The sequence below is a fragment of the Amphiprion ocellaris genome, chromosome 13 (assembly GCF_022539595.1).
Source record: "Amphiprion ocellaris isolate individual 3 ecotype Okinawa chromosome 13, ASM2253959v1, whole genome shotgun sequence".
In the NCBI taxonomy this organism is placed as follows: Eukaryota; Metazoa; Chordata; class Actinopteri; family Pomacentridae; genus Amphiprion; species Amphiprion ocellaris.
The window spans coordinates 2,386,353-2,529,080 of NC_072778.1; the positions used below are offsets into that span (position 1 = coordinate 2,386,353).

Consider the following 142,728-nt stretch of genomic DNA (forward strand, 5'->3'; position numbering starts at 1 on the left):
CCAAACATACAACACAAAACATACACAACACGCTGAACATACAACACAAAACATACAACACGCTGAACATACGACACCAAACATACAACACAAAACATACACAACACGCTGAACATACAACACAAAACATACAACACGCTGAACATACGACACCAAACATACAACACAAAACATACACAACACGCTGAACATACAATACAAAACATACACAACACGCTGAACATACAATACAAATGGTGATTTAACATACACAACGTTGGACATACAACACAAAACATACAAAACATGCAGAACATACAATAAACACACAACATGTAAAGTATAACATGCCAAACTAAACACACTAAACATACAACATGCTAAACATACAAAACATACAATGACTTAGCATACAACACATTGGACATACAACACAAAACATACACAACACGCTGAACATACAACATGCCAAACATACAACACAAAACATACAACATGCTGAACATACAACAAACTGAACATACAATACAAAACATGCAATATGTTGCTTGGACTTGAGAGGTGGATGTTTTTCCAATAAAAGCTCTGGGAATATTATGAAACCTCTTTGTTATGCACGCTGAAGTTTTGCTCCTCTTTCATTTCTCTCCTCTTTTGACAAATTGCAAATCAAAGTCAGGGCTCATTTCTGAACAGCTGAACAATTTAAAACAATTGTTCCTAATCAGCTGTCAGTTTTAACTTAGAGATCATGTTTCCTTCAATAATCCAGAGAATGTTTTCTAGCTGTTGTGATGATTCTTATAAAACAACAGTAAATTAATGAAATAAAACAGCAGCTACTAATGTTAGCATGTGTAAACCAACACTTTAGCAGCTAAAGCAGTGATAAATGTTTGTATTATTCAGTGTGACATCAAGAAACAACTAGAACAAGTGAGCATCTACACACAACTCAAGCTGCAAAAACATTAGCATCGGGTCGGTAAAGTGAAGTCATGTCAGAGACACAAAACAACTTCAAAGAGATGTGAATAAACCTCAAAAATACAAAAAATGACTTCAAACACACATGAACGACTTCAAGGAGACATACAACAACCTCAAAAATACACAAAATTACTTCAAAAATATGCTAAATGACTTCAAAAATATGCAAAATGACTTTAAAAATATGCAAAATGACTTAAAAATACACAAAATGACTGAAAAAAAACGCAAAATGACAAAAAAATATGCAAAATGACTTGAGACACAAAATGACTTTAAAAATATTAAAAATGACTTTAAAAATATGCAAACTAAAAATATGCAAAATGACTTTAAAGAGGCACAAAACAACTTAAAAGAGACAAAATTACTTCAAAAATACAAAAAATGACTTCAAATATGTACACAATGACTTTAAAGAGACACAAAATGTCTTTAAAAATGTAAAACATGATTTCTAAAACACATAAAACAACTCATGAAATGACTGCAATGTGACGCAAAACAACTTCAAAGAGACAAAACCGCTTTGCTGACACCCCGGACATACAGCGGTTGACATTTCTTGTTGAAATGCATCCTGGGAGTTGTAGTTATCTTCACCCCTGTTGTTGTTAACCTGAACCGATGGTTGATCTGAGCTGCTGAAAGGCTCAAACGTTAAATTATCTGTAACACCGTCGCCCCACCGGCCCGTTATCAGGCCTCTCTTCAGGTGAAAATGAATTCTGGGTTGCGGCCAAGTGTTGGCCTGAAAAGACACGACTGGAGAACGTCAGCGACACGAGGAGGAGGAGGAGGAGATGCTTCACTTCACCTTCCTCTGTTTCCTCTCACTGAGAGAAGGATTATAGAGTCTTATAAAGAATGACTTCCATCTGGACAGAGACCAGAGTGTGTGTTTGGGGATTTCTCTCCCTGTAAAACATCTGGAGAAACAATCTGCTGTAAATAAGCAGCAGCGACTCGCTGCCACCCGATAAATAAAAATGGAAGAAGAAGAAGAAGCTGCAGCCGCTTTCTGCTGAATCTACAAACACTCAGCCGCTGTTCTCACACTCAGACATGATGGATACACACCGACACGCACACGCATGCAGTAATCATGTTTGTCAGGTTGTTCGCACACGTGTTTCACTGCTGCCGTACACTGAAAACCCATTTCACTTTCAGGGTTTTCCAGAGATTCATCTGTTTGTATGAAGCTGATGTGATCCTGTGGTAGGATTGGATCCACTTTGGACTGACGGAAACACAAACACATGTTTAGAAGCAAACAGCACAACAAATATGATGTCTGAGATCAGATGTAGAGATTCTGTGTTTGCAGGAATAAACAGCTGAGGTTAAGAGTTAAAAAACAGTTTCTTGTTATCTCAGGGCTAGAATTATTTATTTAGGTCAGAGCACAATGAACAGGTAAAATAATAATAATAATAATAATAATAATAATAATAATAATAATAATAATAATAATAATAATAATAATAATAATAATAATATTTCCATTATTATCTAGTGTGCAAGCAGTATGTATGCTGTAGAAAAGCGCTCTGCAAATGTAAAAATCAACAAATCCTCCAATTAAGTTTTTATGTGAGGTTTGTTCACTTTAGACAGAAACGGTCATAAAGTGTTTATGTTTTCAACATGAACACTTAAAGCAGTTTGCAGGAAATGTAGTCGTGGGCCTATGAGGCTCACCAGCACCAGCTAAAGCTAATATATTCTGGCTAATGTTAGCAAACATTTCAGTTTACAAGCTGAAATATTCTGGGTAATGTCATTAACACAGTTAGAAGCTAAAACATTCTGGTTAATTGTCAGCAATTATTAAAAAATTAAAAACGTTAGTTTACCGACAAGTTTCTTTTCTGATAAAGTATATCTTACAGAGATTATTTTTGGAGCATTTCATATTTAAATCTGATAGAAGGGAATAAGTTATAGCTACACTCAGTTTAGCCTGAGGTATAATTTTAAATTTCGCTAAACCTAAATATAATTTGTCCATTAATTTTAACTATGACGCACATAATATGACAATTTTTAAAAAGCATTTTTAAGTATTATGTTTAATACAAAACTAAGCACTAAAAATATCACGTCATCATTATTAAAACTGTAAAGTTGGAGTTTGTGTGCTATAATATGTTTGAGGTAAAATCATCTTGTGCAGTAACATCAAGAAAGAAATCAGCTCATATATGTGATTTTTTTTAGTAAACTCTATTTTTTTGTCCAAATCAGAAACTTTTGCGTAGCGGCAGAAATAGAGACGGACTTTTTGACCTGGTGTTCAGTTCATCAGGCTGTTCATCACGTATGTCAGTATTCACGTCTCTTCATGCAGTCCGACGAGCACATTTGTGTTTGTGATTCACAGATATCCTTCGGTGTGTGTTTTAAAAGACCAAATTAACAGCACACACACACACAGACACACACACATCCACGGTGTCCCCCCGGGCCTCTCTTGGCGTGCTCTCCCATAATTCCTCTTGTCCACGCCACAAAGCGCCGTCCCTCAGCAGCCTGCAGTCCATCAGAGAGAAGAGCTCCGAGCCGCCGCCGCCATTACGGTGAACGGCGGTTTCCCTCGCGGGACGCCGAGCCGCCGCTCTGCCTCTGAACCCAGAACACGGAGTTGTTGTTGTTGTTGTTGTTGCTGCTGTTGCGTTTGCTTTTCCTGCGTTCAGATCGACGCGCCGCACAAATAGCGTGTTGGCTGCTTAGGTTGGCAGAGACGCAGGTTGTTAATTATGTTTTCCATGCCAAGCATACAATCACACGTTAATTGGAGTTGGAGCAGAGGATTGTGGGAGTGAAGTGAATGATAATGACTGTGTGGTCTTCTGCATCATCATCATCATCATCCTCATCATCATCAGTATCATCAGCAGCGAGAAGAGCTGCTTCTAAACGCCGAGAGAGAGTCTGGAAACACGCAACATGTAAAGTACAACACGCCAAACTAAACGCACAAAACATGCAGCATGCTAAACATACAAAACATATGGTGATTTAACATACACAACGTTGGACATACAACACAAAACATACACAACACGCTGAACATACAACATGCCAAACATACAACACAAAACATACACAACACGCTGAACATACAACACAAAACATACACAACATGCAGAACATACAATAAACACACAACATGTAAAGTATAACATGCCAAACTAAACACACTAAACATACAACATGCTAAACATACAAAACATACAATGACTTAGCATACAACACATTGGACATACAACACAAAACATACACAACACGCTGAACATACAACATGCCAAACATACAACACAAAACATACAACATGCTGAACATACAACAAACTGAACATACAATACAAAACATGCAATATGTTGAACATACAACATGCTAAATATACAAAACATATGGTGATTTAACATACAACACATTGGACTTACAACACAAAAAATACTACACACTGACCACACAAAACATATGATGACTTAACATACAACACGTTGGACATACAACAAACTGAACATACACCTTACACAACACACTGGACATACAACACAAAACACACAACATGCTGGACATACAGTAAACATACACAGCACGCAACTGAACAAACATACAACACACTGAACATACAACATGTTGAACATACAGCATATATATCACGCTTAACATACAACACAAAACATACAACGATCTGAACATACAATGAACTGAACATACAACTCAAAACATGAAACAAGCTTTACATACAAAACATACAATATTCTGAACATACAGCATATGTAACACACTGAACATACAACACGTCTTAATGCTACAAAATACATGTCACTTGTGTTTTTTGTCTTATTTTTATCATTTGTTGTTTTGCTTTATTCATTGGTTTGAGCATCGTTTTGTGTTTTTTTCCTCGCTTGTTTGTCCATTTTTTTTGTCGCTTTATAACTTCTTAGTCAAATTTTTTGTCTTTTTTGTTTAGTTTCGTGTCGTTTGTCTAATTTTTTGTCATTTTGTTTATCGCTTTTGTCATTTTATGTCTCATTTTTGTCATTTGGTGTGGTATTGTTTTAATATTTTGTCTTGTTTTTGTTGTGTTTTGTCTTTTTTTAATCTGACTTTTGTCATTTTGATCCTAAAATCATTCAGTTCCAGGTACCTGTGACTAAATGTTTTGTGTCTCTGTGGACACTGTGATCTGTAGGTTGTAATGCATAATGCAATCTCGTTATACATTGTATAACGACAATAAAGAATATTCTATTCTATTCTATTCTATTCTATTCTATTCTATTCTATTCTATTCTATTCTATAAAAAATAAACTGAGGCATGATGTTGAAATTGAACTTAGTTTTCTTTTCTGGTTGTTCATAATGTTTTGTAAAAAGATAAATACTTAAATGTGAACATTTTTGCACTAAAACAAAGGAACAATTTGGAGCTGTGGTTATTTATAGGTTATTTTAGGCCCAGTTGAGATGAAATTGGGCTGAATGTGGCCCCTGAACTAAAATGAGTTTGACTCCCCTGATCGAGTCCATCCGTCTGCGTCGGTATTTACGGCCTCGTTCCCTGCAGCTCCGACCATCTGAACACCGCCCCGTGTTTCCCCTGTACGACCCTCCCGGTGGGCCCTGAATGCAGCAGCAGGTCTTCCTCCCATCATCACCTCGGGTCGCGGCGAGGCGGCAGATGGCGGGGGAACCGAAAGGCCGCTCCGACTGCCACCCCCGCCGAGAGGTGAGGGGTTTCCTGCCCCGAGCAACAGGGGCAAGAGCGACGCTGAGGGGCGAGTGGGGCCTCACCTCGACATCCGTCAGGGCTCGGTGTTAATGAGGGGGAGGAACAGGTGAAGGGGGAGGCAGGTGAGGCTCGGGGGAGGCCAGGGGGAGCGAGGTGAGAGATATCAGTGATGGTGATAAATAAGAAAACAACGGGAGGCGGAGACAGGAGGATGATGCAGCAACAAGAACTTCTATCTAAACTTCTGCTTAACCCTCCTGTTGTCCTCATTTACAGGCACCAAAAATATTGTTTCCTTGTCTGAAAAAAATCCAAAAATTCAGCAAAAAAAATTCCCAAATCTTTGAAAATTTGCAAAACCTTCAGGAAGAAAATTCCAATAATTCCTTAAGTTTCCCTTAAAAGTTTTATTTAAAAAAATCTTGTAAATATTTTCAAAAAATTAGTAAAAATTTTCCAAAAAAATCCTAAAAATACCTAAAGTCATTCCATATATATCAGTAAAACTTCTAATATTTTCTTAAGAACATTCACATAAAAATCAACCAAAATCCAGCGAAATTCACTGGATTTTGGTTGATTTTTTTTGTGAATGTTCTTAAGAAACATTTTCAACATTTCTTTTTTCCACCAAAAATATTCAAAGATTTCCCAAAAATGTTGAAAATGTGAACATCAGAAGTTTCACTGTGAAAATAGATTTTTTCCCCACATTTTCAAACTTTAAAACGGGTCAATTCTGACCTGCAGGACAACACGAGGGTTATTCATATTATAAAACATATTTATGTTCAGTGTTTCTCACCAAAACAGTTTTATTTTCACACAGCGCCGATTTGATCCTGATAAATTACACATAAACAGGTGGGTGTTGGTGTTTAGGTTGAGCTCCATCATAAATATTCATAAATAAGTCGAGTGTTTTACCAGGACTGTGTTACTTGGTACCAGGTGTTACCCTCAGCTCTGTCTGCCAGGCACAAGTCAGAATCAGAATCATTCGCAGAGTATTTAAACACACAAAATACTCTCAAAGTACTTCCATAAATAGAACACAAGTGGTTTTAAACAAGGCAACAGATTACAGAAGGAAATGAGTGAATTAGAAAGAAAACTAAATGCTTCAGCTGCTATGAGACATGAAGTAAAGACAAGAGGAAATGTCAAAATAAAAGAGGAAATAAACAGCAAACAACCTAAGATTATTTCATAGCAATGAAAACACGCAACATCTAAAACTGAGTCACCAAGCAGGAAAAAGACTAGTGAGGGAGGCCACCAAGACACCTATGACTCCTCTGAAGGAGTAACAAGAAAGAGACTAGTGAGGGAGGCCACCAAGACACCTATGATTCCTCCAAGTTTCAGCAGCTGAGATGGGAGAATCTGTCCATGCAACTGTTGCCTGTTCTTCACACGAATTCAGGAAATGTCAAAATAAAACAGGAAATAAACAGAACACAACCCAAAACCATCACATTGAGATGAAAACAAAAGGAACCAAGTAGTACAAATATTCACTTGAATACAACATACGGTATCTACAACTTGCCAAATAATTCATTAGCAAACTTTCCTGATTGTGACAATAACAAAACATAATCTGGTGATGGAAACAACGTGCAAAAAATCCAGATGTTTCCTCGTGTCTTACTCGTTTGGAAACAGTCTCATTGGTCGTTGTAGGAAACGTGTTTCCTAGTTTAGTTTGGATGAGTTTTTCTTCAAGTGTCTTACAGTAAAAGACGGCCATAGAAAAACCTGAAAAGTGAAAACAGAGAAACGGAGAGAATAAAAGCAGCTCTGGGCTCCTGAAACTTCTACAGTTTTAAAAACCGAGAGAAGAAAAGACAGAAAAAGCTGCCAGTGATCAGAAATTACCCTCCTCCATCCCTCCAGGAGCTCCACTCCATCATCCCCTCTCCCATCATGCCTCACCTGACACAACATTACAGATGCATTATGGGATCTGAGGGAGGAGGGCGAGGGGACGCAGGGCTTCATGAATATTTGATAAAACATGAGACGACCAAACGGAGGTCGTCAGGAGAGGAGGAGGTCATCAATATTACATCAGAGCCACATGGACTCCCTCCTCCCGCTTTTATTTCTGCTCTTTGTTTCAGGGAAATTTAGGAAAGTTTGAACCAAACAAAGAGTTTATCCTCAGCCCACCTCTCTGCTGCTGCTGGAGTGATATTCCAACACTGTTAAATATGTTGGCGATAGTGAGGTTCATTACTGGGTTTCCTGTCTGTCCCAACATAGTGGTTACCTGCTATCGTAGCGTCGTAGCTCCAAAATGTCCAAGAAATGCAAGAGTGGCTGCAGAGATCATCAAACGTAGATCATGTCAAAAGTCTTACAACAAAAAAGACTCCTTCATGTCAGAGTGAAACAGGTTTCAGGTAAGTAATGTCAAATAATTAAATATATAAAATGTAAAGTCAGTGACTGCATAAGTGACTCAACTAATCGAACTAAAGTGCAACCAGTTGGTTCTAGAAGTCAACAGTTAGTAAGATAATCTGAGGTCAGTGAACGCGTCTCAGTGATTGCAGCATAAAGACTCCTGGATCTGGAAGGTCCAGTCTCTGGTGGATCAGTTCTCCTGGTACGAACTACACCATGAAAACTAAAGAACACTCCAAGAAACTCTGAGAAAAGGTTGTTGAAAAGCATCAGTCAGGACGATACAAGAACATGTCCAAGTTCCTGAAGATTTCCTGGAGTCCAGTTAAATCCATCATTAAGAAATGGAAGGAAGATGGAACATGAATAATCCTGACTAGAGCAGGACGTCCTCAAGACCTGAGAGACTAGAGAGGGAGGCCACCAAGACACCTATGACTCCTCTGAAGGAGTTCCAGCTTCAGCAGCTGAGATGTTAGAGACTGTTCATCCAACAACTGTTGTCTGTTCTTCACCAGTCAAAGCTTTATGGAGACAAAGAGAAAGACTCTGCTGGAAAAAGCTCAGATTAAATCTGGACTAGAGTTCACCAGAAGACGTGGAGACTCTGAAGACACCTGGAAGAAGGTTCTTTGGTCTGAGGAGACCAGGATGGAGCTTTATGACCATCAGACTAGACGTTATGTATGGTGGACACCCAACACTGAATACCATCACAAACACACCATAATTATATGAAGCATGGCGGTGGCAGCATCATGATGGGAAGCATGGTGGTGGCAGCATCATGATGTTCCTCAGCAGCAGGTCCTGGAAGGCTTGTTAAGGTAGAGGGTAAAATGAAAGTATTAAAGTCTAGAAAAATCCTGGAGGACAACCTGTTGCAGTCTGAAGAAATTGAGACTTGGAGAAGATTTGTTTTTCATAAAGCAGCCAAAACTCCACAGAAATGTTTAAAGACAACAAAGAAACAGTTCTGGAGGCCTTCAGAATCCAGACCTCAATTTAACTGAGAATTTGTAGTTGAAAAAAAAGTCACTCACAATCTCAAATATCTTTTTGGCTTTGCATGACCATTTTTCTCCTTCACACTTTCCTTGACTAAAATTCAGCATTATTAAACTTTAAGACATTAGTGTTAAAATTACTTGTTAACAAGTGGACTGGTAGCTTAGCTATTTAACAATGCTAATGCTATGCTAGCAATGTTTACTTGCTTATCTTGGTTTGTTGCCATGTCTGGTTAGCAAACATTAGCTTCCTCCCTTGTTAGCCAGATTTGTGAACAAGAAAAGCAAAGTCATCAATTATTCAGTCACTAGTATTTAATGTTTTTGAAAACTTTCTTTTATTGGCCCTGTTCATGAACTCAAGCTCCATTAAAGTCTTTTTTTAAACACAATTTCTGTACACTGGATGTAGTTTAAAGGGTCACAGGTGCTCCAGGAAGTTTCTCCGTGAGCATCCAAGTTGTAAATAAAGCTCGTTTCATAAGACTCCCTGAAACTCTGCAGTTTCAGCTTGATTATTTCCTATTCTTCTTCATATTATTAGTAGTATTTTAATTGTGGCACCAGGGAGGAATGTTGGAGCCAAGAGTTCAGATTCATTTAGATTAAATTCATGTATAACATAACATAAAAGACACCAGTGAGGAAAGAGAAAAACAAGCCGCAGTGCAGCAAAAACTCCACAATTAGAGGAAACGCAGCGAAGAAGTATCGGGACGGACAAACTCCAGCCAGATACGACTGATATGGATTCAGACACTCGTCCATCAAGTGATTAAAAGTAGTCTTTAATCAACTGAATGTGTCCAACTTTTGGTCCAGAGGGGATAATTAAGATCCTGCAGCTGAGTTGATGTGACTCGTATCTAAAAGCGTCATCAGAACTTCAGGTGTTCCACTTCTGCTGCTTTAAAAGGTTCAATGCCTCCAAAATGTGACTGTGCTACTCTTTCAAAGCTCCCCGTTGGTTTTTATTCTTTAATAATGGTAATAATGAGGTGATCCATCTCCCTGCTGTCTGTCTGTCCGTCACACTCACAGATCAGAAATGGATGTTTCTGCATTATGTATGGACACTTTGTTCGTCAGAGCACTTACTGCAGTTTTTCCAAACCTGAGCGGCTCCTCCTTCAGGTTTCTGCCCCATTTCCCTCCTCTGGATATACATCTGCAGCGGCATTAATGTTTAAATCGAGTGTTTTGTCTGCAGAGCTGCAGTGTTTGTTTGTCATTAAAATGGAAGAGCAGCAGCTCACGTCACTCATGTTTTAGCTCAAACACGACGCTGCTAAAGTGAAATTAAAGTTAAATATTCATCAGTGGAGTTCAGTTAGATTCATGTAGCAGCAGCTAAAGTGGCTCTGAAACTGCGACGTCACAGTTCGGTCATGAGTTGGAGTTGGACTCGGGAAAACGGTGGAGTCGAGTCAATTCCAGTCTAGTCGAGAAAGTTCAATTGGAGTGGAGTCTGAGTTTAGGCTAAAAGATTCAAATAAAGGCTGTTTGATTCGAGTCGAATCTGAAGGAGTTGAATTATGTTAGTTTAAGTTGGGTAAAATCAAGACAAGTCTGGTGGATGTAAGTAGAGTTAGATTCTTATGGAGTCGAAACACTTTAAATTAAGTTGAGTCTAGTGGCGTTGAGTCAGTTCAAGTGGAGTCAAGTCTGACAGAAGTGAGTTGAGTCTAATAGATTCAAGTCAAAGCTGTTTGAGTCGAGTCAAATCTGATGAAGTATGATCGAGTCAGTTCAAGTTCACTCAAGTCAGTTCAAGCGAAATCAAACCTGACGGAGGCAAGTTGAATCAAGTCTCCTAGATTCAAGACAAGGCTGCTCAAGTCCAGTAGAATCAAATGTCTAATGGAGCCAAGTTGAGTCTGGTGGAATCAAGTCAAGTCAGTTTAAGATGAGTCGAGTTGGCTGGAGTCGAGTCCTGTCAAGTGGAGTCTAGTCTGATGGAGTCAAGTCAGCTTAAGTTAAGTTGAGGCTGGTGGAGTCAAATCGAGTCAAGCTGAGTCAAATCTAGTGGAGATGAGTCAAGTTAGTTCAAATGAAGTCGAGTCTTGTTTACAGGTCTGTACAGCTCCAGGAAACTTGGAGGGACAAACGTGAAGCAGGAGGACGAAACGAAGACGCTGGATTTTTTCTGAATTTTAAAAACAGCAGCAGTGGATGTCATTCCAGAGCAGTTGCTCATCTGACGCCATGTTTCTTCTCATTCTAGAAACTCTGAACTAACCTGAGCTTTCGATCTTTATTTCAGACTTCTTCATTAAAGAATGGTTTCAGCTGCAGCAACATTCAAGTTAACAAGTGACTTTTAGAATTTCTGTCATCGATGTCTGTCCTAAAGTTCTTTAACAGGAGAATCAATAAAAGTGAAAGAGAAACACGTCGGCCTCCTGCAGGGCCGCAGACCTCAGCTTGAACCTCTGTACGCAGCCTGACGACTCCCAGCGGGAGGATTCAACGTAATCATTCTCCTGAATGTAGCGCGCTTATTTAAATTGCTAATTATGATGGAACAAATAAATAAAACATGACCTTAGCGTGTTTTTATGTCGCACTGTAAAAACTTTGGACGACAGTAAATCAGCTCGCTGATGACTCGCCTGTTGTCGGGTAGAAGCCGCTGCTCACTAAATGTCACAGGCAGACTCATTTGTTCTCGCAGCAAAGCGGTTATTTCACACATTTTATTTGTGCGCTTCGTGTTGATTTTTATTTTTGTTGCAATTTATTCCATTATTTTGCAGTTAATGTTGGTGTTTGTATCGTTGAGCACCTGAGCGGCCATTTCAATGCTTCATTTCTACACCGATTCACAAAACTGGTGCGTAGTTTTAGTTTCAGTAAATGCATTATTTTATGTGAACACAACAAAACATGCTTTTTAAAGAATTTTCCTATTTTGCACACAGATACAGCTGCAACTCCTTGAAATCTACCAATTGAAAGTGTTTTTCACTTATACTCTACTCTGCTCATCATCAGTAGAAAGATGTTTCACCATGCTGAATGTATCGCCAACAGTTTTCTCCTCTGTTCACTGTTTCTGAGCCAAGCTGCATTTATTTATTCATCCAGTAGGTTGAATTTTACTCTCGTTATGATTTTAGACAAGTTTAAGTCATTACACACAAATTCTGAGTAATTCTGTTCACTTTTTCAAACATTATAGTCAGTTTTTTTGAGTCATTTCAGACAAGTTTTCGACAAGTTTAAGTCATCTAAGACAAATTTTGAGTCATTTTGGGGACTTTTTTCAAATATTTCAGTCAATTTTTTGTAATTTTGGTGACTTTTTTCAATAAATTTGGACAAATGTATTTATTTTGGACATTTAAAAAATTATTTTGCACAAGTCATGCTGCATTTATTTGATTCATCCAGTAGCTTTGATTTTCCTCTCAGTCTCCTTTTTTCCTCCAGCTCAGTATTGACACGTCAACAAATAGAACTTCTTCACCTTCAGCGGACTCTAAATGATTTACGGCAGTCTGACCGGTCAAACAGTTTCAGGCTGAGAAAACTGATTTAAATCTAATAATGAGAGTTGAGCGCTGAGGTCAGGAGGGTTGGTGGTGGAGGTCAGAGGTCGCTGCTCCTCATGAATGATGGAGGAGCGTGGAGAAGTCAGCTCCACTCCTCTAATCCCATTTAGCTTCATGTTCTTTAAGGTTGTTGCGGCTCGTCGTCCTCTGATCACCTTCATGTTCAACACTGACTGTTTGTGTCTGATCTTCATCATCCGTACGAAGCAAAGCCGCATCTTCGCCACACGAGATGCCGGCGTGAAACGCGCTCAGCATCATCCTGTTTGTGGCGTGACTCCGGCGCTCGTCCCTGCAGACGCTGCAACGCTGCAGGACTGTAATTAAAGTGAGACGCCGCTGACCTCGCTGCAAGGTTACCGACGGGAGAGAGACCTGGAGGATCAGCTGGAGGATCACAAGATTCACTTTGACGAGAAACTTCAACACCAAGACGAAACTTAGAAGAGGCTGTTTGGATGCCCGACCTTTGACCCGAGCCCTGCTAATGTCTGACGGCCAATCACAACGCTCGCTTGAGGTGAGCCACAGACCGGCTACATAGAGACACAAAAGTACATAAAGAGACACAAAAGTACCACAAAGAGACACAAAAGTACCACAAAGAGACACATCATTACCACAAAAAAGCAAGAAACTACCACTCAGACACACAAAATGCCCCTGTGGTTCACTGTCAGGACTATGCATTCACTGTGGCAGTCCTAGCCATGAGAGGCACAAACTGGCCACAAAAAAACCCACAAAATTACCACAAAGAGACACAAGATTACCATAAATACCAGCCCATATCATCACACTCCCACCTCACTGTCAGGACTATGCATTCACTGTGGTAGTCCTTGCCAAAACCAACCATAAAGAGACACAAAATTACCACAAAGAGACAAGAAAGTACCACGGAAACATACAAAAATGTCTCCGTGCTTCACTGTGAGGACTATGTATTCACTGCTGCAGTCCTGGACACAACAGACACAAACCAACCACAAAGAGACACAAACTTACCACAAAGAGACACAAATTTACCACAAAGAGACACAAACTTACCACAAAGAGACACAAATTTACCACAAAGAGACACAAACTGACCACAAAGAGACAACAAACTACCACACAAACATGCAAAATGTTTGGGTGCTTCACTGTCAGGATTTTACATTCACTGTGGCAAGTCCTAACCATGACAGACACAAACTGACTACTGAATAAGAGACACAAAATTATCATAAACACACACAATTATTTACGACCTGAATTTACTTTTTTTCATTGTGAAATTTTCTCCTCAATTTTTTTTTGGAGAAAATCTTGTGTTTGTTTTTAAACTTTCAGCTCCAGTTTCGATCATTTTGTTAGAAATAGTTCAGTCATAACAGCTTAATATTTAGTTTTTGTATTTTAAAAAGAGATCTAGGAGATGTGTGCATTTTATTTTTACTTAAAATTTTATTAGATTTATTTTAAATTGGAACACACACACTAATTACTTTTAGGTTAATTGGTTAATTGATGTAATTATATATTAGGTTTCATTTAAGGCATGTGAAAGAATAATTTTTGATTTCAGTTTTTCTTTTATAATTTAATTTTAATTTAATTTGTTCAGCGTTATTTTTTAGCATTTAAGGTGTTTATTGCCTTCATTTTATTTAATTTATTTTATTTCATTTTTTAATATTTTATTTGTTATATTATTATATTATTTTATCACATAGTTGTATATTTTAACGTGTATTTGTGTTTTGTGTGGTGTAAAACCAGCTTAGAGTGTGTTTTGGTGATCAGTATATGTTAGTGTTTTTTGCTGGTGCTATTTATGCTGGTCTTTCTTATAATACTTTGTGAGGATCTGGTTCTTATTTCCTGTTAATAATTGAATTAATTTAAGGTTTCTGCTCTTTAGTAAATAATCAGTGTCCAGTAAACAATCCTGGAATAAAACTTCATCCCAGCTCTGCTCTGACATGGGTCTGATTTAATTCTGGAGAAACGTCTGGTGATGAACGTGAGGATTCATAAACCAACGTGTCTGCAGATGTTTCTGTCTGAATATCTGACAGATCCGTAATGACAGCTGGAGTGTCTGCTTTCTGAGAGGAAACAACTCTGCTCGGCTGATTTAGGGGAGAATTCGTGTCAACAGGAGGCTGAACGATGAACACAGATCACCTTTAATATTTTACCCCGTCAGAGGCTGTGTGCAAAATGATGCATGTGTCTGATAATATTCCAATAAATCAGTGTGGGAAAAATACATTTGTGGGGCTCAGATGAGTCCAGCATGTTTGAACCCGACCACAGTGAGTGTATAGTCCTGACAGTGAAGCACGAGGGCATTTTGTGTGTGTGTGTGTAGTAATCTCACGATACGACAACAAAAAGACATAAAATAAGCAAAAAGAGACACAAAATAACCACAGAGAAACACAAAACAACCACAAAAGACACCAAATGGCCACAAAGACACACAAAACAGCTAAAAGAGACATAAAAGCTCTCGTTGCGGTAATTTTATGCATGTTTGTGGTAATTTTGTGTCTCTTTGTGGTGTTTTTGCGTCTCTCCCAGTTAGGACGACCACAGTGAGTACATAGTGCTGACAGTGAAGCTCTGAGGTAGGAGTCTGATGACATGGGGCTGCGTGAGAGCGAAAAATATTGAGGAGACAACATGTATAGATGCATCATAAACCAAAACACTGGCTGACTGCATGAAGTCTGAACAAGAGGAACATTCAAGCATGAAAATTATCTAAAGAAGAGTTTCTACAGAAAACCTCACTAGTGACCTCCATGCTGAGGAGGACTGTTTTAGAAAATAAAGGAGGGTAAATCACATCGGGAAGAACTCAAACACTAGAATCTTAGTGATGAAAGGGCTTTTGTTGCACTGAGTTATTAAATATAGTCAATCGAAGATGCTAGTTTTTAACATCACAGAAAATTGTTCTAGTTAGAGCAAATCTGATTACTGCTTAGCCCTCATGTCGTCCTGCGGGTCAAATCGACCCATTTTAAAGATTGAAAAATGTGGAAAAAAAAATAAAAATTTTCACAGTGAAAACATCCACATTTTCAACATTTTTGGGAAATTTTTGAATATTTATTAATGGAAAAAATTAATTGTTAAAAAAAAGTTTCTTTAAGAACATTAGGGAAAAAATCAACCAAACATTCTTAAAGAAAATATTAGAAGTTCTACTGATATATACAAAATCACTTTAGATATCACTTTAGATATTTTTAGGATTTTTTTTGGAAAATTTTTATTCAGTTTTTGAAAATATTTACAATTTTTATTTTTTAAATTTTTATTTCTTGCCAAATTTGGGGATTTGGAAAAAAAATAAACTTTTAAGTGAAAATTTTAAGGAATTTTCTTCCTGAAGATTTTGCAAATTTTTATAAATTTGAGGAATTTTTTTGCTGAATTTTTGGATTTTTTTCAGACAAGGAAACAATATTTTTTGGTGCCCTTAAATGAAGACAACAGGAGAGTTAAAATCATGAGACATTTAGGTGATATTTTACAGAGTTTTACTAATAAACAGTCAGACTTTAGGACTTAAAGGTCTGGATTATGAGCTGGAATCTTCTAAAATAATAAATAATTCCTCCAAACCAGCACAAATAATCTCCCAAACCCTGAGATATCTGATCTTAAATCCAGGAGGGTGTAAAAGAGGAAACATGCAGGAATGTTCTCAGATTATCTGCAGTGATGGAAAACCATATTTATCACGTTCAAATGAAACTAAAGTGGACGTCCTGCATAAAAAACATAAATACTGTGATAAAATTATCATCTGTAAATCAACTTTCAACTATAGTTTTTTTTTTAAAAATAAAAATGTGTGTACTTTGATAAAATCTCCTCCTCTGTGGATTTTATCGTTTATTATTAACCTTTTTATCAGAGTTTTGTTAATATTGTTGCATATTTTTTCTTTTCTTTTGGCATTTCATTCATTTTGTGGATTTTTTTCACATTTTTAGCATTTTGTTGAGATTTTAGAAGGTTTTTCTGACATATTTTTAACGTTTTAAGCACATTTGTGGAGCTTTTCTGGCGTTTTATTTATTTCTTTGTCTTCCTGGGACGTATTTTGAACTGATCCACGGACCTCCAGTTCAGCAGCTCTCACATCCAGAAGATTTCCACTTTAATCCTGCTCTTATTCTGCCGGTTTGTAGCCTGATTTATACATTTTATTCCTAAACACGGGGAGAAAATATTTATTTTCTAGCTGTTAACAGTAGTTTCTGATTTATGGAGTGATAAATATCCAAAATCCTTCAAATCTGAGTGTAATATGTCATAAAAAAAAAAAGCTTTGTTATAGAAATTTGTGCATTTTTATCAAGATAATCCTCATTTGTATTTTTTAACAGAAAATCTTGTGATATAAAGTTTCATGCTGATATCTGCAGTGTTTTAGCTTCAAGTGTGTTTACATGTGCAGTTATGTTATATATATGTTCTCTTAATACGCTTGATGTTGTTTAATTTGTTGTTTTTCACCTGGAAAAACCACAATTTACTGATTTATTTTCTTGTAATACAAATAAAACCCACAGATGCTGTCGTGTTCGCTGATCTCGATACTCGACGTGTTTTTATGTCGTTTTATTAAATAAATTGTGTGTAAATTCAGATGACTTGAAGCTGATTGAATGTGAAATTAATTCTTTTTGTCAAACTATCATTGAGTCCGATGAACACACTGAGATTTGTCGTTGATGCAGCGTTTTATCTGCTCAGTTGTTTAATGTCAGATGGGCGACTCGGTGTTCAACGTGTGGTCTGTGGCGCCATCTGCTGACAAAAAGCTGCACAACATGTTCACAGGATTTAAAAAGCTGCATGAAAATAACAGAAAACGTCTTTTCTATATAGTTTAACTGCGTTTAATGACTGTATTTCTCATTAGTGCTGCTTTAATTTAATATCTCACTCTATTGTGTTAAAAAGGGGATAAATGACATGAAATAAGTCACAAGAGACTGAAGAGACAAAACAATAAAATAAGACAACTAACAACATAAATGACACAAAAAGAGGCACAGAACAACAAAAAAATGCCATTTTATTCGTATTAATATTTTTATGAATTCTTCCAAAGTTTACTTACATTTTTATGACAATTAATAGATAATTTAAAGACATTAAAGTAATATTTTATTACTTTTTTTAAGGTGTTTTATTTATATTTTTGGGATTCTTCCAACATTAATATATATATATATATATATATATATATATATATATATATATATATATATATATATATATATATATATATATATATATATATATATATATATATATAAAAAATATTTTTAGGATATTTTAGAGCTATTTTATCCCAATTTTTTATTTTATTTTTTGTTAAATATTTCTATTACACGTTTTAGGACATTTATTGATTTTTCTACATATCTAATTAATTTTAAAAAAGATTTTATTTTATTGTTTACACATTTTATAAATATTTTTAGGACATTTACAAACTATTTTTCAGACCATTTTATTAACATTATTTTGGGTCATTTAAAAATAGTTTATGAAGGCATTTGAATTAATATTTTCAAGACATTTTATTGGTATTTTGTAAATATTTTTAGGATATTTTAGAAATATTTTATTCCTATTTTAAAATTTTAAAAAATCTATTTATCAATATATTATTATTTATCAATACAATTTATATTCTTTTTTAAACAGTTTTTTAAAAAAATATTTAAATTACACTTTTTTGGACATTTATTGACTTTTCTATATATTTAATAAAATTTAAAAAAGCAAGATTTTATTTTATTCTTTACACATTTTATTAATATTTGCAGGACATTTACTAAATAATTTTCAGACATTTTATTATTTTTATGATAATAGTTAAAGACAAATTAAGATTACGTTTTTAAAAAAAGGTGCTTTATTTCATATTTTTATATTTAATACATATTTTCCAGACATTTTATTAATATTTTTATGACAATTAATAGATGATTTAAAGACATTAAATTAGTATTTCCAACATTTCAGAAATATTTTATCAGCATTTTTTGACATTTTATTTTATATTTTTGGGATATTTAATTTCATGTTTCTGTTCCAGGTGTGGAACACGTGAAGATGGGCTCCTACTGTCGGCTCCGTTTCCTGTTTTACTCCAAGGAAACGGCCAAGAAAACCCACTACAGCAGCCAGATGCACTACGACAAGCTGCAGGTGAGACGGAGCTCCGCCCACTTCACACCTGAACCACAGCCCCGCCCACTCCACCTGTGATTAATTTATTTTATTGCTTAATAAACTGCACCACAACAGCAGTTTCTTCTTCTTCTTTGGTCTGTGTGTCTTTATTTGGTGAAAAAAATGACAGAAACATGATCCGTTCACCCACATTTAAAATATTTACAAAATAAATAAAACTACACGAAAAAAACACCTCGTTTCAGAAGCACCTGGAGCAGGAACAAATCAAGTCGGAGAAGAAGAAGGGGAGGAAGACGACAGCGTGACGAGGCCACTTCCTGTTTTTATTTCACAATAAGATTCAAACTGAGCTCAGACTGAAAGTCGTAAACAAAGGCAGCCGTTTGGGGGAAATTAAAAAAATCAAGTCCAATGAATCCTCCTGTCACTACGGCAACCAGCAATCGATTATCAGTTCCAATACTGATCGATCAGAGCACAAAGTGACTAAAAGGTCAAATAAAATCCAATAAATCAAATTTATCTGATCAATATTTAAAGAATTAAAGACAGTTGTAGCGGCTGCAGAGTAAATATTTAAGTTTTTTTGATTGTTTTGTCTTTGTAGCCAAATCAGTTCAGCATTGAACGTTTCTTGCACCAAAAAAACACAACTATTGATCCACAAATCGAAAGAATCGGTGACAATATTCGTTGTGAAATGAAACTCGACTGACTTTTACATCATTGATAGTTTTGACAGTAAAAATAAACTTTCGGGTCATGTTTAGGCCGACTAACCGCCGTAAAAAACCGAACAAAAAAGTGTTTCCGTTTGGGTTTCTGATCAAGAATCGATAATAATAATCGATGAGAGCAGCGAGCACGTCTGTGCGACTACTTCTTTGACAGAGCGTATCATTCCGCCTTCCAACACCCTGTTGGAAGGCGGAAGGATACACTCTGTGGAGAAATAGTCCCAGCTTAAACAACGTTTACCTGCGAGTGAAGCTGATTGTTTTGTTTTGAACAAACCTGTTTTGATAAATGTGAATGTCTTCTGGTTTCTTTCATCGTCTGTAACGGCAAACTGAACATCTTTGGACAAAACAAGACGTTTTTCACCATTTTCTGAGAGTTTAGAGACCAAACAGCTGATTGGTTCGTCCACAAAGTCATTAAACTACCATTACTTTTGTTTTTAAATCAACTTGAGGACTAAAAGAATTATTTTTACTGTTTTGACTCAAATGTCCACCAGTGAACCATCCAGAGCCGCAACCCTTTGAATATTTTTTTTTTCTCTTTACGACAGAAAACTGAAAATTTTTGGGCAAAACCAGACGTTTCTTTTAATTGACAAACTGTATCCTTCCGCCCGCAGAGTGGATGGATACGGTCAGGAAGTAGTTCCAGCCGGTTCACTGCATTAAACTGTTCCTGTCACGTCTTTTTCTTGCTCCGTATTTGCTGTATTTTTACGTTTTAGAAAATAAACCTGTTTCCTCAGATGCTGTGTTGGAGTTCAGATCTTCTTAAAGAGTTTTGGATTTTCTGCAGAGTTCCTCCTTCAGCTCGTCCACGGATCTTTCCCCGTCTGCTCCTGAAACAATAAAACAACCCGATTAAGTTTGAAGTCGTTAAATCTGGTTTCTACGGCGATCTGATGTGCTGGTTTCCATGGCGACCTGGTATCGGCTGTAGTGTGTCGGGCTGCTGCAGTGCTGCTGTTTGGCTTCATCCTCGTCGGCGAAGATCAGCTGACAGAGTTTACAGAAGTAACCGACGACGGGACGCACAAACTCTGTACCTGCAGCACAGAAAACACCGAGGGGATGGTGAACGCACCGCAGCTGGACAAAGTTATTATCATTTCATCCCTACAGCGGACGGTCATTAAAGCTGGAGACACATTAGTCACAATAATACCAACAAACAAGCAGGAACAAATTGGACTAAATGCTTGAAACATGAGCACTAGGACAAGAAATGTGTCTCAAAAAAGACTTTAAACTCACAAAATGACAAAAACATGAAAATGAAATGACTTGAAACTGGTGTAACACGACAAAAAAAATGGACCAAAGGACAGGAAATGCCTCCCATGAGTGAAAAACTGCCTCAAAAATGACTTATAACTTGTGTAAAACGACCTCAAGGACAGGAAATGTTTCCCAAAAGTCAAAAACTGATCTGAAACGACTCTAAGCTTGCTCATAATGACACCACTCTATACAATTACGGTAACCCTTTCAGGTAAACTTCCTCATTTAGAAACTATTGGTCCTTAAAATGGAAAAAGCTCTTTTAAATGTATATAAATGGATGGATCCATATTTCTACTAAAATACAGTCTTTGGTTGACATTTCACCAACTTTTAAGGCTCTAACATTAGTAGAGTTTGATGTACTGCAACTATGGCAAGACAAGGCTCCAGTTTTTAGATATTTTGTCTCTAAATCCATCTCCAAAATGACTTCAAACTTCGACGTGACTCAAATTTTCACTAAGGGACTTGAAATTTGTGGAAAACGACTCCGTTAGTGTCGAAATGGAAATAAAGGATAATTATTGATTCTTGAAAATGCAAAAAAAAGTGCAACATTTTCAAACCAGACAGGTATTGTGGCCTTATAAAGTTCTTTTAAGTGTTTATATCTATGGATGGATCCATGTTTCCACTAAAATAGTCTTTGGTCTCCAACTGTTGAAGCTCTGAAAGACGGTGATTCCAGTTTTTAGTGACTTAAACGGATAAAGGATTAATCCAGAAACGTTTGTTTAAATGTGTGAAACAAATTTAAAATTTGTACAATTTTCATGTTATTCTAAATTCTCCTTTAGTACTAATAATCAATATAATTCCTGGAAAAATCAAACGTTCGACCCCCAAACACCAACAACGATTACTAATAATGTCATTAATAATAATTACTCATTGAAGCTGCTTTAGCTGCTTAAGAATGAAATCATCTTTTTAAATCCCAAAGAAAGTTACATTTATTTATTCAAAAATAAGAAACACCGTGAAAACTCTATTTTAGTGAAAACCTAATAAAATTTGGGCACAGATGATGCATTCATGATCTGATCTGGGGACTCCTTTCACACCCACCAACAGGATTTGGGGTTCTGAGGGTTAAAAGAGAAAATAAATCGTCTCATCTAAACGCAATTTAAGACTTTTATGTAGATTTTAAGGCGTTTTGTTGACAGATTTCAGAATCTACAGACTTTGTCAAAGATAAAACTTATTTAAAACTCTTTTCAGGTTTGTAAACTTTATGCTTCTTGTCTTGTGATGATTGTTGTGTGTTTGTTTCTTCTTCAGTTCAAAAACTTTGGCCACGCCCACTAAAGTCAGCCAGCCAATTAGAGGAAGCCCGATGTGTGACATCATGAATCTGATTGATGACATCAGATGAATGTTCAGTAAAGACGTGAGATGAAGGGAGTTTCTTACCGACGGGTTTGGCAGGTTTTTCAGGTTCAGACTGTCGCTCCGTCTCCGCTGCAGCGTCGTCGGCCTGAAAATATTCGTTCATCGTTTACGTTAAAAGATGTTTCCGTTTGAGTTCTTGGTCGATGAAGAAACACAATCAGATTTTCAGTTCTTCATAGTTCAACAACAGATATTATATTCTGATACTCCTTAAGAGAATTCAAGCCAACATTAAGTCTCTTTAATTAGCCGTCCTGATGTTAAGAGTGCCTCCTGCTGGTCAAAACGTTCAACTACAGCTCAGTCCAACATTATACATTCAGTGTTGTTATATTTCTTTTCAGTGTTGGAAACGTCTGTGGAAACGTGGAAAAATGTTGGACATGCTTCAAAGTCGTGTTTTCACTGGTCATGTTTTCAACGTTACGAATTTTCTACGTACAAGTTTGGTAGGTGTCGAGTTTTCTAAGGACAGAGTTTTAAAAGGTCTAATTTTCTATGTACTTCCCAAACCAGGCCCAAAATTTCTCTAAATTTATTTCAAAAACAGACTGGAAATCATTCCAAAAACAGTCCAAAATTTGTCAAAAACTAGACTTAAAATTAGTCTAAAACCAGACTAAATTTAGTCCAAAACCAGACTTAAAATTAGTCTAAATTCAGTCCAAAATCCGGTCCTATAAGAATAGAAAAAACAAGCCAAGAACAAATCCCAACCAGTCTAAAATTAAAACAAAAACTATATCAAACAGGCCAAATGTAGTCTAAAGGTAGTCCAAACCCAGGTCCAACATCAAGTCTTACATCCAGTCCTAAAGTAGTCCAGAACCATTTCCAAACCTGCTCCAAAACCCTTTAAAACCTGTCCAAAACCAAGTCTAAACCTATTCTAAAACTGAATCAAAAACCAGTCTAAATTTAGTCCAAAGCTAGTTCAACAAGTGCCATCAAGTTCTATACCAATCCTAAACTGGTCCAAAGGTGAGTGTAGAACCCTGTTTCTGTGTGAACCGTCTGCATCTATATCCGATTGGAGATCCGCCCACAGTGAAACACCTGAGCACCATGACAGCAGGCAAACCTTTGGGACTCTCTCTACCTCGTCTTCCTGAGTCTCTGCCGTTTCCTTTGATTCTTCCTTCTTCATCCTGTACAAATTTTCTAAGTACTGAGTTTCCTAAGAACAGAGTTTACTGCTTAATAATTTGCTACGTACTAATTTTGTACGTACGGAGTTTCCTACATACTGACCTTAACACGTACCAAGTTTTCTACACTTAAGCCCCTTTTCGACCAAAGAGCACCAGGTGCTAGGTTGGTTCAAAGTTGAGAGCCAGTGCTTTTTTGGTTCAAATCTCGTGCCGCCCCAGAACGGGTTTGTGTTTCCACTCAAGAAGGAGCAAAGTTGGAGCTGCGTCATTGCGCCACCACAAGACGTGTGTACGTACTGCGTACGTAGCCGTTCAACAGCGTTCACGCCGTACGGAAACCCACACAACAACAATGGAGGGCTTCTTTGGAGTGGTGTTCATGGCTTTGCTAGTGTGTCTCGCCATCGTTGAGCAGCAAAACCTTCTGTTAGGGGTTACTCATCGGCGTCGCCGTTCCAATGCCCGGCGATCACGTTTGAGAAGAAAGGTAATTATCAAAGACGTTTGGATACTTAACAGTAAACGTGCTAGCGTTAGCTTAGCTACTTAGCTTCGACTACGCTGGCATTGATTACTTTGCGGTTAAACACGCGCAATAAGTTGATGATCATATCTATGTTTATCTTTTTAGATGTTTTTAGATGTCACCCCGCCCTCTGCCCGTGACGTGCTCAGCTCTCAACTCTGGCCACCTCTGGCCCAGCAACGAGTTGGTGCCCGAAACGGCCCCAGTTTTTGGAGCCCGGAGCCGCAGCTCCGGTGGTCGAAACACAAAAAACCGGCGCCAAGTCGGGCGCTGGCTCCAACTCCGAACGGGCTCCACCCCGGTCGAAAAGAGGGTTAAAAGGAGACGGCTTCAGAAGTCAGCTTAGATTTTGTACAAACAAAACTGTTCGCTGATTGTGACTCATTGACAATTGAAGACTTTAATATTGTTCAAAGAGTTTTGAGGGAAACTGTTGGGTGATCAGCCATACCTGTTCAGCTTGAGGTTTTGGACCATCTCCGGTGCCAACTGGTGGATCTGGACTCTCTGAATCCTTCACCTTCGACTCTGATGTTTCAGACTCTAAACAAACTTCAGTCGTCTTTTCTTCTTTATCTCTCGGTTCGTCCGCCTCTGACGGTTTCTCTTCCAGCTGATCATCTTCCGGTTTCTGTTTTATCTCAAGATCTTTTTTGTCTTTTGCTGATTCTGTCTTCATGGTTTCTTGGGACACTGAGCCGTCCTCGGGAGTTTCTTCTCTTTTTTGGGTTTTGTTTTCTGGACGTGTTTTCTCCTCTGGAGTGTTTCTACCAGCATCATCCTTCTCTGATGTGTTTTCGAGGTTCTTTTCTTCTGCTTTCTTGCTCAATGACTCGTTCTCTGGAGTCTTTCTAGATGTTGAATCTTCTTCTGGAGTCTTTCTAGATGTTAAATCTCCTTCTTGAGTCTTTCCAGATGTTGAATCTTCTTCTGGAGTCTTTCTAGATGTTGAATCTTTCTCTGGAGACTTTCTAGATGTTGAATCTTTCTCAGGAGTCATTCTAGACATTGAATCTTTCTCAGGAGTCTTTCTAGATGTTGAATCTTCGTCTGGACTTGTTCTAGATGTTGAATCTTTCTCAGGAGTCTTTCTAGATGTTGAATCTTCTTCTGGAATCTTTCTAGATGTTGAATCTTCTTCTGAACTTGTTCTAGATGTTGAGTCTTTCTCGGGAGTCTTTCTAGATGTTGAATCTTTCTCTGGAGAATTTCTAGATGTTGAATCCTTCTCTGGAATCTTTCTAGATGTTGAATCTTCTTCTGGAGTATGTCTGGATGCTGACTCTTTCTCTGGAGTCTTTTTAGATGCTGAATTTTCCTCTGAAGTCTTTTTGGAAGTTAAATCTTTCTCTGGAGTCTTTCTAGATCTTGAATCTTCTTCTGGAGTATGTCTGGATGCTGACTCTTTCTCTGGAGTCTTTTTAGATGCTGAATTTTCCTCTGAAGTCTTTTTGGAAGTTAAATCTTTCTCTGGAGTCTTTCTAGATCTTGAATTTTCTTCTGGAGTCTTTTCAGACGTTGACTCTTTTGGAGTCTTTTTAGACATTGACTCTTTCTCTGGAGTCTCTTTAGATGCTGACTCTTTCTCTGGTGACTTCTTCAAAGACTCCTTCTTCCTCTTCAACCTCTTGTCGGCTTTGTCCCAGTCTGAAGTTCTGGATTTGCTCCTGCTCCTGCTTGGACTTCGGTGTTTGCTCCTTCTCCTACTGCCTCTGTTTAAAGGTACAACGGTCCTGCAGAAATAGGGATTAGAGGATGAGCGACAGCAGGAAGCTGACGAAGAGGAACAGGGAGAGTAAAGAGGACGTTTCTGACCCGTTGATGAGCCGGTGGTATTTGTAGGAGAGGCGGACAATGGGTGGCAAGTTGTTGTAAATGGGAGGGGGTCTGAAGTACATCTTTCTGGCAGCTTTTGAGGCCTCTGATGAACTCGACATCTCGATGAAACCCTGAAACACAGAGACAGAAATCATCCCTTAAATCTCAGAAGATCAACCAAACCCACTGAAGCCTAAGTCCAAAACAAAACCCAAACCAATACAAAGCAAATCCAAGACACATCCCAAATAAGTTCACTATAAAGTCCAAAACAATACCAAGTCCAAAAGAAGCCCAAAATCAACTCCAAAACCAGCCCACAGCAAATCAAAACTAAGTCCAGAACCAAGTTTTTCCATCAACTAAATCAACATGACTGTTGACCTGCTGCCTTTTATATCTCCCCAAAACAGTTGCCGTGGTACCCAGATGATCAGTGTCAATAACTGCCTGGACCTGTCATATTTCTGCTTTGCTTACAGTTACATACTCAGTTCTAAAATGAAACCAATGAGATGGACTCACAGCAGGAAAATCATAAGTTTGAAAAGATCAGACTGATTGTAACTAAAATAGTCTCTGTTGAGTTGTTCAAACCTCTTGTCTGCCCCGGAGCAGGATGTAGCGCACCGCCGTCCCGAAGTCTCTCACCAGATTGATGAAATCAGAGTCGGTGAATTCCAGTGGCACGTTGGCGAAGTAAAGCACTCTGCTGGACTTCAGGGAATGCAAACAAAGAACATTATTATTACTAATCCAACAGCAGGAGCATGTCAGACGTACGAACCAGACTTTCATTAGGAGCAGGACGTACCTTCGGTTCATCTCGGACTCTGTCATCTACAACAAACAAACAGGAGATTAAAACCAAACAGGACTCAACTGTTTCCTCATATTTTACTGTCTCCAGACCTCTTGTTCATCTACCTCGATTAGACTCGTTTTTGTCCAGGTCTACTGGGAAGTCTGGTTCCTGTTAAACACAAAGAAGGAAATGAATCAGCATCAAACACGTTCAGTCAGGCTCTGTGCTGCAGCTGTTAACTGCAGATTAGATTTTAAAATCCCCATCACGGCCCAACATGATGCCTTCAAACATCTTGATCTGTTCGACCAAAAGTCCAACTAGTCTATACCTCGTCCTCCTGAGTGTCTGCTGTTTCCTCAGATTCTTCCTTCGTCATTCCACAACTGTCCTCCTCAGCCTCCTGATCTTCAGTCTCGTCCTCCTCCTCATCTGTAAAGAAGTCAAACACTTTAAATTCCGTCTTTTATCAGTCGTCAATCTTCAGAAAAACTCGATTTTGTTTTCTACCTTGCTCCAGTGACTGTGGACTGTCGTTCTCCTCGCCAGCCTCCTCTTCTTCTTCCTCCTCCTCCTCCTCCTCTTCTTCATCCTCCTCCTCTTCGATCACCTGTATCCCCTCGATGTCGCTGTCTTCTGCAGAAACCCTGCAGGTGATCACATTGATGTCTTTAAATGTGGTTCAGTCCGCGTCAACTCAAGACAGAATTCAGGAAATATGTCGCTGCATCGACTCAGATTATGTTACAATTTACATATCAGAGATCAAAAACTAAATTCTGTAAAACATTTTGGCTGAATTTTTCTTTGGTCGACTTTTCACCACCTGTCTAAAATCAGTGGAATTTTATGTGTGACAAGATGCATGTCTGAGAACCTGAAATGAGATAAAAATCAATCTTTTATGCTGTTAAATATCATGATGTAGAAAATACGGAAGCAGCTTGTAACTTTGCACATATGACATTAATATATAGACCCATATGAACATCCATTTTTATGTGTTCACATCACCATTTTGTCAAAATATTTAAAAAAAAACACAAAAAACTAACCCTTTACTTGCTATGTGTTGCACATCAACTTCTACTCAGGTCAGAGGACTCAAAAGTTGGTGAAAAACTGTATTTCTAGTAGGAAATATGGTACTACATATTTATTAATTTTTTGGAGATAAAATTACACAAATTCCCAGTTCAGAACACAGACAAAAACCTCGAAATTAATCCATAATATTTTACAAAACGTAGTTTTGAGTCCTCAGTAACACATGCGTTAACGCTGAGTAAAATTTGAGACAGTGGAACAACACCACTGACACACATTCCAAACAATTCTGTTTAAGTTGTTCGTTTGCTGCTTCACAGTTTTCACTCTGTTGATTCAGAAGAACAACAGGAACTCACTCTGCTTCCTCCTCTGTCTGTTCTGTGTCTGTAGCTTCAGGTTTGGAGTCGCTAAGAGAAGCTGGTTCATCTTCAGACCTGGACTCTGGAAGAATCGTTGTGTAGATTTAAGGATTAGACAGTGGTCCTCAAACTTTTTCTGTGAGGTCCCCCTTTGGAGGACAAAAAAAAACTGTTGTGCCCATCTAATTTCCTGACCACCAATATTTGACCGAAGAACAATTTTGCAGTGGTTGTCTCATCAATCACTGTTGACACCACATCAAGGGGAGTATGAGAACCTCGGCTACTGTATGTGGATTCTTGCACGTGGCGATTCTGTATGACTCTATTTGTGTTTTGCCGTTCACTGATGCAGCTTTTACCACGCGATGTTCCTGCTGATGGTACTCATCAGTTTTTTTCTGAAAGAAGACAAGTGTGTTCTTGACGTGATTGGGATGTAATGTCTCCATGTGTCTTATTAATTAGTTTGGTCTCATACTGTGACAGTTTTCTGACATAAAACACACACAGGAGTCTCTCCTCACCTCCTACCGTATTGGCTGTGAAGCCAAGAGCAAGATAAGCCTCATAGCATATTTTCTTGACTTTTTCCAGGAGGTTGTATCTTGTCTCCTGTCCCATTTTCTTTTTCGTCCAATATTTCTCTTTTCTCTCCAACTTCTGACAGCTAATCATCGTGGTTTAAGCAGAATGAATTGGGGACGGTTACCGTGACAGCGCAGTTTGAGTATTGTTGTGCCAACATTAACACTACAGCTCAGATAATTGGTTCCGCGTAGACGGACCTTTTCCACCCAGTCGCTTTCATCGATGAATCGTGCCCGCATTCTCCACCAAAATCACACTAAACTGTCAGCCGATTATGCAGGGGGCATCCACGGCTGGGTTATGCTTTCTGCACCAATGTGACGTGCGGAAATGAGATGCTTGGAAATCCACTCGAGAGAACGTGTGTGGCTTTATACTCCTAGCGGCATCTGCTCCCAAACTGCAGAGGGCAGTGTATCGCAAACACATGTCTACCACAGTACTAGAGTAGAAGAAGTTTGCCATTGTTTACACCACTTAAAACATAGCATTTTAACTAATAGTTGCAATTTAGCAGCTAGTTTTAATTTCACACTCTGAATTGTTCATAACCTGGTTGTCACGGTGATCTCTGTGTGATGAATCATATAAATGCCTGTATTTCTGAACTTCTGCTGCTAGGAGCTCCTGCTCTTCCGCCGGTTTTCCGCATCTACGTCGGCATAGTTAGAAAAAGTTGGAGGTGCACTACACGGAAATTTTTCACTTGAGAAGGGCCAGATCATTATGGCAACTCAGTCACAAACTTTCTCTTTTATTATGAAAAGAGTTCAGCGAAAAATATTTCTGAAAGCATTTGAAGAGGGAAATGAGGTGCTGAATCTGTCCTTGTTTTAGTTCAACAACGGCGAGTTTAGACATCGTTCGAAAGTTTCGCAACGCATCGGACCTCCTCTCCCCATGGCTAAATTGCATAAAGTCAGGTCTACTTTATGCAAATGAGCAACAGGCAACACGGGGCGACATGGTGCAACGTAGCTCAAAAGTCAATTAGAATACGAAGAGAAGTATTTCACACCGATAATCAATGTGATGCAAGTAACTGACGGATCATGTGGACACGCAGCTTAACACATTTTGGATAAATTTGTTTGTTAGATTCTTGAAAATAAATAATCAATGAAATGTTTATTTTTTTCTGTTTTTGCTAAATTAACTGTCATACTGCACAGAAGACATTTCAGGTTTCTCTCTCCTTGTAGTCATGGTGGTTCTCGGTCAGGTTACCTGATTCCACCATCTTTTCCACGGTCGGCCCGGTACTGGACTTGTCCCTGGACTTGGACTCAGACCCAGGTTCGGTCCGTTTCTCTTTGCTGGTCTTCTCTCTGGACCTGGATCTGCTCTTTTTCTCTCTGTTTGACTTTTCCCTGGACTTGGATCTGGTCTCTCTACTGGACTTTGTTCTTGATTTATCTCTGGACCTGGACCTGGACTTTGTTCTGGTCCGCCTACTTCGGCTAGACTTGTCTCTGGATCTGGACCTGTTCTTCCTGGAGGACGTGCTGCTGGATTTGTCTCTAGATCTGGATCTACTCTTCCGGTGTCGGTCAGATCTTTCTTTAGATCTTTCTCTGGATCTGGACCGCTTGTCTCTTGATCTGGACCTTGTCTTACGGTCTCTGCTGGATTCCCTCCTCGTCCTCTTGGTCTCTGACTTTTCGTCTTTCTCTCGACTTGAACTTCTCGTCCTCTTGACTGAAGGGGGTTCCTCCTCGTACCTCTTTGCAGACGGAACATTCCTGAAGGACAGAACAGACCGGAATCAGGAATAATCAATAATCCGTGGATCAGAATCAACCGATTGATTTCCCGTCGGGTCGGTTTGCTCACATGAGGCTCTTGAACTCTACGGAGAACGAGACTTTGATGGAGTTGCTGCTGATCCTCAGAGTGTTGGTCGAATAATAATCAACCAGCTTCTTAGCGTCCAAAATATTTTTCATCTCAACAAACGCCTGAAACATAAAAACAAACCATGAACCTGGAGGCTTTGAGGTCATTTTATGTCTATTTGGGGCTCTTTTCTGTCTCTTTTTGGTTGTTTTAAGGTTCTTTGCAGTCATTTTGTCTTTTTCTGTTTCTTTGCGGTTGTCAGTTTGTCTTTATGCAGTTCTGGATCTCACTGTGGTCATTTTCTGTCTCGATGAGCTAATTTTATGTCTCTTTGTGGTTGTTATATGGATTTTTACAGCCATTTTCTGTCTCTTGGTGATCATTTCAGTCTCTTTGTGATAATTTTGTGCCGTTACATTTCTTAAGGTTTGTTTGAAAAGCCAGCTGCCTTCCACTTGCCGAAGATTCTGACTTATCTTTACCAGACAGACCTCCAGTTCAAGATTCTACAACATCATTACGAAGACTTTAAACTTCATTTGAGAGTCTAAGGAGGACAATGGAGATCTGCTGAACTGAGGAGAAACAATGATAAAGAACTAGAGCTGAGACGAGTCAGAATTAAACGGTACAGTTGTAAGTAAAGGAGTGGCTGGTTGAATCCCAGATATACGCTGGATGTTCAATGTTCCAACAGCTTCCTAACTGTCCTGTATCACCTGTTATCAGAGCGTTAGCAGACTGAACTGTGCTGCAGTCAGATCTCACCATGGACGGCAGAAACAGCGTGTAGAGCGGCAGGCCGAAGCGTTTCACGATGCTGAGCAGATCTGACCGTCCGTCTTCTCCGGCTAGAGCTGGACTGAAACTCACCACCTGAGAGCTCTGAAAAGACAAAATATAGACTGAGAAGGATGACGGACACACCGGAAAGTGAAAGTAGGAGAATAAAGCTCTTTAAAGTTAAACTCTAATAATGACTCTGTAGTGATTATAGAGGTCTGAGAGCCGAACACTAGCGGACATTTTCAATATCAAAAAATATCTCAAAAATAATAGATAAATGTTTGAAAGATGTCTGATAAAAAAAAAAAAATAATAATAATGTCAGGGAAATGTCTGAATAATATACATTAAATCCAGAAATATTATAATATGACACAGATAATACAAATAACATCACAAAAAATAACAAAATGAATGTCCAAAATAAAAGACCGGGCTCCACAGCATCAGTTACCATGGAGATCTAGCTCCACAGCATCAATTACCATGGAGACCTGGCTCCACAGCATCAGTTACCATGGAGACCTAGCTCCACGGCATCAGTTACCATGGAGATCTAGCAGGTTAAAACAGACACTTTCATGACACTGAAAACTCTGCGTTGGTTCTCCAGACAGCCTACCCGGAGGAAGCTGAAGGTGTTGGAGATGCTGAACTCGATCTTCTCTCCGTTCACAATCGGGGGATAGTTGACGTGAAACTTCACCAAGTCTTTGGCCTGGTCGACGGTGAGGAGGTCCACGAATGCCTGCAGGTTTACAGCAATGTTTAACTCAGAATATAAGAAGAGCTGTCAAACAGCATCTGAATGAATGAGCCTTAAAATGTAGAACTTTTATTTGAAATAACGTGCTTTAAATAACTGATCGGGTGTCAGTTTTTACCAGAACTCAAATGTTTTTCCTCCTAAAATGTCACATGTCTACCTGCTGGACTCATGAAGGTCTGAGGCCCAGAAATGATGGAAAAAGTCCATTAAAAAGTGATAAATCTGGACCCACCTCCATGGACTTGAAGGAAAATATTCCCAGTCTGAAGGTAGAACTCTGATCATTGATAAAGTTACTGCAGATGAAGAACCAGATGTTCTGAGGAGGTCAGGAAGGAAATTCAGTCCATTTTGGTTGATTTTGTGGTGTTGAATTTAAGATTTTGTTGTAATTTCAGCAGTTCTGTGGTTGTTGTGGTCCTTTTGGTGGTGATTTTGGACCTTTTTGTGGTGATTTTGGGTGTTTGTCCTGATATATTTGAACCTTTCAGGGTAGTTTTGGCTCTTTTTGGGGTGATTTTGTGACTTTTGTGGTAATGTAGGTTGTTTCTGTTGTTATTTTGCATGACTTTTGTTCCAAATTAGATTTTCTGTTGCAATTTGACCTGTTTTCTGGTAGTTTTGGTCCTTTTTTGAGGTAAATATGGCTGTTTTTGTGGTGATTTTGCAAGTTTTTGCTGTCATATTTGAACGCTTCAGGGGAATTTTGATTCTTTTTGGGGTAATTTCACCTGTTGTGTGGTAGTTTTGGTCCTTTTTGTGGTGATTTTGGGTGTTTTTCCTGGCATATTTGAACCTTTCAGGGTAGTTTTGGCTCTTTTTGTAGTAATTTTTGGCCATTTTTGTGGTGATTATACAGCTTTTTTTAGTCAATGTAGTGTCAGTTTTCACCACAACTCAGTTACTGGAGATGAAGAACCAGATGTTCTGAAGCGCTTTCTTCATATCTGTGACGTGTTGAATGCGTCATGAAGCCGGTGGACTCACTAAAGACGGAAACATGAGGATCTTGAGGATCTTTCCAAACGGTTCCGTCAGCTTCCTCAGATACGTCTCGTCCACAGACTGAGCCGGAAACTTCACACAAACCACTTTTCCTTGATCTGCAGTCTGACACAAAACAAACACCATTATTTAAAGCAGGAGCAGCGAAAACACCACTTCTGACAGGTTTCACTTTTTACCTTCTGCAGCTTCTGGTTCGTCTGCGATTCTGCAGAACACAAGAAATACGTCAGAAACAAGAAGCACAACCCCATCATCTGATAAAGATCAAAATGGTGGATTTACTTTGGCTCTGATTGGACGTCTGCCGTGGCGGGGAGGGTTTCTTATCGTCCCTCCTCTTTGATTGGTCGTCCTCCCTGAAGCAGCAGAAAGGTTCAATTAAATTAAAGCACATGGATTTGGAGCTTAGATTCTATTTACACTGTCATTGCAGATTTTATTAGGGTTTTTTTTGCTTGTTTTAAATTTTGAACTGACCCGATGACAGTTTCCATGCGACAGTCCCAGTTAGGAAACCTGGAGAAGAATGAAGATATTAGAACCAGAACTGGAGTCATGAACCCCGAAACCTGCTGATAGGCTTGAAAGATATCCAATCTGTGCATTTTTTTTTCTAAACCACACAAGTTATCAGCCTGAAAGTGTCGAAACAGAAAAGATTGTGGGATTTCTAACCTTCCAACGTGCTGAGTATCGGAAGACTTCACGAAACCATATCTTAAAATTCTGATATTTCATCAACATCTCTTTGAATTAAATTTTTTTCATCCGATTCTGTAAAAACTAAACAGTTCTTCCCTCCACGACGGACTCAGTGACTAATGTGAATAAATGTTTCAGATAAACTGCAGGCAGTGTTTCTACAGCAGAGATAACAAGAGACGGAAAAAAACAAACTGCACATAAAGCAACAAAATCTAGACAAAAAACATGAAAAATGAAACAAAACTTGACAGAAAATGACTGAAACGATGCACAATATGACAGAAAGGAGAAAAAAACGATAAAGACGCTGTCACAAAGAGACAAAAAATGACCAAAGTGAGACTCTAAAGGACACAAACAAGACAAGAACAAAAAGATATGAGATACCAAATGACAGAAGGAAGACAGAAAATGACAAAGACACTAAAAACTGTCTGTTTTCTAGAGGCTATAAACACGTATGTAGAATGTAGAGCCTCCATTTTACTCAGGTGTTGGTAACGTGTGGACACTTGGAAAACGATTACATTTTCTTTTTTTCAGATTTGTGTGATTCTGCACTGAAGACATTTCTGAGTTCTCTCCTCCTAGTCCTGGTTGTTCTGCTCCTAAAGGCTTGACTCTGCAGGCAGCAGAAACAGAAGCAGCTGATGTTGAACTTACTGCTGCAGGAGGCTGAGCTGTCCGTCTGCATGCAGGGTGCCATTGATGTGTTGAATCCAAACCTGAAGAAAACAAAAAGAAAATGAGCGACGTGGCTCCGCTTACAGCCGACGGCTGCAGCTCCCATCATCCTTTGCTGCAGCTCACAGACCTCCCCTCCCCCCGAGAGTCGCAGGTGAACTTACCCTCTCTGACAGCACAGTGATTTGACACAGAGAGCACGAGTACGGGTACGCCGGCGGAGTTGTCCCGTGGAAGTCCAGAGCTTGTTTCATGAAGGGCATGGAGACCAAGGGTGGGATGCTTCTGCTGGAAGAAGAGCCGGACTCCCAGCGCCCCTCCTGCGGTTTCGCTTTAGGAGGAGGAGCTGCTCGGGAATCGGCCGGTCGGGCCTCAGCGTAGCGAAAAGGACGAGCTCTGGTTCCCTGCTCTGCTGGGCTGAAAGAGGGGCGGTCCTGAGAGGGACCTGGACCAGTCTTACCATAGCCAGAGGAGCCTTTTCTGTAGTGGTAGTCTGCCGAGAAGCCTGAGGATGAAGATGAGGATGATGGAGCGTCTGCTCTGCGGGTCCTGAAAGTGCCCCAGTGGTCCTGATTAGATGGAAAAGAAGAGGACGATATGAGGTGCAGCGGGTACTGGACCGGCTGGCTGCGGAGCTGCTCCAGGTCTAAGGTGCTGGGGGGTCGGTGGGCGGAGCCTGCGAGGTAAGAGGATGATGATGATGATGATGATGATGGAGCACTAGATGGGAAAAGGTTGACGCTGCCTCTTTTGCCGTTGATCTGTTTGAGGATGTGCGGCAGTGACTCGACGGTCAGGACGTCCTCCGGCAGCTTGGCCAGCAGAGCCAGATCTTCAGGTTCCAGACCGCAGCTGCTCAGGATGCTCAGAACGCCGTCCTGCGACGCCGCCGGCTGCAGCGCCGCCCTGGAGGAGGAGGAGGAAGACGACGGGTAGGAGAAGGACTCCTGAGGCCTGTAAAAGTCGCTGGATGGGTGTCGGCGGTCTGCAGAGCTGTAAGGTCCAGGATCAGGACGGAGGTCGGTGTCAGACCGTCTGTATGGGTAGTTGTGAGACATGGCAGGAGGCTGTGGAGAAACGCTCGCAGCGTTTCCTGCAGACAGAAGGTGTCAGGGAAGACAGGAGATGAAACATGTGATGCTGGAGGACGAGTTGTCCTGAAAGAAAACAGCTGAAACCATGACAACAGTCTGAGGGCAACGAGACGCGTTCAGGACTGAAACTGATGAAGGAAGAAACACAACGAGGGGTTAAATGAAACGGGCCTTCAGCACCGATACAGACGATTGGTTATCAATAAAGACTGACACCTGATATCTGGAACCAATAGAAATTAAATGTTACACATTAGCAGCATCTGATAGCAGCAGCCTGTCATTTATAGCCTGACTTCTTCATGAATAAGGATTATTAAACCTGAATATGTAAAATACAAACAGGAGCGACGACATTGCTGCGACATGAAGCTCGTGTTTCTTGTCCAATCAATTGATTTAGATCAACAAGTTTGTCTCCTAAACTTCTGTCGACTGATCTTCTCTATTTTCTTAAATCTTTTTCTATTCTATTCCTTTAAATCCCACGAAGGTCCAGATTGTAAAGCTTTAATTATTGTTCTCCAGACTTTTTCAGGTTAATCTGTGGCTGCCTGTTAACCTAGCCACGAGACGTTAGCATAGCATTATCCGCTGTGAGGGTAGCTAGTGTCCTGAAATGTGGAGATGTACTTTAACTTCCCACGATTAAATGATCAACAGTGAAAACAGCCCATCCAGATAAACTCACCTGGTCTCAGCTTAATTTCACTGATGGAGACTAGCAGTTTCTCTGGCCACAGAGACTGTGAGGCGTTTAGGGAACATCTGGAAAATGCAGCAGCTGCTGATGACTGTGAGGCGTTTAGAGAAACTGCGGTGTCTGCAGATAAGCAGATGTTCAGGTTCTGTTCCTACTGATTTTTATTTAACCTTTCAGAGACGCTCTGATTCAAATTAAAATTATTTTCTGTTTGTTTATTAGCAGGAATGTAGCTCAACATGAAAGTAAAAGTCTGTTTAAAACACTCTAAAATCAATAAATGGTGAATAATAGTGATGTCAAAATAAATTCTAAGAATAATTCTGATATTGTTGTTAGTGGTGCAGCCCTCATCAGCTGAATGGAAATAATTCAGATGGACAAAGAACCAGAAACAGTTTCTCTGATAGTTTCGTTCTTGAAAAACAAACCCTGTTGTTGTTGTCAACGTTAAACCATAGAAGATTCCAAACTTCTTTTTTAAATTATTTTTTATTTCCTCTGCAGATGCACTCCCCGAAAAATATCCTTCTGGAATGACTGATGTTTCCCAGACAGTTACTGAACTCACCTCCTGAAGATTCCTGCATTTTACCAACATGTAGCAGAGAAAAGCTAAATGTTTTCTCTCAGTTGTTCCAGTATCGTGCAGATTTATCGACACACCGACAAATGAAGCAAGAAAAGACAGAACACCGAGGTTTGTTCTGCTGGTTCAGGTGGATTCAAAGCTCTTTATTAACGTTTAAACTGTGAAAAACCTGCAGGTGGATTCACAGAACCAGGTTAGCTCCACAGCTACCAGTTAGCTCACCTAGCTAACAGCTTCACATAGCTAACAGTTAGCTTCACATAGCTAACAGTTAGCTTCACCTAGCTAACAGTTAGCTTCACCTAGCTAACAGTTAGCTTCACCTGGCTAACAGTTAGCTTCACCTAGCCAGCTTTTAACGGGCGGCTGCAGCACTCACCTCAGATTGACGAAGTCAGGCGAGGAACGGCGCTTGCAAAAAACACGAACTGACGAGTTGAACAGGGATTCTTCGTTACTGACGCAGAAAAACGCAGAAACTTGCAGCTGAATCTGGACACAGCTACAGACAAACTAACTGACCGGCTTCATCCGGTCTGTTTATCAGTGGTCGGACCGTGAGTGCCCCCTGCAGCTGTGGAATAAAAAAAAAACACACTGAAAATACACTGAAAAACAATTAATTTCAGCAAATTAATTAAATAATTAATTAAATAAATAAATTTTGAAAAATATATATTTTGTAAAATGGTAAATAAAACTGTCATACATACAATAAAAAATAAAATAAAAACACATTTCATTAAAAAATACATATATACATATATATCATTATATATATCATTATGTGCTTGTTCATGTGTAGACTGCAGTATTTTTAGATGAAATTTATTTTTATTGCTTTTTTATTTTTATATGTCACATATTTTATTTACCATTTTACAATATATATATTTTTCAACATTTATTTATTTATTTAATTAATCATTTAATTAATTAACATTATTTGTATTTCATTTAATTTTCAGTTTTTTCCCTCCACACCTGCAGGGGTCGCTCACGGTCCGACCACTGATAAACAGACCGGATGAAGCCGGTCAGTTAGCTTGTCTGTAGCTGTGTCCAGATTCAGCTGCGAGTTTCTGCGTCAATAACGAAGAATCCCTGGTCAACTCGTCAGTTCGTGTTTTTTGCAAGCGCCGTTCCTCGCCTGACAATTTGAGGTGAGTGCTGCAGCCGCCCGTTAAAAGCTGGCTAGGTGAAGCTAACTCTTAGCTAGGTGAAGCTAACTGTTAGCTAGGTGAGCTAACTGTTAGCTGTGGAGCTAACCTGGTTCTGTAAATCCACCTGCAGGTTTTTCACAGTTTAAACGTTAATAAAGAGCTTTGAATCCACCTGAACCAGCAGAACAAACCTCGGTGTTCTTGTCTTTTCTTGCTTCATTTGTCGGTGTGTCGATAAATCTGCACGATACTGGAACAACTGAGAGAAAACATTTAGCTTTTCTCTGCTACATGTTGGTAAAATGCAGGAATCTTCAGGAGGTGAGTTCAATAACTGTCTGGGAAACATCAGTCATTCCAGAAGGATATTTTTCGGGGAGTGCATCTGCAGAGGAAATAAAAAATAATTTAAAAAAGAAGTTTGGAATCTTCTATGGTTTAACGTTGACAACAACAACAGGGTTTGTTTTTCAAGAACGAAACTATCAGAGAAACTGTTTCTGGTTCTTTGTCCATCTAAATTATTTCCATTCAGCTGATGAGGGCTGCACCACTAACAACAATATCAGAATTATTCTTAGAATTTATTTTGACATCACTATTATTCACCATTTATTGATTTTAGAGTGTTTTAAACAGACTTTTACTTTCATGTTGAGCTACATTCCTGCTAATAAACAAACAGAAAATAATTTTAATTTGAATCAGAGCGTCTCTGAAAGGTTAAATAAAAATCAGTAGGAACAGAACCTGAACATCTGCTTATCTGCAGACACCGCAGTTTCTCTAAACGCCTCACAGTCATCAGCAGCTGCTGCATTTTCCAGATGTTCCCTAAACGCCTCACAGTCTCTGTGGCCAGAGAAACTGCTAGTCTCCATCAGTGAAATTAAGCTGAGACCAGGTGAGTTTATCTGGATGGGCTGTTTTCACTGTTGATCATTTAATCGTGGGAAGTTACAGTACATCTCCACATTTCAGGACACTAGCTACCCTCACAGCGGCTAATGCTATGCTAACGTCTCGTGGCTAGGTTAACAGGCAGCCACAGATTAACCTGAAAAAGTCTGGAGAACAATAATTAAAGCTTTACAATCTGGACCTTCGTGGGATTTAAAGGAATAGAATAGAAAAAGATTTAAGAAAATAGAGAAGATCAGTCGACAGAAGTTTAGGAGACAAACTTGTTGATCTAAATCAATTGATTGGACAAGAAACACGAGCTTCATGTCGCAGCAATGTCGTCGCTCCTGTTTGTATTTTACATATTCAGGTTTAATAATCCTTATTCATGAAGAAGTCAGGCTATAAATGACAGGCTGCTGCTATCAGATGCTGCTAATGTGTAACATTTAATTTCTATTGGTTCCAGATATCAGGTGTCAGTCTTTATTGATAACCAATCGTCTGTATCGGTGCTGAAGGCCCGTTTCATTTAACCCCTCGTTGTGTTTCTTCCTTCATCAGTTTCAGTCCTGAACGCGTCTCGTTGCCCTCAGACTGTTGTCATGGTTTCAGCTGTTTTCTTTCAGGACAACTCGTCCTCCAGCATCACATGTTTCATCTCCTGTCTTCCCTGACACCTTCTGTCTGCAGGAAACGCTGCGAGCGTTTCTCCACAGCCTCCTGCCATGTCTCACAACTACCCATACAGACGGTCTGACACCGACCTCCGTCCTGATCCTGGACCTTACAGCTCTGCAGACCGCCGACACCCATCCAGCGACTTTTACAGGCCTCAGGAGTCCTTCTCCTACCCGTCGTCTTCCTCCTCCTCCTCCAGGGCGGCGCTGCAGCCGGCGGCGTCGCAGGACGGCGTTCTGAGCATCCTGAGCAGCTGCGGTCTGGAACCTGAAGATCTGGCTCTGCTGGCCAAGCTGCCGGAGGACGTCCTGACCGTCGAGTCACTGCCGCACATCCTCAAACAGATCAAAGGCAAAAGAGGCAGCGTCAACCTTTTCCCATCTAGCGCTCCATCATCATCATCATCATCCTCTTACCTCGCAGGCTCCGCCCACCGACCCCCCAGCACCTTAGACTGGGACCAGCCCCACAGCCAGCCGGTCCAGTACCCGCTGCACCTCATATCGTCCACTTCTCTTCCATCTAATCAGGACCACTGGGGCACTTCCAGGACCCGCAGAGCAGACGCTCCATCATCCTCATCTTCATCCTCAGGCTTCTCGGTGGACTACCACCACAGACCAGGCCCCTCTGACTATGGTAAGACTGGTCCAGGTCCCTCTAAGGACCGCCCCTCTTTCAGCCCAGCAGAGCAGGGAACCAGAGCTCGTCCTTCTCGCTACTCTGAGGCCCGACCGGCCGATTCCCGAGCAGCTCCTCCTCCTAAAGCGAAACCCCAGGAGGGGCGTCGGGAGTCCGGCTCTTCTTCCAGCAGAAGCGTCCGACCCTTGGTCTCCATGCCCTTCATGAAACAAGCTCTGGACTTCCACGGGACAACTCCGCCGGCGTACCCGTACTCGTGCTCTCTGTGTCAAATCACTGTGCTGTCAGAGAGGGTAAGTTCACCTGCGACTCTCGGGGGGAGGGGAGATCTGTGAGCTGCAGCAAAGGATGATGGGAGCTGCAGCCGTCGGCTGTAAGCGGAGCCACGTCGCTCATTTCCTTTTTGTTTTCTTCAGGTTTGGATTCAACACATCAATGGCACCCTGCATGCAGACGGACAGCTCAGCCTCCTGCAGCAGTAAGTTCAACATCAGCTGCTTCTGTTTCTGCTGCCTGCAGAGTCAAGCCTTTAGGAGCAGAACAACCAGGACTAGGAGGAGAGAACTCAGAAATGTCTTCAGTGCAGAATCACACAAATCTGAAAAAAGTTTATTTATATATTAATTTTCAAAGATATTACCAACACCTGTGTAAAATGGACATATGGGTTTATAATAATATCTTCTTCTAATAACTTCGTTCTTTCTCTTCTCCAGGTTTCCTGACTGGGACTGTCGCATGGAAACCGTCACCAGGTCAGTAAAACATTAAACTTCATCACCTTGAAGTAATTAAAATTAATAATCCGAATCAAAGGATCTGCAATCAGCTGCTGTTTGGGGCCAATAAACGGCCGATAATGAAGCTGAATTAACAGCAAATGTTAAAAATATTACACAAAATATAACTCAAATATTCGTTCAATACAGAAAACAAAGTTTTAAAATGTCAATAATGATTTAAAATATCTTAAAGATGTCTGATAAATATTAGTACAGTGTCAAAATGTTAATTAAATGTTCAAAAAAATTCAGAAAATAATGTCTTAAGCATTTTTATAAATAGTTTTAAAAGATCTGAAAATGGGGGAAAAAACGAGTAAATGACAGAAGAATACTTTAAAAAAATGTCTAATAGATGCCTGAGAAATATTAATAAGTGTTGGAAAAAAATATCTGAAATGTTTTTTAAATTGTCCAAAATATCATGTCAAAAATATTGTTACATAATACGGAAATAATATTTAAATGTCAGAAAATAATGTCTGAAAATAGTTTTAAAATGTCCAATAAATTTAAAGTATTTACTAATGATGAAAAACAACAGTTTAACAAAATGATTCATAAAATGTTTTTGAAAAAATCAGAAATTGTTCAAAATTGAAAACAAACAAGCAAAAAACCCCTAATAAAATCTGAAATACCAGTGAAAATAGAATCTAAGCTCCAAATCCATGTGCTTTAATTTAATTGAACCTTTCTGCTGCTTCAGGGAGGACGACCAATCAAAGAGGAGGGACGATAAGAAACCCTCCCCGCCACGGCAGACGTCCGATCAGAGCCAAAGTAAATCCACCATTTTGATCTTTATCAGATGATGGGGTTGTGCTTCTTGTTTCTGACGTATTTCTTGTGTTCTGCAGAATCGCAGACGAACCAGAAGCTGCAGAAGGTAAAAAGTGAAACCTGTCAGAAGTAGTGTTTTCGCTGCTCCTGCTTTAAATAATGGTGTTTGTTTTGTGTCAGACTGCAGATCAAGGAAAAGTGGTTTGTGTGAAGTTTCCGGCTCAGTCTGTGGACGAGACGTATCTGAGGAAGCTGACGGAACCGTTTGGAAAGATCCTCAAGATCCTCATGTTTCCGTCTTTAGTGAGTCCACCGGCTTCATGACGCATTCAACACGTCACAGATATGAAGAAAGCGCTTCAGAACATCTGGTTCTTCATCTCCAGTAACTGAGTTGTGGTGAAAACTGACACTACATTGACTAAAAAAAGCTGGAAAGTCACCACAAACATGGCCAAAATTACTACAAAAAGAGCCAAAACTACCCTGAAAGGTTCAAATATGCCAGGAAAAACACCCAAAATTACCACAAAAAGGACCAAAACTACCACACAACAGGTGAAATTACCCCAAAAAGAATCAAAATTCCCCTGAAGCGTTCAAATATGACAGCAAAAACTTGCAAAATCACCACAAAAGGGCCAAAATCACCACAAAAAGGACCAAAACTACCACAGAACTGCTGAAATTACAACAAAATCTTAAATTCAACACCACAAAATCAACCAAAATGGACTGAAGTTCCTTCCTGACCTCCTCAGAACATCTGGTTCTCCATCTCCAGTAACTTTATCAATGATCAGAGTTCTACCTTCAGACTGGGAATATTTTCCTTCAAGTCCATGGAGGTGGGTCCAGATTTATCACTTTTTAATGGACTTTTTCCATCATTTCTGGGCCTCAGACCTTCATGAGTCCAGCAGGTAGACATGTGACATTTTAGGAGAAAAAACATTTGAGTTCTGGTAAAAACTGACACCAGATCAGTTATTTAAAACACGTTATTTCAAATAAAAGTTCTACATTTTAAGGCTCATTCATTCAGATGCTGTTTGACAGCTCTTCTTATATTCTGAGTTAAACATTGCTGTAAACCTGCAGGCATTCTTGGAGCTCGGCACCCTCGACCAGGCCAAAGACTTGGTGAAGTTTCATGTCAACTATCCCCCGACTGTGAACGGAGAGAAGATCGAGTTCAGCATCTCCAACACCTTCAGCTTCCTCCGGGTAGGCTGTCTGGAGAACCAACGCAGTGGTTGGTTTGAGTCTGAAGTCAGAGTTTTCAGTGTCATGAAGGTGGCTCTGTTTTAACCTGCTAGATCTCCATGGTAACTGATGCTGTGGAGCTAGGTCTCCATGGTAACTGATGCCGTGGAGCTAGATCTCCATAGTAACTGATGCCGTGGAGCTAGATCTCCATGGTAACTGATGCCTCGGAGTTCGATCTCCATGGTAACTGATGCCTCGGAGTTCGATCTCCATGGTAACTGATGCTGTGGAGCTAGCTCACCATGGTAACAGATGCTGTGGAGCTAACCTGATCCAGGTTCTGTTCTGAGTTTAATTTAACTGATGTCTTTTTGGATATTTTAAAACAGTTTTTCATTCATTGAAAATTACTTCTCACATTTAATATTTTGTTTTTAATATATCGTATGACTTTTGATTAATACTTAAATAATAATCATTTTATTTTGAACATTCATTTTGTTATTTTTTTGTGAAGTTATTATTTATGTTATCTGTCATATTATAATATTTCTGGCATTTTATTAATATTCTTCTGACATTTCCCTGACTCATTATTATCAGACATCTTTCAAACATTTATCTATTATTTTTGAGATATTTTTTGATATTGAAAATGTCCGCTAGTGTTCGGCTCTCAGACCTCTATAATCACTACAGAGTCATTATTAGAGTTTAACTTTAAAGAGCTTTATTCTCCTACTTTCACTTTCCGGTGTGTCCGTCATCCTTCTCAGTCTATATTTTGTCTTTTCAGAGCTCTCAGGTGGTGAGTTTCAGTCCAGCTCCAGCCGGAGAAGACGGACGGTCAGATCTGCTCAGCATCGTGAAACGCTTCGGCCTGCCGCTCTACACGCTGTTTCTGCCGTCCATGGTGAGATCTGACTGCAGCACAGTTCAGTCTGCTAACGCTCTGATAACAGGTGATACAGGACAGTTAGGAAGCTGTTGGAACATTGAACATCCAGCGTATATCTGGGATTCAACCAGCCACTCCTTTACTTACAACTGTACCGTTTAATTCTGACTCGTCTCAGCTCTAGTTCTTTATCATTGTTTCTCCTCAGTTCAGCAGATCTCCATTGTCCTCCTTAGACTCTCAAATGAAGTTTAAAGTCTTCGTAATGATGTTGTAGAATCTTGAACTGGAGGTCTGTCTGGTAAAAATGGAAATAACGGATATGTTTAACCAGAGTTCTGACTCGGAGAAATGCAGCTAATATCTGTAGTTAAGGCAGGAGCTAGGGCGAGTAGGAGGCAGCTTGATTTTCAAACATACTGTGACACTGCGACCACAAATATCAGCTGTTTTACCGCCATGACCGAGCAGCCAGAGGACGAAACTGTAGAAAATTTAACCACAAGTTTCTGACAAATGAAGCTGTTCTCCACAAATTTCTCCCGATGGCATCTTTCCGTTTCATCTTCTAACCGTCTGATCCACCCCAGCAGCCGCCATTACTTCTGCCAGCTCTGTTTAGACGCTCTGCTGGACCAGCATCCAATGGGAAGCCTCCAATGAGCAGCCTCCAGGTTCATGGTTTGTTTTTATGTTTCAGGCGTTTGTCGAGATGAAAAATGTTTTGGACGCTCAGAAGCTGGTTGATTATTATTCGACCAACACTCTGAGGATCAGCAGCAACTCCATCAAAGTCTCGTTCTCCGGAGAGTTCAAGAGCCTCATGTGAGCAAACCGACCCGGCGGGAAATCAATCGGTCGATTCTGATCAACGGATTATTGATTATTCCTGATTCTGGTCTGTTCTGTCCTTCAGGAATGTTCCGTCTGCAAAGAGGTACGAGGAGGAACCCCCTTCAGTCAAGAGGGCGAGAAGTTCAAGTCGAGAGAAAGACGAGAAGTCAGAGACCAAGAGGACGAGGAGGGAATCCAGCAGAGACCGTAAGACAAGGTCCAGATCCAGAGAAAGATCTAAAGAAAGATCTGGCCGACACCGGAAGAGTAGATCCAGATCTAGAGACAAATCCAGCAGCACGTCCTCCAGGAAGAACAGGTCCAGATCCAGAGACAAGTCTAGCCGAAGTAGGCGGACCAGAACAAAGTCCAGGTCCAGGTCCAGAGATAAATCAAGAACAAAGTCCAGTAGAGAGACCAGATCCAAGTCCAGGGAAAAGTCAGACAGAGAGAAAAAGAGCAGATCCAGGTCCAGAGAGAAGACCAGCAAAGAGAAACGGACCGAACCTGGGTCTGAGTCCAAGTCCAGGGACAAGTCCAGTACCGGGCCGACCGTGGAAAAGATGGTGGAATCAGGTAACCTGACCGAGAACCACCATGACTACAAGGAGAGAGAAACCTGAAATGTCTTCTGTGCAGTATGACAGTTAATTTAGCAAAAACAGAAAAAAATAAACATTTCATTGATTATTTATTTTCAAGAATCTAACAAACAAATTTATCCAAAATGTGTTAAGGTGCATGTCCACATGATCCGTAGTTACTCATGCCGCATGCTGGTTGTGTCGCGGTGCGTTTTGAGCTATGTTGCGGTGCGTCGCCCCCGTGTTGCTTGGAGCTCACTTGCATAAAGTAGACCCGATTTCTACTTTATGCAAATGAGGCGCAAGGAGTGGCAGTCCGACGTCGTCTAAACGATCCGTTGTTGAACTAAAACAAGGACAGATTCAGCAGCTCATTTCTCACCTCAAATGCTTCAAGAAATATTTTTCGCTGAACTGTTTTGAACTGTTTTCATTTGGTCTGACACCTCTACCGGACTGAAGATCCGAACGGCTGTCATGTGACCACCAATAGTGACACGCCACATTCAGATGCGGTGCGTTTCCATCCAAGGAAAAACACCTCACCATTAGTACCCCTGCATAATCGGCTGACAGTTTAGTGTGATTTTGGTGGAGAATGCGGGCACGATTCATCGATGAAAGCGACTGGGTGGAAAAGGTCCATCTATGCGGAACCAATTATCTGAGCTGTAGTGTTAATGTTGGCACAACAATACTCAAACTGCGCTGTCACGGTAACCGTCCCCAATTCATTCTACTTAAACCACGATGATTAGCTGTCAGAAGTTGGAGAGAAAAGAGAAATGTTGGACGAAAAAGAAAATAGGACAGGAGACAAACAAGATACAACCTCCTGGAAAAAGTCAAGAAAGTGTGACGAGGCTTATCTTGGTCTTGGCTTCACAGCCAATACGGTAGGAGGTGAAGAGAGTCCTGTGTGTGTTTTATGTCAGAAAACTGTCACAGTACGAGACCAAACTAATTAATAAGACACATGGAGACATTACATCCCAGTCACGTCAAGAACCCACTTGACTTCTTTCAGAAAAAACCTGATGAGTACCGTCAGCAGGAACATCGCGTGGTAAAAGCTGCATCAGTGAACGGCAAAACACAAATAGAGTCATACAGAATCGCCACGTGCAAGAATCCACATACAGTAGCTGAGGTTCTCATACTCCCCTTGATGTGGTGTCAACAGTGATTGATGAGACAACCGCTGCAAAATTGTTCTTTGGTCAAATATCTGCACACAAAGTTATTGGGGGGGCGTGAAAGTTTTTTTGTCCTCCAAAGGGGGACCTGACAGAAAAAGTTTGAGGACCACTGTCTAATCCTTAAATCTACACAACGATTCTTCCAGAGTCCAGGTCTGAAGATGAACCAGCTTCTCTTAGTGACTCCAAACCTGAAGCTACAGACACAGAACAGACAGAGGAGGAAGCAGAGTGAGTTCCTGTTGTTCTTCTAAATCAACAAAGAGTGAAAACTGTGAAGCAGCAAACGAACAACTTAAACAGAATTGTTTGGAATGTGTGTCAGTGGTGTTGTTCCACTGTCTCAAATTTTACTCAGCGTTAACGCATTTGTTACTGAGGACTCAAAACTACGTTTTGTAAAATATTATGGATTAATTTCGAGGTTTTTGTCTGTGTTCTGAACCGGGAATTTGTGTAATTTTCCCCAAAAAGTGTCTTTCCTGGGAAGCCATTTTAAGGTTTCAGTATAGAAAAAAATTATTTAATATGTAGTACCTTATTTCCTACTAGAAATACAGTCTTTCACCAACATTTGAGTCCTCTGACCTGAGTAGAAGTTGATGTGCAACCCATATGGAAAGTAAAGAGTCCAGTTTTGTTATATTTTGACAAAATGGTGACGTGGTAGGAGCATAAATACAGACGTACATCTTGCCATACTTTCCACTGATGTTAGACAGTTGGTGAAAAGTCGACCAAAGAAAAATTCAGCCAAAATGTTTTACAGAATTTAGTTTGTGGTCTCTAATACTTAAATTCTAACATAATCTGAGACGATGCAGTGACATATTTCCTGAATTCTGTCTTGAGTTGACGCGGACTGAACCAGATTTAAAGACATCAGTGTGATCACCTGCAGGGTTTCTGCAGAGGAGAGCGACATCGAGGGGATGGAGGTGATCGCAGAGGACGGAGAGGATCTGGAGGAGGAGGAAGAAGAGGAGGAGCAAGAGGAGGCTGCCGAGGAGAACGACAGTCCACAGTCACTGGAACAAGGTAGAAAACATAGTCGCATTGTTTCTGAAGAGTGACTCCTGATAAAAGACGAAATTTAAAGTGTTTGACTTCCTTATAGGTGAGGAGGAGGAGGAGGAGGAAGAGGATGAAGAGATTGAAGATCAGGTGGAGGAGGAAGACGGTTGTGGGATGAAGAAGGAAGAATCAGAGGAAACAGCAGAGACTCAGGAGAATGAGGTACAGACAGACCCGAAGGTTTACCTGCTGTCATGGTGCTCAGGTGTTTCACTGTGGGCGGAGCTCTAATCAGACATAGATGCAGATGGTTCACACAGAAACAGGATTCTTGTTTTACACTCACCTTAGGACTGGTTTAGGACTTGGTGTTGGAATTTGTTTTAAGAGTAAAGTCTGACTGGTTTTTGATTCGGTTTTAGAAGAGATTTAGACTGGAACGAGTTTAGACTGGTTTTGGACTTCTTTAGGACTAGGTGTAAGACTTGATGTTGGATCTTGTTTTGGGAGATTGTTTTGGACTACCTGGACTGAATTCAGACTATTTTAAGCCTAATTTTAATTCTAGTTTTGGACTAAATTTAGACTAATTTTAGACATATTTTAAGCCTGGTTTTGGATGGGTTTAGGGACCTGGTGTTGGACTTCATTGTAGGACCTGGTTTAGGGACTAAATCTAGACTGGTTCATTGGGTTTTATACTGTTTTTTTAATCAGGCTTTGGTCTTAGATTTCAACCATTTCTTTATTTGATTATGGACTGGTTTATTCTGGTTGTGACTATTTGTAGACAGGTTTTGGACCTTGTTATAGCAATTAGTTTTAGACTGGTTTTTAATTAGTTTTGGATTTAGTTTAGAGCTGTTTGGACTTGTTTACAGCTTGATATTGGAAATAGTTTTAGGGCCTCGATTTGGACTGGCTTTTGATTGGTTTCAGATCTAGTTCCAATCTGATTTTACACTGATTTTTCATCTGGTTTTAGAAAGGTTTGAAGATATGGGTAATATTTCAAACACCTGAACTGACTCAAACTTTGCTTGACACTGTGGTTGATCATCGCTACCGAACTTGTTTCCAATTGAAAATGTGTTTCCTTCATGTTAAAGAAACCTGTAAAAACACCAGCATTAACGTATTGTTTAGCTTGGATGGAACCAGTGTGTCGTCTAAATACTGACATGAACTGGTCACCAAGTCTGCCTGCTTTCTGGGCCTATGTAAGTCCTATATAACTGTCAGAGCCAAAATGATCACGATTTGTTTTGGCATTTTTCATGCAAAGAAACTCAAACTAAGCCTAACTTCAGCCTCTCAAATGAGGATTATTCTTCTAAATGACATGTATTTGGACTTTTGGTCGAACAGATCAAGATGTTTGAAGGCATCATGTTGGGCCGTGATGGGGATTTTAAAATCTAATCTGCAGTTAACAGCTGCAGCACAGAGCCTGACTGAACGTGTTTGATGCTGATTCATTTCCTTCTTTGTGTTTAACAGGAACCAGACTTTCCAGTAGACCTGGAGAACTGTATTACTCTGGATGAACTGGACGAAGACAAGTCTGATCAAGGTAGACGAACAGGAGGTCTGGAGATGGAAAAACATGATGAAACAGTTGAGTCCTGTTTTGTTTTAATCTCCTGTTTGTTTGTTGTAGATGACAGAGTCCGAGATGAACCGAAGGTATGTCCTGCTCCTAATGAAACCATCTGTTTTGTACGTCCGACATGCTCCTGGTGTTGGATTAGTAATAATAATGTTCTTTGTTTGCAGCCAGTGCAGTCCAGCAGAGTGCTTTACTTTACCAACCTGCCACCGCAATTCTCCAACTCCGAGTTCCTCAGTCTGGTGAGAGACTTCGGGATGGCGGTGCGCTACATCCTGATCCACGGCCAACAAGAGGTCTGAACAACTCAACAGAAACTATTTTAATTACAATCAGTCTGATCTTGTCAAACTTATGATTTTCCTGCTGTGAAACCACCTTGTTGGCTTCATTTTAGAACTGAGTATGTAACTGTCAGCAAAGCAGAAATATGACAGATCCACAGGCAGTTATTGACACTGATCATCTGGTTACCATGGCAGCTGGTTTGGGGGGATATAAAAGGCAGCAGGTCAACAGTCGTATTGATTTATTTGATGGATAAACTTGGTTCTGGACTTACTTTTGATTTGCTTTGGGCTGGTTTTGGAGTTGATTTTGGAGTTCTTTTGGACTTGGTATTGTCTGCCCATCCATCCATCCATCGTCTTCTGCTTATTCGGGGCCAGGTCGCGGAGGCAGCAGACAAAGCAGGTCATTCCAGATGTCCCTCCCCCCAATGCTTTCCAGCTCTTCCTGGGGGATCCAGAGGTGTTCCCATGCTAGAAGAGATATATCATCCCTCCAATCCCCCCCGGCCAAACCACCCCAACTGGCTCCTTTTGATGCGAAGAAGCAGCGCCTCTACTCCAAGCTCCCTCCAGATGTCTGAGCTTCTCACCCTATCTCTAAGGCTGAGTCCAGCCACCCTGCAGAGGAAGCTAATTTCAGTCGCTTGTAAACGTGATCTTGTTCTTTCAGTCACTACCCACAGCCCATGACCATAGGTGAGGGCTGGGACATAGATGGGCTGGTAAATTGAGAGCTTCGCCTTGCTGCTCAGCTCCCTCTTCACCGCGACTGTTGAATACAACGCTTTCATTACTGCTGACGCCGCACCGAATTGCTTGTACCAGTGAGCCTGGTACCACATACTCCCGCAGTACCCCCAATAGAGCCCCTCAGGAGACCCGGTCGTAGGCCTTCTCCAGATCCAGAAAACACATCTGGACTGGCAGGTCGAACTTCCATGACCCCCTCAGCAGCTCTACAAGAGTAAAGAGCTGATCCACTGTTCCACGACCAGGATGGAATCCGCATTGCTCCTCTTGAATCCGAGGTTCGACAATTGGTTGGCGCCTTCCTTCCAGCACCCTAGCGTAAACTTTATCGGGGAGGCCGAGAAGTGTGATATCCTGGTAGTTGGAACACACTCTCCAGTCCCCCTTTTTGAAAAGGGGGACTGGGGGCCTTGCCACCGAGAAGCTTCTTAACTACCTTGGCTACCTCTGCCATGGATATGGACAAAGATTCCCCCGAGTCTTCAGGCTCTGCCCTCTCTGCAGAGGACATGTTTACCAGGTTCAAGATTTCCTCAAAGTGCTATTTCCACCGCCCAACAATGTCCCCAGTTCTCCGACTGTACACAGCCAGAGTAAAGCCCTGCCTCCCCTTCCTGAGGTGTCGAACGGTCTGCCAGAACTTCCTTGAGGCCAACCGAAACTCCTCCCACACCCGAGTTTGAGCTTCCGCTACTGCCGCAGCTGCTGCCCTTTTGGTCAACCGATTCCCGTCAGCTGCTTCAGGAGACCCCCGAGCAAGCCAAGCCTGAAAGGCCTCCTTCTTCAGCCTGATGGCTTACCTTACCACTGGTGTCCACTAGCTGGTTTTGGGTTGCCGCCGCGACAGGCACCAGTGACCTTCAGGCCACAGCTCCTAACAGCCACCTCTGCAATGGAGGCTTTGAACATGGTTCACTCAGATTCCATGTCCCCAACCTCCCCCGGGATGCAGGAGAAACTCTTCCAGAGGTGAGAGATGAAAACCTCATGGGCAGGGGCTCTGCCAGACGTTCCCAGTTCACCCTCACTACACGTTTGGGTTCACCAGGTCTGTCCAGCAACCTTCCCTGCTATCGGATCCAACTCACCACCAGGTGGTGATCAGTTGACAGCTCTGCACCTCTCTTTACCTGAGTGTCTGAGACATACGGCCGCAGATCTGATGAAGTCGATCATCAACCTTTGGTCTAAGGTGCTCTAGTACCAGGTACACTTATGAGTCATCTTCTGCTCGAACATGGTGTTTGTTATGGCCAGTCTAGACTGACTTGGTATTGTTTTGGATTTCATTGTGAACTTATTTGGGATGTGTTTTGGATTTGCTTTGTACTAGTTTTGGTTTTGTTTTGGACTTGGGCTTCAGTGGATTTGGTTGATCTTCTGAGATTTATGGGATGATTTCTGTCTGTGTTTCAGGGTTTCATAGAGATGTCGAGTTCATCAGAGGCCTCAAAAGCTGCCAGAGAGCTGGCCCTCAAACCCCCCATCATCTTTAACAACTTCCAACCCATCGTCAGCCTCTCCTACAAATACGACCGGCTCAGCCATGGGTCAGAAACTTCTTCCTTACCATCCCTGTTCCTCTTCGTCAGCTTCCTGCTATCGCTCATCCTCTAATCCCTATTTCTGCAGGAACCCTGTACCTTTAGACAGAGGCAGCAGGAGGAGGAGCAAATCCGGAACTTCAGATCGGGACGAAGCCGACAAGAAATTGAAGGGGAAGGAGTCTTTGAAGAAGTCACCAGAGAAAGAGTCGGCATCTAAAACGACTCCAGAGAAGGAGTCAACGTCTAAAAAGACTCCAGAAGAAGATTCAACATCTCCAAAGAAAGAGTCAATGTCTAGAAGGACTCCAGAAGAAAATTCAACATCTAGAAAGACTCCAGAGAAGGAGTCAATGTCTAAACAGACTCCAGAAGAGTCCACGTCTAAAAAGACTCCAGATGAAGATTCAAGATCTAGAAAGACTCCAGAAAAAGAGTCAACATCTGAAAAGACACCAGAAGAGTCAACGTCTAAAAAGACTCCAGAAGATTCAACATGTAGAATGACACTAGAGAATGATTCAACATCTAGAAAGACTTCCGAGAACGATTCAACATCTAGAAAGACTCCAGAAGAAGACTCAACATCTAGAAAGACTGCAGACAAAGATTCAGCATCTATAAAGACTCCAGAGAACGAGTCATTGAGCAAGAAAGCAGAAGAAAAGAACCTCAAAAACACATCAGAGAAGGATGATGCTGGTAGAAACACTCCAGAGAAGAAAACAAGTCCAGAGAACGAGACCCAAAAAAGAGAAGAAACTCCCGAATACGGCTCAGTGTCCCAAGAAACTATGAAGACAGAATCAGCAAAAGACAGAAAAGATCTTGAGATAAAACAGAAACCGGAAGATGATCAGCTGGAAGAGAAGCCATCAGAGGCGGATGAACCAAGAGATAAAGAAGAAAAGACGACTGAAGTTTGTTTAGAGTCTGAAACATCAGAGTCGAAGGTGAAGGATTCAGAGAGTCCAGATCCACCAGTTGGCACCGGAGATGGTCCAAAACCTCAAGCTGAACAGGTATGGCTGATCACACAACAGTTTCCCTCAAAACTCTTTGAACAATATTAAAGTCTTCAATTGTCAATGAGTCACAATCGAACAGTTTGGTTTGTGCAAAATCTGACTTCTGAATCCGTCTCCTTTTAGTGTAGAAAACTTGGTATGTTAAGGTCAGTATGTAGGAAACTCTGTACGTAGAAAATTAGTACGTAGCAAATTATTTAAGCAGTAAACTCTGTTCTTAGGAAACTCAGTACTTAGAAAATTATTATGGGATGAAGAAGAAAGAATCAGAGGAAATGGCAGAGACTCAGGAAGACGAGGTAAAGACAGTCCCAAAGGTTTACCTGCTGTCATGGTGCTCAGGTGTTTCTCTGTGGGCGGAGCTCCAATCGGATATAGATGCAGACGGTTCACACAGAAACAGGGTTCTTGTTTTACACTCACCTTAGGACTGGTTTAGGACTTGGTGTTGGAACTTGTTGAACTAGTTTTGGACTAAGTTGAGACTGGTTTTTGACTTGGTTTTGGGCAGATATTAAAAGGTTTTGGAACTGGTTTAGGACTGGATGTAAAACTTGGTGTAGGACCTGATTCTGGACTATGTTTAGTTAGGATTTAGCCTGTTTAATCTAGTTTTTGTTTCAGTTTTATACTGGTTTGGACGTGTTCTTTGCTTGTTTTTTTTTATTCTGATAGGACCTGGTTTTGGACTAAATTTAGACTAATTTAACCCTTTGATGTGCAACATGGGTCAAAAGTGACCCAAATCCAATGGAAAATGGGCATCTCCTGGCCCACAGAAATGCGTCAAAGCCTGGTTTTGGACTAAATTTAGGCTAGTTTTAGAATAATTCTGGTTTGGGAAGTACGTAGAAAATTAGAACTTCAAAAACTCATCCTTAAAAACCGCCTATGTAGAAAACTCGACAGGTACGAAACTTTGTACGTAGAAATTTCATAACGTTGAAAACAAGACCAGTGAAAACACGAGTCTGAAACATGTAAACGATGAACGAATGGTTTCAGGACGACGACGCTGCAGCGGAGACGGAGCGACAGTCCGAACCTGAAAAACCTGCCAAACCCGTCGGTAAGAAACTCCCTTCATCTCATGTCTTTACTTAACGTTCATCTGATGTCACCAAACGGATTCATGACGTCACACATCGGGCTTCCCTAATTCTGCTGTAGGGATGAAATGATAATAACTTTGTCCAGCTGCGGTGCGTTCACTGTCCCCTCGGTGTTTTCTGTGCTGCAGGTACAGAGTTTGTGCGTCCCGTCGTCGGTTACTTCTGTAAACTCTGTCAGCTGATCTTCGCCGACGAGGACGAAGCCAAACAACAGCACTGCAGCAGCCCGACGCACTACAGCCGATACCAGGTCGCCATGGAAACCAGCACATCAGATCACCGTAGAAACCAGATTTAACGGCGTCAAACTGAATCAGGTTGTTTTGTTGTTTTAGGAGCAGACAGGGAAAGATCCCTGGACGAGCTGAAGGAGAAACTCTGCAGAAAATCCGAAACTCTTTAAGAAGATCTGAACTCCAACACAGCATCTGAGGAAACAGGTTTATTTTCTAAAACGTAAAAATACAGCAAATACGGAGCAAGAAAAAGACGTGACAGGAACAGTTTAATGCAGTGAACCGGCTGGAACTACTTCCTCACTGTATCTATCCACCCTGCAGGCGGAGGGATACAGTTTGTCAAGAAATAGGGCCGCAACATCTCATTTTGTCCTAAGATTTTCAGTTTTCTGTCATGAAGGGGGGGAAAAAACCCAAAATATTCAAAAGGTTGCAGCTCCAGATGGTTCACTGCTGGACATTTTTGAGACAAAACAGTAAAAATAATTGTCACTTTTAGTCCTGAAGTTGACTAATAGAACTAGACTAATAGTAGTTTCATGACTTTGTGGATGAACCGATCAGCTATTTGGTCTCTAAAAGTCTCATTTTGTCCAAAGATGTTCAGTTTGCCGTTATAGACGAAAGAAGCCAGAAGACATTCACATTTATCAAAACAGGTTTGTTCAAAACAAAACAATCAGCTTCACTCGCAGGTAAACGTTATTTAAGCTGGGACTATTTCTCCAAAGAGCGTATCCTTCCACCTTCCAATAGGGGCCTTAAAGTCGCCCTATGGCCTGGTGGAAGGCGGAAGGATACGCTGTCAAAGAAGTAGTCCCACAGACGTGTTAGCTGCTCTCAGGCTTCATGCTAAGCTACGCTAACCTCCTGTCATCACGGCGTTTAGTTCCTTGTTGATCAATTATTGATCCGAAACCCAAACCAAACCACTTTTGGGTTTTTTTTGTTCTTTTTTTTTTTTTAACATTCGTCAAACTAAACGAGGCCTGAAAGTTTATTTTTACCGACAAAAGTATCGATGACGTAAAAGTCAGTCAAGTTTCATTTAACAGCAAATATTGGTGCCGATTCTTTTGTGGATTAATAGTGTTTTTTTGATTTTTTTTTTTTTTTTTTGGTGTGAAAAAATGTTTTAAAGACAAAATAATCAAAAACATAAATATTCGCTCTGCAGAAGCTACAGCCGACGAACCGTCTCTAAATACTGATCGCTAGTTTGGACTTTTTGTTGCTCTGATTGATCAGTATTATACCTGATAATCGATTGCTGTAGAGACGGGAGGATTTAATTTTTTGTTTTTTTCTCCCAAACGGCTGCTTTTGTTTACGACTTTGAGTCTGAGATCAGTTTGAATTTTATTGTGAAATAAAAAGTTGCCTTGTCACGCCGTCGTCTTCCTTCCCTTCTTCTTCTCCAACTTGGTTTGTTCCTTCTCCAGGTATTTCTGAAACGACATGTTTATTTGTCAGTTTGTTTTATTTATTTTGCTGGTTTTCATTTTGTAAATAATTTAAACGTTGGTAAACAGATCATGTGACTCCATCTGTTCGAACATGTTTCTGTGTTTTTTTCACCAAATAAAGAAACAGAAGAAGAAGCTGCTGTTGTGCAGTTATTCATGAATGAAATAAATTAATCACAGGTGGAGAGGGTGGAGCTCCGTCTCACCTGCAGCTTGTCGTAGTGCATCTGGCTGCTGCAGTGAGTTTTCTTGGCCGTTTCCTCGTTGGAGTAAAATAGGAAACAGACCCGACAGTAGTAGCCCATCTTCACGTGTTCCACACCTGGAACAGAAACAAGATCAATAATCAGTTCAACAAAGTCCGTGGTTCACGTTTTCTGAATCTAATGATGTTTTTGGTGGAAAACGTCCAAAAAGATTCAGTTTTCTGTCACATAGGAGGAAAAAGTAATTAAATATCTAAAAAAAAAAAGTAATAAACTATTAATTTAATGTCTTTAAAATAATTATTAAATATCCTAAAAATAATAAAAAAACCAAATAAAAAAAACAATAAAATGTCTTGAAAGTATTAAAAGTAAAAAAGTAAAAGTGAAAGTATTAATTCAAATGTCTTCATAAACATTTACTAAATGACCCAAAAATGAAAATAAAAATATTATGAAAATATATGGAAAATATTTCATAAATGTCCTAGAAATATTAATAAAATGTGTAAGAAATACAATCTTGCTTTTTTAAAAAAAACTAAATATCTAGAAAAATCAATAAATGTCCTAAAAAGTGTAAAAAATTGGGATAAAATATTTCTTTTTTTAAAGTTATTTCTTTTCTACTTTTCGGCTTCATTGAATAGGAGCAGAGTGGAGACAGACAGGAAATGGGGGGAAGACATGCAGCAAAGGGCCGCAAGCAGGAATCGAATCCGGGCCGCTGCGTCGGGAACCAGTCCCTGTACATGGGTCACCCGCTTAACCCGTTGAGCTATACGGGCGCCCAGGATAGAGTATTTTTCAGAATCTTGGAAGAATCCCTACAAATTCTCTTGAATTGTTGCTAAAATCCCGTGAGAGACGACAACTGTAACTAAAGATTATTTTGGCTCTAAATCGTCTCATTTCTCCCTCAACTGATCGTACTGATCAGGGTTTTTATTGATCGGTATCTCCTGACCGATCGGGTTGTCGGGGTCGTAGGCCGGCAGCGGCAGAGACGCCACGCTGGGTTTGGTGTCGGCATCGTTCTGTCCGTTCTGATTGGTCGACGTCTCCATGTCCTCCAGCTGCTCTTCCTGTTTGTCGTCCTGCAGAAAAATTCATCAACACATTATTATGATTATTGTTATTACTGCCTCTAATGGTCCTGCTTCATTCCACATAAAATCAAGTTTATCACTTTTTTAGGACATTCATTCCCACATTTTAGAAATATTTCTAGTAAATTAGAAATGTTATTTGTCTTACTTATTTTATCAGTATTTTTGGGACCATTATTAAGTATTTTAAGGATATAAATAATATTTTCAGAATTTTTTATTTAAGTTTTTTGAGTTTTCCCCCCAAACATTTTATTAAATATTTTAAGGACATATACTTTAGGGACACTTATTATTTTGTTCATTCTTTTTTACTCCCCCCTTCTCTCCAAACCATGGTATTAATATTTTAGAGACACATTTAATATTTTTTGAGATATTTTCTTTATATTTTTGGGACACTTGTCAACATTTTTCTGACGTTTTCACTATTTTTTTTGTTTACTTTTCCCCAACAAATATTTTATTATATTTTTGGGACATTTTAAAATATTTTAAAGACATTTAATTAATATTTTTAGCTTATTCTATATTTATTATATTTAATATTTAACGTTTTAACTAATTATTTTTCTTTCCTTTTCCCCAACCAATATTATATGAATATTTTCCACAAGTTTTTATTAATATTTTTGAGACATCAATTAAATATTATATTTATATTTTGAGGACATACTTAATATTTTTCAGATTTTTCTTATTGACATTTTATGACATTATTTTCCCAAACATTTTAGTAATTTTTTAGGACATTTCTTAATTATTTCTCTGATATTTCATTAGTATTTTTGGAGCAAAACAAATATTTTTCATTAATATTTTAAGGATATATATTTAATATTTTCAGACCTTTCTACTAACATTTTAAAGACATTAAATATTTTTCACATTCTATTAATAAATATTTTTAAGACATTTAAATTAATATTTTAAGGACTTTTTAAGGTATTTTTAAAAACAATTTTTAGGGGATTCTTCCAAAGTCAGAGTATTTTTGTAAATGAATCAGCTGATTCTGAGCTTTTAATCTTTTCAGTTATGATTATTATTAATAAATGATCATTTTCTGTCTGTATTTTCTGTCGTTTTCATCCAGAGCAAACCAGCCAATCAAATAAAACCTCAGAAATCAGCGTTTTATGATCAGAACTTTTAAACTCACATCTTCATTGATCTTCTGCTTCTCATCACAAACTTCAGGAATCTTCTCCGACGACTTTTCTTCTGTCTTTTCTTCGCAGCTCTGAACATCTTCCTCCTTCTTCTTCTCTTCCTCCTTCTTCTCTTCCTCGTTTTTCTCCTCCTCTTCCTCCTTCTTCTTCTCTTCCTCCTTCTTCTCTTCCTCCTCCTCCCCTCCTGTTTCCTCTTTCGGTTTCTTGGCTGGAGGCTCTTCAGGTTGTTGGGAGGCTTTGGGCGGTGAGCTGGGTCTCTTGGGCACACTCGGACATCGATGTCTGAACAAACGATCAAACGTTGATTCATGATTAGTCATTAATAATTTAAATGATTAAAAATTTATTATCAGATACAGACAACTCCTTAATGTTCCACAGGTTGTCGGGAGCCACGTTCTAAAAATATTCAAAAATGTCTGAAAAAATCTCCTGAAAATTTAAATGTCCTAAAATTATTGGTATATTCTGAGGAAAAAAATGATCAAATGTCCAAGGAATATCATGAAAATGTCTGGAAAATATCCTCAGAAATGTAATAAATATATCTAAAAATGTTTTGAAAAATGTCAGAGAATTCTGATAAAATGCTTCTGAAATATCACAAAAATATTAATAAAAGTTGGAAGAATCCCCTAAAAATAAAACGGTCTGAAAAAATATTTAATAATGTCCTAGAAATATTAATGAAATGTGCAAAAAAAAAAAAAAAATTTTCATATATATATACACACACACACACACACACACACACACACACACACACACACACACACACACACACACACACACACACACACACACACACACACACACATCTTTTTTTATTAAAAATTAAAATTAATTAAATATCTGGGAAAATGCATAAATGTCCTAAAAACGTTAATTTAAAAAAAAACTAAAAAAGTTACGAAATATAAGTTATTTCAAACTTAACCTCTGAAATGCTTTGCAGTGAATTAAAAAAAAAAGCTGCTTTTCTGCCTCCAAGCTGTGACTGAACTCAAACACCAAATGAGTGAAAACTGAAATATTCACCAGATTTTCTACTTTCCAATGGTCCTTGAACACATCACTTGTGACGTGTGGTTTAATTGGTAAAATTAACCAAAAATGGGATAAAATATTAATAATATTAATAAATGCTACTACTACTAATAATAAAAATAACGAGGCTGCAGAAGGTGGAACCCACCCGTGTTTGAGCTGCCGGTACTTCCTGCTCACGTAGACCGTCAGACGTTTCCCGTTGAACCTCGGTGGCTTGACTTTGTAACTCTCCGCCATCTTCTCGGCGTCCTCGGCTCGTTCCATCTCGATGAAGCACTGAGGACGGACATGGAGACGGCGTTAAGCGGTGGACAGTTTGAAGCTGAAAGCATCTGGGCGCTCCCTTACCTCTCTCCGGATCCGGTTCACGAAGTATTTGCGGACTTTCCCGTGAGGTTCGGCCAGCTTCAGGATGTCCTCGTCCGAGTATTTGCTGCTGGGGATCTGACCGACGTAGACGACTCTGCTGGAGCCGCACTGAACCACAAACACAAAAAACACTTTAAACAGCCTGAAAAACTATTTAAAATAGAATAAAATACCGTTTAGAGATGAGGTTTCTCACTTTTTGGCATTTTAAAGGACTAATAATGATTCATTATTGTCATTTTGAGACTAGCTGGAGTCGTTTTGGACAAATTTCAAGTCCTTTGATGAAAAATGTCCAATCGTGTTGAAGAAGTTTCTAGTCATTTTGGACAAATTTGGGTCACTTTAGCTAAAACAGCAAAAACCCTGAACTCTGTTTTGCCATAGTTGTCTCTCATCAGATTCTACTGATGCTAGAGCCTCAAAAATTGGAGAAATGTCAACCAAACACTGGATTTTTAGTAGAAAACATGGATCCATCCATATATATACACTGACAGGAACTTTCTAAGGCGACAACAGCAGCCTTTTGTTGAATATTTTGCACTATATTCCATTTCTAAGACCCAATGATTACTCATTCCTGTCATTTTGGTCAATTTCAAGTCATTCTGGGCAGATTTCAAGTCACTTTGCACGGTCTTTAACTCATTTTGGAGAATTACTTAGTCATTTTGGACAAGTTCCAAGTTATTTTAGATACATTCTAAGTCAAAATATCCAAAAAACTCGGACTTTGTCTTGCCATAGTTGCTGCACATCAAATCTTATTAATGTTAGAGCCTCAGAAGTTGGTGAAATGTCGACCAAAGACTGGATTTTTAGGAGGAAACATGGATCCATCCATAGATATACACTTACAGGAACTTTATGGAGACACAACACCAGCCCTGACTGAAAATTTTGCAGTTTTTTGTTCCATTTTCAAGGGCCAATAATTTAAAAAGTGTCCTCTACTGGATCCATTCGATCATTATAATCTGCTGGAAACTGTTCCGTTTGTGTCTTTACCCAGTGTCATGGCTTTAGGAGTTTTATTTCTGGAGATATTTAACCTTTAAATCGGCTTCTCGGGCCTTTATGTGGGTCAAAATATAAACATCTGCAGGTTACAAAACAAAACTCAAACAAAATATCTTCCATAACTTAGTTTCGGGTCTGAAATAACCAAATAAACTCCAAACTAAACCTGAGACCGCGGAGCAAAATGTTTCCTGTTTGAAAAGAGACTGAAGCAGACGTTTTCCACCCAACACCTGGAGGAGACTCACCTGGATGGTGGGGTAGCCCATGGAGTGGCTGACCCTCACCGGGCGGCCGCACACCGACGCCACCACGTTGCTGTTGTAGAACTTGGCCATCGCTCGAGCTTCTTCCTCCGAGGCGAACTGAAGGAACGCCTGAGGAGAAGGAAGGAGACAGAAACTCTTTGAGCTGCGTTCAGGTGAGATAAACAGGTGAGTCAGTGGATGTTTACCATCGTACCTCCGGCCGTAAGTCCAGAACCAGGTGTTTCACCACTTTACCGAAAGGTTTGGCGAGTCCCAGCAGCTCATTGAGGAAGTTGTGGCCCCTCCTGAAGCCCACGATGTTGACCACCCTCATACCCTGACACAAACAACAACAAATAAACAAATAACACAGGACAAAGCAACAAAACTTTGTCTTTCAAATATGAACATTTTTAGGACATTTATTAGATTTCTTCACACATTTTATTAATGTTTTGGGTTATTTTTGGATCAATAGTTTTCATATATTTATTAATATTTTTGGATGACTTTTAAAAAATATTTTTACACATTTTTTGAATATTTTGGAGTAATGATTTTCTTTCAATATTTTCACAATTTTTATAATTTTTTTTTGTTTTTTCTTCAATTATTTTCACACATTTTATTAATATTTTCACACATTAATTCATATTGTTGAGTGATTTTCTTTCAGTTTTTTCACACTAATATTTTTGAGTGATTTAAAAATATATATTTACATCTTTTATTAATACCTTTGGGATATTTATTTAATATTCTTCACACATTTTATTGTATTATATATATATTTATTGTATTTGGGTGATTTCTTTTAAATATTTTCACATATTTTACTCATATATTTTGGGGTGTTTTTAAAAATATTTTCAAGCATTTCCTCAATATTTTGGGGTGATTTAATCAATATTTTTCACATATTTCATGAATTATTTTTTTTATTTATATATATATATGTATGTATGTATGTATGTATGTATGTATGTATATGTATATATATATATATATATATATATATATATATATATATATATATATATATATATATATATATATATATATATATATATATATACATACATATATAAATAAATAAAACAATGCTATAAAGGTTTAGGAGACAGAAACTTACCCCTCGCCTTGAGTTATCTGCAGAAAACAGAAATGTGTTAGATTTAAAATATCGTGACAGCAGGAGCAAAACAAACACACAAACATCCTTTAAAAATCAGATCAAAGCTAAATAATATTTCAGGTTTTAGGTACCGATAGCGTCTGACTCCCCGGCTTCGTCCTCGTCTTCTCCCAGTTCGTCCAGCGTCACAAAGTCCTCCATGTTCTCCAGGAAGTCCTGATCAAACTGAAGCAGCAGCAGCAGCTCGTTAGCATCCCTGTTGGTTCTACCTTTACCCAGAATGCACCTAGTTCTGCCGGTTCTCACCATGTGTTCGGGCAGATCTCCCTCCACCGCCTCCGAGCTCTCCGCTGCGTCCACCGTCACCTCGTCTTTGTGTTCGTCCGTCGAGATTTCGGTTTCCAACGGCTCCATTTTGACCTCTGACACCGCCCCCTGCTGGGCTTCGGCCCCGCCCACCTCCCCAGGTGTGTCGGCAGTGATGTCATCAGCGTCAGGAACCTGTAAGCATTTTACCAACGTCACAAGATCATTTTTAGCTCATTTGTTCGCCGCATGTCTTGTTTTTCTTATTTTCAGTCGTTTTCCATTTCTCTTTCTGACAGTTTTGTGTCATTCATCTCATTTCTGTCATTTAATGTCTCATTTTGGTCGTTTGGTGTATAGTTGTTGCCATTTTGTGTCCTGTCTTTCTTGCTGTTGCTGTTTTGGGTCGTGTTTGCGTCTCTTCAGGACAGTTTTGTGTCATTTTTCTCTTCATGTCGAATTTTTCTCCTTTTGTGTGTCGTTTTTGTCTTGGTCATTTTGTGTCTCGTCTGTCTCTTCAGTTTTGTGTCACGTTTCTCATTTTTCCATCTTGCGTCTCATTTTCCTCATTGTGTGTCGTTTTCTCATTTTTGTTAATTTTTCTCGTTTTGTGTCTCAGTTTGTGCCTCATTTTTCTCGTCTTCTGTCTCGTTTTTCTTGTTTTGTCTCGTAGTGTCTCTTCAGGACAGTTTTATGTAATTTTTCTCACTTTTCTCATTCATTTTTCTCATCTTGTCTCATTTTGTGTCGTTTTTCTTGTTTTGATCATTCTGCGTCTTGTTTGTCTCGTCAGTTTTGTGTCATTTTTCTCATTTAGTGTCTTTCTAATTTGTGCTAATTTTTCTCATTATGTCTAATTTTTCCATTTGGTGTCTCATATTTTCTCATTTTGTGTCTCATTTTTCTTGTGTTGGTCATTTTGTGTCTTGTTTGTCTCTTCAGTCTTGTACCATTTTACTTATTTTGTGTCTCATTTTTCTAATTTGAGCTCATTTTTCTCATTTTGTCATTCAACTTGTGTCTAACTTTCTTGTTTTGTGTCTCAATTTCCTCATTTTGTGTCTCATTTTTCTTGTTTGTGCTCATTTTGACCTCAATTTCTTCATTGTGTCTCATTTTTTCACTTTGTTACAAATTTTTTCTCATTTTGTGTCTAATTTTTTCATCCTGTGTCTCATTTTTCTTGTTTTGTGTAGTTTTGTTTCTCATTTTGGTTGTTTGAGAACATTTTTTTTAAACATCACATGAAAAAAAATTTGTTTTTTTTCTGACAGAGCTGAAGATGATTGTGTAATTTTTAAACTCACCTCCTGTTTAACCTCCTCAGACTCCTCCACTGTTTCCTTCACTGACTCCGCCCCCTCTGGCTCCTCCCCCTCGGCGTCTCCATCAGTTGCCTCCTCCTCGCCTCCTTCCTCTCCTCCCTGCAGCACTCCAGACACCTCCTCCTCTTCGTCCTCCTCATCCTCCTCCTTCTTCTTCTCTGCTGCTGCTGCCGGTTTCTCCTCAGGCTTCACCTTGTCGTCGTCCTCCTTCTTCTTCTTCTCGTCTCTGGTCCTGGAGCTGGACTTGGACGAGGAAGTTCTGGAGTTGGAGGACGATGAGGAGGAGGAGACGTTGGCTCTCCTCCGGCTCTGAGCATCTCCTCCCAGCCTGCGGTTCACACTATGGAAAGCACAAAGTCAAAACCCCGCTCACGTATGTAACGAAGGACGTCTCATTTCATCAGTTGTTTTGTGGATTGTGGTCTGATAGGACTAAGACAGGAATGGAGGATGAACAAAAGGGGACAATCAGATTGCATCTGGACTCACTTGAGGGTTTTGTATTTGGCGCAGATGTTGAGGCGGATCGGCCGTCCTTTGATGGTGAGAGGATTCACGCTGTAATACTTCACCAGCATCTCAGCATCCTCCACGGTTCCCAGCTGGACAAACGCCTGAACACAGAACAGTTGAAAAAGCTCAGTTAGCCTTTACTGCACCAACATCTCAGTGTTTCCCCTCTGAGAGGACGTACAGGCGCTCATAATTTGGTCAAAAATGAAGACATAAATCACAGGAACTCCCCATGAACACTTTACCTACAACAGCTGGCAATGCTATGAAGTAACCCAATGTTAATTCCTATTTTTGCACATTTTCAACCCTCAAAACTGAGTATTTGAAAAAAAAAAAAGAGTAAACGGTAAGGAAAGTGAGCTTACAGTGAGGACAAATGAGCCTACAGTGAGGGAAAATTAACCCATAGTAAGGAAAAATGAGGCCACAATGAGGCAAAATGAGGTTGCAGTGAGGAAAATTGAGGCTGCAATGAGGAAAAATGAGGTCACATTGAGCAAAAATGCACCCACGGGTAGAAAAAAATTAGCACACAGTTAGGAAAAACGAGCCAACTGAGGAAAAATGAGGACGCAGTTAGAAAAAATTAGCTAACACTGAGGAAAAAATGAGTCAACATTGAGGAAAAATTAGGCAACATTAAGGACAAATTAGCTAACATTAAGGAAAAACAAGGCCACATTGAGGAAAAATGGGCCAACATCAAGGAAAACTGAGTAAATATTGAGGAAAAATGAGGTTGCAGTGATGAAAAATGAACCACCACTGAGGGAAAATGATACAGGAGTGAAAGAATACCCAGAAACTGCTCAGAGTTCAGAGTGTATAAAGGAAATCATCTGGATTATTGTTTTGAGACGAGCTGCCAAACATTCAGCTGTCATAAAATGTTTATAACCATTCTCAGCTCACCTGGTCGGTTAGAAACAGGTGTTTCTCCACCAGGCCGAAGCGTCCAGCGATGGTCAGCAGCTCCCTCTTCTTCTCGTCCTCTCGGGGCAGGTTGGAGAAGAAGACCACTTTGCTGCCGTGACTTTTGATGTCTCTGACGGGTCGGTCCATCAGCTTGTCCGACGGCCGGTCGTCTTTCTGGCGATGAAACAAAGAAACAGACGGTTGGAGGTTTGTTCGGATTAAAAGAATAAAGCGGCTGGTCTGGAAAACAGACTCACGTCGATGACCAGCAGCCTCTGGGACAGGTAGAAGGTGATGGGTTTTCCATAGAGAGCTGCCGGGTGCTGCTCGTAGTAGTTGACCATGTCCTGAGCCTCTTCATGGGTGCTCATCTCCAGGAAGGCCTGAAGGAGGCAGAAGGTTCATTAATCACATGTTGGACCTCGTCTCTATCAGAGCTTCTATCGCCAATAACACTTCCACATGTTTTATATTAGGACTTTATCTTTTCATCAGAACAATGACGGTGGGATTCTGTGTGAAATAAATAAACAACTGTATTTATGTAGTGATCAGACACCGACTGCAGAGGAGGCAAACGACATAAAAAATATCAAATTTCTATCAGTTTCTGGTGTAATTTCTACACAAAACAGCTTTCTATCCTAAAATGTCAGTTTTTTTGTGCTTAGAAACACAAATAATTCAGTTTCTCATGTGATTTCCTATTAATCTGCAAACTAAAGAACAGTTTTTCATTTTTAGAGTCATTTCTTTAGTGTTTTTGGGATTTAAATTAAAAAAGACAGCAGTTTCTGGTGTAAATTCCCTTTATTTAGTGTAAAAAACCCCCAACAAATTTCTATCATAAAATGTCTGTTTTTTTTGTGCTCAGGGTCGCAAACAATTCAGTTTTTCATGTGGGAACCCAGTAACCTACGAACTAAACACCAGATTCATTTTTAGAGCCAGTTCCTTAGTGTTTTTTGGGAATTAAATTGAAAAAGAACACAGTTTCTGGTGTAAGTCCCCTTTAATCTGTGCACAAAACACTAAACTTCCATAATAAAATATGTTTTTGTGCTCAGAGACAGAAACAATTCAGTTTATCATGCGATTTCCTATTAATCTGCAAGTGAAACGCCATGCTTTCAACTTTAACTGTCACATATTTAGTGTTTTTTTGAAACCTCAAAATTAACTCATTTTCTGGGTGGTTTTTCTGTTTAATTTGTGCATAAAACATCTTAAAAAGTCATTTTTGTGGTTCCAAGTTAAAACTGAAAGAGCAGCTTTAATTCAGAGCTCCTCCAGTTCTAGTTGTATATTAAAATGCTTCAGCTCAATAGTTCCTCTGTCAGATGATTATTTAATGAATAAATAATCATGTGTTTCGGTACCTTGTGTTTGAGGACCAGATGCTCCCTCAGGCAGCCGAACGGTTCGGTGAAGGAGAACAGCGTCTTGTTGCTGAGCGGCTTCCTGTCGTATTTCACCACCACCACCCTGCTCCTCACCTGAAAACACCACGGTAACGTCACGTCAGAGTCCTGCAGCCGTTTACTGCAACGTCTTCAAACAGCTTTAGCAACTCAGCTAACAGCTACAGATCACAGCTGCAGCTAATAAAAACTTCCACTGTTTTCTGGAGGAACCGATCAGCTGTCCACATGTCCAGAAACTAAAAACGTCCTCATTTTTTCAGGTGAACTGAAGGCAGTTTCCAGTTTTTACAGTTTTAATCCACTGTGGACAAGTTTCAGGTCATTGTGGACAAGTTTATATCATTTTGAGCAAATTTTGATTTATATATATGTATTTTGTACAATTTCCGGGTTACTTTGGACACATTTCTCAACGTGGACAAGTTTATTTAAGTTTGGACAGATCTTGGGGTAATTCTGAACAAGTTTCTTATCAACGTGGACACATTTATGTCATTCTGGATAAGTTTTGGGCAATTCTGGACAAGTTTCCAGTCAATATGGGCAAGTTGATATAAAGTGAGGCAAATTTTTACCACATTCTGGTCAAATTTTGGACAAATTTTAACTTCCTGTGGACACTTTCCAAGTTACTTGGGACACATTTCTGATCAATGTAGACAAGTTTATGTCATTTTGGACACATTTTGAATCATTCAGGACACATTTTTGGCAATTCTGGACAAGTTTCCAGTCAATATGGGCAAGTTTATATAATTTTGGGCATATTTTGAGACATTTTGGTCAAATTTGGGGTGATTTTGGACACACTTTAACATCCTGTGGACAATTTCCAAGTTACTTAGGACACATTTCTGATCACTGTGGACAAGTTTATGTCATTTTGGGCAAATTTTGAGTAATTTTGGACATGTTTCTTATCAATGGGGACAAGTTTATGTCATTTTGAGCGAATCTGGAATCATTTTGGACAAATGTTGGGTCAATTTTGGATGAGTTTCCAATCAATGTGGGTAAGTTTATATAACTTTGGGCAAATTTTGAGATATTCTTAACTCACTGGTGACAAATTCTGGCTCAATATGGACAAACTGTAACTCACTGTGGACAATTTTCAGGTCATTTCAGACAAATTTAAGTCACTTTGGACAGATTTGATTCATGTATATGTATTCTATACAATTTTCAGGTCACTTTGGACACATTTTCAGTTCTCTCTCCTTCTTCATGGTTGTTCTGTTTCCATGGAGCTGCAGGAACTTTATATTGCAGTGAAAATGAACGACAGTGAAGAAAAATGAGACAGAAGCAACAGTGTAAGTGGTATTTCAGACTGACCTTGCTTGGTCCCGGCTGGTTCTTTCCAGACATTCCTCCTCCTGACACACAAACACAACCAATGTTAGGAAACTATCAAAACTCTAAACATTAGTCTTAATCCTCTCTACTCGCCTGTGCAGTTATACTATTATTTTCTCAACTGTATCATAAACTGTCTAAAGACGACCATTAAACCATCACAAATAGGCTTCTGCTGCTCTTTATTTGTTGTCTGTAGTCTCCAGGTGGACTGGTGGGTTGGTTGATCGATACTTTGCGTTTTCATTAGTAGGACAATAGCGAAGTCACACAAAAAGGCCAAAAAGATCAACCAGAGAGACACAAATAGGTTCTAAATGATCACAAAGACATACAAAATGACCAGAAAGAGATTAAAATTGACTACAAGAGATGCAAAATGAACAGAAAAGAGACGAAAAATAGCTCCAAAGAGACAGAAAACAACAACAAATACACTCAAAACAGGCTCAAAGTGACACACAACAGCATCAAGGAGACACAAAATAGTGTATGTATGCTAGACAGCTGCAAAGAGATGCAAACGGAACACGAAAGAGACACCAAAAAAAACCCCACAAAAACACACAAAATGACTGCAAAGAGACACAAACCAACCACAAAAAGAACGGCAAATACAGACAAAAGTCCAAATAATCACAAAGTGATGCAAAACAAACACGAATGACCAAAAAGAGAGACAAAACATCCACTAAGAGACACAAAATGACCACAAAGTGACACAAAACAACCACAAAGAGACACAAAAAAACCCCAATAAGACACAAAACAACCACAGGGACAATTCGATTTATCAAAAAGAACCCAGTGAGATTTTCTTTGGTTCTCTACAGACAGAACATTTTCATCTTCTGGGTTCGATTCTTTCAGACAAACTGACGTCGTGTTTTGAACCATGGTGCGTTTCTTACCCCAGCTGGAGGACATTCCTCCTGGCTGCCCTGAAGACATGGGGGTCGGTCCCAGCAGTCCTGCAGAAAGGTTGGGGGTCTCCAGAAGACCACCACTGCAACAAAGAACGGGCCGGGAGTCCACATTTAGCAAACAGACCAGAGGAGAGCAGGTGAAATGTCTGGAGTGTTTCTGGTGATGACCGTGATAATATTTAAACCGAGGTCTTACCCTCTTCCTGGGGCCAAGCTGGGATCCCAGTCTGGATACCTGAAATACCACACAAACATCGTCACCAAAACAGAACGCCACTATTTCTGAGACATTCTTAACTCACTGTGGACAATTTTCAAGTCACTTTGAACACATTTCTGATCAATGGGGACAAGTTCACGTCATTTTGGACAGATTTTAAGTAGCTTTGGACAAATTTGAGGTCATTTTGGACACATTTTTTAATCACTGTGTACAAGTTGAAGTCATTTTTAGTAAATTTTGAATCATTCTAGACAAATTTTGGGTCAAATGGGGAAATTTTTCAACTTATTCTGGACAATTTTTAGTTGATTTTGGACAGGTTTTCAATCACTGTGGACAAGTTTATGTCCTTTTGGGCAAATTTCGACTCATTCTGGACACGTTTCCAATCAACTGTTAGCAAATTTAAGTCAATCTGGACAAATTTTTAACTCACTGTTGACAGATTTTGTGTCAAACCTGGGGTATTTTTGGACAGCCTTCCAATCAATGTTGGCGAGTTTATGTCATTCTGGACAAATTTTGAGAAGTTTTGGACAGATTTACAGTTAATGTGGGCCACATTATGTTATTTTGAACATTTTTTATCTCACCGTGGACAAATTTTGGGTGAATTTGGGCATTTTTTTAAGCTTATTCTAGGCAATTTTTAGTTGACTTTGGACATATTTTAACTCAGTCGAATTAAGTTTCAAGTCACTTTGGACAGGTTTATGTTTGGACAGGTTCTCAGTCATTCTGGGACAATTTTTACCTTGTTGTGGACAAGTGTTAGACTCCTTTGTACCATTTTGGAGTGATTCTTGACAAGTTTCATTCACTGTGGACAAGTCAGTCATTTCAGATGTGTTTTTGGACACATTTTAGACAAGTTTCAAGCCATTTTGAATTTTTTTTTTTTTTTTTAATTAAACGACCAGTGAGCGTCCTCATTTACCTGTCGAAGTTCAAAAAGTCACACCAGTGATCAGGTCAGACCGGTGAGATCTCTGCAGGAAGCTAAATGTCCGATATAATGACTGTTTTTGAGTGTAAAAGGAGGTGACTCACATGTCAAGGAGCTGTCGTCTGTTCTCAGCATGTCGAAGGCCGTTAGTGTGCTGGTTCCACTCCTACACATACAAACAGAGAATTACTGATGCTCAAAAAGCCGCTTTCCTCCACATCCACCACCGCTAAAGGAACAGTTCAACCAGTTATTAACCTGGGAGAAGTTATGCTAATAAGTCCACGTTTCCCTCAGAGAGAATCTAAGAGCCGAATTCTGAGTCTGACTGTTGGTTGACGGTAGAAAAAGTCAAAAACTAAAAGCAGAGGTTGGTGATGAGCGCAGCTGAAAACAGAAACTAATGTGGAGTCTAACGGAGGCCACCAACTGTGTTCAAGTTTATGTCGTTCTGGACAAATTTTGATCACTTTTGGACAAGTTTCAGGTCAATATGGGCAAGTTTATATGATTTTAAGCAAATTTTGAGACATTCTGGTCAAATTTTGAGTCATTTTGGACAAACTTTAACTTTCTGTGGACAATTTTCAAGTTACTTTGGATGCGTTTTCAACCACTGTGTACAAATTTATGTCATTCTGGACAGATTCTGAACAATTTTGGACAAATTTAGGGTCATTTTGGACACCTTTCTTAAGAATGGGCGCAGGTTGATGTCATTTTGAGCAAAATGTAAGTAATTTTGGACAATTTTGGACAAGTTCCAATCAATATGAACAAGTTTCTATAACTTTGGGCAAATTTTGAGACATTCTTAACTCACTGTGGATATTTTTTTACCCACTGTGGGCAAGTTTCTTATCACTGTGTACAAGTTAATGTAATTCTGGACAGATTTTGGGCAATTTTGGACAAGTTTCCAAACAATATGTCCAAGTTTATATAATTCTGGGCAAATTTTGGCTCATTATGTACAAATTTTAACTTACTGAGGGCAATTTTCAAGTCACTGCATTTTCAATCACCATGTACAACTTTATGTCATTTTGGACAAATTCGTGTCAGTTTGGAAAGATTTTGAGCAATTTTTTACAAATATGGGGTCATTTTGGCCAAGTTTCCAGTCATTATGAACAAGTTTCTATAACTCTGGGCAAAATTTGAGACATTCTTAAATCACTGTGGAATAATTTGGGGTCAATTTTCAGGTCACTTCGGACATGTTTTTGATCAATGTGAACCAGTTTATGCCATTTTGGACAGATTTTGAGTAATTTTGGAAAAGTTTCCAATCAATATGGGCAAGTTTATATAATTTTGGGAAACTTTTCGGTTATTTTGGACAAATTTTAACTTACTGTGGACAATTTTTCAAGTTACTTTGGAGAGCCTCTGTTAGGTCTTTACCTGAAATTTTCAGCTCGCTGTAAAAAAAAATGGGCTGTTAAAAATCATTATCGCAACAATAAAGGGCTCCAACTTCATTCTCAAATTTATCTTTCTTAGCTTCTCTCTTCTGTTTGTTAACCCTCTGAACCCCAAAACCCGCTGGCAGATTTTAAAGACACAAGAAAACCTTTTTTGTTCTTAGCCTGACACCGTAAAAACAGCAGAATCAGTCAATTTCCAACCTTCAGCTTGTCATCTGTGACGTGATGTGTCGGAAAACTTTATTTTATGTAATCCTTTTAGAAAACTCAGCCACAACAATCTGTCTAAACATACTAAATTATGCAAAAAACTACAAATATTGCAACAAACAGTCAAACATTCTGTGACTTTCGGCTGAACTGCAGGCTGTGTAGACACTTAGGAGAGGCTGTATAAAATGTATATAGTTAAATATTGACCGTTTGTAGAGCCACAGTTTTTTCAGCTTCTGTAGCACCTCTGAGCAAAGTGTTAAACATGTTGACTCTAAGTTGTTTTTTGTCAAATAAATGAAAATACTGAACTTTATTCCTTCTAACTGTCATAATGTACAGAAGACATTTTCTCTCTCCTTCTTCATGTTGTTCTGTTTCCAAAGAGCTGCAGGAAAAATGTGACAGAAGCAAAAAACTGCCCAGAAACTGCCTGGAGTTCAGAGGGTTAAAATCATCATTACGGCAAAACTGAGCTTCATGTTGGTAAAAACTCAGTGACTCAACGTGTCGTCAACCTTCCTGCTGTAATATTAATAGGCTCATAAAACTTTGTGTCTATATAAAGAGCCAATTTCCATCAGTCCATGAACATGTGAGGAGCTTTAAACAAGTACATGAAGATACTCCCTGGACTTTGTGACAGCTAACAAACTGAGGAGTTCAAGTAAATCACAGACTTCTGGCGTTTCCTGGCCTGATGGCGCTCAACAGACCCAGAGGCTAAGATGAAGCTGGAACAGCTGACTTGCCGTAACATTAGCTGGTTTATCAGGGAGAACAAATAATGACAAGAAATGAATTTCTGGGTTAAAGATATTTAGCTGGATGACAACAGGAAAGCCCAAATCTGAAAGTAAAACAGTGGAGAGCTGCAGGTATCAGTGAGAGAGAATGAAGACACGGTACATGCTGTAAGGTCATTTACAACAAGAAACTTACAGGATGCAAACTCGACTTCCAGTCTCTGAAACATGAGGAGGATTTACACCTGTGATTGGCTGACAGAAGTCTGAGCTCAGGTGTCTGAATGAAACATTTACAGTTAGTCCAAGAGGGAAAGAAGGAGGAGGCTGGACGTACTCACCATGGTGGAATGAACGTCAAAGTCACAAAGAGAGCACACGTGGGGGAACATGGGGGGCATGACTCCCAAGAAGTCTTGGATTTTTCCATTGGACGGGGAGCCAATCCTCCTCTGCATAAAGACGGAGTCAGACGGCGAAGGCCCCATGCCGATCCCGCCGTAGGAATCTTGGTGGGAAAGCTCAGAATACGGCCTCTCTCTGTTCCCACCCCCACCACCACTGTAATTTAAGTTGTAGCCTCGGCTGGAGGAGACATCCTGCATGGAACCGAACCCAAAGTCTGCAGAGGGCTGGGCCCGGGCTGAGCCCTGACCCAGAGAAGGACCACCCATCCTCCCCACATGCCCCTCTTCCCAGCCTTCCCTTCCTCCTCGATAGGCAGCATCAGAGGACATAGACGATGCTGCTCGCCGCTCTCCTGCCTCCCCCTTGCGGCTCTTGAGCTGCATGAGGATCTGTGGCAGCGTCTCCACGCTGATGTCCTCTTCTGGGATCTCTGCCAGAGCATCCAGGTCGGAGGGCGACAGCCCCAAACTGGCAAAAAGCTTCATGGTGCTGCCAAGATTGCTGCTGCCGCCGCCACGTCGGGGTATCTGGGCGCTGCCGTCCTTGCCGTCCCCGCCGCCGCCACCACCACCACCACCACCACCACCACCACCACCCATCCCCACGCCTGAGGCCATGCCCCCCATCTGACGGCTGGAACGTTGCTCGTTCATGTTAAAGTTCAAGGTCTCTGCAGCAGCCAGGAGCCCCCGACCCACGGCGAAGTGTTTCTGACCACTGTCGGACTGTGACTTCTGAGACATGACGTCACGAAGTGGAGCTGCTCTCTGGCTTCACGACGCTCAGTGCCGGGGGAGTCAAGATAAAGAATGAAGCAGGGTCTATTCTGAAGGATGGGGTAAATGTCAGTTAATGTCTGCTGAAAACTTGGCCAAAGTGAAGGGAAACTCCTCTTCTCCTCTGGAGAATGTCTTATCTCAGCTGAAACACAATGAAGTAGAGACAATCTTCAAACACTAACTCCACTGAGGAAACAGAAGCCAGTGGAGGCTCTGAGCCACACGATGGAAGAACGACCGATTCACTAACAGCCACATGATGGAAGCTGGGATTAAAGGCAACATAATTAAAGTAGAAATAGAAAAGATTCAGAATTCACCTCAGAAAAGGAGGAAGAACATGAACTGAAGTATACAGAGTGTGATGGAGATATCCCCGCTGAGGAAGAGAAACTCTGGGAACCGGTGTAACTTATCAAAGAGAGATGTGACTAAAATAAGCCTCTATAGGAACCTCACTCAATTACAGACGAGAAGGAATAATAAGTCAATGAACGGAGGAGGAGAGCTGCACCAAAACACCGAGCATCTGACACATAATAGCATGTTGCTTTCACAGGCGCGACGGTTAACCTGCTACGGTTAGTGTTTTCACTGAAACATTAGCTGGCGTTTCAAGAAGCTCCGGTTATGTGCAAATGTGCACCACAAGTTTTGAATGGAAGAGCTAGCAGCTAAGCTAACAGCGCTAAACCTACCGAGAAGCTTAAACTTTTCAGGGAAGCGATATTTTTATTCAGGCTTTTGTAAATTACAAAGTCGACTGCCCACATTTATAACTCTAGGTGTAATAAATTATTACCTAAACATAGCTACGTTAAGCCAAACTTTGACATGCATGAATGCTAACGGATTAGCCTGTCTCTCAGCTAGCTTCCTGCTACGTGCTAATACTGACTGGGGTCCGTAGCACATATCTGCTCTTTAAAGTTGAGGTTTTCTAATGTGCAGGATGCATATAAAGCTATTAACTGTCTGTAATAGATGTGCTGTACTTTTATATGGGGATATATACACATGGCCTACCTTAACTTGTCCCGGTGCGTCGTTGACGATCCGCTAGCGCAAAGGAAAGCTGCACTTTGCGGGAGAGAACAAAGTATCGCGATAACTCTGTCTTCACGGGGACGGCGTAAACGCGATATTTCCATCAGAGCCGGTAAGTTGAAGGTTAAGACGAGGAAACTGACCGATTCTCTCATCTTTTCCACATTCTGTTAATATGGGTACTATATTAACAGAAAATTAAAAAAAAAAAAAATTACATTTCACTGTTTGTTTTATTTCCTGTTTGTTTGCTTGCTTTCTGTTTTGTTCTTGCATGTAGAACAACACTACATCAACCAATAAAGGCAAAATTTTCTCAAAAACACAGTTTGTGGTAATACAATAAATAAATAATGGAGAATTCATTGTTTTTTCACATTCAGTTTGGTAAAGTGAGGCTGCTTCTTAAGGAGTTTGGACTACAGTGATGCATTCAAGCGAAATCTGGGACGTTACGAATTCAGAAAGTCTATATCCAGCAAAAAAAAAGAAAACTATACATTAAAATTCAAGACTGAAATGTCTCTTGATAAATCAAAGCTCTGATATACCAACTCAAAGATTAGTTTTTGTGATTCAATATTGTGAAATGCTAAAATATGATTGTCCCCAGGTGGTGGTTAATTCAAAGAGATTTTTGTTTATCAGATTGATTTAAAAACTGTTCAGGTACATGAAGCATATTTAAACCTATTGCAATACATACATGAACAAATTTCCTATAAACCTAATGGTATAAATGAAGGATTGAAGACAGATATAACAGACAAAAATGTATAAATGAAGAAACAAATGCAATCTATTTTTTCAAAATATACTATATCATAAAAATCATACCTAATGAATAGGTAAACAGAATAAAAGCCAGACTAATGTGATAAGCTTGCATGTCGTAATAATGAGGAAATATGATGTCTTATAATAACATATAATTTGATACAACATCTTTTCTTGTTATAGTGTGAAAACAGCTTGTTAAAATGTGAAAATATCTTATTATAACAATAAAATATCTCATCCTAGCATGAAAATAACACCTGGCGACCTGATAATATCTTGTTAAAATGTAAAAATGTCTGGTTATAATATGAAGCTATCATTATATCCTGAAAATATCTCGTGAAAATGTAAAAATGTCTGGTTATAACAATAAAATATCTCATCTTAGCAGGAAAATAACACCTGTCGACCTGATAATATCTTATTTAATATAAAGTAGTGTGTCAAGTGTCAACTGGTTTACTACAATATTTTCACAAATGACTTTCAATTTAAATTTTAACTCAGTTGTATATATAACCTTTAGAAGAAGCTTTCTCTAAAAATCCTTGTAAAAACTTGTTGAAAGTGACAAGAAAATTGTCCAAAATGACTCAAAACTTGTCCAAAATGATTTGAAACTTGTCCAAAATGACTCGAAAATTGTCCGAAATTACAGAAAATTAGTCCAGAATGTCATGTCCTAAATGACTCGAAGATTAGGTTTACCACAATGTCTTCATAAATAACTTTCAATTTCAATTTTACTCAATTGTATATATAATATTTTAGAAGAATCTTTCTGTAGAAATGCCATGTGGTGTTTGGTTGTTGACGGTTATGTTGCTTTTAGGCCTGAAAACAGCAACAAAAAAACCCGTAAACTATTATACAAAAAGTCCCGCAATTATATATCGGTCCCTTTTTGTTGTATTTGTGAAACGAGAGGAAAGACATAGTTTCCGACGCTCCGCTGCCATAGATTATGAATGGGTCGTTTAGTCCATGAAGGCAGCGCGGCGGCTCGTCCAATCAGGAGCGAGGACAGAGTGACGCTGCAGATGTAAACAAACAGAGGCAGCGCGGCCATTACAGTTCCTCAGAGTTCCTCAGAGTTCTCCGTTTGGATCCTCCGCCGTCGAACAAATCAGGTATTTCCGCCACAAAAACACCGCGTTTCCTTTTCTTACACTCATGTAGCGTCGCCGAATGCTTGTGGAGGCGTTTTGTGTCGCTGTGTTTCGTTGTTGTCGCCATGTTTCGCTATAAAAACGTCGTTAGCCCGCTGCTATTGTTGTCTGACTGTCAGCGGCCATCACAGCGGCCGCAGCTGCCAGCTTCACCCTCACATTCCTCCCGTTTGCCCCCCGCCAGGGTCGCACCCCGGGCCGCACCGATCCGTCCGCCGGAGAGAAGGGACATGAAAGACCCGAGCATCAGCAACGCCGCCCCGAACATGACGATCAGCAACGAGGTGATTCTGAGCAACCAGTTTAACAACGAGGACGACCCGTTCGCAGAGTACATGTGGATGGAGAACGAGGAGGAGTTCAACAGACAGGTGAGGAGATAGAAAACAGAACAGACAGGTGAGGAGATAGAAAACAGAACAGACAGGTGAGGAGATAGAAAACAGAACAGACAGGTGAGGAGATAGAAAACAGAACAGACAGGTGAGGAGATAGAAAACAGAACAGACAGGTGAGGAGATAAAAAACAGATAGGTGAAGAGTTCAAAAACTGACAGGTGATAAGATAAACATACAGGTGAGGAGAAAATCAATATATAAAGGTAATTTAAAGGTTTAAAACTGTTAAAAATCAACCTACAAAGGCAATTTAAAGGTGAAAATCCATCTACAACGGTAATTTAAAGGTTTAAAACAATCAAAAATATGCCTACAAAGGTAATTTAAATGTTTGAAATCGTTATAAATCTACCTACAAAGGCAATTTAAAAGTGAAAATCCACCTACAAAGGTAATTTAAAGGTTTAAAAAACAGACAGGTGAGTAGTTAAAAAAACAGACAAGTGAGGAGTTTAATAGACAGGTGAGGATCAAGGTTGCAACGCACCTGGTTTGCAAGTAGAAAATGATACCTAAAAACTATGGTTTTAGACAGATCAGAAGGTGATAAATAGACAGGTGAGGACTTTAAAAACAGGTGAGAAATGTAACAGACGTGATGAGTTCAAAAACGGACAGGTAAGGAGTAGGAGTTCAATAGACAGGTGAGGAGATAAAAAAAACAGGCAGATGAGGAGTTTTGAAACAGGTGGGCAAGGAGTTTAACAGGTGAGGAGTTAAAAAACAGACGGCTGAGGATCAAGGTTGTGGCGCACCTGGTTTGCAGGTAGGAACTGATACCTGGAAACTATGGTTTTTAGACGAATGAGTATTAGATAAATAGACAGGTGAGGAGTTCAACAGACAGGTGAGGATCAGGGCTGTGGCGTACCTTTGCAGGTAGAAATTGATACCTGAAAATTTTGATTTTATAGGTCAGACAGAATCAGTTTCCAACGCCACACAAACACAGACTCTTAAGGTGGAAATCTGCTGTTACACATTAAAAGGAAATTCTGAGTCAAACCTGAGTTTTCTTTACGCTAAAATCTGCAAACACAGAATCTAACTGACTTTCTTAGATGAAAATCTGGTGTTAAAAGGAAGCTACACTTTCAAACTGAGTTGTTTTATTTGGAAAATGAGGTTGTTATATACTAACTGAGTTTTAAGGTGGAAGTGTGACGTTTGATGCTCAGACCAAATACAAATGACACCACAGACTGTTTAAACACGCAAGAACAGAGTTTTTGAGATGGAAATCTGCTGCTTTGGCTGCATATTAAAGGAAAATTACACCTAGAATCTTACTTGTTTTTACTTGAATAGTGCAGTTAGCATCAATAAATACATGAAGCAAACTTTATAAGATGGAAATCTGGTATTTTTAGTGCTCGGTTTAAGGATACGTTCCACCCAGAGAGCCGAGGTCTGTGTGAACTAACAGAGAAGCGGCTTCTTAAGCTGGAATTCAGGTCAAGTGGTGACCTGATTGTGTAACCAGCTGACAGTGTTGGTCAACAGAAATAAGGGGGTGGCTGTCTTTGTATCCTGTTGGGAGTTTCCATGAAGATATTTTTACTTTTGCAGAAACACGCTGAGGCAGTAAAACAATGTTTTAAAAATACATGAAAGGCAAACATTAAACCTGATTTAACACTAGAGCTGCAACAAGTAATCGATTAACGTCCAACTATTAAACTCATCTCCACCTATTCCTGTCACTGATTTATCAACTTAAGTCATTTTTAGAATAAGAATAGTCTTAATTCTGTGACTGCAGCTTCTTATATGTGAATATTTAAATTTTTTCCCTCCTCTGTAACAGTTAAATGACCAGACGTTGGTCAGTTTAGACTTTGGGAAACACTGATCGACGTTTTTCACCATTTTACAGACAAAAGCTAATCGATTCATCCAGAAAACAATACACAATGGAAATCATTGTTAGTCGCAGGGAAAACATAGTCGAACACCTGTGCTCTGACTGCATATTTCATCTTAAAACTGAATATTCGGGGTACTATTTCAGTGAGCTTTGACTCAGTTGCGACCAACAGTGGAAAATTCAGTGTTTTCAGGTTGAACTGCAGAACTACAAGACCCAAAATGACAAAAACAGGACACAAATGGGACCAACAACCACCAAATTGAAACAGAAAATGGCATAATTGAGAAACAAAACAGCACAAATGAGACACAAAGTAACGTACGCCGCGTTCAAAAGTTAGAAATGTCCTTATTTTTGATAGAAAACAGTTTTTTCAATCGTAGTGTAGGTCAACTTTAACTGTTTTAAAGCAACTTTAACTGCTTTGGAGCAACTTTAACTAATATAGAGCAACTTTAATATAGAGCAACATTAATTCAAATACACTACCGTTCAGAAGTTTGGGGTCACTCAGAAATGTCCTTATTTTTGAAAGAAAAGCTTTTTTTTATGAAGATCACGCTAAATGTATGATAAATCCTGTCTAGACATTGTTAATGTGGTAAATGACTATTTTAGCTGGAAACGGCTGATTTTTAATGGAATATCTCCATAGAGGTACAGAGGAACATTTCCAGCACCCATCACTCCTGTGTTCTAATGCTACATTGTGTTAGCTAATGGTGTTGAAAGGTTCATTGATGATTAGAAAACCCTTGTGCAATTATATTAGCACATGAATAAAAGTGTGAGTTTTCATGGAAAACATGACCCCAAATGAGACACAAAATGTCAAAAACAAGAATAAAAAGCGACATAATGAAACAAACTGACCTAAATGGGACACTAAAGTACCAAAAAAACAAGACAAGATTAAAAAAATGTCAAAATGTTGTGTTGTTGGGGTTGTAAACGGCCCTTGTATGTTCTGGTGGTCCAGGTGGAGGAGGAGCTGTGGGAGGAGGAGTTCATCGAGCGCTGCTTCCAGGAGATGCTGGAGGAGGAGGAGCAGTGGGAGTGGTTCATCCCGTCCAGAGACCTCCCCTCTCAGACCGTCAGCCAGCTGCAGGAGCAGATCGGCCTCCTGGTCCTGGACGCAGACGTCCACGCCGACGCCGACTTCGATGTTGTGGTGAGTTCCGTCTGCTTCAGACAGTCGGGAGCTGGAACGGTTGGACAAATTCATTGGTTTGGTCTGATCCAGTTTTGTTATGTCTAGTCCACCTTAGCTCCTCTCTGATTCTGCTCAGAGTTGTTCTGATCTGGTTTAGATCTGACCTGATCCAGTTAACGTCAGGTCTAGTTCGCTTAAGATCCACAACGGTAAAATTTAAAGTTCGCGTGATATGGTTTAGAGTTGGTTTGATCCAGTTTAAAATTAATTGATCTGGTTTAGCTCTGATTTGATCCAGTTACCATCAGGCCTAGTCTACTACGATCCACTTGGATCAAGATTAGGTTCAGTAGAAGTACAATTTTATCCAACCTGGTCTGGTTCATCTGGTCTGATAAGGTTAAGATGTGATTTGATCCAGTTCAACCCAGTTTTAACTGGCTTGAAGCTGGTCTGATTCAGTTTGTACTTAATTTTGATCCAGTTTGCTCTGTTTTGATCAGCTTCATATTTTGTCTGATCTGGTTTAGACCTACTTTAAATTTGTTTTTAGACATGCTCTAGTCCACTTTAGATCCTCTCTGATCCAGCTTAGAGTTTAAAGTTGGTCTGATCTGGTTTAGAGTTGGTCTAATCCAGTTTAAAGTGGATCTGATCTGGTTTAAAGTTGTTCCAATCTGGTTCTGATCTTGTGATAACCAATTTGATTCAGTTAGCTCTGGTTTAATCTGGTTTAGGGTTGGTCTGGTTTGCTCTAGAATTGATCTGTTCTGGTTTAGTTCTGGTCAGATCTGATTTGGATCCAGTCTGATCTAGTCAGTTCTGGTCAGATCTGGTTTAGAATTGGTCTGATCCAATTCAGAATTGTTTTTCTTTCTAGTTTAGATCTGGTTTCAATTAATTTTATCCAGCTAGCCCTTGTTTGATCTGATCCAGTTTTAGTTATGATATTGTTTATATCTGATCTTGATCTTGTCTGATCCATTTTGATCCAGCCAACTGTGGTCTGATCCGGTTTTGAATAGTTTTGATCTTGTTTAGATCTGATCTGGACTAGATCTAGTCTTATTCTTTTTCTTACTCTTTTTCTTCCTGTATGAACATGGTTCAGTCGGCAGCACGTTTGCTCGTAGTCCAACTGAATATTTCTTCAACATTTCATGACTGACTCAAACGGACGCTGAAGCTCTGTTTAGTGTTCTGATGCAACAAACTGTCAGTTTCAATGAGACAAAGACAGTCGATGATATTTTGGTGGACATTTGGTGTTGTTTACATGAGTTACCTGCCAGTTCTCGTGCTCTGATTCGTCCATTTTCCACTGCAGGAGCTTACAGGTCAAATTAAGGGCCCTGAACCTCTGAAGGTGTTCGGACTGCAGGAACCACCTCTGGGGAAAATAAAGCACCGACTCCAGGGTTGCTGCTTCGAAACATCTTGGAGTTTCTTGTAGTCGAAGCTGTTGGATCCGACAATGAAAACAGAAAGACTGAAAGAGCCAATTAGGTCACGCTTTCGTTCTTCCTCTTCTTGTTCTTCTCTTCTCCAGGTGAACAGCAGTCTGAATCCCAACGCCAAGGAGTTCACTCCGGGCATCCAGAAACATGTCATGTGACCCTGCCTGGCTCCGCCCCCTACCCCAGTCCGCACTGTGACATCGTCGACAAGATGTCTGCCGTATTTTCCAGCTGCCACTCGACCTTCAGCCTGACGTGTTGCCAAAGTTCTGCGCTCGCACGTGTTCAAGTTCAGAATTCTTCCTGTTACTGCGACCTTCCACCCGTCTGTCTGTGGAAACTCTCTGAATGTAAATCAGCTGAGAGGAGTGTTTGTGTTCACGTTAAACTCAGAACAAACTGCTCTGCTGTCTCCACACTCACCTTCAGCTTTTATTTGCACTTTTCTTTTATAGAACCTGAGATCAAACCGTGTGCTCGCGTTTTATTTGATCGCCTTTAGCGCCGCCTCCCGTCGAAAAGCACTTTTCTGCTCGTTTGGTTTTACTGTGTTAGTTCAGAGTCTGGTCCAGTTCAGAGGAGGTCTGGTCTAGTTTAGTTCCACTCTGATCCAGTTCACGTCATGTTTAGTCCACTGTAGATCCACTCTGGTCCAGTCTAGATGTCGTCTAATCCACTATTATTCAGTTTAGATTTGGTCTAATCCACTATTATCCAGTTTAGGTCAAGTTCAGTTTTGATCTGGTCAGTTTGGTCTGATCTGGTTCAGAGTTGGTAGATCAGCTCTGATTCAGTTTTGTTTGGTCTAATCCAGTTTGATCCAATTTACATGTTTAATCCACTATTATCCAGTTTAGGTCAAGTTCAGTTTTGATCTGGTCAGCTCTGGTCTGGTTTAAATCCAGTCTGATCCAGTCTTAGGTCTTGATCAGCTCTTTCGTTTGATCTAATCCTGTTTGTCCTGTTTAGATATAGTTCAATCCAGTTTGATCCAGGTTAGAGTTGGCTTAATCCAGTTTGATCCCATTTATATTTAGTCCAAACAAGTTTAGATCCAGTTAGCTCTGGTTTGATCCAGATCAGAGTTGGTCTGATCTAGTTTAGATCTGCCCGGTCCGGTTTACATCAGGTCTTGTTTGTAGATCCACTCTGATCAAGTTTGGGTTTGGTACAGACTGAGCCATCCTAATCTGGTTCATCTGTTCCTATTTAGATGTGGTCTATACCTGCTACTCCCAGTTAAATCCAGTATAAAGCTGGTCAGATCCACACTGATTAGGTGTAGATTTAGTTTTACTCCATTTGATCCAGTCAGCTCTAGCCTAACCAGGTTTTGAGCTTGTTTGAATCTGTTATTTGCACAGTATAGTCCACTTTAGAACCACTCAAATCCAGTTTAGAACCACTCAGATCCACTTTAGAACCACTCAAATCCAGTTTAGATCCAGTCTGATCCAGTTTCGAGCTGTTCTGGTCCGGTTTAGACCCACTCAGATCCTGTTTAGATCCAGTCTGATCCTGTTTAGATCCGGTCTGATCCAGTTTAGACCCACTCAGATCCAGTTTAGACCCAGTCTGATCCAGTTTCGAGCTGTTCTGGTCCAGTGAGACCTGCTAGTTTTGGTGTTTGGTTTGGTTCCTTTGTGTTTCTCCCTGCTGGCCCTCCGACTCGTCGTTGCTGCCTCATTAACTGATGTCGTGTTGACTTTTTTCTAAATGCACAGAAAGTACTGTATAAAAAGTCATATAAAGAAAAAACAATGTTAAAAAAAATCTATTTTTTCTTAAACTACTTGAAAATAAATGTTTATGGAGAAAAAGTAAATTACTGTTTTGTGTTTGAACCCTTTGTTGATTAGCTAAAATCGTTATGTCAAGAATCAATCAAGGCTGTTTCTCAAAGGTTTTGTTCACTTTAATTACATCTTAAGAATGAACTGTAGAAATGTTAGGTAATTATATGGAACTCTATTTTATCCAGCTTTTGCAGGAAGAACACATCTGAGTTCTTGTAAAAACTGACAATTTTACATCCATTTAGGCATCACTATCTGAAGACTAAATCTGCTTTGTGTAAATTTTCTCTACAACCAACTTTGAGCATCAGTATTATGGGATGTATCATAGTGTGAATGACATAGAATCATAGAAACAATCATTTGTACCCTGGATGTGTTTTTGTTTTCTGATAATTCACCAGAGAACTTTCAAGGCTCATATCAGCATGTGTGGTAGGTTGTCAGAACAATTAGAGACAATGAAAGATCATTTTTACCTACTTTAGATACCAGGATCATCTTCTAGACCTAATTCCTTTTGTATCTAAATAATTTCTAATATGGTGTTATTTTAACACTTACGAATATGTAAACGACCGATTTCCATGGAATCACCTATAAGTGTGCAGCTAAAATAGTAAATAAGAGTGAGAGGTAATCATGAAGAATGTAAGGATTCATAAATACAGCAGGGCTGTCGGTGTGGATGTCAATGTTCCAGTTGTCCAGCAGAGGGCGGACAAACACTTATAATGGACCTAAAAGAGTGTTGGAGCTCCTTAGAATGAGAGATGCTGCAGCTCAGAAACACCACAAACTGGACCTTTACTAACTCTAACAGCTGAGTGTGTGCATGAACTTCATGTTGTCTTGACATGTTGTTAGTTATTCAACTCTGCATTTGGTTTGTCGATGCTCAGAGGGAGTTCCAAGTTTCAGCAGCTGAGATGTTAGAGACTGTTCATCCAACAACTGCTGTCTGTTCTTCACCGGTCAAAGCTTTATGGAGACAAAGAGAAAGACTCTGTTGGAAAAAGTTCGTATTAAATCTGGACTAGAGTTCGTCAGAAGACATGTGGAGACTCTGAAGTCACCTGGAAGAAGGTTCTTTGTTCTGAGGGGACTAAAAAGCAACACACTAGATGCTGTTTGTTGGACACCACACACTGAACATCATCACAAACACTCCATCCCCACTGTGAAGCATGGTGGCAGCATCATGATGTGAAGCATGGAGGTGGCAGCATCATGATGTGAAGCATGGTGGTGGCAGCATCATGATGTGAAGCATGGTGGTGGCAGCATCATGATGTGAAGCATGGTGGTGGCAGCATCATGATGTGAAGCACGGTGGTGGCAGCATCATGATGTGAGGCACGGTGGCGGCAGCATCATGGTGTGAAGCATGGAGGTGGCAGCGTCATGATGTGAAGCATGGTGGTGGCAGCGTCATGATGTGAAGCATGGTGGTGGCAGCATCATGATGTGAGGCACGGTGGTGGCAGCATCATGGTGTGAGGCACGGTGGCGGCAGCATCATGGTGTGAAGCATGGAGGCGGCAGCATCATGATGTGAAGCATGGGGGCGGCAGCATCATGATGTGAAGCATGGAGGTGGCAGCATCATGATGTGAAGCATGGTGGTGGCAGCATCATGATGTGAAGCATGGTGGTGGCAGCATCATGATGTGAAGCATGGTGGTGGCAGCATCATGATGTGAGGCATGGTGGCGGCAGCATCATGGTGTGAAGCATGGAGGTGGCAGCGTCATGATGTGAGGCATGGTGGTGGCAGCATCATGATGTGAGGCATGGTGGTGGCAGCATCATGATGTGAGGCATGGTGGTGGCAGCATCATTGATGTTCCTCAGCAGCAGGTCCTGGAAGGCTTGTAAAGGTAGAGGGTAAATGAATGCAGTAAAGTGTAAATAAATCCTGGAGGACAACCTGAAGAGAACTGAGACTTGGAGAAGATTTGTTTTCCATAAAACAGTCATAACAACAACAAGGAGAAAGTTCTGGAGGCTGAGTCAGAGTCCAACTGATTTGAATCTGTGGCTGTGAATACTTGTAGGTCCTGCTGTAGGCCAGCCTGCTGTTGGAATTCTCCTTTTGATGAAACAGGATTCTGGTCTGGTGTCATTTCTTTGATTGGTTTCACCTGACGAGTCCCAGGTTTATTCAGATCAGGTTCTTGCTCTTGTACGGATCCTATTCTGTGACCGTGGATTAACGGAGTGTTCTTTGGGGTGAGAAGTGACCCCCCACTCTTCAGCAGGCCTGAAGCTCAGAGGGTTAATATCACCTCGGTTCACAAAAGCTTCCTGTGAGGCGACGCTGAGACAACAAAGAGCTCTTATCTCCGGACTGAAGAGGGATTCTCTCTTTTCTGTCCGTCTCTCTCGACTCCCTTTTGACGGCAGCACTTGTGTTTTCTGCCTGGTGCTCAGAGGTGACTGACCTGCTGGGAAAAGACGTGTCAGATGATGTGTTCAAGCCACCGGATTAGAGCCCACAAGGGGAGCCTGGATCCAGATCTTGTCCCTGTATGATGGTCTGCAGCTTCAGGACCACGGTTCTAGGACCGTCGCTGAGTTGGATAAAGTCAGTTACTCATGGTTTTAAAGGTTTATTCTACCCCAAAATACTACTTTCTGTACAAATATTTATAGTTTTAAAGCTTCAATCGACGAAAAATACTACTTCCTGTCTAAGTATTTATAGTTTTAAAGGTTTATTCTACCCAAAAATACTACTTTCTGGCCAAGTATTTATAGGTTTAAAGGTTTTTTCTACCAAAAATGCTACCTTCTGGCCAAGTATTTATAGTTTTAAAGGTTTATTCTGCCAAAAATACAACTTTCTGTCCAAGTTCTTGAAGTTTTACAGGTTTATTTCAACCTAATACTACTTTATGTCCGAGCCTTTGTAGTTTTAAAGCTTCAATCGATTCACAATACAACTTTTCATCCAACTATTTATAGTTTCTTCTACCAAAAATACTGCTTTCTGTCCAAGTCTTCATAGTTTTAAAGATTTTTTTTCACCCAAAAAAACTATTTTCAAGCTTGTTGCAGTAGTTTTGCATTTCTTTGTCATCATTTTGTGTTTTTTTTGCAGTAGTTTTATGTCTCATTGTGGTCATTTTGCATCACTTTGCAACATTTTTAGATGTTTTGCATATTTCTGCAGGTATTTTGCATCTTTTGTAATTATTTTGCGCTTTTTTGCAGTTGTTTTGTGTTTTTTCATAGTCATTTTGCGTGTTTGATATATAAAGATATTCAAATGTCTTTTAAATGCATTTTGTACTTTCCCTATTGTAGCACTTTGAGATTTTGTATGTAAAGTGCATTATAAATTAAAGGCATTATTATTTATTATTATTATTATTATTATTATTATTATTATTATTATTATTATTATTATTATTATTATTATTATTATTATTCAGTTTATTGTCAAAAAAGGAGGAAAGAAATCGGAAACATTCACATTAAAATCACAGGGTTTTATTCAAAGTGATTTGTGAAATCCGTGTTCAGATATTTGTGGGTTGTTGTTGTTTTGTGGGTCAGCTGACGGTGGATGAGGGGTGGGAGTCGGGGGGTCACGATATGTTGGAGATTAGCTATTTAACAACAGAGATTCATTGTTTGCTCGTGTTGCTGAGCGAATCTGCAAACCTACATAAGAGACAAAGGCGGATTCATTAGTTGAGACTGACAGACCCAGTTTACGGCGCTGACGCAGGGTTAAACTTCACTTTCTGGAGCTTTTCTTTCATTCATGCAAGCAACCATCCGAGCAGCTCGCTGGGTTCCCCTCCTGCCAACCGTCCAATAAGAGCCCAGTAATCCTGCCGATGACCTTGCTTTGTCACGCGAGCTCTCAGAGTGTGTGTGGCGGCAGAACAAAACAAAACGTGCCGAGACAAAAAGGGAAAAAGCTCGCATTAAATCCAGCACACTGCTCATCTATACTGCGACCTCCGACCTCTGCAGGGAGCCCAGGCCTCCCCTCCTTCTCCTTCTCCTCCTTCTTCTTCTTCTTCTACTTCTTCTTCTTCTCCTCCTCCTACTCCTTCTTCTTCTTCTTCTTCTTCTTCTTCTCCTCCTCCTCCTCCTCCTCCTACTCCTACTCCTCCTTCTTCTTCTCCTCCTCCTCCTCCTCCTCCTACTCCTTCTTCTTCTTCTACTTCTTCTTCTTCTTCACCTCCTCCTCCTACTCCTTCTTCTTCTTCTTCTTCTTCTTCTTCACCTCCTCCTCCTACTCCTTCTTCTTCTTCTACTTCTTCTTCTTCTTCACCTCCTCCTCCTACTCCTTCTACTTCTTCTTCTTCTCCTCCCCCTCCTCCTCCTCCTCCTTCTTCTTCTTCTGCTACTTCTTCTTCTTCTACTACTTCTGCTTCTTCTTCTTCTTCTTCTACTTCTTCTTCTTCTCCTCCCCCTCCTCCTTCTTCTACTTCTTCTTCTTCTACTACTACTTCTGCTTCTTCTTCTACTTGTTCTTCTTCTTCTCTTCCTCCTCCTCCTCCTCCTCCTCCTACTCCTACTCCTCCTTCTTCTTCTCCTCCTCCTCCTCCTACTCCTTCTTCTTCTTCTTCTTCTTCACCTCCTCCTCCTACTCCTTCTTCTTCTTCTACTTCTTCTTCTTCTTCACCTCCTCCTCCTACTCCTTCTACTTCTTCTTCTTCTCCTCCCCCTCCTCCTCCTCCTCCTTCTTCTTCTTCTGCTACTTCTTCTTCTTCTACTACTTCTGCTTCTTCTTCTTCTTCTTCTACTTCTTCTTCTTCTCCTCCCCCTCCTCCTCCTTCTTCTTCTGCTACTTCTTCTTCTTCTCCTCCCCCTCCTCCTCCTCCTCCTTCTTCTTCTGCTACTTCTTCTTCTACTACTACTTCTGCTTCTTCTTCTACTTGTTCTTCTTCTTCTCCTCCTCCTCCTCCTCCTTCTTCTACTTCTTCTTCTTCTGCTCCTTCAGGTTTTTAGAAGCTATACTATCCAGGTGCCAAATACTGTTTTCTGTCGCATGACTTCTACTTTCAAAAGTTTTCTCCAATCAAAATACTCTAAAACATCCTCAATGAATTCAGTCAGATCAACCTGTCTTTTTGGGTTTACTTGATCTACATACGGTGGGTATAAAAAGTGTTCAGACTCCCTTAAACTTTTTACTCTGTTATATTGCAGCCATTTGCTAAAATCATTTAAGTTCATCTTTTTCCTCATTAATGTACACACAGCAGTCCATATTGACAGAAAAACACAGAATTGTTGACATTTTTGCATTATTATCTAGGTTTTGGCATTTTGGTGCATTAATATCTAAGTTTTTGACACTTGTTGAGTTAATATCCAAGTTTATTGTCATGCCTGCTGCTGCAGGCTCTGAGTAGGGCCTTTTTCCCCTCCTTTCTGTTTTCCTTATTAGGTGTGCTTGATACAGAGGCTGCAGCGGCAGGTGACGACAATCTGTAATCAGCAAACAGCAGAAGTGTGAATAGGTGGATCAGAGACAATCACTACAATATAACCAGACGCCACTCATCACTCTACGCTGGACTGTGAATGAAACTAGTCAGTCTCTGACTTATTCAATCCTGCCTCTGTTTAATGAAGAGCCTCAGTAACCTATAGTTCTGTTTCTCCCTGGTCTGCACCACCACCTGCTTGTGCCCACTTGTTCCTGCTTCCTGGACTCACCTGGATTCCACCACTTGCCAGTCCACCATTCTCTGTTCACAGCCAGCTTCCCCTCCTGGATAATCACCTGGTTCATCTATTTCTCCCTCTGCCATCTCTGACTACTTCCCCCTTCTCATGCCTGCTGTTGCAGCCCCACACCAAGCCCACTCCAAACCACTCCACCCTCAAAGTTATTCCCCCGGGTCACCAGACTCCCCTGAACCTATGCTGTTAGATAAGTCTCAATCCGTGCATTTCCAGACTAGCAGTTGTTCTTGTATTGTTTTCTGTAAGGTAGAATAGTTGAGTTCTCCCTGTGAGTGTTTTTACTCTTTCCTTTGTGCCTGGTACGCCAGCTTTGCTCATTACTTTGTATTCTAGTTCAGGTTAGTATAGTCATCCTAGTATTCTGCAGATAGATATTCTGAGTATCTCTGTGAATGTAGTCACTCTTGCATTTATTTGCATAACTCATTTTTTTTGGGTCTTGTTGCCCTGTTTCCGTTACCCACATTTGTATTCCGAGTTTCCTAAACCGTTTAGTTTCTCTTTCCTACCAAGGTTTTACCTGCAGTAGGTTAGTTATCTTGTTCTGAAGAATTTCCTTTGTATAGTCCACCAGCCTCTAGAGGCACTATTGAGTCATCCGTGTCTGTTAACACCTGTATTCAGATTCCTCTTCCAGGTCAGTCTTGTAGTTGCAACTTTTTGCCTTGTAAATAAAACTGCTGATTTTTCATCTGCTCATCTCCCATTTCCTGCATCTGAGCCTCACAGAAACCGTAACATTTATTGATGTTTTAGTGCATTAATATCCATCTGTTGAAACTTTAATGTGGGATTTTTGACATTTTGATGCATTAATATCTACATTTTTGACATTTGTTGGGTTAATATCCAGATTTATTTATGGTTCAATGCATTAATATTTAAGTTTCTGCCATTTTTGGTGCATTATTATCTAGGTTTTGGTGGATTAAGACCTAAATGTTTGACACTTGTTGGGTTAATGTCCAAGTTTGATGATGCTTCAGTGCATTAATATCCATCTGTTGACACTTTAATGTCGAAGTTTTTGTCATTTTGGTGCATACATATCTAAGTTTTTGACAGTTGTTGGGTTAATATACAAGTTTATTGATGTTTCAATGCATTAATATCCAGGTTTTGACACTTTGTGTGTGTGTTTTTTTTTAATGTTTTGCTGCATTAATATCAAAGTTTTTGTCATTTTGGTGCATTAACATTAAAATAGTTGATGCCTGGTGGGTTGATATCCAAATTTATTGATGTCTCATAGCATTAATATCCAAGTTTTCACACTTTGTGTTATCTAGGCTTTTGGATGTTTTGATGTGTTAATGTCCAAATTTTTGGATGTTTTGGTGCAATAATTACCTGGATGTTTGTCTTTTGGTGCAATAATATTGATATTTTTATGTTTTGGCACTTTGATGAGTTAATATTCAGGTTTTAGACATTTTGATGGATTTACATCCAGTTTTTTGTTGTCTTGCTGTGCTGCTATGCAGGTTTTAACATTTTGGAACAATAGCGTACAGGTGTTTTTAGCTGTAATTTTGCTGAAACAACAAACCTAATGGTGAACTTTTGCTCAGCGCTTTAAACGTGTGTTTACATTCTCTCTCTCCAGTCCTAATTGCCTCGGTCCACCACTCTCTGCAGATGTCTCGCTCCTTAATTTGCGTAGAGAGCAACAATCAGCCCCATCTGTCCCAGTTTTTACTTTCCTCCTCCTCCCCCTGAAAAATCACCTCTGCGCCCCCCTCCCCTCCACTAAATCTCCTTAGTAAGCCCACCACCCTCTCCTCCTCCCGTACACAACCTTGTCAGTGGTGTGGGGATTGAAAGCCAATCAAAAAGCTATAGAAGAGTGCTTTGGTGTGCAGGGACACAATCGTGGGGCCGGGCTGAGGCCCCCCCACCAGCCCTGTGTTTGGGGGCTGCAGGGTCCCGACAGCCGCTATGAAAGAGGCTCAGGCCAGGAGAAACTGGGACAGATGGGAGGACTCGGAGGGAGGAATAATCACAGCATCCTCCTCCGTCCATCCGTCCATCCATCCGTCCACTCTGACATTCACATCCAAGTTTTTGACACTTTTGGTGCATCAACATCCAGGTTTCTGACACTCTGGTGTGTTGTTATCTAGGTTTCTGATACTTTGTTGGGTGAATATCCAAGATTTTGGTTTTTCAGTGCATTAATATCCAGATTATTGACACTTTGTTGCATTATTATCTAGGTTTCTGATACCTGAATGCATCACAATCCAGATTGTTGACATTTTCATGAGTTATATCCAAGTTTTGACACTTTGGTGCATCAACATCTGATTCTTTGATGGGTTAAAATCCACGTTTTTGATGTTTCAGTGCATTATTATCCAAGGTTTTCATACTTTGGTGTATTATTATTCAATTTTTTCATACTCTGATGCATCAAAATCCAGGTTTTTGACATTTTTGTGTGTTAATATCTAAGTGTTTGATGCTTTGGTCCCTTAATATCCAGGTTTTTGAAACTTTGATGGGTTATTATACAAATTTTTGATCATTAACTGCATTAATATCCACATTTTCGACATTTTGATGCATCAACATCCAGGTTTATGACACTTTGGTCACTTATTATCCAGGTGTCTGATACTTTGTTGGGTGACTATCCAAGTTTTTGGTGTTTCAATGCATTAAAATCAAAATTTTTGACACTTTGCTGCATTATTATCTAGATTTCTGATACTTGGATGTATCAGTATCCAGGTTTTTGATGTTTTCCTGTGTTAATATCCAAGTTTTTGAAACTTTGTTGGGATATTATCAAAGTTTTTGATGTTTAATTGCATTAATATCCAGGTTTTGACATTTTGATGGGTCAATATCCAGCTTTATGAAAATGTTGCGCATTAACATCCGGTTTTTTGACACTTCAGTCCATTGCTGTCCAGGTTTCTGATACTTGTTTTACTATCAAAGCTTTTGATATTTCAGTGCATTCATATCCATGTTTTTGACACTTTGGTCCCGGTAAAGTCCGGGTTTATGATACTTTGATGGGTTAATATCAAAATTGTTCATGTTTCAGTGCATTATTATCCAGGTTTTTGAGTCTTACGTGCATTAATATCCATGGTATATCCATTTGACACTTTGCTAGGTTAGTATCAAGGTTTCTGATATGATGATACATCAAAATCCAGGTTTTTGACATTTTTCACACTTCGGTATGATAGTATCCAGGTCTTTGTCACTTTGATGGGTTAATATCCCAGTTTTCAGAGTTTCATTGCATTAATATTCAGGTTTTAGCACTTTGGTGTGTTTATATGAAGGTATATGGATTTTTTTGGTGCATTTTTCTACATTTAGTGCATTAATATCCTTTTATTTGACATATGGGGCTTTATTTTCTGGATTTCTGGCATTTTAATGCATTAATCACCAAGTTTTTTTCTACATTTTTATGTGTTGATGTCCAGGTTTCTGGCATGGTAGAAAGAGATTTGAGGACTTGGCGGTCAGAATAATGTTGGACTGAAACTACACAAGTTTAAACTCTCTGAACCCAAAACAGGTTATGTTTTGTGGCTCTTTTTGGTCGTTATATCTCCACATACTGCAGATATTTAATAATTTATATGTTTCCAGCCTCTCCAGACTTTTCCTCTCTCCTCTGCTCATCATCAGTAGAAAGCTCTTTCACCATGCTGGATGTATCTCCAACAACTTGCTGCTCTGTTCACTGTTTCTGAGCCGAGCTGCGTTTATTTTACTGATCCAGTAGGTTCTTGACAACTTCTCTTGTCGTTTTGTTTCTTTTTTGTCTCGCTGGAGTCGTTTTGTCTCGTTCTTTTTGCATTTTTGTGTGACTTTTCATCACATTTTTGATAACTTTGTGTCTCGTTTGTGTTGCTTTATATTCTTTCGTGTCTCATTTTTTTGTTGTTTTGTCTCATTTGTGCCATTTTGTGTGTTTGTTTTTGGACAGTTTTGTCCAGAGTCAAGAGGCAGTTGTTATGAGGAGAGACGAGGTTTTTGATTTTTTCCAGAATCTGGATAATGTTTTTGTCATTTCTTAAAATGAAGTATGTAGAAATGAAAAGGTTTTAATGACTAAACTCAGTTTTGATTAATTCTCCCAGATGATAAGTTCAAGGTTTGAAAGTTGAAAACCCTACAATTCTTTGTGTTTTTGCAGTTTCTAGCCGATAGATTGTCTGATTTAGTGACGTTTTTGAAAAGATAAAATGCTTTTAACAGCTGGTTTTGTATTTCAGGAGGTGGAGCGTCGGAGTGGAATGGAGACATGACGAAGCAGAAGGAAGAATCAGGTGCAGCTTCCGTTCTCCTCTGAGGACATTCCTGCAGGTTGGGGATGATTGATGCTCCTCAGCGAACATGTAAATCAGGTCATCTGGGGCAGGACTGATGGGGTGATTGATGGCGTCTTTAACAGAGAACACAATCCCACATGAGTCCCTCAGACTGGAGTGGTGCTTCTCTTTTGGAGCCTCTATCTGTGTTTTTACGCCTTTGTCTGAGCTCCCAAAGTGAACCATTGAGACGAGTGAGTCTTGTGTTCCCCTGCAGCCGCCTTTGTGAACCTCACAATGACCATTCAGCTCTGTTGGTGGTAGAGCTGCTTTTCATCTCCAAACATTGCAGCAGTGGAGCATGAGGCTGCGGAGAAGATCCTCCACAAAAACACGCCGGACACGAGGCCACGGAGACTCCAGGTTTAGCTGCAACTTTTCAGAGCCGAGAGATCACCTGTTGAGCTGCATTCAGAGCGCTTTGATGAACAGCCATTTGTTCCAGATGCTGAGGTCTGGATGCATGAAATTCTCTCTGATATGTTAAATTTATCTGAAGACAAAATCACCTGAATGGTGAGCTAAAAGTACACAGTTTATTTCGATCTGAACTCCAAATATTGTTGACAAGCATGAATGTTAAGATTTTATTGAAGATGCACAAAACGTGAGGCTTAATTAAAATAATTGTTTTTTTCACACAATGATGAGATACAAATTTACAATTTAATACACATTTAGCAAAAAAAAGAACAACAAAAATAAAGAATAGTGGTCTGACTCTTAGATATCATTTTTGTATCGCATGCATTATTATGAAAGAAACACAAAAAAATCTTTGGGATTAATAAAGTCTTATCTATAAATTCTGAAGAGTCACAAAACAACCACAAAGACACAAAAAAATTCTTTGGGATGAATAAAGTTTTGTCTCATATTTAAACCACAAAGACTCACAATGCAACCCCAAAGAGACACAAAACAACCACAAAGATTCACAAAAAAACCACAAAGAGGCAGAAAACAGCCACTTATTTAGATTTACTCAGACTGTCTGTGCAAATCATGAGTTTTGGATTCAAGATGTTTCTGACTCTAAGTGTTATTTTTGTTTCATCTGGTGACAGAAAACAGAGGAAGCAGGTTTAGACTGAAACCTGTCGTGAACTCAGATCTGTGGTTTGTCTGTTTCCTCAGATGAGCCCGTCCTCCCTGTCCTCCCCCGTCCTCCCCTGTCCTCCCCGTCCTCCCTGTCCTCCCCCGTCCTCCCCTGTCCTCCCCGTCCTCCCTGTCCTCCCCCGTCCTCCCCTGTCCTCCCCGTCCTCCCTGTCCTCCCCCGTCCTCCCCTGTCCTCCCCGTCCTCCCCCGTCCTCCCTGTCCTCCCCCGTCCTCCCCTGTCCTCCCCATCCTCCCTGTCCTCCCCCGTCCTCCCCTGTCCTCCCCGTCCTCCCCCGTCCTCCCCTGTCCTCCCTGTCCTCCCCGTCCTCCCCTGTCCTCCCCGTCCTCCCTGTCCTCCCCGTCCTCCCCTGTCCTCCCCGTCCTCCCTGTCCTCCCCCGTCCTCCCTGTCCTCCCCATCCTCCCCCGTCCTCCCCGTCCTCCCCTCAGACCTCACACTTATCAGTCCTTTCAGCCTCTCCTCCCTCCTTCACACTTGACAGTCGGCTGAGTTGGTGCTGTGAAAGGCCTTTGTGTCGGCCACTGAGCGTGTTATCCTGCGTGGCCTCTTGTGTCAGTCATAAGAGGTTCTGAGGAGGCCGGAGGGGCCGACGTCGGACCGGGCCTCGGGCCCCCGGTGCTGGCCGGCGGCCCGGAGCGGCCCCCTCTCCGGTCACGGTCTCGTCTCTTTCACTGACAGTTTGTTCTCAATTAGATAGCTTTTGTCCCGGAGTGAAAGCCTTCAGCCGACAGACTCTGCCAGCTGGGGAGGGCTTTCTGTCCGGCTGCAGAGATGCCATCCGTGCTATAATGCCGATGTTTCGCATCTCCACGAACCCCCGCCGCGACGCTCTTTACACTCTCATTTTGGCTTTTTCAATGCTTCGCCTTTCAGGGCAGCTGAATAGCACTTAACTAGCTTTTTGAGACTTCCTCGATATCTAAATCTCATTGAGCCACCGTTCAGACAGGCAGGAATGTACGGATCGTGTCGCCGCTGCAGAGCTGCAATTAAAACTCTATTAAACGCAGAATCTGCCGACAGAAGGCCTCAGGGTTTATCTGCTGTTCGCCTAAATATCCGCAGATAATCACATTTTAGAAAAGGTTTTCAGATAAATACAGCAGCAGTTGAATGTCAAATGATTCTAAACTGTATCACCAGATCAGATTACTTGTAGTTAGAGCAGTGGACACAATAACAGCCAGAAAGAGATACAAAGCAACCAGGCAGACACAAGACAATTGCAAAGAATCAAAGAACAACTGCAAAGAGACACAAAACTACAGCAGAGACACAAGGCAACCCCAAAGAGTCACAAAACAGCCGCAAAGAGACACAAAACAAAAGCAGAGACACAAAACAACTGCAAAGAGACACAAAATAACTAAAAAATGACATAAAACAGCCTCCATGCTTCACTGTCAGTCCATGCATCCACTGTGGTAGTCCTGGTCAGGTTCACACCAAACATCCTGGACTCCATCTGAGTCCAACAGATTCATCTATCCAAAGAATGTTGTCCAACATCCATCAGGCTTCTTCTCATGTTCTTCAGCAAACTTTCATCTGGAAGTTTAGTTCTGAGCAGCAACCAGGTTTAGTTCTGGTCCTCCGTCCATAGAGGTTGATGTTCTGAATGTTCCTTCACACTGTCTGAGCTTCACACTAACTCTGGTTTCCATTGAGAACCCCTGAACCAAGTCTGAAGCAGCTGCTGTCTGTTTTTACAGCTGGATGGAGAAAGTAGTTCACTGTCTGTGGAGTCATTTTAGGAGCAATGATTAGTGAAACTATGACTCCTTCTATCCCTCCTGATTAGTGGAACTATGACTCCTCCTATACCTCCTGATTAGTTGAACTATGACTCCTTCTATCCCTCCTGATTAGTGGTACTATGACTCCTTGTATACCTCCTGATTAGTGGAACTATGACTCCTCCTATACCTCCTGATTAGTGGAACTATGACTCCTTCTATCCCTCCTGATTAGTGGTACTATGACTCCTTGTATACTTCCTGATTAGTGCTACTATGACTCCTTCTATACCTCCTGATTATTGGTACTATGACTCCTTCTATACCTCCTGATTAGTGGTACTATGACTCCTATACCTCCCGATTAGTGCTACTATGACTCCTTCTTTGTTGGAGGGTTTGTTTTGCTCTACTTTCTCTGTGTTTTGTTAGATTCATGTCAGGTGAAATATTCTGCTGTTGATGACTTCAGTGTTGTGTTTTCTGAAGGACCCCCGGCGGTCCTCGGTGGGGCCTCCTGTGGGCCTCGGACCTCATTTGGAAACTGATGTATGTGAGCAACAGATGGCTCAATGTGCACTTTGTCTTCACGGCGTTCTGCAGATCAGGCGCATGTCTGTGTGTTTCATTTGTTGTGATAATTCTCTGGTTAACTCGTCACTTTTATCGCTGCAGACACTCAGCACACACAGCGTCACTTCGTCAAAGACACAAAAAATTACCAATCAGAGACACAAACTGACTCCAAAACCTGTGCAAAAATACACAAAATGTCTACAGAGATGGGAAGTGACTACAAAGAGACACAATACAACCAGAAAAATACACAAAACAACCCACAAAAAAACACGAAACAACGATAAAGAGACATGAAATAACAGTAGAGAGACAAAACAACCACAAAAAAGCCAAAAAATGTCTATAGAAACACACATTGATTACAAAGAGACAAAAAATGACCATAAAGATTAAAATGTCCACGAACAAACACAAAATTAACCTCAAAAATACACAAATCAACCACAAAGAGACACAAAACAACCAGAAAAAGACACATAATAACAACAAAGTGACACAAAATCAACACAAAGAGATGTAAAATAACTGTAAAGAGACAAGGCAACCACAAAAATACAGAAACGACCACAGACAGACACAAAATTAACCACAAAAATACACAAAACAACCACGAAGAGCCACAAAACAACCACAGACACAAAGCAACCACAAAAAAAGACAAGAAATAACCACAAAGACACAGAAAACAACCACAAAAAAGACAAAAACTGTCTACAGTGACACAAACTGATTACAAAGAGACACACAACGACCATAAAAAGACATAAATGACCACAGACAAAATTAACCACAAAAATATACAAAACAGACATACAATGACTACAGATAGACTCAAAACTACCACAAAGAAACACAAAATGATAGCAAAAGGACACAAGATGACTACAAATGGAAGCAAAACAGCCACAAAACGACATAAATTACGACAGTCAAAAAATGGATGCATAGATAGATACATAGATACATAGATAGATAGATAGATAGATAGATAGATAGATAGAATAAAACTAATAATATAATAAAAGTATTTGTAACATCCTCTTCTATCGACATTTGGTGAGAAACTGTTGGTTCCACAGTAAAATTCAACTAAAGCCGAACCCGTTTGCAGAGTTTAGGAGGTGAAAACTTCACTCAGATGTCACTCAGACACAAAGAAATGTGACTTGTTGAATCAGTGAAAACACAATCCAGAAGTAAAGCTGCAGTTCAGTCACACGACTGCTCATCATCGCTCTGCTAATCTGATCTGATCCCCTGAGAGCTGGGGGGGGGGGGGGGACTGTGGGGGAGGGATTAGGGGGATGATGGGGTGAGGAGGGTGAGGAGGGTGAAGGGGGTAACTGGTTTTACTTCCACAGAAGAAGAAACAAATCACAGATACAAGAGAATGAAGTTCAGGTGAAACAGAAGAGTGAAGAATCTGAGGCAAAAATACACAGAGTACAAATAAAGACACAAAACCACCACGAGGAGACACACAATGACCACAGAAAGACACAAAATAACCACAAAGAGACAGCACAACCACAAACACAACAACAACCACAAAAATACATATAAATAACAACAAAGTGATGATAAACAACCACAAAGAGACACAAAACTATCCTGAAAGGTACAAAAATTGTTTTGCATCTTTCAGGACAGTTTTGTCTTGTGTTGACAATAGAAACACGAAACGACAAAGGTAACAAAAGAAATCAGACAGAACCAGCCCAAGAGAAGATACAAAATATTAAAAACAAGACATTAAACAACACAAAACAAGAAAAACAAGACACAAAACAAGAGAAAGCTGACAAAACTGCCCCAAAGAGATGCAAAAAAACAAGACATAAAACAACAGAAGGGTGACAAAACTTTTCTATACGTGTTCGTAGAGGCTGTAAAAATGTAAACAGTTAAACATCTATAATATGTGGGGACAAAATGACAGAAAACCACAAAAACAACAAATGAAAAGACACAAAACAAACAAAAAAAGAGACACAAAAAGACAAGAGTTCGACTCAAAATTACCCACACAACTGTTTCAAAGACACAAAAAAAGTCATAGTACCACTAATCAGGAGGTCTAGAAGGAGTCATAGTACCACTAATCAGGAGGTCTAGAAGGAGTCATAGTACCACTAATCAGGAGGTATAGAAGGAGTCATATTTCCACTAATCAGGAGGGATAGAAGGAGTCATAGCACCACTAATCAGAGCTGCAGATGTAGAGATAAAAAAAAAAACGAGAAACAAAATGACAGAAGTGTGACAAAAAAGAAAAACGAAACTGTCAGGAAGAGACATTCAACAAGCAAAATGGGTCAGAAAAAGAGAAAAGAAGACTGATGAATCCAGCATTGTTCTGTTACTGTGTCTGAGATGGAACCTTTAAACCAGACTGTAGAACCGGACCGGAGCTGCTGATGGTGCCGGAGCAGCGTCACCCACGGCGACGGCTCTGAAGCTCCCCCTTCTGTTTGCCATTTGTTTGCATTTGGTGCAGAGCAGCAGCACAATGAGCTGGTAGATCAACAGCTCCTCTACCTCCGAGGGCCTGATTAAGAGCCCGACAGGCCACCTCAGGCTCAAAGGCTCCACTTATCCAATAAAAAAAAGTGTCCCGCACAATCAGAGCAGGCGGCGTCCCGCTGACATCACACTCCAGTGATCAGGGGAAGGATAAAGAGGGAGCACTCCAACCGACAGACTCTCATCCATTCACACCTAGCCGGGAGGGGGCGGCTTGTTAACTCCACACTGAGGAGAAGCTTCAAGTGTGTCGAAGCTTTTTAACCGGCTGTTACAGAGTCAGACCAGTTTACAGACTGAGCAGGAGGGAGACGAGCTGCATGCATCAACACAACAGCACTGAGGTCACTCCTGTAAAACCACATCGATTCTATAGCAAACAGTACAGGAACTATAGAAAACAAACCCTTTAGAAAGAGTGAAAAGTCAAGTAGAAACTCAAAGTGAATCCAGCTGTGATTTCCAATCAGTCGAACTGCATGAACGTAGTTCTACAATGAGCTGTAAACTGCAGAACATCAGTTTTGGACCTGTGGACTGTATCTATGTCTACATCATGGCTCCACGTGGAAAATAACTGAACAGAGGAAGTGAAAAATCTGGTTTTGAAACTTTACAAAGATGGAAAAGGATCCAAGAAGATCAGCAAGCAACTAAGAATCAACGGAACACAGTTGCAGCAATAATCAGGAGTCATAGTACCACTAATCAGAGCCACACATATAGAAGGAGTCATAGTAGCAGTAATCAGGAGGTCTAGAAGGAGTCATAGTAGCAGTAATCAGGAGGTATAGAAGGAGTCATAGTACCACTAATCAGAACCACACATATAGAACAAGTCATAGTACCACTAATCAGGAGGTATAGAAGGAGTCATAGTACCACTAATCAGTGCTGCAGGTATTGATGGAGTCATAGTACCACTAATCAGGAGGTCTAGAAGGAGTCATAGTACCACTAATCAGGAGGTATAGAAGGAGTCATAGAACCACTAATCAGGAGGTATAGAAGGAGTCATAGAACCACTAATCAGGAGGTATAGAAGGAGTCATAGTACCACTAATCAGGAGGTATAGAAGGAGTCATAGTACTGCTAATCAGGAGGTGTAGAAGGAGTCATAGTACCACTAATCAGGAGGTATAGAAGGAGTCATAGTACTGCTAATCAGGGCTCCTAAAATGACTCCACGGACAGTGAACTACTTTCTCCATCCAGCTGTAAAAACAGACATCAGCTGCTTCAGACTTGGTTCAGGGGTTCTTAATGGAGACCAGAGTTAGTGTGAAGCTCAGACAGTGTGAAGGAACCTTCAGAACATCAACCTCTATGGACGGAGGACCAGAACTAAACCTGGTTGCTGCTCAGAACTAAATTTCCAGATCAAAGTTTGCCGAAGAACATGAAAGAAGTCTGATGGATGTTGGAGAACATTCTTTGGTCAGATGAAGATAAATGAGTTCAGATGGAGTCCAGGATGTTTGGTGTGAACCTGACCAGGACCACCACAGTGGATGCATGGTCCTGATGGTGAAGCACAGAGGCTGTTTTATGTCATTTTGTGGTTATTTTGCATCTCTTTGTGGCTGTTTTGTGTCTCTTTGTGGTAGTTTTGTGATTCTTTGCAGTTGTCTTGTGTCTCCTTGGTTGCTTTGTATCTCTTTATGGCTGTTTTTGAGGTTGTTCTTTGACTCTTTGTGGTTGTTTTGTTACTATTTGTGGTTGTTTTCTATCTACTTGTGGTTGTTTTGTGTCTCTTTGAGACCATGAAAAGAAATTTGATGGATGCTGGAGAACATTCTTTGGTCAGATGAAGATAAATGAGTTGGACTCAGATGGAGTCCAGGATGTTTGGTGTGAACCTGACCAGGACTACTACAGTGAATGCATGGTCCGGAGGCAGTTTGTGGGTCTTTGGAGTTGTTTTTTATCTCTGTGGTTGTTTTGTCTGACTTTTTCGTCATGTTGTTGGTCTTTGTCATCATTTTCTGTATCTTTTGGTCATTTTTGTGTCTTTGTGGTCATGTTATGTGTCTATGTTGACGTATTCCATCTCTTTCTGATTGTTTTCTGTGTCTTTGTGGTTGTTCTGTGAATCTTTACAGTCATTTTTTGTCTCCTTCTTGATGTTTAGTTTCATTCCTGACCAGGACTACAACAGTGAATGCATAGTCCTGACAGTGAAGAACAGAGTGGGCGCGTGATGATTGACTGTCTGCAATGCTGCTTCCTGTCTGTAGTGTAGTTTTAAGATCGTCATACTAGTTTAGGATTGGCCCTCTAGTGAGAAATATGTGCTGAAGAGTCTCCAAAGCAGCTTCTGTTTCCATTTGTTTCAGATGAAAGCAGAGTTTGTGTGTCTGAGAGGACAATGGTGCCAATGAGGTGAAGTGAGGTGAGGTTCAGAGGAGGATGAAGACCTGAAGGCGTGTCCTCCTGGTCCTCTGGTCCTGGGTGTGATCCTGAATTGGATGGGTGGGGGGCATCTCTACCAGCTGCATGGCGAAATAAAAGCCCCGCCCCTTCTTGCTCAGGGCCACAAAGGATGAAAGGGTGAGTCCTGCTGGGTGGCAGCGGCTCCAGGTGACCACAGCAACCTGACCAGCTCTCTGAGCTGCTCCCCAAAGTGTAAAACCATCTCCCGTCGCTGTATAGAGCCCATTTAAAGCAGGTTCCCAAAGAGCCGGGGGGTAGGGGGCTCTTTCTCTTGTTTTTTAACCCGACCACATAATCTCAGCCTTGGAGCGTCCACACAATGAAGGTGGCACCGCAGAGGCCGTGCTCTAACTAGCAGTTTGAGCTGTCTGGGTCTATAATAATACGGCGGGCTCCAGTTACATATCTGGGCTGAATGGGGGTCGCCACGCAGGACGTTTCAGAGCTGCTTCTTATTGTATGAGCGATTTCACAGGGCCAATTAGTGCAGGCAGCTCAGAGAGACACCAGGAGGCTGCTCGACCACATGTTTCATCATAGGACAAACACATTTACCTGTAGAACTACAGCAGGACTCTGGTAGCTGCGGTTGGTTTTACTGTATTTCTATAAGGTTGTAATTGTAATTTACTGAAGCAGCAAGTTGTGGGTCTTTTCTAGGCCACAGACGCTGGGAACAAACTGAAGAATTATACACATTTTTGAGTGGAATAAACCTTTAGAGCCATAGTTTGTTCATGACAAAGTACTATTTGGGTGAAATAAACCCATAAAACTACAACTTCTTGGACAGGAAGTTGTATTTTGGTGAAATAAACCTTTTAAACTACAAATATTTGGAAGGGAAAAAGTATTTTAGATGAATAAACCCTTAAAAATACAAATACTTGAACTTAAAATAGCATTTTAGGTGGAATAAACCTTTAAAACTGCGAATACTTGGATGGGTAATAGTATTTTAGATGACTACACCGTTAGAAATACAAATACTTGAACTGAAAGTAGTATTTTATACTTACCTTTAAAACTATAAATACTCGATCAGAAAGTTATATTTTAGGTGGAATTGACCTTCAAAGCTAAACATGCATTGATAGTAAGCAGTAATTTAGATGAATAAACCCTTAAAACTACAAATACTTAGACGGAAAGGAGTAATTTTGGTGAAATAAACTTTTAAAACTACAACTACCTGGACAGAAAGGAGTGTTTTGGGTGGAAAAAGGCAAAAATAAACCACTTCAGGTGAGCAGGACTTTCACCTCCTCAGCAAGACTTTAGGACTTTCACCTCCTCAGCAGGACGTCTGACGGACACGAATGTGAAAGAGACGGCTGGAGATGATGGATGAGATCTTCCTTCATTCACCGGCAGAAGCTGACAGATGTTCCAGCAGCAGAAGAACATGAGATGTTGACCTGAAGCTGCCTGAAGGTGACAACAGGAGTCTGGTGTCTCGTGTTGACCCGGTCTGGTCCAGTTCTGATCCAGGACTGTTGAGAACCTCCACCTGAGGAGCTGAAAACAGAAACTGAGCTCCAGACTTTTCGTGTCTCCTCTGTTCATCATCAGTAGAAAGATGTCTCACCATGCTGGATGGATCTTCCAACAACTTGCTCCTCTGTTCACTGTTTCTGAGCCGAGCTGCATTTATTTTAGTGATCTAGTACCTTTGATTTTCCTCTCAGTCTCTCTTGCTGTCTCCGTTTTCTCTTCTTCTTGTCATTTTGTCTCTCGTTTGTGTCGTTTTTTGTCTCATTTGTGTCATTTTGGGTCTCGTTTTGGCCATTTTGTGTCACTTTGGGACAGTTGTGTCCAGTTTTTCTCATTTTGTGTCTCATTTGTGTCATTTTTTGTCATTTGTTTCATTTTGTGTGGTTTTTGTCATTTTGTGCCTCGTTTTTGTCACATTTTTGTCTCATTTGTCTCATTTTGTGTTCTTTTTGTCTCATTCATGTCATTTTGTATCTCTTTAGTGTCACATTTTGCCATTTTGTGTCTCATTTGTGTCATTTTGTGTCATTTTTGTGTTGTTTGTGTCATTTTGTATTTTCTTTTCACATTTTTGTGTCTTTTTGTGACATTTTGGCCACGTTTTTGGCATTTTTGTCTCATTTGTGCCATTTTGTGTGGTTTTTGTTAGTTTATGCCTTGTTTTTGTCATTTTGTGTCATTTTGCATTTCATTTTGTGCCATTTTGTATTTTGTTTTGGTCATTTTGTGTCTCGTTTGTGTCATGTTTTTTCTTATTTGTATCATTTTGTGTGATTTTTGTCATTTTCTGTCTTGTTTTTGTCATTTTTTGTCTGATTTGTGTCATTTTTGCCATTTTGTGTCTCGTCTGTGTCATTTTATATTTTCTTTTCACATTTTTTTTGTCTTTTTGTGACAGTTTTGTCTCGTCTTTCTCATTTTGTGTCTCGTTTTTCTTGTTTCGTAACATTTTCTGCCTCATTTCGGTCGTTATGTGATGTAGACCAGCATCAGGGTGGAGCTTCAGTCCGACAGGTGAGCTGAACTCCTCCTGACAACCAGTAGCCCCACCCCTGATGACCAGTAGCCCCGCCCCCTGGATCCTGCCGTTGACACCAATTAAAAGCCTCTTTATGGAAGCCGTGGTGGTAACCTACGGCAACAACAAAAGCTTCCACTTTCTGCTCCTTTCATGATCTTTGTGGTGTGGCAGGAATATTTCTTCCACTTGTCAGGCGACCTGTGACCTCTGACCGCCTCGCCGTTGGTGGCCTCGACCTGCCGCTCCTGGAAATGAGCTCAGTTTTACTGCTCGTGGTGAAATCCAAAATGTGCTGCGATATCTGGAGAGAAAGCGTGCTGCTGGTTATCACAGAAACAATGAGGGCTGATGGGAGATGAAGCAACAAAAGGTTTCCTCTGTTTACTGCCTGAACTGTTGAACCTTTTTGTTTTGCTGTTCAGGCTGTAAAATCCTCTCTGACGGTTACATAACCTCACAGTGAAGAAATACACCCCTGATTTTAGGACAGGAGGACATATCTGACCGAATATAAACACAGATTACATCAATCAGCTGTCATTTCTATCAGTCACAGTTTTAATTTGTTAATCTGGATCATTTTCACTCTAAAGCTCTGTGGAAAAGGAACAAGAGACAGAAACGTCTTCTTCAGTTTGAGAATGATGAGAAAAGTTGCATTTTGTGTGTCTGTGTGGCAGTTTGGCTCATTTATGTTGCTTTTTCTTGTTTTGTGTCCTTTTGTGCCTTATTTATGTTGTTTTTGTCTGGTTTGCTCCATTTTATGTCTCATTTTTGTCTCCTGTCTGTTGTGTTCTGTCTTGTGTTTTTGTGTTTTGTGTCATTTTGTGTCTCGTTTGTGTCATTTTGTGTGATTTTTGCCATTTTGTGTCTCGTTTTTGTCATTTTGTGTGATTTTTGTCATTTCATGTCTCATTTGTGTCATTTTTCTTTGTGGCTGTTTTGTTTCATCCTTGTTATTTTCTGGATACTTTCCCTCATATTTGTGTTGTCTTTGTGTCCTGTGCAGCAGTTTTGTCTCATTTTTCTCATTTCTTGTCTCGTTTTGTCCGACTACCTGTGTGATGATGAAGGAGGATTTTCTCATATTTTCTACTAATTCATTTCTGTGTCACCTCTGGACCTGCTACCAGAGAAACTTTCTCTCCTGCGGCTGGTTTGAGCCTCTGAGGGTCAAAGTCTGGGTGAAGTTCTGACTGAATAAACTTTATTTGTAATCTGACTACAAACACTTTGGCTAAACTCCCACAGAAAGGAGATCACATTTATCATCATCATCAAAGACAAACCCCCCCTCCACCCCTCATCCCCTCACTTTTCCCCTCTGTTGCCTTCTTGCCCCCCCTACCTCCCCTCCTTTTGCCCCGCCGGCTTCACAGAACTTGCAATTACAGGCGATTTCCAGCTCCCAGCGGAACTAATGTGATAAAATCTTAGGAAAAGACGCACCGGACAAAGAGACAGAGATGTTGCTGGAGGCAGAAGGGCTTTTTTCTCGGGGGGGAGGGGGGCTCAGCCGAGGCAACAAGTGCCTTTTTTGGGTTTTGGGGTTTTGGGGTAGGGGGTGGAGGGGGCTAATGGGATTTTCCAAGGAGCTTTGCCAGATCTCCTGCCTTCTCCAGGATCAGTCTTTTGGCTGCCAGGCGGCACACTTCGGCCCCCACAGACCCCCACAGACCCCCATAGACCCCCCCATCATCACTGACACCCCATAGACCCCCCCATCATCACTGACACCCCCATAGACCCCCCCATCATCACTGACACCCCATAGACCCCCCCATCATCACTGACACCCCATAGACCCCCCCATCATCACTGACACCCCATAGACCCCCCCATCATCACTGACACCCCCATAGACCCCCCCATCATCACTGACACCCCATAGACCCCCCATCATCACAGACACCCCCATAGACCCCCCATCATCACTGACACCCCATAGACCCCCCCGTCATCACTGACACCCCATAGACCCCCCCATCATCACTGACACCCCATAGACCCCCCATCATCACAGACACCCCCATAGACCCCCCATCATCACTGACACCCCATAGACCCCCCCGTCATCACTGACACCCCATAGACCCCCCCATCATCACTGACACCCCATAGACCCCCCCATCATCACAGACACCCCCGTAGACCCCCCCATCATCACTGACACCCCCATAGACCCCCATCATCACTGACACCCCCATAGACCCCCCCATCATCAAGTGACATCCTCAGGGGACCTCTTTGGTGACATCATCATGAGATGTCATCAGGTGACATCATTAGGTGACATCTTTTGGTGACATCATAAAGGAACATCATCAAGGGAAATCTTTGGTGACATCATCCAAGGGACATCATCAGATGACATCATCAGATGACATCATCAGGAGATCAGCGGGTGAAATGTTTGGGTGCCATCATTAAGTGACATCATTATGTGACATCTTCAGGCGACATCTTTGGGGACATCATCAGATGACATCATCAGGTGACATCTCCCCATGACGTCATGAGGGGACATCATCGACATCTTTCGGTGACATCATAAAGGGACAATATCAGGTGACATCGCCAGGGGAAATATTTAGGTGACCTCATCAGGTGACGTCACCTAATGACTTCATCGATATCATCTGGTGAAATCTTTAGGTGACATCATTAAGGAACATCATCAGGTGCATCTTTTAAACTGCAGCTTTACAAACTAACACTTCATTTGTTTTTCATTGAAGTGATTTTAAAGCTTCAGACCAATCAGCACCACAGACAGGTAATATAAAATAAGTGCAGTTTTAGAGAATTAAAAATTAAAATCACCCAACTGCATATTTTCTCATTTTGTGTTTTCTTTTGTTTTCATTTTTTTGATGCTTTTGTGTCATTTTGTGTCTCATTTTTCTTGTTTTGTGTAATTTTTTTGTCTGCTTACCTTTGTGTCATTTTGTGTTGTGTTTTTTGCTTTTTGTGTCTTGTTTGTGTTATTTTCTGTCTTATTTTTCTTGTTTTGGTTGTTTTGTGTCTCTTTGGGACAGTTTTGTCTCATTTTGTTAGGTTTTGTGTTTTGATTTATTCTTTTTTTTATTTGTTTGTGTCATTTAATTTTTTGCTTTTTATTTCAGCTGCAAATTCTATTATATTTAGGGTATTTTTCTTTTATTTTTCAGGAAAAAAATCTGTAATCTTTCACTGTACATGTGAATATTGTTTAATTCACAGTGTCAGATTCAAATTATTCCTGTTTTGGCTCCAAAAAAGGCTTCAAATTTTAAAGAACTCAGCTGTTAGACTCTGGCTGTATTTTTACTTTTATTTAATACAGCATGAACAGGTAGGAGTCAGACACATGAATAAAGACATTTATCTCCACATACAGTGCGATTTTCTGATCATCCAGTGGTTGTTTGTGGAGCCTCACTAGAACCGTTTCCTGCTGTGGATCTATAAAATTCTTGGTGCAGCAGCAGCAGGTGTTGGGTGTCGGTGGATCAATGCAGTGATTTCAGCTCGACTTTCACAGAGAACTGACTCCTCAGACACACTGCAGTGATTCCACCAGCACACTTCATTTACATTTTCACTTTTAATGCTCCAGACTGCAGCGATTAAGAGTCACTGAATACAATCTGCTGCGTTTACAAACAGCAGCGGAAAAGCGATCTCAGTTCCCTGCAGATTTTTAATGCAGTTAAATGCAATCAGAAGCCCAGATATTTAAAAAAAAAATCTTTACTGTATTCAGTATAGAAGAGATTCCTGCTTGGTGCACTTTTTACAGGATCTCTGTAAAACAAACACATTAATAAAGCATTTTCACACTGAACAAATGAAGTTCTGATGCTAAGTTTTATGTTTTGTTTTTGTCTTTTGGTGTCTTTTTGTGTCTCTTTGTGTCATGTCGGCACCACTTATGGACATTTGATTCCTTTTTTTTTTTTTTATCAGATTTTGTAAAATTAATGATCAATTAAATTCAACTTTGGAGACAAAACTTGACAAGACAGAAAAAAGTAATAATTTGAGCATTTAATGGTTATAAAAGTATTTTTCTGCACTGACTTCTACTTTCAATATTTAAAGTACTATTTCCCGCTCTAAGTGACTAATGCTGTGTTTTACAGGGACATCAGTGCTTCTCTGTGCAGCAGGTTTGGGCTCACAGCTGCAGTCGCACTCCGAGGAAAGACGATACTCACAACAGTAGTCGGAGGTCAGGGAAGCGTGACCGAAGCCAGTTGCTGAGTTGACCTCCAACCTCTGCAAGGGAGGGAGGGGTGAGGAGGGGTGAGGAGGGGTGAGGAGGGGTGAGGAGGAGCCTCTTTTGTGTAAAACTACAGTAGACTCTGTCCAATGTCACTGAAGTACAGATGGCTCTAAAGCTTTTTTATGTTGAATAAACAATAAGAAACAAATAACCAAATGAGATCCAGCTGTGATTTCCAGTCAGTCTGACTGCATGAACGTGGTTCTAAAATGAGCTGTGAACATCAGAATGTTCTCAGTGCTGGACCTGTGGACTGGGTCTATCTATGTCTGCATCATAGCTCTACATGGAAAAGAACTGAACATCCATCCATCCATTATCTATACACCGCTTAATCCTCACTAGGGTCATGGGGGTGCTGGAGTCTATCCCAGCTGACTCAGGTGAAGGCAGGGGACACCCTAGACAGGTCGCCAGTCTGTCGCAGGGCTACATACAAAGACAAACAAGCACTCTCACATTCACACCTACGGGCAATTTAGAATAATCAATTAACCTCAGCATATTTTTGGACTGTGGGAGGAAGCCGGAGTACCCGGAGAGAACCCACGCATGCACAGGGAGAACATGCAAACTCCATGCAGAAAGATCCCGGGAAAGCCGGGACGCGAACCAGGGATCTTCTCGCTGCAAGGTGAAAGTGCTAACCACTACGCCACTATGCAGCCCAGAACTGAACAGAAGAAGGGAAAAATTGGACTGAAAGATGGAAAAGGATCCAGGAAATTAAACTAAAAATTGGTGAACCACAGTGTCAGCAGTAATCAGGAGGTATAGAAGGAGTCATAGTACCACTAATCAGGAGGTATAGAAGGAGTCATAGTACCATTAATCAGGAGGTCTAGAAGGAGTCATAGTACCACTAATCAGGAGGTATAGAAGGAGTCATAGTACCACTAATCAGGAGGTCTAGGAGTCATAGTACCACTAATCAGGAGGTCTAGAAGGAGTCATAGTAGCACTAATCAGGAGATATAGAAGGAGTCATAGTAGCACTAATCATGGCTCCTAAAATGACTCCACAGACAGTGAACTACTTTCTCCATCCAGCTGTAAAAACAGACATCAGCTGCTTCAGACTTGGTTCAGGGGTTCTCAATGGAGACCAGAGTTAGTGTGAAGCTCAGACAGTGTGAAGGAACCTTCAGAACATCAACCTCTATGGACGGAGGACCAGAACTAAACCTGGTTGCTGCTCAGAACTAAACTTCCAGATGAAAGTTTGCTGAAGAACATGAGAAGAAGCCTGATGGAGAACATTCTTTGGATAGATGAATCTGTTGATTTCAGATGGAGTCCAGGATGTTTGGTGTGAACCTGACCAGGACTACCACAGTGAATACATTGTCCTGACAGTGAAGAACGGAGGCAGTTTGTGGGTCTTTATGGTCCTTGTTTCATGTCTTTCTGGTCATGTTGTGTGTCTCTGTGGACGTATTCTGTCTCTTTCTGATTGTTTTCTGTGTCTGACGATGTGATAATCAGGGGCTGCATTAGTGCAAAAGGTATTGATGACATTTCTAGATGCACCATGAATGTCTGAGGATAAACCAAGATAGTGGCTGATAAGATGACTCCCAGTCTGCAGAAATTTAAAGAAGAGAAATATTCTAGCATGAGAACCATCCAAAGAACAACGTCACACAAGAGTTTCTAGACAAGAACTAATAAAAAACTACGACTTGGACACCTTTGGGAGACTTTAAAGAGGCAGATGAGGTTTCAGAGGCGATGAGCTGTTTCCTAAACCTCCAAACTTCGGGGCTGAAAGAAGGCGGTGAAACTGTGGTCTGTCAGTCTGTGCTGCCTTCAGGTACCTGAAACTCTGACCTCTGACCTGCAGGACACACTCATGAGGAAGCGACTGTGTGGGTTCAAGTGTGCACAATGTCAGGAGGTTTAGCTGCAGTTTCTTTTCCTTTTCAGAGGAGCTTGATGTCCACAGGCGACTTCTGTGGTTTTTTGTCCTCTCCAATAGATCCCCCCCTCCCCAAACCTCGTCACTCTGACCTCCAGGACACTTTGTAGCTGCTCCCTTTCAGAAGCACAAGAAGAAAAATAGAGTCAGTGTACAGCAGAGCAGACAGATGTGGTGTTTCAGCAGGACAGACTGTGGTGAGTTCACTGTCTATAATAACAGTCTGTGGTGAGTTCACTGTCTGTAATAACTGTAGGACAGTCTGCGGTGAGTTCACTGTCTATAATAACAGTCTGTGGTGAGTTCACTGTCTGTAATAACTGTAGGACAGTCTGTGGTGAGTTAACTGTCTGTAATAACTGTCTGTGATGAGTTCACTGTCTGTAATAACTGTAGGACAGTCTGCGGTGAGTTCACTGTCTGTAATAACTGTAGGACAGACTGTGGATAGTAACACACACACACACACACACACACACACACACACACACACACACACACACAGTAACACACAGTAACACACACACACTTTCAGCAGCTGTGTCTCAGTATTTTTATCTCTGAGTGTAAATAAGATAAACTGACCTCAGAGCAGCTTCAGGAGTCAGTTTCCTGCTGCACCTGTCTTTAACTTTAACCTGAGAGAGAGTGTGTGTGTGTGTGTGTGTGTGTGTGTGTGTGTGTGTGTGTGTGTGTGTGTGTGTGTAGGTGCGTGTGTGTGTGTGTGTGTGTGTGTGTGTGTGTGTGTGGGTGTGTGTGTGTGTGTGTGTGTTACTGTGTGTGTTTACAGGTGTTAATGAGTAAAGTGTACTTTAGTTAATAATTCCTCAGATTCTTCCTGTTTAATCCGAGTGTTTCCCTTTAATCTGCTCATTTTCAATTTGATGCAGCAACACGTTTCCAAAGAGTTACAACAAAGGCAATAAAAATTATTATTATTATTATTATTATTATTATTATTATTGATGCTCTTGTAAATTAATATTCAAGTTATTTATACATTTGTACATTAATATTCAAGGTTTTTGAAACTTTTGTGAATTAATATTCAAGTTATTTAAATTTTTATATGTTAATATTCAAGTTATTGATACTCTTATGTGTTACTATTCAGGTTATTGATACTTTTGTACAATAACATTTAGTTTTTTATGGTTTTACACATTAATATTCAGGTTATTGATACTCTTGTGAATTATTATTTAGGTTTTTCTTAAACTTTTGTACAATGATATTGAAGTTATTGATACTTTCGTATGTTAATACTCAGGTAATTGAGTCTTTTATTTGTGAAATTTCAGGTCACTGATACTTTTGTGCCTTAATATTATCTTTTCAGGCTTTTGTGCATTAATGTTTAAGATTTTTTACACTTTAAAACTTAATGCAATAATATTGACGTTATTTACATTTTTATACATTTATATTCAAGTTTTTGACACTTTTATACATTATTATTTAGGTTATTGATAGTTTTGTGCCTTGATATTAATGTTTTTTTAATGCGTTTGTCCATTAGGAATAAAAGGTTTTGACATTGTACATTAATACTTAGGTTTTTAAAACTTTTGTGCAATAATATTCAAGTTATTGATACTTTTGTATGCTAATATTCAAATTTCTGATACTTTTTATGTTAAATTTCAGGCTATTGATATTTCTATGTCTTGATGTTATTTTGTTTATGCTTTTGTGCATTAATGTTCAAGGTTTTTGACACTTTTGCACAATAATATTCAGGTTACTGATTTTTTTTTACATTAATATTCACGTTAGCCAGCCCCTAACTCAACTGTAAAAATGATATTTTAGCCCACGCTCTAGATTCCACTAGATTTAACGTCAGTAAATGTTATAAAATCCTCGGTGTTTCTCTGAGCTCAGATCCTGAACCTTGTTCTTTAGCAGGAGACCAACATTTTAGTGCATTCAGAGCAGCGCCTGTTAATGCATGAGTGCACATGCAGCGGCATTCAGAGACGCCCTGCAGCAGCAGCACACACTCGCAGCTCTCCGCTCTTTGTCAGCGTCGGATCTGATTTCAAACCTGCAGCCTCTCGTCCCTCTTTTGACAACTTTTTCTGTGTTTCTTTCTGGTGTTGTGGAGAGCTGTTAGCCGTGAAAGGAGAGCAAAGAAAACAGCGTGAAGCAGTGAAAAAGCCATTAAAAGAATATTTTCCCTGCTCTCCTTTTGTGCGGCCTCTCCTCCGCCTCGCCGCCGCACCAAACCACACAAACAAATGCAAATGGAGCCCGAAACTTTCCACAGGGAGAGAGCAGGACCCCCGTTTGAGAGAGGGGCTGAATGGGCTCTAAAGGAGAGCCTAATTAATCTAAGTACAGCACCAATAGGCCCACTTGGAATTTTTTTCACCCCTTTATGTGAATGGGAGGGCAGGGGGGGGAGGTTAGAGGCAGAAAAATAAAGAAAAAGAGAAAGAAAGGACAAGAAAGAAAGGAGAGAGGGGATCAGGCCTCCACCTTTTCTATCTGGGGACCCGCCTCATTCAGCCCCTCCATGTTTAACAGCAGCCCCCCTCCAAAAACCACCACCTCCTCCTCCAGCAGCCCCACCCCGCTGGAATCAATCACAAATCACTCCTTTATTCCTGCCTCACCTCTCTGAGCTTTTGTTTCACTGCTGAGAAAAGTAAATTCTCCGTTTTATTTCTGCAGATATTTTCAGTGTTAGCGGTGGAGTTAGCGGTGGAGTTAGCGGTGGAGTTAGCGGTGGAGTTAGCGGTGCTAGCTGCTGTCAGGTGCAGGGGTGGCTGCAGCACAACAATGGCAGCAGAAGGCCGCAGATGAATGCTCCGGGTAAATCAGTAATGGAGCTAAAGGGCATGCGCCTGTGGGGAATTTGCCGGCTTATAAAGGGGCTTTAAGAGGGGCCTTCATTCATACGGGCCCAAAGAGATTTGAATTGCCCCCTTCACAATCACTTGAAAGGATGAGCTCAGGGTGTTCCGAAACAAAGTGGAAATCACTCTGCCTTTCAGCGCTTCTAATAAGCTTTTAACTATTTTACATTACGGCGCTCCCCTCGTCCTCGCCCTCCTCGCTGCCATTGTGGCCCCCGGCCGGCCGGCGACTCAAACGTCTGATTTATACTTTCCTTCATGGCGAATTTGAAGGCGAGCCGAAGGAGAAGTCCCACTGAAAGCTTTATTATCATACGAGCCGGAATAAAATAAGAAGGAGCTCATTATTCAGGCGGACGGGGAGAGTCGCAGGAGTTCGGAGCGGCCTGTCGCCACGTAGCGACGGCTTCGGGCCCTCGTTGCCGCAGAAACGGTTTATTGCTCTGGAAATTGCTCGGCGTCTCTCGGAGCGTTGGAGGTCAGAGGTTCAACCGGGTGATGATGATGATGATGATGGTGATGACGATGGCCTCAGGATGACTCGGCTGAAGATCCTCTGTGGACTTTTAGAATTTCACGGTGATTCTGAGGACGGAGGAGGAGGAGGAGGAGGAAGGTTTGACCTCTGCAGCCCTGATTAAGACCTCATAACTGCTCCCCGCCCACCACACAGTAGAGAAGGAGCATCCTCAGCCCAGCAAAACTACAAATCACTGCAGTTACCCAGAATTCCCTGCTCCACGTGGAACCATTCAGACATCTGCATCAGCAATATGACCTTCATGTGGTGGTTTATGTCTTATTTTGGTCATTTTGTGCCTCATTTTGGTCATCTAATGGTGCTTTATGATTGTTTTATGTGTTATTTTGGTCGTTTTATCCATTTTTTTTATTGTTTACACCTTTTTGTGATTGGTTTGTGTCTCTTTTAGGTTGTTTTGTCTTTTTTGTGGTTGTTTACCTTTAATCTTGTAGGTTTTATGGTTGCTTTATTTCTTATTTTGGTAATTTTTTGTATTCTTGTGGCCATTTGGATTAAAGTTTGATCATTTTGTGGCATATTTTTTGTCATCTAATGATGTTTTGTGATTGTTTTATGTCTTATTTTGGTTGTTTTATGTATTTTTGTTGCCAATTGGACTAAAGTTGGTCATTTTTGTCTCATTTGGTCTTTTTGTGGTGGTTTACATTTCATTTAGTCTGTTTTGTGATTGTTTTATGTCATATTTTGGTCAATTTAGGTATTTTTGAGGCCATTTGGATTAAATTTTGGTCATTTTGTGTCTTTTTTTGTCATCTAATGATGTTTTATGGTTGTTTGCATGTATATTTTTGTTGTTTTCTGTCTTGTTTTGGTTGTTTTGTATCTTTTTGTGGTTGGTTTATGTCTAATTTTGGTCGTTTTATGTATTTTTGTGATTGTTTTCTGTCCAATTTTGGTCATTTTATGTATATTTGGATTTAATTTAGAAATTTTCAAAAACTTGTCAGAACTGCAGTAACATCACGTCCATTCAGACTCAGATCCAGAGTCTGAAATGAATGAAGCAATTAGCGGCTAACAGAGGTCTGCTGAGGGTGAACAGGATGAAACCCTATTCTGCCCCGGGGTGAGGAGGGTGAGGAGGGAGAGGAGGGGTTGTTACAGGTGCAATCAGAGGGAGGTGAGGAGGGTGAGGAGGGGGTGTCAGAGGTTATCTGGTGGAGCAGAGGGCAGAACCTCCATCTGTTTACCTGAACAGCAGCAGCTCAGTTTCCTGATCTGTATCTGAGTCCTACCTTTCCTCCCCCAGCCTCACCTGAGGAGCATCTCAGCTTCAGGTGGACCAGAGGATCCACACCATGGCTTCACCCACTGTGGCATCATTTTTCTCCACAGTATGAAGTCCTGCAACCATGAAGGAGAGAGAACCCAGAAGTGTCTTCAAAAATTTTAAAAATGTCTGTTTTCTCATTTTGAGTCTCATTCTTGTTGTTTTGTGTCTTTTTGGGACCATTTTAGCTCCTCTCTGTTGTAGGTTGGCTTGATTTTTCTTATTTTGGGTCTCGTTTTTCCTTTTTTGTAGCATTTTGTGTGTTTCTCTTTTTGTGTGATTTTATGTTGTGTCTCCTTTTTTGTGTCTCGTTTTTCCTTTTTTGTGTCATTTTGTGTCTCATTTTTCCTTTTTTGTGTCATTTTGTGTCTTGTTTTTCCTTTTTTGTGTCATTTTGTGTCTCGTTTCTCATTTTTTGTGTCTTTTTTCTTATTTTTCCTGCTTCATATCGCTGCATCTCCACATACTACAGATATTTTACAGTTTTAACAGCCTGAACTCAGAAAAATCTTCCATGCAGAATGACACAAATCACCTTTATTTGATTATTTATTAAACATAAATTTTAAGAATTGAAAAATGTCTATTTTCCTAATTTTTAGCCTCATTCTTTTGTTTTGCATCTTTTTGAGACAGTTTTGTGGTGTTACTGTTGTCAAACAAACCGATCATTAAACGACATAAAACAAAACAACAAACACAGTTATCATATTACCAACACCGGAAAAAAGGAGGCTCCACATTTTCCAGGCTCTACAAAAGATGAGTAATTTACATTAAATATAAATATATCATTTCTATATAGAAGTAGCTAAAATGTGGAGCAGCTCCTATTTTGTGCAGTAATTGAGTAAATGGACTCAGTTACATTCCACCACTGATTCTAATGTTGATGAGGTGTGTGTGTTCATGTATACTGTAAGTGTGTATGTGTGTGCGTGTGTGCATGTGTGCACGTGTGTGTGTGCGTGTGTGTGTGTGTGTGTGTGTGTGTGTGCGTGTGTGTGTGTGTGTGTGTGTGTGTGTGTGTGTGTGTGTGTGTGTGTGTGTGTGTGTGTGTGTGTGTGTGTGAGAGAGTGTGTTCATGCTGCATGGTTGCTCCCTTGATTGACACTTTCCTGTGACTCTGTTCTGCCTCTGTGGGCTTTTAAAGGGAAACTAACTGCCCCAACATGCCCCGGGGCAGATAGTGTGTGTGTGTGTGTGTGTGTGTGTGTGTGTGTGTGTGTGTGTGTGTGTGTGTGTGTGTGTGTGTGTGTGTGTGTGTGTGTGTGTGTGTGTGTGTGTGTGTGTCTGAGCCTCTCAGCAGCACTCACAGATCATTAGTGCTCTCTTCACTCTACGCTGAGAGTCCTTAATCAGCCACTTCCACCTCTCGACCTTCTCGCCTCAGATCATCACCAGTTTATCAAACCACAATCCACGCTTACAGAGCTACAGAGAACTCCTTCTCTCAGCGAAATAACAGTTCTTAAACGGTTCTTTAAAGTTCCATCACCAGTAGACAAATCAAGATGTGAAGCATGGTGGTGGCATCATCATAACGTGAAGCATGGTGGTGGCAGCATCATGATGTGAAGCACAGGGGTAGTAGCATCAGGATGGAATGAATACTTTTATATTATTTTTATATTATTGTTATTTTAATATTAATATTATTATACGTTAAATTACTTATTTTCCTTTACATATCAGTGAGTGTGTTCTTGTATCAGTGTGTGTTCTTGTGAGTGAACACGGCTCACTGAGTGTGCGACAGGGTGAACAAGCATCAGTATAAGTGTGTGTTCAACCGCGAGGCTGTGTGTGTGTGTGTGTGTGTGTGTGTGTGTGTGTGTGTGTGTGTGTGTTCTTGTGTGTATTTCCCTCCCAGATGAAGACAACACACCTCTACATTGTACCGTCTGCCTTCAGGCCAACACTTTTCACCTCCTTCGGTTTCCTTTTCTTTTCTTTTCCTTTTCCTTCTTGTTGTTCTTGTCGCCTGAAGCACTGAACTCTCTGGATCTCCTCCAGAAAACTAAATTCAGACACTTTACAGATGAAGCTGCAAACAAAACCAGCAATTTGTCAAACGCTCAAAAACCTGGAAACAAACTAAACTTTCTTCATCCTTTCTTTTTTTTTTTTTTTTTAAGAAAACATCAAAATCACCTCAAAACTAGAAAATGCTCCACTGAGAAGCTGCTGCCTGGACGTTTTTTATCAAGTTGAGTTTTTTCTGCTCATGTTTCTGTGAAGAACCAAAGACTTGAGGCTGCAACATTTCCTCATAATGACCTGTTTCGCTTCATGCTTCCGTCAGAACGCCTTTTTTCTTTTTCAAAGTAAATCTTCAACCGAAAAGGAAAAGAGGAAAAGGCCACGAGGCTTCCGACTGCAGCAACTCTTCCTCCAGTGTCTGAGGAGGAGGAGGAGGAGGTGAACTCTGGCGTAAAAAAGTGTCAGAGGAGAGGAAGAAGAGGAGGAGGAGGAGGACACTGTGGAGAGCTTTAGTCCTCGCACAAAGAGCATAAAGTGGGCTAACAAATTGAGAACAATGTGAAGGAATTTACATTGAGGTGAATGGGAGCGTGCTGCAGGGAAGCAGCCGCTGATTAACCAAACCGTTGTCTCTGTGAGAAAGAAGCTGCAGGAAACCCGTCGGATTCTGCACCGAGGATCATAACTTCATTTATTTATTAAAACAAAGAGATGCAGCAGAGAAAGCAGAAGCAGGACGTGGAGAGGAGAGAAGCCAGAAGAGGTGCTAACACAAGAACACACGTGATAAAAAATAAAATATGGAATCAAAATGGCAGGTTTACAGCAGACGTGAGTCACAGTGTAAATGCTATAAGAATACCAACAACAAATGTCATCATCAATACATGTAAAAAAAAGAAAAAACCCACAGTATGAAATAAAAATCTTCATAAACGATAAAAGCAAACATCAGGTTTAAGAAAGTCTGTAAAAACTGGCTTTAAGAAGTGATTTAAAAGAGATTCTGCTCAAGTCGTCCCAAAGCTGAGCGGATTAACAGCTGCTGCTCTGTGTGAACACTGCAGAGAAACACAATCAGCAGAATCTGAATCTGAATCAGCAAAATCAGAATCAAAAGCAGCAGAATCACAATCAGAATTAGAATCAGCAGGATCAGAATCAGAACCACAATCAGCAGAACCAGCAGCAGAATCAGTAGATTCGGAATCACAATCATAAGAAGGTGAAGAATCACAATCACAATGAGCAACAGAATCAAAATCAGAATCACAAGCAGCAGAAGCAGAATCAGAGGCAGAATCAGCAGATTCAGAATCACAATCATCAGAATCAGAATTGGCAGCAGAATGAGAAGCAGAAACAAATGAAATCAAAATTAGAACCATAAGCCAGAATCCACATCAGAATCACAAGTATCAGTCTGAATCAGCAGCAGAGTTAGAATCATAGACAGCAGCATCAGAACCAGAACAAGAACCAGAACCAGAATCTGAATCACAATCATCAGAATCAGCAGCAGAGTTAGAATCATAGGCACCAGCATCAGAAGCAGAATCAACATTACAATCTGAATCATCACAATCAGATTCAGCAGATTCAGAATTACAATCATCAGAATCAGAAGCTTCAGGATCAGCATCATCAACAGCAGAATCAAAATCAAAATCAGAATGATCACAATCATCAACAGCTGCAGAATCTGATTGATAAGAAGCAGCAGAATCAGAATGATCAGCAGCAGCATTAGTGTCTGTGCTTCAGTTGGGTCCTGAGCAGCAGGCGCCTCCTCCTGCAGGATAATGACTTGTTGATAAAACAGGAGCTTAAGTTGAGTCTAATTGATCCTCAAAGTGTCACCGTCTGATTGACAGGCAGGCAGTCACCGCAGGGGAGAGGGAGGGGCCAGGTGGCAGGTAAACAGGTAAACAACAGGCCGGATGAAGAGGAACACATGTCCAACAACAGCTCATTACCCCACAGCTGTGTGCAGAAATATTCACCTGAGAGGAGCTCCGGGCTTTTCAGGAACCAAATATTTACTGTCAACACGACACCTGAAAAACCCAAAACTGTTGAAGCGCCGCCCAAGAAAATCAGCAAAGAAAACATGATTTAAAACGAGTCTCATCAGCTGCAGCTCATTCAGATGTTATCTTTGCTGTGGTCACTTTTTTTATTGATACGTTAGCTTTTCTATATCAGCCAAACAATTTTCTAGCTGTTTTTTGAAAATTTTAAGTTCTAATCTTAGTGCACAAATTACCGTGATTCTCATCATGCTGCCACCACCATGCTTCACATCATGATGCTGCCACCACCGTGCTTCACATCATGATGCTGCCACCACCGTGCTTCACATCATGATGCTGCCACCTCCATGCTTCACATCATGATGCTGCCACCACCATGCTTTACATCATGATGCTGCCACCACCATGCTTTACATCATGATGCTGCCACCACCATGCTTCACATCATGATGCTGCCACCACCATGCTTCACATCATGATGCTGCCACCACCATGCTTCACATCATGATGCTGCCACCACCATGCTTCACATCATGATGCTGCCACCACCGTGCTTCACATCATGATGCTGCCACCACCGTGCTTCACGTCATGATGCTGCCACCACCATGCTTCACATCATGATGCTGCCACCACCATGCTTTACATCATGATGCTGCCACCACCATGCTTTATATCATGATGCTGCCACCACCATGTTTTACATCATGATGCTGCCACCACCATGCTTCACATCATGATGCTGCCACCACCATGCTTTATATCATGATGCTGCCACCACCATGTTTTACATCATGATGCTGCCACCACCATGCTTCACATCATGATGCTACCACCACCATGCTTTACATCATGATGCTGCCACCACCATGTTTTACATCATGATGCTGCCACCACCATGCTTTACATCATGATGCTGCCACCACCATGCATCACATCATGATGCTGCCATCACCATGCTTCACATCATGATGCTGCCACCACCATGCTTCACGTCATGATGCTGCCACCACCATGCTTTATATCATGATGCTGCCACCACCATGTTTTACATCATGATGCTGCCACCACCATGCTTCACATCATGATGCTACCACCACCATGCTTTACATCATGATGCTGCCACCACCATGTTTTACATCATGATGCTGCCACCACCATGCTTTACATCATGATGCTGCCACCACCATGCTTTATATCACGATGCTGCCACCATCTTGCATCACATCATGATGCTGCCACCACCATGCTTCACATCATGATGCTGCCACCATCTTGCATCACATCATGATGCTGCCACCACCATGCTTCACATCATGATGCTGCCACCATCTTGCATCACATCATGATGCTGCCACCACCATGCTTCACATCATGATGCTGCCACCATCTTGCATCACATCATGATGCTGCCACCACCATGCTTTACAATGGGGGTTATGTGTTTATGATGATGTGGAGTGTTTGATGTCTGTTAAAAGGCTATAAAGACAGATTCCCTCTGAAGTCTCTCTGACCTGTACTGGAGCAGATTGCTGCGAGCCAGAGGTCAGAGGTCAGCATCTAAAGGTGACTTGCTGACCTTGAGGTGGCTGCTTAGACTGACCTGGGATCAGCGCTGATGGGTAAGTGTGTCTGCTGTGGCCTTGGGGCATCAGCGAGTCGATCTGGAGCTCTGATCCAGGATCAGAGGGATCCTTCACTAAACCTGCAGAGGAGAGACTTCAATCAAAACCACAGTTTCAAATCTGTCAGTGAATCCAAGTGAGATACAGAATATTTCAAATACGAGCATAACTTTATACTTTTAATGTTTGATAAAAAATTGTTTTATTGTTGAAAGAAATTCTTAGCTGACATATTCCAGTGCAGCGCTTTCTACCTGATCTTTATATGTTCTGTGTGCTGATGTGGGATTAAATGTTTTTCCAGTAAAAGAGTTTGAACTGAAGATAAATCCACATAATCAGAGGACCTTTAAAGAGCCGTTTCCCTGCGTCTCCACCATCTGTGGTCTGTTTACTGTAGTTTGACCGTCCACCAACCTGCAGGGTGTCCAGTTAAAGATGGAGGAGGGTCCCAGCTGAGCCCTCCAGCTCTGAGTGTGTCTTTCTATTCATCGTGGGCTCTAATCAATATATTTGTCCCTCCACACTGCAGGGGCCTCTGGGGGCCGACAGCCGGCCATCTCCTCCATCTTGTCCTGATCAATAGTTAATGAGGTGATAAAACAGTAAATGTCTCAGTGAGACTCCACAACCTGGACTGAAAACAGAAAACAAGATCAACCAAACCTGAACAAAGAACCAGCTGCGTCTTCATCTACAGTAACTTTAGTTTATCTAATGAAGTCATGCAAAGTTCTACCTTCATGCTGTGAGTATCTTTAGATTTACAGGCCTTTAAAGTCCATAGAGGTGGATCCAGATTTATCACTTTTTAATGGACTTTTTCCAGCATTTCTGGGCCTCACAACTTCATCAGTCCAGCACATAGAACCATGACATTTAGGAGGAGAAACACATCTGAGTTCTGATAAAAATTGACACCGGATCAGTTTTACATCCATCTTTTACATCTTGTAACTCCTTCAGAGGAGTCATAGGTGTCTTGGTGGCCTCCCTCAATAGTATCTTACTTGAAACTCCTCCTTCTCCTCTTTATCTTTCTGTTCTTTCTTAATCCTCTTCCTTTTCATCTTCCTCCTTCACCTCCTCCTCTTCCTCCTCAACTATCCCCTCTTCCTCCTTCTCTTCCTCCTCTTCCTCCTCCTCCTCCTCTTCCTCCTCCTCCTACTCCTCTTCCTCCTCCTCTTCCTCCTCCTCCTCCTGTACACATTTGGCTTCATCTTCATCCTCCACAATAGAAATCTAATTAAAACTCGCTGGACCTCATTATGAGTCTGCAGGTGCACGCGGCCAACCCGGCGGTTAATCCCGCTCAATTAGCGCACGCCGCCGCGCACACCAACAATGCAAACAATACACGGAGTCGGCGTCGGGGGCGCGCAATCACGGCGAGTCCATGAAGCCTTTTAACAGTTTCTGATGCTTCAGTTGGGCTCATTTCAGCCTCCATCAGGAGAAGCAAGAAGTTTTACTGTCTGAAGGTTCGCAGCAGAGTTTTATGGAGTTCACGTCCAAATAAACCGAGCAGGCAAACAGTTAAAAACAGATAAATTTTTCACACAGCTGCTGCAGTCTCTAATAATCCTCATTATTATTCTTATTAATGTCGCTCAAAAGGAGCTCAGTGCAGGATTCATGCTGCAGGAGGATTATCTCCGTTTTCATTCTGGTTTTTGTCTGATTATCTGTTCATCCTCAACACGTGCAGAGACAAGAAGTGAAGCCACAAAAACACCCAGAATAAAGCTTTTATATCGGTTAGAATGGAAGTTCAGGCGTCCCAGTCACTTTCACTAAAATAAATAAATAAATAAATAAATTTTAAAAATCAACTGGGAGTTCTTTAAGATAACTAATTTATGAGAAGAAACATCTTTATAATAATTTTACGGTCAAATATTGCAAATATTGCAACACATCACAATTTCAAGCAATAAAGATTTTAAATCTGATATTATTTACAGTCTTTCTGAGTGTTTTTATCCCCAGATTTTATTATTTATTATCTTTAATTAAACAAAACAGGGGAATGAAGGTAAGTTGTTTAAAAAATAGAGTTCCAACCTGTTGAAAACATAAATATTTTTAAAGTAAAATACTGTAAAAAAATCATGTTTTTCTGTAGATATTAACTGTAAATAGACGCAGATGTTTTTCTGTATTTTCTTCTTTATAAGAGAGTATGTTAGAGAAATCCACCATTTCATAATAATTTAACTGGAGACACTAATTTAAACATTTTTTAATGGAAGTTTAGTTTAAAAAATGGATCATTAAAGATGTTTTTAGTTTGTAAAGAGATTTGAAATTGACAGGAAGACTGTAAGAAAAAAGGAGATTAAAATAAGGAAAATATTTCATTAAAAACTATAATAGCAGCTGGTAGAAATTTAAACAAAACTTTAAAAACATAAAATTATTCTGGAGGATTTAAAGACAGTAAATTGAATCTTCATTTTAAATGTTTTCTATTTTTCTTATAGAGTCTTCACTGATAAAGTGATTAAATTGTTATTTTGTTGTTATCTAAAAGATAGCAGCAATTTAATTCTGTACTTTAATGTATTTTATGTTGAATTGTATTAATTTTGTTATATTTAAGAGATATATCTGAAATTATTACAGAGGAATGTGCAGGAATATTAACTTCAGGTCAATTATGTTCACTTCCAGAACTCACATAAACTCTAAAAATAAGGAAAGATTAAAGCTTCACAACCTGCAGGTCTCCTCTGGGACTTTTCCTCTGAATAAAAGTTAAAATTAGAATGAAAATGTCTCATAGAATGAAATGTTTGCTTTTATTTCCAGGCTGTATTTCTGTACCAGCGTCATTAACATGACAGTAAAACTTTAAAGAATAGAAGATCTTTGTTGTGTTGCTCCACCTGCTGCTCTGCTAGAACCGTTATCTTATTAATATTAATCATCATAAAAACATCCGTAGGAACATTTCACACACGGAGCCCTTCATAGAAACGTTAGAACTTTATTCTGTAGAAAAGTCGCTGCAGCACCAAAACTTCCAAGTAAATAGAATAAAAATCTCTTTATGTACAAAATACAACATTTCATGAGACCAAAGCAAACGAGTGGAATAAATAAAAACAACAATAATCTAAGAGGGAGGGGAGGGGGGCAGAATACATAATGGATGAGGGCAGCTCCTTTCACTGTCTGGTCACAGCGTTCAAACTCGATTTCCACGCTCTCTTTTCTGCTCTAGCGCTCTACAAATTGTAAAATTGACTTTTCACCTCCGAGATAAAAAGAAGAACTCAGTGGAGGGAGGGAGGGGGAAAGTGCAAAGGTTTTTGGAGGAATATACAAAATCAAAATGGACTAAATTAAAGAACAAATTAAGTTAGTCTCATTTACAATCCGTCAGCAGAGACACGTGAAGAGGAGAATAAATGAGCTCAGTAAGGCAAACAGTGATTCTCAGTCTTATTCCAGCACAGTCCGGCTGGCACAGTCTGTGGACCGGCGGGGTTCAGGCTGTTCTCTGTCAGTAGATGCCCGGTACGAAGCTGCGGAAGCCGTACAGAGCGTCCTGCTGCAGGTAGCTGTAGTCCTCCTGCGCCGCGGGGCTGCCCGGACTGGAGGCGCAGTAAGCCGGGGACGAGGAGGACGAGGATCCGCTGGAGCTCCAGGAGCAGGTGTCGCTCCCGGGGCTCGGGGCCTCGCCCAGGCTCAGCAGCAGCGGAGCGTCGCCGGTCTTTCCCGCCTGCAGGTCGGCGATGCGGATGGTCTCCGACAGAGCCCAGATGTAGTTGTGAGCAAAGCGCAGAGTCTCTATTTTGGTGAGTTTGGTTTCGTCCGGGAAAGCCGGAAGGACGCCGCGCAGCGCGTCCAGCGCGTCGTTCAGGTTGTGCATGCGGTTCCTCTCCCGGTCGTTGGCCTTCAGGCGTCGGTTCTTCTTCACCACCTGCACGGTGGCCTCGCTGCGGGCGCGGCCGCGGCGCCGCTTCTTCTGCTGCTCGGGCGGCGGGCAGAGCGGGGAGCCGCCGCGGGAATCCTCGTCGTCGGTGTGCGGGAAGAAGTCGCAGCTGTTGCTGTCGATGTCGGAGTAGACGGAGTCCATGATCGGTTCTGTGGAGAAGAGCGGAGGGTGAGCGCGAGCAACCGGACAGAGAACCGGACAGGTGAGCGCGGCTCGAGGCTCAACTTACCTGAGAGGAAGTTCTCGGAGCGGCACGCGTCTCTTTGCGTCTCTTTGCGTCTTTTCTGCTCTGGTTCAGCTCGTGCGAGCCGGTGAGCCTGGCACACGACCGGCCTCAGCCCGGTTATATAGCCCGGACGGGACAATGACCGGCCCCCCGGCCCCCCGGCCCCCCCCCCGGTCCGGCCGCAGGTCTGCCCCGTGCCGCCGGAGCTGCTCATTTACATAATGACGCCTGCGGTGTTTGTTCGCCCCGCACACAGAAGCGTGCCGGTAATCACGGCCAGCCAATCAGAGCAGGCGGCCGGCCACGCGAACGACACGCACGAACCCGCACCCCCCCCCCCCCCCGCCCTCCCCGTGAGACAGAAAACCAGAGTTAAAACCAAAAACACAAAAAAGTAAGAAAGAAAGAAAGAAGATTCAGTGGGACCCCCGACCTCCCCCTCCTCACCCACCCGCCGTGCGGAGACACGCTCCGGAGGATTCACCCTCCATCATCCATCCATCCATCCATCCATCCAGCCATCCATCCATCCATCCATCCAGCAGGTCTGAGCAGCGACGTGTCTTCAGTCTAATAAACAGAAATCATCTCCTCTGCAGCTGAACTCAGAGTTTAGTAGATTCAGTTTCAGGTAATCTCATTCATACTTGACGTGTTTAACTTTACCAGCAGTTAAAAACCCAACAAATAGTTGAAAATTTTACAAGATCTGACTTTTACGTAAAAGTACTCAGTAAAATCCAACTAACTCCACTTTTCTGCACTGTTCTAGATCTGTGTTTCATATAACTTCCTTTAATTTAACGGTTGGATGTACTTTTTAACATTAAAGATCTATTAAATATCCAGGATTTTGATGTTAACACTCATATTACACCACTAACTCTGGGTTCCTGTAATTAGAAACCAGGTTTCTAGTTTCATGACATAAAATAATAGAATAAAACCCAACAAATAGCAGCACTTTTCTGCAGCATAACATCAGATTATTTAGTTTATTATCATTATTTAAGCATGTTTAAAGGTAATTTCATTGTTTTACATGTACATATTCTTCATTAAACATTAGAAAACCAAAAAAGGGATAGAAATTGTATTTTTTTCCTACAATATCTTTATTATCAGGCTTTTCTAATTTCACAACAGAACACAAATATGCAAAAACTCACATGTTGCACCATCGTGGATCATTGTATATATTTGTCAAAAATTTCTAAGCATAACAAAACAAAACAAAACAACAATAAGAAGAAGAATAACAAATAATAATGAATAATAAAAATAAATAAAAATCAGTAAATAGATAAATGCAGAAATGAAAAATGTTTAATTAAAGTAAATAATCAGAATTATAATATCAGAATGGAAGAGATAAAATACAAATTGATTAAAGTAAATGTAAGTAAATACAGTTCCACATAGACAAACACATTATTTTAAGCAGGCCTCATGTTCCCTTTACTCTTGCTGATCTATGACAGTCGTTCTAGTCCGATGCAGCTCAGAAACTGTATTTTAAATATATATAAAACATATGTGAAGACGTCTTTATGTTGCTTTGGTTGTGGTTTTAGTGCAGTTGATGGTTGGAAACACTTTAGTTTGTAAGTTTGACTCCAGAAAAGAGTCCAGACTCTGATAGAAACAGATAATATTCACAGAAAACAATCAGTTAACCCTGAGATGCTCCAGTGATTGGACCCTAAACTCTTTCATAAATGGTTCAAAAATGACCGACATGAGAATAAATGTGAGGTTTTTTTGGCCATTTTTAGTCATTTTGGTTAAAAATAATCATTTCTGTTGCTGTCTGCATTATATTTTTGTCCACACAAAAATTATTTCATGTTTGAAATGTGTTTATTTTTTACTTTGTAGCATATTTTGAACATTTTATTGATTGAAAAAGAAGAATATTACACAGCTATAGTCATTCATTATATCTGTAAGCTCATCTGTACCTCTTTATGTCATTTGCACATTTCTGTATCACTCTTGTATATTTTTTTAATTTTTTCCTTTTTACATCATATTTTCTATATTTTTATTTTCTCTTATTTTACCCTCACTTTATACCTGACCCTAATGTGCCGTGTTGTCTTATTGTTTACCTTTCTGTTGAATATCCAGCTGCTGTAAGAACTGAATTTCCCTCTGAGGATTAATAAAGTCAGTCTAAGTCTAGAAGAATGTCAACATCCATTTTGCTGACATTTTTCCACTCTTTTCCTCCAAGTCTGTGCACTGAAAATGACTTCATTTTTGACCCACTTATGCATCTAAAGGTTAAAAGCTCAAAAACTGTGCAGACTTTGTTTGCTGTTGAGGTCCCAGATTACACTTGTGACCTCAGCATTTCTAAAAGCCTGATTCTCTTCTAGCAGAACATAAATAAGAGGCGAAGCAGCAGAGAGCAGATCCGGAGAGGCTGAGCCATCGCCAGTCCAGATCCAACGCAGCCATTAAAAAGGATCCTGATCTGTGGTGAGTGCAGATGCAGCTCATTTCTCCAGCTTCACCTCGACTGTTTCACTTTATGAAGTCTGGCTTTTTGTTTGTCTTTTCATCTCCTCGGGCAGCAGTAAACCCGTCCAGCGTGAGCGCTTACAGAGCCGGGGCAAATTTTCTTTAAGTGTTTTTTAAAGACATCTTTATGAGACAGGCATACAATTTTCCATTAATTATTCCATTTATTCAGTTTGCAGCTCAGCGGAGAAGAAGCAGAGACCTGCAGAGTCTTTCTGCTGCTTTATTCTGCAGGAGAGGAGGGGGACAGTCATTTATAAATAATTACACAATGTTTAGAGTCTTCAGGCATGTATAATATATCAAAGCGATTATAAGGTGAATTGTTCCATTGTGGCCGTCCGCCCTGCACTTCTTTTCACTCCTCTCCTGGTTTGTCCCTCGTCCAAATTCAGCTCCTCTGGCCTTTTGTGCTGCTTTCTTTCTGCCTCAGCCACTCTATTGGCATCATTCTTATTCAAATAGGCCTCAGCAGGAACAAAACCAAACCCAGGCTGCACACAAATCATCTCTGGCCCGGCTGCAGGGCCGGCACAAGCCTCAGCGAAGCCCCCACAGCAAGTCTGCAAATCCCAAATCCTATTTCACTCAAAGAGGATAAACCACACTTTAAAAATACTCCAGTACCAGAAAAAAAAAACAAAACACTGAAGCCCAAGTGTCAGGAAAGAAAAGGGATTCTGGTTTTTAAAAAGTCTTTCAGAGGTTCTACTTACATGTCTGCAGAATTTTATTTTCCTACTTTAAATGAGACAAAAGGAATTTTGAAGAGAAGAAAGGAGGGAATGTGTAAAGGAAAGATGTATAAATCCTGCTGGTTGTTTTAGATCAGTGGAAGAAAGAAGGAAAACAGGAAAAGAGAAGGAAAAGACAGAAAAGTTAGAGAAAACAAAGAGCATCAAACTAAAACCAAACTTTTATAGAATGAAGAGATGTTTTTGAGATGAAAAAAAAGTCCAAGAAGCGAAAAGTAGTGAGAATCCTTCAAATCTCTTCAGATAAAATCTAAACGTACTTTGTGACAGTGAGCTGAAACCAAACCAGTAAAGCTGAAACGCTAAATAATGTCCTCCAGGAGGCGCTATAAACTATTCTGCCACTCCAAATTATAGTGAAAAATCAGTTAAAGTTACAATATATCAAGTGTAATATGGTCTTTAATGTTAAAGCAGCATGCCACCTATACAATTATTAAACAAATACTAATCATTATAATTACAACTACACAATGTTCATATAGCATCAGAAGGACATTTAAAAGTTTAAAACAATGAAATACATTTAATATAGAATGATGAAGATAATAATCTAGAAAGGTTGTGTAGTTACCTTTCCCTTTCAGAACAGTATGGATGTGGCTCTATAAGATGACAATATGATATGATATAATACCATACAATATAATATGATATGATATAATATAAAATGACATGATATAATGTGATATGATTCAAAATAGTATGGTACCATATGATATGATATGATCTGATCTGATCAGATATGATATGATATGATATGATATGATATATGATATGATACGATACGATACGATACGATACGATACGATACGATACGATACGATACGATACGATACGATACGATACGATACGATACGATGTGATACGGTACGATATGATATAATATGATATGATACAATATGATACGATACGATATGATATGATTTGATGTGATATAATATGATATGATATGATATGATGCGAAATGATACGATACGATACGATATGATACGATGCGATATGACATGATGCGGTGTGATATGATATGATATGATATGATATGATATTATATGATATGATATGATATGATCAGATCAGATCAGATCAGATCAGATCAGATCAGATCAGATCAGATCAGATATGATATGATATGATATGATATGATATGATATGATATGATATGATATGATATGATATGATATGATATGATATGATATGATATGATATGATATGATACGACACGATATGATACGATGTGATACGGTACGATATGATATGATTTGATGTGATATAATGATATGATATGATATGATGCGAAATGATACGATACGATACGATACGATACGATATAATACGATACGATATGATACGATACGATACGATATGATACGATGCGATATGACATGATGCGGTGTGATATGATATGATATGATATGATACGCTAGATACGATACAATACGATACGATGTGATACGAAACGATGCGATGCGATGCAATACGATACAATGAGTCTCTGTGATTAGATATGATATGAAACCAACAACCAACATGTATGGGAATAACCTATGATGACAATGGCCATGTAACGTCCACTGAGTGAGTGCTGCCCTCAGAGTGAAGGTTATTTAATGAAAGATCATTTCTGTGGACTGAAAACGACAACAAAGACAAGCTGAAAGATGAAACTGGAAACTAGATGATGTCTCCAAAGCCCTGAGCATGTTCCTCGTCTCCAGTGGTTGAAGAGTTGAGTTTGGATTTTGTTGCTGCTTTGCTTCGTCTCTCCTGAATCACCTGCAACGACACGGTGAAGCCGAACCACACACGGAGTCGTCCTGCTGTGGGAGGAGCAGCTCTTTAAAACCCGACAGGCTGCAGAAGAAGAACAAGGTGGAGGCAGGTTCTGATTTTACAGCCTCCATCACTTCAAAGTGATCAAACAGCTTGTGGAGCCGCACTTAAAGTGGATGGAAGCACTTTACTGCCGTGACTACCGGCTGGAAGCTGACTGACACAATGCAGATTTACATTTCATACAACAGAATGTGGCTGTCTGGGTCTGTTTCTCCTGCTCTGCTTCCTCAGAACATCTCCAGTTTGACTCGTCTGTGAGAGGCTTCAGATGGAAATCAATCACTTCTTCTTCTTCTTCTTCTTCTTCTTCTTCTTCTTCTTCTTCTTCTTCTTCTTCTTCTTCTTCTTCTTCTTCTTCTTCTTCTTCTTCTTCTTCTTCTTCTTCTTCTTCTTCTTCTCAGAATGTCTGGAACCTGCAGGGATCTTCACCATCTGAACCTAGAAAATCACCAAAATGACATTTATCAGAAAAAAAGTGTAAAAACGGAAAGAAAGAGATACAGAGATAGAGATAGAGATCCATTCAGCATGGTGAAACATCTTTCTACAGATGATGAGCAGAGTAGAGAGAAAAAGTCTGGAGCGGCCGAAACTTAGAGACATTCATATTTAGAGGGAATAAAATGTGTCCAAAGTAACAATAATTTGTCAAAAATGAATTCAATTTCAAATTAAATTGATTTAAAGGAAATAAATGTGTCCAAAATGACTCAGAATTTGTCCAGAATTACTAAAAAAATGACTAGAATCTGATTGAAAAAAGTTCCCAAAATGACTCAAATTGTGTCTTATGTCTTAGATTACTTAAATCTGTTGAAAACAATTTTTTTAAAATGTCAGAAATGACATTGTTCCAAAGTTATTAAAAAAAAAAAACACTCAGAATTTGACTTCAATTAGTCTAAAATGTTTGAAAAAGTTCCTAAAATTGCTCAAAATGAGTCTTAGGTGACTTCAACTTGTCCAAATTTATCACAAGAAGAAAATCGAAGCTACTGGATGAATAAAATAAATGCAGCGTGGCTCAGAAGCAGTGAACAGAGGATACAGCTGTTGGCGATACATTCAGCATGGTGAAACATCTTTCTACAGATGTTTTAGTCTCTCAGTGCTATCTTCACATTGTGTATTGTGATGTTATCGTGTCCGAAGCTCTCCTTTGTTTTGCTGCTCTAATGCTAACTTGTGGTCTGATGTTGTGTTTTTCTGTGTCTCTGTTGCTGCTACTTTGGATTTTTCTGTCTGAAACAGAGAGAAAACAACACCTCGTTTCATTTTGCGGCCTCAGACGAATGAAAGACAGAAATAAAAGAGGGGAGAGAAGCGGAGTGAGAGGTCTGCTCAGGGTTGAAGCTCTGACAGGATTAACTCTGGGCGACACGAGATGTGATTGAATTTCAATGAAGTGAAACACGTGAGAAAATGACTCAGAATGAAATGAACCAAAGGAACCCCCCACCCAGCACACTCGAAGAAAAAAAGAAAAAGCTGGAGGACTCTCGAGGAAGAACAGGAAACAAAAACAAGAGATGGAGCTGGAGGAGAGAAGAAGTCTAATCTGTGGTGATCCTGCAGCCGAACACGATCCGCCACCAGAATCCTGCAGAACTCTACCAGCAAACACAAAGCAGACGTTTAACGCTAGATGAGCTTAACTCGGTGATAAAGTAAATGTCTGTTGGTTGTCTTAAAGGCCTAAACATCAACTGATCTTCCTGCAAAACTCAACGAGAGAACTCAAAAATTTGTTTGTTTACTTTACAAATAGCTAAAAGTCACTCAAACACAGACTCTGAGACACTTCCGTCTCCTTTCTGTTGTTTTTTTTGACATCTTGTGTCTGTTTGTGGCTGTTTTGTCTCCGTTATGCCTTTTTTGTGTCTCATTTTTCTTGTTTTTGTTGTTTTGTTGTCTCTTTTGTACAGTTTTCTCTCCTTTTATACAGTGTTTGTTGAACTACGTGTTGAATGGATCTCCAACAACCTGCTCTGTTCATTTTTTCCGAGCCGTGCTGCATTTATTTTACACATCCAGTAGCTTTGGCTTTCATCTTTTTTGGTGTCTCATGTCTCATTTGTGTCACTGTGGGTCTGTTTTTAGTTGTTTTGTGTTTCATTAGTGTTGTTTGTGTCGTGCTTGTGTATATTGTCAAAATTTTCAGTTTTGTGTCATTTTCTGTCTTGTTTTTGTCATTTCACATCTTGTTTTTTGTGTCATTTTGTGTCTCACTTTTTGTCGGTTTGTCGAGTTTGGGCCATTTTGTAGTTTTTTTGGTTGGTTAGGTTGACCTACACTAATGTTCAAAAGTTTGGTATCACTCAGACAACTCAGTGTTCTCCATGAAAACTCCCACTTTTATCCATGTGCTAACATAACTGCACAAGGGTTTTCTAATCATCAATGAGCCTTTCAGCACCATTAGCTAACACAATGTAGCATTAGAACACAGGAGTGATGGTTGCTGGAAATGTTCCTCTGTACCTCTATGGAGATATTCCATTAAAAATCAGCTGTTTCCAGCTACAATAGTCATTTACCACATTAACAATGTCTGCACTGGATTTATCATTCATTTAATGGTATCTACAAGTTGCCCTATATGAGCTAAAGTTGAAGTGACATTTCTAAGTATATTTGTGATTCTTTTTCCTACTAGAACTGCACACAATGCGTTCAAGGATCGCTGCAGAGTTCAAAATCTGTGGGTTCTTCTTGTTTTCACAGTTTCTGGCTGATAAATGGTGTCGTTTTGGTGATTTTTGGAGATAACAGGCCTTTCAAACCCACTGGCGGGTTTTGGGGTTCAGAAAGCAGCAGAATGAGCTTCAGCTTTCCGACGTTTGTTTAACTGGAGTCTAAACATGAGACGTCTAAAGGATGTTTTGCTCTCCTTGTCTAGAAAACGTCGTCAGACTGCGTATTGAAGGCTCTGTGATGAGTTGGTGTCTGGCCCGGTGACGACTCTTTTCAGGTGCTGTGTTTTCTGGTCGTGGTGTTGCCATGACGCTGTGGCGGATAAATCCCAACCGCTGCCTTTGTGGCGGGGTAACCCGGAGGTAAATTATAACCCTGAGCAAACAGCCGTGGACAAGTGAAAAGGAAGCTGCTCGCAGAATGCAGCGGCAGATTGATGGAGGTGGAGGCCGCGCGGCCACGGCGGCGGCGGCGGCATTCAGGCGGCTGATTCACGGCAGCGTTCCATTACATTAAAACCTTCCTGAACAACAAGGCGGCTGTGGAGAGAGGGGAAGATATTCATAACAGCAGACAGACGACACAATGAACTGTATTTGATCACGCTTGGTGTTTGTGTGCAGAGGCGTGATGGAGGAGCAGCAGCAGGAAGAAGAAGAAGAGGACGTGTTTACTGATGCATCACTCTTCAAACCACAGTGACACAAACACAGGAGCCTTCTGCTGCTGCTGCTGCTGCTGCTGCTGCTGCTGCTGCTGCCAGTTAATTAGTCCAAAACTACAGTTAGAAACAGCAGAGGGGAGTTTACTTATTCATTAGTTGATCCACAAAGCTAAAATACAAAATATGCAATCTTTGGTCAACTTTTGAGGTCTTTAAAAGACCCAAATTTTGTTAAAATTCAGCATGAAGACATCATGGAAGCAGCTTGTAACTTTGTCCAAATAAAGACAACATCTAGACCCCAATGAACACCAGTTTTTTTTTCCTACCAACGAGTCTACATCATTATTTTGTCAAAATAGCAAACAACTGGAACCTTGTTGTGATGTCAGAGCCTCAAAAGTTGGTGAAATATCGACTAAAGTCTGTATACTGAGTAGGAAACATGGATCTATCCATTTATATACACTTACAGGAACTTTATAAGGCACAATACCAGCCTTGATTGAAAATTTAGCACTGTTTTTGTATTTTCAAGAGCCAATAATTATCCATTATTGGCATTTTGATACCAATTTGAGTCATTTTGCACAAATCTCAAGTCCTTCAGTGAAAAACTGAATCATGCTGGAGACGTTTCAAGTCATTTTGGACACAGATTTAGAGTCAAAATATCAAATAACTGGAACCTTGTCTTGTTATACTTTCCACACATCAGATTCTACTGATGTTCAAGCCTCAACAGTTGGGGAAATGTCGACCGAAGTATGTATTTCTAGGAAGAAACATCGATCCATTCATATATATACATTTAAAGGAACTTTCTGGGGAGACAATACCAGCCTTGATTGAAAATTCAGCACATTTTTCTATTTTCAAGAGCCAATAATTGTGAAAAATGTCAGTCAGTGCTCAAACTGATTAGTCGATTATCAGAGAAGTTGCAGAATAATCAAACAGCTGGTAGTTCAGGCTCATGTCACTGCAGATACAGAAAAAATCTGCAAAAAAAGTTGCATTTGAGGAGCTGAAACGAACAAATACTTGGAATTTTTTCTGAAATTTGCTGGCCTTTAAAAGCACTGGTAACACCTTATGTTGCTTTTTCATATTTTGGTTAGTTGATATTCTAGTTTTTGATGTTTTGGTATATTAATATCCAAGTTTTTGACACTTTGGTGCACTAATATCTAGAATTTTGATGTTTTGGTGCATTGATATCCAAGTGTTTGATGTTTTATTGTATAAATATCCAATTTTTTTTGACATTTTGGTGTATAAATATCCAAATTTTGGATGTTTTGGTGTTTTGATATTGAAATTTTTGATGCGTCGGTGTTTTGATATCCACGTCTTTAATCTTTCGATGTATTAATATCTAAGTTTTTGATGTTTCGGTGTTTTGATATCCAAGATTTGATGTTTTGATGTTTTAGTATCCAAGTTTTTGAGGTTTCGGTGTTTTAATATCCAAGTTTTTGATGTTTCGGTGTTTTAATATCCAACTTTCTGCACAAAGTCAGACTTGTGGAAGTGGGCGAGCGAGGTTTGGTGTGATTCGTGGAGCCGAGAGAGAGAGAGAGAGAGAGAGGGCCATATGGTTTGGAGTGCAATAACCTGAATTCGCTCCAACAAAGGAGTAATTGAGAAGGGGAGAAGGAGCTGTGAGTCTTGACTCGACAAAGCTGCGAAAACTCTCTTCTTTCAGCCTAATGAAGCTGTTGTCTGGGGGAGTGGTGGAGGGCGGGGGGGCGGAGGAGGCGAGCGGCCCTGGACGTGATTTGTCATACAATCTGAATCTTTAGGAGGGCCGCGGCAGAGAGACCTCCTCTCCATATGTCTGCTTCGTTTGCATGTGAAAGCTGCAGGGCTGAGGGCTTTGGGGGGCAGAGAGGAGGAGGATGGGAAGGTGGGGGGTCAAACTGCTGCTCTGCATCATCAGGTTTGAGGGTATTTGTGGCTCTTGTTGCTGGGCTTCTTTTCTCCAACAGCCACAGGAAGCTGCTCGGCTACTGTTCCTCCTTTTACCTCCGCAGAAGAAAATAAAAAGTTGCTGTGCTTTGCCATTTAGATTCATTTATTGCCTCAGTGTCACTCTTCAGCAGTCAACCAATCATACATGAGATGGGGCGGGGTTCGAATGTTTTGGTGTGCTGACATGCAGGATTTTTGTTGTTTAGATTCATTATTGTCCAAGTTTTGATGTTTTATTGTATTGTTATCCAGATTGCTGATATTTTGGTGTATTATTATTCAAGTTTTAGATGCTTTTCTGCACTAATATCAATTTTTTTTATGTTTAGGTGCACTGATATCCAAGTTTTTGCCATTTTGTTGTTATAATATCCAAGTTTTTGATGATTTGTTGTATTAACATCCACATTTTTGACATTTTGATGTATTGATATCCAAGTTTTTGATGATTTATTGTATTAATATCCAAGTTTTTGACATTTTGATGAGTTAATATTCAGGTTTATGATATTTTAGTATATTAATTTCCAAGTTTTTGAAGTTTTGTTACATTATTATCTAGATTTTTAATGTTTTGCTGCACTAATATCGGGATTTTTGATGAATGATGCCTTAATAGCCATATTTTTTGCCATTTTGATGTATTACAATATCTAATTTTTTTTGGTGTTTGCTGTTGTAATATCCAGTTTTTTGTTGTTTTTTTTTTTTTAAACATTTTAATTGGTTGATATCCAAGTTTTTGACACTTCGGCGCACTAATATGTACATTTTTTTTATGCTTCAGTGCATTGATATCCAGATTTTTGATGATTTTCTGTATGAATATCCAGGTTTATGACATTTTGGTATATTGGTATCCAAGTTCTGGAAGTTTTGTAATGTTATTTTACAGATGTTTGATGTTTTGGTGCACTGATATCTGGATTTTTGATGGCCGATGCCTTCATATCCAGGTTTTTGCCATTTTGGTGTATTAATATCCGTTTTTGATGTTTTGGTGTATTAAAATCCAAATTTTGCCATTTTGGTGTGTTAATGTCCAGGTTTTGGACTTTTTGATGTGTTGATATCAAGATTTAGTCTGAACCCATACACAGTGTGTCAAAGGCCAGAAGTATTTGGGGAGAATGTCTTCCAACATTGGGTTGCATGTTGTAGTTTGCAAACCAGCGTGTTTCTTGTGACCCACACTCCTCTGTAGCGGAAGATACATGACGGTGTTTGCAACAATTGGAAACTTGAGCATGCATTGTGATCATTTCATTGACAAAAATAGAAAAAAAGTGTCCAACATTTGTCCATGGCTGTTACCAGCGCTGGAAAAATGGAGATTTTGTGTGTTCTGGGTGAGCTCATTGCTGTCGTACTGTACATGTGGAGGACAGAGTTGTGTTTTCAGGACACATACGAGTCGAGTGAAAGCAGCTTTAAATGGTGCTGCTGCTCTCTCAGAGGGGAACAATGAGGCAGTGTGTCGCTGCGTCCTGATGGCGCTGACAGGGATGAGGATGGTGAAGGTGTCGGTGATGATCATATGCAGATGGAGGGGGGTGGCGGTCCTGACACCGACACGGGGGTCGTGACCCGGTGGCTCTTTGCAGGCATCTGTAGCTGCTGCACATTCCCCGACATCCCCACCGACCAATCGGTGCGCTGCAAGGATGTGTGACCTGCAACCCCGAGGCCACGCCCCCCCAACACACACACACACACACACACACACACACACACTCATCAGCATGCATGGCTGCGGTCCTGGTGTGTATCGGACCTGTCGGCCTACAATGGAGGCCTGCAGCTGATCTATGGCTGCTGCTGCTTTGTGCCTCCAGCACAGATGAGCAGGAGGAAGTTCCCCTCAGATAAATCAGTCCGGAGCTGAATCCTGCTCAGCTCAGGAGCTGATGAACGCTCCTGTAGCGCCAACAGACTCTGCTGCCCCCTGCTGCTGCAAAACACCCCTTAGTTAGTCACCAAAAAGCTTTAAAAAGTGCATTCTGGGTAAACTTTCAAGGCTTATATTAACATGTGTGATAGGTGGTCAGTCAGGACAATTATACACTGTAAAAAAAAACAAAAAACCTGTTATTTATACAATAAAATTCCAGCAGCTGTGGTAAAACATTTTTGTCATTTACAATAAAGAAATGTATTGATACTGTTGATTTTACGGTTAAAAAAAATAATAATCTGCTTACTAGAAAAAAAAGTTTTAATCTTGAAAGAAAAAATGTTTTACTTGAAAATTTACATGAAAATACTGGATTAAAATAAAGTTTCTATCATAAATATAACAGCATTTTTCCATCATCAGCACCACAGATGGTGTATTTAACATTTAATTTGTGTATTTTTAACATGACATAGACAACCGTTCAAAAGTATGGGGTCCTTATTTTTGAAAGGAAAGCAGCTGGCATGCAGGATGTTGACTTCTTTGTGCAATAACATCCATATTTTTGACATTTGGGTGCATTCATATCAAAGATATTTGTTGTTTAGGTGCATTACTGTCCAAGTTTTTGATGTTTTGATGCAATAATATCCACGTTTATGACATTTCAGTATATTAGTATCCAAGTTTTTGATATTTATTGCATTGTTATCCAGATTGTTTGCATTTTTATGTGTTAATATTCAAGTTTTAGATGCTTTGGTGAACTAAAATCTAGATTTATTGATGTTTAGGTGCATTAATATCCAAGTTTTTGATGTTTTGCTGTATTAATATCCAGATTGTTGACATTTTGGTGTATTAGTATTCACGTTTTTTGAAGTTTTGTTCTATTATTATCCAGATTTTTCATGTTTTGGTGTACTAATATCTGGATTTTTGATGGGTGGTGCCTTAATAACCTGTTTTTTGCGATTTTGTTGTATTAATATCTAAGTTTTTTAGTGTTTTGCAGCCGTAGTATCTTGGCTGCGAACACACTGGTGGGCTGATATCCAAGTTTTTGATGCGTTGGTGTACTAATATGTTTAGGTGCACTGATATGTTCGTATACAGGAGGAGACGGGGAGAACAATTTATGTCCAGGGTGAGTGGGGTCTCTGATGATGGTTCCTCTTCCTGGTTCTAGTGGAGAACAGTTCCTGGATGGAGGGTAGGGGTCCTCCAGTGATGTGTTCGTCATCTAAGGGTTAAAGCCCAGGAGCGGCCAGCAGCAGGTGTTTCACCATCTCTGGCCTCAGACAGCGTCTCTGTAGAAATGTGAGGTGAGATCTGGCCTCCGTCGGCTTCAACAGCTTTAATGAATCCTGGAGGGATCCTTTCACACTTTAAACGAGCCACTGGGAGGCTCTAATGAGTTCTGTTTGTCCACCAGGGAGGTGATGATCCACAGATAATGCTGAGGGTAAACGGCACACAGAAAGCACGGGGCTGACCGGGACTGGACATCCCATAATGAGGCGCTGCTTTGTCCTGAAGGCCGGTCTGACTTCAATCCAGCATTTTTATAGATTCAGGTTGTGTTCTGCAGGAATAAAGGTCATTTAAAGCAACAACATGAAGCCAGTTTCAGCCCCAGAAGAGGAGCCAATCAGTGAGATAAAGCAAGAAATTCATTCAGACACAGTTAACAAGTCTTTAAATGAAGTCAACATGAAGTCCAGCAGCTCTGTGGAAACCAAAAGACGTGAAGAAGAGAATCAGAGATGTCTTCTGAGCAGCAGATAGAATGACTTCAAGTCCAAAACAGAGAAGAATTACTTCAATTATTTATTCTACAAGAATGTAAAAAAAGGTTTTCAAGTGTCCACAGCTGTGTCCACATACTGCAGATATTTAACTCCAGACTTTTCCTCTCTCCTCTGCTCATCATCTAGAAAGATGTTTCACCATGCTGGATGGATCTCCAACAACATGCTGCTCTGTTCGCTGTTTCTGAACTGAGCTGCATTTATTTATTCATCCACTCTGTTTGATTTTCTTCTTGTGATAAATTTGGACAAGTTTAAGTCACCTAAGACTCATTTTGAGTAATTTCGGAACTTTTTTCAAACATTTTAGACAAATATAAGTCATTTTGAACAACTTTTGAGTGTTTTTTGACAATTTCTAAAATAATTTTGGAACATTTCTGTTATTTTGGACAAATTTTGAGTCATTTTGGATGTTTTAAAAATAGTTTTCAACTGATTTAAGTCATCTAAGACATAATTTGAGTCATTTTGGTGGCTTTTTTCAAACATTTCAATCAATTTTTAGTTGTTTTGGATAAATTATGAGTAATTTTAGACACATTTATTTCCACACACGTTTTTATTCACTCTGAATATGATGAATATCTTCATGTTTTCAGCCCCCAGATTGGATCTTCCTGTAAGTCTCTCTTGTCGCTTTGTGTCATTTTTTGTCTTGCTTCTGTCATTTTGCCTCATTGTGGGTCTGTTTTTTGTTGTTGTTGTTGTTAATGTGTGTTTCCTTTGCGTCTTTGTGTGCATTTTCTCTCTTTGGAAGGATTGAATCCCAGATTTCTGCAGCACAGATCCAGAAGCAACGATAAACTGAGTGTCGGCGAGAAGAAGCTTTGGTTTCAGTTTGACGCCTCGAGAAGCTTCAGGCTTCACTGGACTGAATCGTGTGTGTGTGTGTGTGTGTGTGTGTGTGTGTGTGTGTGTGTGTGTGTGTGTGTCTGTGTGTCTGTGTGTCTGTGTGTGTGTGTGTGTGTGTGTGTGTGTGTGTGTCTGTGTGTGTGTCTGTGTGTGTGTGTGTGTGTGTGTGTGTGTCTGTGTGTGTGTGTGTGTGTGTGTCTGTGTGTGTGTGTGTGTGTCTGTGTGTCTGTGTGTCTGTGTGTGTGTGTGTGTGTGTGTGTGTGTGTGTGTGTCTGTGTGTCTGTGTGTCTGTGTGTCTGTGTGTCTGTGTGTGTGTGTGTGTGTGTGTGTCTGTGTGTGTGTCTGTGTGTGTGTGTGTGTGTGTGTGTGTGTGTGTGTGTCTGTGTGTGTGTGTGTCTGTGTGTGTGTCTGTGTGTGTGTCTGTGTGTGTGTCTGTGTGTGTGTGTGTGTGTGTGTGTGTGTGTGTGTGTCTGTGTGTGTGTGTGTGTGTGTCTGTGTGTGTGTGTGTGTGTGTCTGTGTGTGTCTGTGTGTGTGTGTGTGTGTGTGTGTGTGTGTGTGTGTGTGTGTGTGTGTGTGTGTGTGTGTGTGTGTGTGTGTGTGTGTGTGTGTCTGTGTGTGTGTGTGTGTGTGTGTGTCTGTGTGTGTGTGTGTGTGTGTGTGTGTGTGCGTGATGCTTTTTCTTTCAGACTGGCAGTGAGAATGAACTTAATCCTCTAAGCTCTTGTCAGGGCTTGTCCTCTCGCTTCTCAATAAGGCAACAAGAGGAAAAAGAAAAAAGCTTGAAGTGGCCAAAAAGTGGAAAAACTAAATCTGAAATTTGAACATCTCCAATTCTGTCAGACGGACATGTTGGATGTTGTTTACTGACGACTGTGTGATGACTCTTTGTCAAAATTTCACAGTTTTGTGTCATTTTCTGTCTTGTTTTTTCTCATTTTATGTGTCTTTTTTGTCGGTTTGTCTAGTTTGTGTCTTTTTTTTTGTTTGTTACCGTTTTGTCATTTTGTGGTCATTTTGCCTCAACTTGTGGTTTCCTGTGTGTCATTTTTATCATTTTGTGTCTCATCTGTGTCATTGTGGATCCCTTTTTGTCATTTTGTCAAATTTTTCAAAATTTTGTGTCATTTTCTGTCTTGTTTTGGTCATTTCTTGGCTATTTTTCCATGTCATTTTTTGACTTGTTTGTGTCTCATTTGTATCATTGTGGGTCTGTTTTTTTGTCATTATCTGTTTTGTTTGTGTCTTATTTGGGTTGTTTGGTGTCTCTTTGTCAAAATGTTCACAGTTTTGTGTAATTTTGTATTTTTTGGGACAGTTTTGTCGCTTTTTATTGGTTTTGTCTCATTTTTGTGGTGTTCCGTGTCTCACTTTCAACACTTTGTGTCTCGTTTGTGTCATTGTGAGTCTGTTTTTTGTTGTTTTGTGTTTTGTTTCTGTCTTTTTTGTCCTTCATTTGTTGTTTGGTGTCTTGTTTGTGTCAGTTTGTCAAAATGTTCACAGTTTTGTGTCATTTTCTGTCTCGTTTTTTTCCTCACTTTATGTCTCATTTTTTTGTTGGTTTGTCTAGTTTGTGTCATTTTATATTTTTTGGGGACTGTTTTGTCACTTTGTTGTCATTTTGTTTCATATTGTGGTGCCTCATGTCTCATTTTTACCACTTTGTGTCTCATTTGTGTCATTGTGGGTCTGTGTTTTTTTTAGTTGTTTTGTGTCTCGCTTGTGTCATTTTGCTAAAATTATCAGTTTTGTGTCATTTTCTGTCTTGCTCTTGTCATTTTTTGTCTTTTTTGTTATTTTGTGTCATTTATGACATTTGTGTCATTTTTTGTCTTGTTTTTTGTTGCTCTGTGTCTCATTTGTGACATTTTGTGTCATTTTTTGTCTTGTTTTTTGTTGTTCTGTGTCTCATTTGTGACATTTTGTGTCATTTTTGTCTTGTTTTTTGTTGTTTTGTGTCTCATTTGTGACACTTTGTGTCATTTTTTGTCTTGTTTCTTGTTGTTTTGTGTCTCCTTTGTGTCGCTAACAAATGCATTCATGAACCTGCCTTTAACACACATTTACTACATGTCGTTTTGTCTGGGAACGTATTTGCTGCTGGAAACCTCAAGCATGAAGATGTGTGTTGGAGGGTTTTGTGGTCTTTATCCGTCCCTCCAGCAGACCTGGTCTTGGACTTGTGTTGAACTCGACTGAGGTGGTCCGTCAGACACAGCTGCTCTTCACAGTGTTTCCACCTCGTTTCCAGCTGTGTCTCTGAGTGTCACCTCGGGGCATTTTGTCACTTAAGAGTTGGACATTTGGCCGATCGGTTTTCCTCCCCCTGAAGTGCTTCAAAGGCCGGATGAGCAGCTCAGGGGTCAGGACGGGCTCACGACTAACTGATTTAGGAAGGTTTAGTCTTCACTCTGAAATCCATCCTCTTTGTTTGGACTCCCCCCCTCCTCCAGGTCTGTTCCTGTTGCCGGCTTCGTTGCTTTTTAAATTCGTTTTTCTCTGCTTCAGTGATCCACAGAGGACATCAACTGTTAACAGAATAAAAGGCCAGAGACGGCACAGATAGTTTGCTCCTCTTTATTTTTAATTTCAGAGAAGAATAAAACATAACTCAAGAGTAGTCAGTCCCTCCTCTTGTCCTAATGGCATTAGAGGTTTCCAACTTTTAAAATTTCTGTTGTGCTTCTGAAGCTTTTTCTTTTTCTTCTGCCACTAGTGCTGCTGTGAAACTCTGCTGCCCCCTGCTGGTCGCTCAGAGCATCACACTGTCAGTAACAAACAGGGACGCTCATATTTTTAAAAATAAATAACCCCTCTGAATCCTCAGCAGATTCTGGGTATGTTTTCCTCAACGTGGCTCATTTTTCACTGCAACATAAAATCCTGCACCTCTCTGGAAACAGAACAACCATGAAAACAGAGATGCAGTTGGAAGAACGTTTTCTATAGTGCAAATAGCGTCCAAAGGTTTGAGTAAAAAAATGTTTCAAATTACAGAACAGGAAAAAGATGTTACGAGGCAGAATGATAGAC

The 142,728-nt window shown here is 40.4% G+C and overlaps 5 protein-coding genes across 14 annotated transcripts; 2 read left to right on the plus strand and 3 right to left on the minus strand.

Annotated features, from left to right (window-relative positions):
- Positions 1-19,223: 19,223 nt before the first annotated feature.
- Positions 19,224-37,359, minus strand: LOC111569103 (serine/arginine repetitive matrix protein 2-like). 3 transcript variants are annotated; one of them, XM_035948572.2, is made up of 23 exons: positions 37,200-37,357; positions 36,217-36,348; positions 34,596-35,524; positions 34,411-34,472; positions 33,520-33,558; positions 33,325-33,398; positions 33,219-33,247; positions 33,022-33,144; positions 31,888-32,013; positions 31,248-31,364; positions 30,477-30,601; positions 29,871-30,385; positions 28,050-28,134; positions 27,154-27,290; positions 26,975-27,075; positions 26,766-26,811; positions 26,653-26,678; positions 26,436-26,555; positions 25,836-25,969; positions 24,472-25,753; positions 22,365-22,428; positions 20,589-20,710; positions 19,224-20,503 (listed from the first exon to the last, which is right to left on the minus strand). In XM_035948572.2, exons 3-23 carry the CDS (start codon positions 35,487-35,489, stop codon positions 20,471-20,473), a joined length of 4,254 nt encoding a protein of 1,417 aa, XP_035804465.2. In that variant the 5' UTR covers positions 35,490-35,524; positions 36,217-36,348; positions 37,200-37,357; the 3' UTR covers positions 19,224-20,470. The 3 variants fall into 3 exon arrangements, with proteins under 3 accessions (XP_035804465.2, XP_035804464.2, XP_054872788.1); XM_035948571.2 differs by lacking the exon at positions 36,217-36,348 and having other exon boundaries at positions 37,200-37,359; XM_055016813.1 differs by lacking the exon at positions 37,200-37,357 and having other exon boundaries at positions 36,217-37,172.
- Positions 37,360-37,826: 467 nt separating this feature from the next.
- Positions 37,827-55,685, plus strand: LOC111569101 (matrin-3-like). Of its 6 annotated transcripts, none has more exons than XM_035948576.2 (21): positions 37,827-37,983; positions 39,580-40,502; positions 40,626-40,687; positions 40,926-40,964; positions 41,701-41,774; positions 41,852-41,880; positions 41,955-42,077; positions 42,876-43,001; positions 43,780-43,896; positions 44,582-44,706; positions 44,798-45,291; positions 46,645-46,729; positions 47,400-47,536; positions 47,616-47,734; positions 49,013-49,129; positions 49,289-49,417; positions 51,578-51,711; positions 51,794-52,727; positions 53,739-53,802; positions 53,974-54,095; positions 54,181-55,685. In XM_035948576.2, the coding sequence occupies exons 2-21, from the start codon at positions 39,615-39,617 to the stop codon at positions 54,211-54,213; spliced, it is 3,951 nt and encodes a 1,316-aa protein (XP_035804469.2). In that variant the 5' UTR covers positions 37,827-37,983; positions 39,580-39,614; the 3' UTR covers positions 54,214-55,685. The 6 variants fall into 6 exon arrangements, with proteins under 6 accessions (XP_035804469.2, XP_023126835.2, XP_054872790.1 ...); XM_023271067.3 differs by adding an exon at positions 49,173-49,198 and having other exon boundaries at positions 49,013-49,085; positions 53,974-55,685; XM_055016815.1 differs by having other exon boundaries at positions 47,400-47,538; positions 47,624-47,734; positions 53,974-55,685.
- On the minus strand, positions 54,273-74,478 carry matr3l1.2 (matrin 3-like 1.2). Its single transcript, XM_023271070.3, has 22 exons — positions 74,405-74,478; positions 72,533-73,520; positions 69,907-69,968; positions 68,830-68,868; positions 68,619-68,713; positions 67,687-67,727; positions 66,304-66,420; positions 65,182-65,307; positions 64,922-65,098; positions 63,983-64,107; positions 63,476-63,833; positions 62,169-62,363; positions 61,994-62,087; positions 61,860-61,876; positions 60,942-61,064; positions 60,728-60,856; positions 59,436-59,564; positions 59,233-59,363; positions 58,028-58,319; positions 56,724-56,853; positions 55,757-55,872; positions 54,273-55,532 (listed from the first exon to the last, which is right to left on the minus strand). The coding sequence occupies exons 2-22, from the start codon at positions 73,340-73,342 to the stop codon at positions 55,470-55,472; spliced, it is 3,369 nt and encodes a 1,122-aa protein (XP_023126838.2). The 5' UTR covers positions 73,343-73,520; positions 74,405-74,478; the 3' UTR covers positions 54,273-55,469.
- Positions 74,479-76,212: 1,734 nt separating this feature from the next.
- LOC111569098 (polyadenylate-binding protein-interacting protein 2) lies at positions 76,213-93,827 on the plus strand. Of its 3 annotated transcripts, none has more exons than XM_055016821.1 (4): positions 76,213-76,335; positions 76,559-76,745; positions 79,623-79,814; positions 93,012-93,827. In XM_055016821.1, exons 2-4 carry the CDS (start codon positions 76,605-76,607, stop codon positions 93,042-93,044), a joined length of 366 nt encoding a protein of 121 aa, XP_054872796.1. In that variant the 5' UTR covers positions 76,213-76,335; positions 76,559-76,604; the 3' UTR covers positions 93,045-93,827. The 3 variants fall into 3 exon arrangements, with proteins under 3 accessions (XP_054872796.1, XP_054872795.1, XP_054872794.1); XM_055016820.1 differs by lacking the exon at positions 93,012-93,827 and adding an exon at positions 81,346-83,078; XM_055016819.1 differs by lacking the exon at positions 93,012-93,827 and adding an exon at positions 81,124-81,316.
- Positions 93,828-123,483: 29,656 nt separating this feature from the next.
- On the minus strand, positions 123,484-124,829 carry neurog1 (neurogenin 1). The gene is made up of 2 exons (XM_023271066.3): positions 124,689-124,829; positions 123,484-124,608 (listed from the first exon to the last, which is right to left on the minus strand). The coding sequence occupies exon 2, from the start codon at positions 124,598-124,600 to the stop codon at positions 124,025-124,027; it is 576 nt and encodes a 191-aa protein (XP_023126834.1). The 5' UTR covers positions 124,601-124,608; positions 124,689-124,829; the 3' UTR covers positions 123,484-124,024.
- Between the last annotated feature and the right edge of the window lie 17,899 nt (positions 124,830-142,728).

Bases quoted from the DNA above. Each gene is read 5' to 3' on its own strand.
- LOC111569103 (XM_035948571.2), bottom strand. From the start codon at position 35,489: ATGTCTCACAACTACCCATACAGACGGTCTGACACCGACCTCCGTCCT. The intron at 28,135-29,870 runs GTAACCTGACCG...CGATTCTTCCAG, and splicing joins GGAAAAGATGGTGGAATCAG to AGTCCAGGTCTGAAGATGAA. The intron at 27,291-28,049 runs GTGAGTTCCTGT...GATCACCTGCAG, and splicing joins CAGACAGAGGAGGAAGCAGA to GGTTTCTGCAGAAGACAGCG.
- LOC111569101 (XM_035948573.2), top strand. From the start codon at position 39,615: ATGTCTCACAACTACCCATACAGACGGTCTGACACCGACCTCCGTCCT. The intron at 40,503-40,625 runs GTAAGTTCACCT...TGTTTTCTTCAG, and splicing joins TCACTGTGCTGTCAGAGAGG to GTTTGGATTCAACACATCAA. The intron at 43,897-44,581 runs GTGAGATCTGAC...TTTATGTTTCAG, and splicing joins CGCTGTTTCTGCCGTCCATG to GCGTTTGTCGAGATGAAAAA.
- matr3l1.2 (XM_023271070.3), bottom strand. From the start codon at position 73,342: ATGTCTCAGAAGTCACAGTCCGACAGTGGTCAGAAACACTTCGCCGTG. The intron at 69,969-72,532 runs GTGAGTACGTCC...TTGTATGTGTAG, and splicing joins TTGACGTTCATTCCACCATG to GAGTGGAACCAGCACACTAA. The intron at 58,320-59,232 runs GTGGGTTCCACC...TCGTTTGTTCAG, and splicing joins TACCGGCAGCTCAAACACGG to ACATCGATGTCCGAGTGTGC.
- LOC111569098 (XM_055016819.1), top strand. From the start codon at position 76,605: ATGAAAGACCCGAGCATCAGCAACGCCGCCCCGAACATGACGATCAGC. The intron at 76,746-79,622 runs GTGAGGAGATAG...CTGGTGGTCCAG, and splicing joins AGGAGGAGTTCAACAGACAG to GTGGAGGAGGAGCTGTGGGA. The intron at 79,815-81,123 runs GTGAGTTCCGTC...TTTCCACTGCAG, and splicing joins ACGCCGACTTCGATGTTGTG to GAGCTTACAGGTCAAATTAA.
- neurog1 (XM_023271066.3), bottom strand. From the start codon at position 124,600: ATGGACTCCGTCTACTCCGACATCGACAGCAACAGCTGCGACTTCTTC.